We start from the raw sequence: 144179 nt of genomic DNA on the forward strand, positions 1-144179 counted from the left end.
TATAAAAGATACATTTAATTCATCCTACTAATCAATGTGTACCAAACCATAGAGCAGATATGTCTGGGGCGAATCTCAGCTTATTTGGAACTTATTCTGGTATAACCAAAGTTACCATACACTAACATCTGGCTATTGAAAGATGGATCAGTTGGTGAAGCTAGACCATGAGTGACTACAGATACAGTTCTACAGATGTGCATTATTTGAACCAAAAATGGCTGAGGTAGTTTCCTTTTTCCTAAACATGTCTTCTTGACCTCAGAGATTGAATTGGTAAAATGTTTCCTTATCAAAATGATACAAGATTAACATGTAATATCTCCTGTGTCTTTGAACAACATGTCACAGTTTGCTGAGGCAAACTGCGTGGAGTTGAGAGTGGACCAGGTGCAGACATTCTAAAACTCAAACTTAACTGATGATGAGCTGTTTATTAAAGCAGACAGAACAGTACAAAATAAAAGGGTGAAAACAACACAAACTAAGCATAACCTAAACGGGTAAACTAGAAAGGAAACATGAACCATGTAAACCTGGTGAGTAGAAAACAACAACTCTAAACATGGCAATGATGATATCTAATCTGGGGAATCTAATAACAAGAACTATAACAACCTAGGCATGATAAAAATGAACTTAGAAACCTGAAGGGCTTAACATAAACCATAAACTAAACTCAAAATGCTGGGTCAAAGACCCAGGATCGTGACACAACATATATCAGCTCTTTTAGGAAATAAAAGATAAAAATGAAAATTTAATTTTTTTCATTGATATTTTTTAAACTGTTTCTAATGTCTGTGCCAGAGCACTGGGGAGAAGAGTGAGTCCTTTAGTTTAACCTTGGTTTTAGAAGCAACAATGCGGTTTTCATCTTGTAGAATACATTTAATTACATTTCTCTCTTTGTCTTGTGGTAGGTGCGTGTCCCATTTTGATCTCGGACTTCCAGGCCATACTTGCACCCTGCTGTTCTGAATTGTATCAGGAGATTTCCTTTCTTGATGTCAGTGGCTTCTATCTCCTCAGCTTATTATCCCAACGGGTTTTCTGACCAGTGGCAGGGTGTAGCTATTATTTATCTGGATCAGACCTCCTGAGGACTTATCCTTAACTTATCCTCTCCAGGTAATTGGCGATTGAGGCTTTCCTAGCAGTTTCCTCATGGTTCCCATATCTATCTAGCTGGCTACAGAAAACACAATGTTACTCTGTGTTCTTGATTGCACGTTGCTGACGATGTGATGATTTGATGTCACTATATGTGATGTTATTTGTGAAATTATCATTTGCAGCTTCTTCTTGTTCAGCTGAATAATACAATTTAACAGCTGTCATTACTCTTATTTATAAATAAGTTTTGTAGATAATTTCTGTATTTGCCATTTTTAATAACTTCCAATTACTTGAATGGGAAAGAATGTCAATCCAACAAAGTAACAATAGTATTTTTTTTTTTTAAATCATCCAGCAACCCAAATCATGAAAGATCAGGAAGTCTGAGTCTCACCTTCAGGTTTCCTGTGAACACATCCTCTCACCAGCAGAACCAGTAACACCAGTAGAACCACAACACAGACTGATCCAACACATGACAACACAGAGAGAACAGGAGGAGAGAGTGATGGAGGAAGAGTGATGGAGGTGGAACCAGGTGGAGGTGTGGATGTAGGTGGAGGTGTGGTGGTGTGTTTGTCTAAATAAAGCAAACACAGTCATTAAGTTGTCGTCACATTGTGAATGTTGAAAGCTGCAGAAACACAGACAGGTGAGTGTGTCACCTGTGACAGTGATCCAGCTGGATGGAGACTCTCCATGACCGCTGATGTCACACTTGTAGAGGCCTTCATCAGACCTGGAAACATGCTGGATGGTCATGTGACCTGTAGGCTGCTTCCTGATGAGGGAGCCATCTTTATAGAAAGCAGCTGGGAGGTTGGAGGGAGTGGTCTTTGTTTTACAGAGCAGAGTGACGTCATCTCCCTCCATCACAGGGAGGACAGGACTCTGCAGGATCACTGATCCACCTCAACACAGAGACAAACTACAGCATTTCATCCATTTACACACAGCTTCATCAACACTAACTCCACACACTCAGCTTACCAGTGACTGTCAGGTTAACCATGTTACTGATGGGACCCTCTATGGACTCACACCAGTAAACTCCACTGTCCCATGTGGGGATTTTACTGATGTTACAGGAAGACCTGGTCATCTTTGCCATCTGACCTCCACACCGAAGTCTCTGTCGTTTGCTTGTATTTCTCCACAAAGTCCATCCAGCAGAGCTGTCGTCCTCCTCACAGCTCAGAGACACAAAGTCTCCTTCAAAGAACTGAGAGCTGCTGGGACTCACAGTCAGACGAGCTGTGAGGGTTAAATGAATGCTTTGATGAATGAAAACTGTTACAATTGTGTAATGAATTCTTCATTTAATCAGTTTTGTATGTGAGCTCCATTGTGAAACATGAACCCAATCAGGTCATATCAATGAGCATTTCTCAGGTTTAAACTGTGACAGAAGAAGGTTACTGACCTTGGTTTGTTGTGCAGCTCAGCAGTGAGATCAGAACTAAAGAGAAATGACACTCAGGTTGATTTGAGGTGAACATAAAGAACAACTCCACACAAACAGCTGACAAACACACAAACTCGTCTCTCTGACATGTCTGCTCATTTTCAGTCTGATGCCAGTAACATGCTTCAGTAAAATCTGAGCAACAAAAGACTGGAGTGTGTGTAAAGTTTAAAAACAACAAACAAACAAACAAAAAAACAACAACATGTTTTGGAAGATCTCACAAGTATTGACAGAGTTTATATTCTTCATGTCCAAACTCTGTCAGTACAGTATTTTGGATCATCAGTTTCTATCTTAAAACCAACACTGGGGGCACTGGTTTAGCTCAGTGCATTTGCAGGTGACCACGTGGTTTGAAAGCAACATCTCGTGTCTTCCCGTCTTTCTCCCTGATTTGCTGTCCATCTCTACTAACTACCCAATGAAAGGCACAACGCCAAAAAAAAAGAAAAAAACCACCAGCACTCGGCATTGACCTGTATTGCAATTATATATAAAATATCCTCTACTTTTAATAACACAGCAAAGTGATGTGTCCACTGTCCAGCTGTGTTCATATACTGAGTGAATGGTATGAGCTTTTCAAATCATCCTAGTCCAGTGCTTAACTCAGGTTTCCGATTGGCTTTCAAGCAACTACCTCATTCTAAACACGAACAAGACCGAGACCGTGATCATAGCTCCTCCTGAGCTACATTCTAAAATTAGTCAGTTTCTTGCCTTCTGTCAAGTCAAATATTCGAAATCTTGGAGTAATATTTGACTCTTCTCTGGGCCTTGACTCTCATGTGAAATCTTTGTCTCGTTCCTGTTTCTTTCGCTTAAGTAACATCTCTAAATTGTGACATATTGTAAACTCATTCATGCCTTTGTGTCATCACGTTTTGATTACTGTAATTCCCTGTTTACCAGATTGGATAAATCATCTCTCTCTCGCCTCCAGGCAATACAAAAATGCAGCAGCCAGAGTATTAACTCGTTCTAGCAAGCATGCTCACATTACTCCCATCTTATATTCTTTACATTGGCTCCCAATAGAGTTTAGAATTCGCTTTAAAATTCTTGCTTTATCATACAGAGCACTAAATGGCCAGGCCCCAGATTATTTATCCAAGCTTCTTATAAAACACACTGCTGCTTGTCGTCTCTGCTCACAGACTTGTTCGTTGTTCCCGTACACGACTGAAGACAAAAGGGACAGAGCCTTCAGTGTGTTGCACCAAGTCTACCACCACAATTACGTTTGGTTGACTCTGTGGATTCTTTTAAAAAGCAGTTAAAAACTTTTCTGTTCAAACAAGCCTTTTGTTGATCTACTTATTTTATATTCTTCACATTATTTAACTTTTATTTAACCTTTTACATTGTGTATAATGTCTATTGATTGTACCGTTTATTTTAATCTTTGCGTATAGCGCTTTGTGACTGCCTGTCTGTGAAAAGCACTTAATAAATAAACTTTAGTTTTACTTTTACTTTTTCACTGTGCAGCTGTGCTGATATAATGAGTGAATGATTTGAGCTTTTCACTGCCTGCTGTGTTTCCTCGACTCCTGAGCAAAGATAAAGAGTCAGTTCAGACCTGCAGTTGGTCCTCGTGGTGTTTTGAACTTGAATTCAGCCTGATTTGTTTTTCATGTCTTCTCCTCCATCATCAGTTATCAGGAGAGCAGACAGTCAAAGTACAAGAATTCAAACAAACACAGAGATTCTACTTACAGAGCAGACACAGCACAGATGTTTCCTTCATCGTCCTTCTCACTCATTTCAGCTTTTTTTCATTTCTCTCACTGACACCAAGTAAAGCCCACCCTCTTCCTCTGAACACATATTCTTCCTTTATTAGTACTAGTACTAAGACAGTGGTACAACTACCACTACCAGAAATATCAGTGCATGAATCTCAACTTCATTAATGAAACAATTCTGAAATATAGAGACAGTCACACTGTGTTGTACCTGTAATGTAAATGTTTAATGTGGGGATGAATAAAGCACATTGTACTCATTAATGGATTGCATTTTTATAGCGCTTTTCAAGGCACCCAAAGAGCTTAACAATTCCACTATTCATTCACTCTCACACTGGTGGAGACAAGCTACAGTTGTAGCCACAGCTGCCCTGGGGCAGACTGACAGAAGCGAGGCTGCCATATCGCACCATCGGCCCCTCTGGCCATCACCAGTAGGCGATAGGGTAAAGTGTCTTCCCCAAGGACACAACGACCAGGACAGAGAGAGTAGGGGGATCGAACCGGCAACCTTCCGGTTACAGATGAGCTTCCCAACCCCCTGAGCCACGGTCGCCCCCTCATTGAAACTTTAGAGTTTATTCACAAACTTTAAAGAGAATCTAATGTCGTCTGCTCTCAGTGATTTGTAGTTTGGTTGATGAACAAATCCATGTCCATGTAGTGGACGTCCCCCTCAGTGAGAGAGGCAGATATGAGCTGAAACACAGGAATCAAACCAGGGACGCTGCTGTTATGGAGCTGAACTGGAACCATTCAGACACTGAGGCCCTCTGAACACATTTTAATTACAGCTGTGCAGAGACACACTGATGACTGACTGGAACACTATGATTCACATGGGTTATTTATGGCTACTAGAGGGAGATGTTGGACTTTAAATGCAAACATGCATACAAGAAGATCAACAATACTCTGGCTCATCCATCCATTTTTTGTCACTTTATGTATTTCTGCATTTAGCTGTTTGTTTATCTGTTTAAAGCAGGTAAATAATCAAATTTTAAGTTAAACCAACACTGGTGACTATTATTTTTTTGAGGGCAGAGATCCTTCATTTTTCAACATGGCTTTTATTGTGACACATTTTACAGGAACAAGACACAACTGATTTTTATAAGACAAAAAATGCCTGTGTTATGGCATTTATTCTATTAAAACGTTTTAGTACTTTCACTGCAGATATACTTGATCATCTAAATAACATTTAGAAATTATGTGTACTGTTAGATGATGATGAGGTTGATAGAAGCTCCTGATCTTATGGTCTGTTCATAAATTCAGTTCAGCATCAAGAATGAATTACAAATGTAGAATGTAGGGTATATTACATAATACTTACTGTATTATTACAATAATTTTTTTACAGTATTAAACAACCACCCCAAAAGATAGTGGAGTGGGCTCAGTGAACACTAGTAAAATCTTAAGAAACTAAACCAGAAAAACCTTAATTTTTTTAAATTTACAAATATAATATATATTATATAATATTCAGTGCATGGATGACCTGCAGAGCAGATCCCTGAAGAACTGACATGCTTGTGTTTCTGAACTGAAAACACATTGTAAACTGACCTACTGGGTTTTTCGTTATGTTTACCTCTACGTTACCAAGGCAATATGCCTCGGTAAAATGTCAACCATATTTGTAATGCCGTAAATGGTAAATGGCCTGTATTTGTATAGCGCTTTACTAGTCCCTAAGGGCACCAAAGCGCTTTACACATTCAGTCATCCGCCCATCCACACACTGGTGATGGCAAGCTACATTGTAGCCACAGCCACCCTGGGGCGCACTGACAGAGGCGAGGCTGCCGGACACTGGTGCCACCGGGCTCTCTGACCACCACCAGTAGGAAACGGGTGAAGTGTCTTGCCCAAGGACACAACGAGCGAGACTGTCCAAGCCGGGGCTCGAACCAGCAACCTTCCGATTACAAGGCGAACTCCCGACTCTTGAGCCACGAACCATCAGAAGCCTGGCGGAGCCCCTACCACATAAGAGGCTTGAGCCACGCCCAACCACAGCCCCAAGGGAGAAGGCCAGCAAACCGTAATACTCGGTATAACTAGTAGACAGGAGACTTGAAATGTGAGTCATGGCTATTTCATTCTTCAGTGAGTGGTTTATCAGGAGGGCTCAGTGCTGGTTCATGAGATGTGATCACATGTTCATGAGGTTGTGGTTCAAAAAACTAAAAAGTTTTAATAAAAACCTCACATGGTAAAGTTATGGCTGTGATGCTATGAATGTTTTGCAGAATATGATGCTTTATACAAGTACATTAGATAGTGAGGTCAGCTGACAAAGGATAATAATCTACTGACAGCATCAAGTTTATTTTCCTCTGCCCCAAGGTTTAAAAAAACAACAAAAAAAAAAACAAAGCTGTAAAATATCTGTGATTATTTTCTGGTGTCCAGTCTAACATGCCCAAATAGCTTTTTTTAGTCTGACCATCAGACAAACTTGAAATACTGATTTTGAAACCGTTTAAAAAGAAAAGAAAACAAATTTTCTTTAAACTGCTGGAAAAATTCAACAATTAAAAAAAAAAATTACCATGTCTCATGCTACTCATTGGTCTTTGAGAGTGTGCTTTCGGTCTCAAGCAGACACATCCGGTCCTGAAGCTTTTCTCTCAAATATATGGTTAGTGAAAGATAGTACTGATGTCTTTAGCCTGCTGTTGCAGTTTAGTGTTTGTTTCTTGCACTTAGCTACACCCAAACAAGTCAAATTTTCCATCCAACACCTCAGTGAAACCCACAGAACCACGTGACAACAAAATAAGAACTAAAGTTTATCAATACTGCAAAGACACCAGATCACAGTCATCGATAAGCACATTTTTTTATCATTAAATTTACTGCTTTCAGAAGATATACTAATATGTTTACTCATATCAGCGTCTTCAAATACTGCCAGCACTTCAGATGTGTCTCAAATCAACCATGAAATTCACAAAAGTCAAATCTGGGTGTGATTAAGCTATCACTTTTCTTACTAAGTTTACCTAATTTTATTTTACACTGTGAGCTTGAGTGAGGAAGTGTTTAGCTAATAATGAAGACTGTAAACTGCTGGTTGAGCAGCTGTACCTCCGGTCCGATGGCTATTTGTCCGTGACTGACTTCTTCTGTTCTCACAGCTGAATACACTGCAGCTTGATCAATGTCTGCAGAATGAATCATGCAACATACTTTCACAGGAGCGACTGTAATAGTACTGTACACCTTAGGGTTAATTTTTTCCACTGCTTAACACCTCTGTTGTGAACTAACAGTTGACCAGAATGAACCCGTGGGTGTTTGTGCAAAAAAGGTGAACGACCACAGAGCTTTTATTTTCCGTTTCTACAAACTGATGCACTTCACCACAAAGCACAAAGCAAACATGTTCTCACAGCATGAAACCCATTATTAACCAAAATAGAAAACACTGTAGTGAAGTTGCTGCTTCTTGGTTTTACATTCAAGACTCTAGAGAAGACAAAATTAAACATCAAAAAATAACATTTGATACATTCAGTCTGTTTTTTTTTTTTAATCGACCTCATATTAAATAGAAATTCATCTTGCTAATAAAAGGGAACACCAAAAGAAAATGGGCCTAATCTGGATCGGTATGAAACTTGTTTCTCACTTATGACACAAGTTTGACTACATGTGATATGTGGCTATTGCAAGGTGACCTGTGGTTGAGTCTATGCCATTACAGAACATTACATTACATTACAAAATGAGAAAAATTGCAAAAATTAATGTTGAAACTACAGGACATTTCTCACATTTTATACAAGATTAAACCCTTCATTAAAATGAACATTTGCACCATGTCACCTGCTGCTGGTTGGGTTCTGAGTGTCCAAGGACATAAAGTGTTTCAGTCTCAAACAGACACATCCTGCACTGAAGCTCTGCTGTGCAGTTCACTGTATCAAATGATGCCTTTTGCTGTTTCCTGTATCATGCTTGTTTCCTGCAGCGAAGAGAGATGTGCATCAGTTAGCCACAAGTAAACAAGTTAAATTTTCCATGTGACACCTCAGTGAAACCCACAAAACTACACAATAAAAGTGTCTCAACAAAAAATGTTTTCTTTGTTTGTTTGTTTTTAATAATGCAAAGATATCAAATAATATTAAAGGTATTGGAGTCAAAAATGTACTTACATTTCTAAATGACCAATTGTATTTCAATTAAAAAAAAATTATGTCTTTTCTCTTAAAGTTTGAGTATAATTTGGTTAGAAAAAATAGTCAAAATATGGATGTCCTCTGGTCTGAGGTGCTGGGGGGACCAGTTAGAGACCAGCAGCTGGACGTCAGTGGTTGTACCGGTGGACTACTTCAGTGAAGAGTAGACGACGTCTGGCTCTGGTTTAAAGTTTTACTACGACTTTACCTGTGTCTTATTCAATCATGGAATTCACAAAACACAAACCTGTGTTATTCTCCCACAGATCTGTGGGAGAATAAATCCTTTGTTCAGTATTGCATAATTAATTGCTTGTTTGGTGGTCAGTTCCATTATGTGGTAAGGTTATAAATAATAGCTGCTATCTGAGCATCCCACACTTGCTCTCATGTTGCTGTACACGTTTGGGTTTCTGCTCGCCTGACTTTCATATTTGGTGGTGGTGGAACCACAACCACGTGGTTTGTATGTTGTGTGTCTTTGTCCTGTGTTCCTCTCCTCACCCCCAACTAGTTACTGCAGATGGCCGCCTCTCCCTGAGCTTTCCTCTGCCAGATGTTAAAACTCCTGTTCAAAGTTTTTCTTCGCACTGTCACCAAAGCACTTGCTCATAGGGGGTCATCTGTTTGTTTAGGTTTTCTCTGTTTTCTCTGTATTGTTGTAGAATCTTAAAGTGCCTTCAGGCAACTGTTGTCATCTGGTGCTGTATATATAACATTGAATTGAATTACATTGAATTTAACATGTAATATCTAAACAGTTTATTCTTGGATGGACTGCAACAAATGGTTTATATTTTTTTAGTTGTAGTGTTCTACCCAGTGTTACCCAGTATTCAACAGCCCAGCATTCTGGATTGTTGGTTTAGCTTGCCTGTCTGACATCCCTGCTCAATGACAGTAATTATTAGTGCAGAAACAAAACTTTGGACCACATAGGTGGTTCTATCTGATTATCTGAGACTGCCAAATGATGATATAATTTCAGGGTTAGCTAAATTAGAATGGAAACGTGAGGACATTTACTTTTTTGGTTTTTACTCTGTTCAGACCTAAAGACAATCAGCTGTACCTCTGATCTTCTTTGGTTTGATGGCTATTTGTCCATAAGTGACATCTTCAGTTCTCACTGCTGAGTACACCACAGCTGTATCAAAGTCTGCCGAATAAAACATGTAAATTAGTTCAACAACAACTGCAATTAAATAATAGACTTTAGGTTTTATGTTTTTGCTAATTCCTTAAAACTCTGCTGTGAAACAACAGTTGACTAGAAAGAGGTCAAGTGTGAAAAAGGTCAACAACTACAAAGCTGCTATCTTCTGTTAATGCAAAATGTTGCACTTCACCAAGATTTATTTTAGCCAAACCGCAATGCACAGCAGTGAGAAACATTGTCACGTTAACTGGTGCAAACAAAAGGAAGTTGCTTCTTTGGTTTTAATGTGGACTTTAGAGAAGACAAAATAAATCATTATATCAAAAAGACATTTAGTCTGTTCAGCATGTCTTTCTATACATTTCATATTAACTAAAATTTTATATAATTACAACTCATGGATGTTTGTTGTCTCATCCTGAACAGTGGTTCTGACACTCACTAGTCCTTCCTTTCCTCCCTCTTTCCTTCCGCTTAGCATAGAGTCTCAGGATTTGGGGTGAAACCTCCATGCATGTTCAGGAGCTTTCTTGCCTTGATGTCAGTGGCTTCTATCACCTTCTTTGCCAGCTTATTATCCCGGCAAGGCATAGCTATTAATTGCCCAGCTCAGACCTCCTCAGGACTTACCTTTTCCTCTGCAGGTAATTGGCAGTTAAAGATTTCCTAGCAGCATCTTTGTTGTTCCTATATCTATCTTCACAAGGTCTGGCAGAAACAATTATTTCACAACTACCACCCATATCATGTGACAGAAAGACACAATGTTGCCTCTGAGTTGTTTGATTGCCCTTTGCTGATGATGTGATGATTTGATGTCACTATATGTGATGTCTGTGAAATTATCATTTGCAGCTTCTTGTTGTATAGCTGAAATAATGAAATTTAACAACTGTCATTACTCTTACTTGCATGAAGAAATTATTTTAGAACATATTTCTATGTTTATAATTTTCAACAACTTGGAATTACTTCAATGTAATAGCCATGTAATAGCCAATTACAACCAATTTCAATGTACAATCCAACAAAGTAAAAATAGTAAAAATAGTGATTTTAAATAGTATTTTTTTTTTTTAAATCATTCAGCAAACCAACTCTTGTAAGATCAGGAAGTCTGAGTCTCACCTTCAGGTTTCCTGTGAACACATCTTCTCACCAGCAGAACCAGTAACACCAGTAGAACCACAACACAGACTGATCCAACAGATGACAACACAGGTATGAGAGAGGAACCAGGGTTAGAGGTGGATGTAGGTGGAGGTGTGGATGTAGGTGGAGGTGTGGATGTAGGTGGAGGTGTGGTGGTGTGTTTGTCTAAAACAAAGCAAACACAGTCATTAAGTTGTCGTCACATTGTGAATGTTGAAAGCTGCAGAAACACAGACAGGTGAGTGTGTCACCTGTGACAGTGATCCAGCTGGATGGAGACTCTCCATGACCGCTGATGTCACACTTGTAGAGGCCTTCATCAGACCTGGAAACATGCTGGATGGTCATGTGACCTGTAGGCTGCTTCCTGATGAGGGAGCCATCTTTATAGAAAGCAGCTGGGAGGTTGGAGGGAGTGGTCTTTGTTTTACAGAGCAGAGTGACGTCATCTCCCTCCATCACAGGGAGGACAGGACTCTGCAGGATCACTGATCCACCTCAACACAGAGACAAACTACAGCATTTCATCCATTTACACACAGCTTCATCAACACTAACTCCACACACTCAGCTTACCAGTGACTGTCAGGTTAACCATGTTACTGATGGGACCCTCTCTGGACTCACACCAGTAAACTCCACTGTCTCGTTCAACGAGGTAACTGATGTCACAGGAAGAGTTAAATGATGTTCCCCACCCATCTCCACACTGAGTCCTCTTCTGTTTGTTTGTGTTTCTCCTCAGAGTCCATCCAGCAGAGCTGTCGTCCTCCTCACAGCTCAGAGACACAAAGTCTCCTTCAAACAGCTGAGAGCTGTTGTGACTCACAGTCAGATGAGCTGTAAGTGTTAAAATGAAAAACTGATGATCTGTTTGCTTTTGTCAAAATCAGTTTTTTCTAAGCTCAATAAAGTGCTGATAAAAAGCCTTCAGTTAAATTTGCCTCTGCATCACATCTCGAGTGCTGACATATGATATTATCAATACCTGAACCCAATCAGGTCACATCAGTGAGCATTTATCAGGTTTAAACTGTGACAGAAGAAGGTTACTGACCTTGGTTTTTTGTGCAGCTCAGCAGTGAGATCAGAACTAAAGAGAAATGACACTCAGGTTGATTTGAGGTGAACATAAAGAACAACTCCACACAAACAGCAGTAACAACTGGACCTCTATGATGCCTCTAATACTAAAGTCATTTCAACAGCAGTTGCTGAACAGCAACTATTGAAACATCTCACAAATATGCCGTTTCCTCTACCTCTAGTTTGGCATGCATATTTAAAAAGCAGCTCTGAAAATGAGCAACATTGTTTTAACAGCAATAATTAAAATAATTATTTTTATTTGCACTGACTATACTGTGGGTATACAGACAGTCAAAGTACAAGAATTCAAACAAACACAGAGATTCTACTTACAGAGCAGACACAGCACAGATGTTTCCTTCATCGTCCTTCTCACTCATTTGAGCTTTTTTCATTTCTCTCACTGACACCAAGTAAAGCCCGCCCTCTTCCTCTGAAGATGTCCTCTTCCTTCATTAGTAGAGACAGTGGTACAGCTGATACTACAGGAAATAGTGGTCCATGGAGGGCCAGGAGTGACAAAATGAATTCATTAAATAGATCCTTAAATATTTAATAAAATTTGTCATTAATTAATTACATTTGGAATTCATTAATTATACAAATATTAAAATAATAAATTAAATGTCCATTAATTTCATTTAAAACATTCAATCAATTATTTATTTATTTCAATTTTTATTTAATTAACACATTTAATTAATTATTGACCCATTTACTTAATTATACAAGCGACCAACAAAGACCTGGAGGCCTGGCTCTCATCAGTGGATAAATTTGGCCTTCCTGGCAAGTTTAGAGCCTGAATTTATCAGGATGGAATTCTTCCCCGGATTTTGTGGCCCCTCTTAGTCTATGAAGTTCCCATCACAACAGTGGAAGGATTCGAGATGAGGATCAGCAGGTTTCTGCACAGGTGGTTGGGTCTGCCACGAAGCCTGAGTAGCATTGCTCTGTATGGTCATAACAACAAGCTGAAGCTCCCCTTTAGCAGCCTATGTGAGGAGTTTATGGTGAGCCGGTCCAGGGAGCTGCTCCAATATCGGGAGTCCAGTGACCCCCAGGTTGCCCTGGCTGGAATAGAGGTTAGGACCGGGCGGAAGTGGAGGGCTGCTGAGGCTGTTGACATTGCAGTATCAAGGCTGCAGCAAAGGGTGATAGTGGGTACAGTGGCCCAGGGAAGAGCGGGTTTGGGTAGCAGTAGAACACCGAACTACAACAAGGCACAGGGGAAAGAGAAGCGGTTGCTGATCCTTGATGAGGTGTGGGCAGGAGTTGAGGAGAAGCGAACCAGCCAAATTGTGCAATTGAGGCAGCAGGGGGCTTGGACAAGATGGGAGCAAGCTGTAGAGCGCAAGGTCACATGGAATGATCTGTGGAAAGCAGAACCCCAGTGAATAAAATTCCTGATTCAGGCAGTATATGATGTGCTACCAAGTCCATCGAATCTCTTCACTTGGGGGAAGGTGGAGACACCAGGCTGTCTTCTCTGTCAGAACAGAGGAACCCTGGAGCACATTTTAAGTTGCTGCCCAAAAGCCCTGGCCCAAGGGCGATATTGCTGGCGACACGATCAAGTCCTGAAGGCCGTAGCGGATTCGATCTGCAGCAGGATCAGTCATAATAAGAGCACCTGCCCAGTTAAGAACAAGGTAACATTTATAAAAGCTGGGGAGAAGCCAGCAGCACGATTGGGAGCTGAGAGCTGACCTGGCAAAGCAGTTTAAGTTCCCCGAAGCGGTAGCCAAGACAACTCTGAGGCCAGACATCGTTGTTACTTCAGTTGCCTCCAAGCAGGTAATCCTTCTGGAGCTTATTGTACCTTGGGAAGACCGTATGGAGGAAGCTCATGAGAGAAAGAGGGCAAAGTATTCCAAGTTAGTGGAGGAGTGTCGGAGTAATGGCTGGCGGGCAAGATGCCAACCCATCGAAGCGGGATGTCGAGGATTCGCGGGTCAATTCCTCTGCAGGGCATACAAAATGCTAGGGATTGTAGGGGCTAACCAGCGAAGAGCCATTAAGTTGGCCACCAACGCAGCAGAAGCAGCGTCGAGGTGGCTGTGGATCAAAAGAGGAGAGGCATGGCATGTAGGGTAGCGCTACCTGGACAAAAGCTGGGGCTTGATCAACCCTGGCTGGGTCGCCTGGGAGAGGGGGTCTGATTGTTGAAAGACCCGAAACCCCCAATGACCCCAGGTTACATCACTGATGATGTGTCCAGGGGCACCAAAAGATGTATCATCAACTTTAATGATGTAGTTATTTAATTCATTTTGGCAGTCCTGACCTTTCGGCTGTCTTCATGGATTTATTTTATCTGTAAGCTTTACCCATCAAACTCAGGGTGCGAAGTTAACGCTGATTGACTCAAAACCCTTGCTTTGGCCTTGTGGCCATTCTCTTTAGTAGGTGTTTCTCCACAATAACAAGCGGCATGTGGAAACTTAATAAAAGCCCAATTGGGATAACCTCATTTTTTAAGAGCTTCCTTTACATGTGTGTGTTCCCTCTTTTTCCTTTCAGGCTCATAGGGAACATTTTCTGCCCGGTTTTGTAGGGTCCTGATTATTAACCCTGGGCTTCTGGAAGCCCACACACACAAAGTCTGCTCTTAAAACATGGGGTTATCCTAATTCGGCTTTCATCAAGACAGCAAAGATTCACAGAAAAGAACATCAGACACAAACTAGGGAGGATTAGAAAGACAAATGCAACAACATTGTCATCCCCTATGTAGCTGGTGTATCGGAAAAACTCAGGAGAGTCTTCTCCAAGCACGACACCCCAGTTTACTTGGGATCCAGCAACACATTCAGGCAAACTGGTTCATCCCAGGAGAACTCCTAAACACAAACTTAACAATGTCGTGTATGCTGTACAGTGTAGCAAGGAATGCCCGGACCTCTATATTGGAGAGACCAAACAGCCACTTCATAAAAACATGGCACAACATGGAAGATCCACCTCCACGGGATAAGACTCGGCTGTCCATCTGCATCTAAAGGACAAAGGTCACTCTTTCGAGGATGCCAATGTTCACATTTTGGAGAGAGAAGACAGATTGTTTGAAAGAGGAGTGAAAGAAGCCATGTATGTCCACTGTGAATGACCATTTTTGAACAGAGGCGATGGTTTATTACACCACCTGTCTGCCATCCATAATCCAGTTTCACCTCCGAGCTACTGAAAAAGACCCAACAGAGACTTTACTTCCTGAGAATTCCCAGGAGAACATCACACAGAGACTGCTGGTGACCTTCTACAAAGCCACCATTGAGAGTGTTCTAACCTATTGCATATAGTGGCTCAGAGGAAAGCACTCCAAGGGATCATTAACACAGCTCAAAAGATCACCAGCTGCCCTCTCCCCACACTGGAAGATCTACACTCTCATGATCCTGGTCTTTTGACCCAGCGTTTTAAGTTTGAGTTTATTTTGATGTTTATGGTTTATGTTTAAGTTCATTAGGTTATCTAAGCTCATTTGTTTATTTAGATTCCCCTTGTGTCTTCTACCCCTGTGTTTTAGTCTCCTTTTGCCCTTTATGTGTTTCTTATGTTGTCAAGTTTATATTGTCTTGTCTGTGTCTCATGTTTCCTGTTTTATTTTGTAGGTCTGCGTCCTATGTCAGTGTAGTCAGCTTTGCTTCCTTTGTCTCGTTATGTCAGACCAGTGTCAGCTGTTTCCCCATGTGTTTCCACTTCCCCTAATCACCCTTGTGTGTATTTAGTCTGTGTGTTTCTGTTTATTCCTTGTCAGGTTGTCTGTTTTTCACGCCATGTTTTCCATGCCATGTTTCTAGATTTCATGTCCAAGTTTTTCATCTAGTTTTACTTCAGTTTGCCTTGCCCTTTGTTGTACCTTTTTTTTTTTTTTTTACCAGCCTCATTAAACGGCTCGCTTTTTGTTAATTCAAGTTTTGTTCCACGTTCCATTTTGTCTGCATTTTGGGTCCTCTACGTCACTCCATGCAGTCTGCCTCTGCCAGATTGTGACATACACAACACCAGCTGTCTTAAAAAGGCCCAAAAATATCATAAAAGATACCTCACATCCTGGCCAGTCCATGTTTGAACTATTGCCAATCACCAATTACGGCACTCTTGTATTAATCTATGCACTCACTGAAGCGTGTATGTGTGAATGTATGTGAATGTTTGTTGATACCTCTTATTAGCACTTTTAGTATTCTATTTATTTTACTATTGAATTTTATTGTTTTATTTATATTTTGATATCGTTAGGGATGATGCAATGATCAGGGACCATTTTTAATTTTGTTGCACCTGTGACAATGACAATAAAGATTCTGATTCTGATTCTGAGATCCCTTCCCAGACGCCTTAACGCCCACTCACATCCTGGGCCACGTGACCTCGGGAAATCACATGATAGGGTGGGGCTAGTTTTCCCAATGACCTCACTTGAAAACTTGGCTGACTGTGACCTACACCCCTTTTCACACCTTGACTTGTCTGATTAGGTAGAGGATCATTAGGGGGTCCATTGTCCCTCTTCGGAGGATTCTCCCACAGGGCTTAAACCTGGGACTCTCCACCATTTGACCCTAGAACCTAAGAAGTTTGTCGAATGAGAGATAAAACGTCTTCAAGCAACTTAAACAAGTCCAGACACTTTTCTTTCCAAGCTCCTAGGACTACAATGACCTCGATGACTGAGAACCTTCATCGACATGAAGTCACTTTTATGTTTAGCTGTCACTAGCGCCAGTTGCTCTGTCATCTATCAACGAGTCCATCACTCTGTAGTCGGAGGGACGTTGTATAGGTCTTATGGGAGCCTAGTTTCTTGCACATGGTCGCAAACACATGGGATTCAAAGTTCCTACCCTTGTCCATGTGAATTACTTCAGCCACCCCAAATCTTCTGAACATCCCCTCGACCACAGCATTCGAATTGTCTGGGCCACTTGGTCAGGTAAACTGTATGCCTCTGGCCACTTTGTGAAATAGTCCATAGCTGTGCAGGGGAATGGACCCAGGATGTCCATCCCCACCCTCTCCATCCACCCTGTTGGAGTTGAGCATGGAATTTGGCTGTGAGACTCTTCCGTGCTGTACATCAGTGGTCTTTGATCAATGAGCTTTGATCAGTGGTTGTTGATCAATGGACATGAGAATTTGCATATTAATGATCAAGGAACTGATCTCACAGCCCATTGTTCCCTCAGTGGGCTGGTTTCAGTCATTATGCAAATGTACTGTTTATAAGATTGGGGAAACCTGCAGTCAGCTGAGACTGAAGAAGTCACTTGGATGAGTGATGAAACATTTCTCCCACAAAATGCTACGTCCAGATGAACAGAATCAACTTTTGGGGATTTACTTACCTGGACGACTGAGCATGCATCAAGACGTTACCAGCTGTTTATTAAAAACAGTAACACAGGCTACTGTGGGCCACAGCCAACACCAAAACAACAGGAAAAAAATGTGCTCTTCTGAATCAAAACAAACCCCCAATTACTCTCTGCCCCAACTTGTGCTCCTTTTTTTACCGCACACACCAACGACAACACTCTCTAATACCCACCCCCCGAACACTATCAACCAAACCACACACATGCTCTCCTCAAGACTCTCTGTCATAGGTAGCTGATCTGATATATAATAAAGATAGAGATAAAGATAAAGTGCTCTGTAGTTTTCTCAGTATCAGTCTTGTCCATTTAAATCACATTTTTCATCTTTAACCCAGATCACTCACTCTGAGGGAAACAAGCTCCAGCAGTTCAAACAAACAGCATTTACTTATCTTGTGCACAATATCGTGCCGACATTACATTATATCAAGCACCAGCTGCCCATGTTAAACTGTGACTGTCACCAGGTAACATGGGTGTGTTTGTTGAATCAACAGCAGTGTTAAACAGCTGACAGGTAACCAGGATGTATGCAGGTAAACTGAGGCTCTGTCGAGCTAATTGATTGTGTCGTGAGGAAAATGATAATGTTGGCTCATTATTTATATGACAGAAACATAGAGACAGTAGACCAGGCAGAATTTTAATTAAAATAATTTAATTATTGTCTGAAGATAATATTGACAGATATATGCATTTGTTGGAGCTGGAGAGGATGGAGACCTTTTTTGCTGAGTCTTTAATCTTGTTAAACCACATGATGAACCACCACTGACAGAAAGAGACAACCATTCTGTTATCGTCCTGAGTCTGTGGACTCAGTGGTTTTGTTTTGATTATTATTATCTTTTCATTTTGGTGTTATTCTGGTTAAGATTTTCTAGTTCTTAGGTTTTGGGTTATGTGCTCCCTCGATTTTGTGTCTAGTCTTTCCTGCCCATGTGTTTCTATCTGTACTGTTTTGTTTATGTATTTATAAAGCAAGTTTAATTACAACAAAAGTGTTGGCCAAAGTGCTGTACAAAGATAGAAATTACACAATAAAATTATTTTTTGCAAGTTTACTGTGTCGTTATTGGGCGCCTGAGTTCAGTTTACTTTGAAGGTCTTTGTCTCATGTTAGTATATTCTGTTTTGCTTACCTTGCCTTGTCCTGCCCAATTAATTCCAGCTGTGTTTCCACCTGTTCCCTAATGTTCCTGCCTGTCTGTATGTCCTCCAGTGCTCGTTGTTGCCTGGTACCCTTATGCTATGTGTGTGTGTGTTTCCCTCCATGCTCTTCGTCCCTAGTCTCTTTTCTCCAGGTTTCTTAGTATTTAGTATTGGTATCGGTTTGTTATTGCAAGTTTATTGTTTGTGGAGTTTTTCTGCAACTGCATTAAAGCAGCCTCTTTGAGTTTATTCCTCTGTCTGAGTGTCCTGCATTTGGGTCCTACATCCACGCCACAGCCGTATCATGACATGTTGGTGAAAATGAGAATCTGCGGATGCAACATATGGAACACAGAGAATGGAATACATAAACAAATCTAATCAGTTAATGTAAAAAGCAGTTAAGCTGGAACACCGTGACTGTGAGCTTGGTACACTCTGTCAGCTGACTGTTAGCGGAGCTAGCGAAATTACCAAAAAGAATGAAGCATTTTAGCGAACACGTTCTATGCTGACAACCTGAGCACACATGTGAAGATTACGCCACTACATTCAATATTAAAACAATATTTAAAGTGTTTTTGGTGACAGAAAACAGGGGTGACAGGGGTATTTTAAAACCTTTACTTACAGTTTAGATCACATTGCTGCTTGTGAATTGAAATAATGTATTATTGTAGGGTCTACCTTACAGTATAAAGCACCTTGAGGCGACTGTTGTTGTGATTTGGCACTATATAAATAAAATTGAATTGAAATGCATTCTGGGATACCTGGCTGCCTCAAGTCCACACTACCACCAGTTCATAGCAATCGATTATCTTGGAACCTTTGTCAATTAAGGGTTAAACTGTTGTTAAACATCAGCTGTTCTGCTGTAACAACAATGCTTTGTGAAAACTAAAGTCAACTATTGAAGAACACGGTTCACATCTGGGTTCTTTCTCATCGATGATAAAAGCTGCAGCTCAGACTCTTTGGTTATTTTTTGACCAATATTTGACTTTTGATGCTCACATCAAGTCTGTGACCCACTCTAGCTTTTTCCATTTAAGAAATGTGGCTAAGGTCAGGACTGTTGTCTCCAAAGCTGAATTGGACATGCTTGTTCATGATCTTTTCATGTCTCTTTTTTACCCGTCTTACTTTCTCATTGGATTTTATGTTGCGTTTTAGTTCAACAGTGGCATAGTTTGTGATCAAGGTGATGCTGTGACAATATCAACCCAAAGATCTTACAACTCATACCATCGGTAAACAGAATTGTTTATTGACTTATTTATTAATATTAATATTAAAGAATTAATTGAAGAGGTGAAAGTGACACAAAGAACTACTACCAGACAATTATATTAATTTACACAGAAAAGTGAAACAATTATACAACTTTTTCACCATGCCAGTGGCTGCTGGTTGATTTCTAGGTGACTGAGGAAACAAAGAGATAAAACTCTTCAGTCTCAAACACAAATAAAAGAAGGTTTAAAGACACTGGATGGTGCTCTGGTTGTTTTTAGGCTGAGGTTGTGGTTTAGTCTTTATTCTTTGTTTTCTTCAGTTAAGAGAGGCATGTGTCATTTAGCCACAACCAAACCAGAAGTCCAGTTTTCAATCTGAGACCTTTGTGAAACCCACAGAAGTCTTGTTAGCATGTGGATGTCCTCTGGTCTGAGGTGCTGGGGGGACCAGTTAGAGACCAGCAGCTGGACATCAGTGGTTGGACTGGTGGACTACTTCAGTGAAGAGTAGACAATGTCTGGCTCTGGTTTAAAGTCTAAACACAAACACAAACAGTTAGAACAACAGGAAACATGATTAAACGCTTTGTAGTTAAGTAAAGAACTCCAATCTCCACCTCTCTGCATCACACACAGTCCCAGTTCAGACTTTACAAATCACAGAGCTTCCATACTGCTCACACTTAAACTGCTTCTTCAAACCTGGAGCCCACAGATCTGTGCTGATCTTTAACTTTGATCACATGATTTCTTCTAGTTTGAGTTTAATGCTTCTTCTCTCAGCTTTAGTTTTTACTTTTAATTTATTCCCTCTGCATTCCCTGTCTGTCCTCCCTCTGTCTCATATATCTCTGTTCCCTGGAGCTTATCTGTCATATTAGGGATTAGTTTAGAGCTGCAGCCTGAGCTTTAAGTTCACAGTTACATTTACATACATTGAACCCATTAACAGAAACTTTGTTCAATACAAGCATCTACAAGAGGAACATGAGGCATATGACAGCAAACAAGAAACACCAGAACAGGTCCTCTGTAAAAAAAAAAGAAAGATCATCACCGTTTTTCCTCTCCGTGAATCGCTACCTTATCGTACTGGAGGGGTTTCTGTGTCCCAGGGTTTCCAGGGGCTATGTTGTCTGGGGGCTTTTGCCCCCTGGTAGGGTCTCCCATGGCAAATTGGCCCTGGGTGAGGGACCAGACAAAGAGCAATTCAGAAGACCCTTATGAGAAAAACATCGAGGGAACAGTTTACCCTGCCCAGGATAGGGTTAGCAGGGCCCCGCCCTGGTGCCAGGCCCGGCGAGGGTCCCCGAGGCGAGCGTCTGGTGGCCGGGCCTTAGTGCCTTGGGGCCTGGCCGGGCACAGCCCAAAAAGAGGACATGGGCCCATCCTCCCGCTGCTCACCACCCGCAGTAGGCGCCATAGGGGTCAGGTGCATTTTGTGCTGGGTGTCCCCGGCTGCCAAGACTGGCAATTGGGACATGGAATGTCACCTCTCTGGTGGGGAAGGAGCCTGAGTTAGTGCGTGAGGTTAAGAGGTACTGGCTAGATATAGTTGGGGTCACCTCTACGCATGGCTTGGGCTCTGGAACCAGTCTCCTGGAGAGGGGCTGGACTCTGTCTCAATCTGGAGTTGGCCCTGGTTAGAGGCGGTGGGCTGGGGTATCCCCTCAGCTTGCTCCCAGTACGTTGGGGTTCTTCCCGGTGGATGAGAGGGTTTGTTCTCTGCGCCTCAGGGTCGGGGAACAGGTCCTGACTGTCATCTGCGCTTATGCGCCGAGTGGCAGTTCAGAGTACCCAGCCTTCTTAGAGTCCCTGGGTGGGGTGCTGGAAGGTGCCCCACCTGGAGACTCTGTTGTCCTGCTGGGAGACTTCAATGCTCACATGGGTAACGACAGCGAGACCTGGAGTGGCGTGATTGGGAGGAACGGCCTCCCTGATCTGAACCCAAGAGGTGTTTGGTTATTGGACTTCTGTGCAAATCACAGTTTGGCCATAACAAACACCTTGTTCGAACATAAGAGTGTCCATAAGTGCAAGTGGCACCAGGACGCTCTAGGCCGCAGGTCGATGATCGATTTTGTAATCGTATCACCAGACCTGCGACCATATGTTCTGGACACTCGGGTAAAGAGAGGGGCTGAGCTGTCAGCTGATCACCACCTGGTGGTGAGTTGGATCAGGTGGCGGAGGAGGATACTGGACAAACCCAGTGCACCTAAACGTGTAGTGAGGGTGTGCTGGGAAAGTCTAGCAGAGGCCCCAGTCCGCTAGATCTTCAACGCACATCTCCGGCAGAGCTTCAACAGCATTCCGAGGGAAACTGGGGACATTGAGTCCGAATGGACCATGTTCAGCATCTCCATTGCCGAAGCCGCTGAGCTGCGGCCACAAGGTGGTTGGTGCCTGCCGTGGTGGTAATCCCCGAACCAAATGGTGGACACCAGAGGTGAAGGGAGCCACCAGGCTGAAGAAGGAGTCCTATTGGGCTTGGTTAGCCTGTGGGTCTCCGGAGGCAGCTGACAGGTATCGACAGGCCAAGCGGAATGGGGCTCGGGCAGTGGCTGAAGCAAAAACTCGGGTGTGGGAGGAGTTCGGAGAGGCAACAATGTTGCATGGAGATCAAGGGCAGTACCCCTGGACTTGCAGACTGGGGTGGTGGTCCCCATCTTTAAGAAGGGGGACCGGAGGGTGTGTTCCAACTATAGGGGGATCACACTCCTCAGCCTCCCTGGGAAAGAGTATGCCAGGGTGCTGGAAAGGAGAGTTCATCCGCTAGTCGAACCTCGGATACAGGAGGAACAATGCAGTGGAGTGCCCACTCCGGGTCGGGGATGAGTTCCTGTATCTCGGGGTCTTGTTCGCGAGTGATGGGAGGAGGGAGCCGGAGATCGACAGACGGATTGGTGCCACTTCAGTGATGCGGACGCTGCACCGGTCCGTCATGGTGAAGAGGGAGCTGAATGTAAAAGCGAAGCTCTCAATTTATCGGTCGATCTACGTCCCTACCCTCACCTATGGCCATGAGCTGTGGGTAGTGACCGAAAGAACAAGATCGCAGATACAAGCGGCGGAAATGAGCTTCCTCCGAAGGGTGGCTGGCCTCTCCCTTAGAGATAGGGTGAGAAGTTCAGCCATCCAGGAGGGGCTCAGAGTAGTGCCGCTGCTCCTCCACATCGAAAGGAGCCAGTTGAGGTGGTTTGGGCATCTGACAAGGACACCTCCTGGGCACCTCCTGGGTGAGGTGTTCCGGGTATGTCCCACCGGGAGGAGGCCCCAGGGCAGACCCAGGACACGCTGGAGAGATTATATCTCTCGGCTGGCCTGGGAACGCCTTGGTGTTCCCCCGGATAAGCTAGAGGAGGTGGCTGGGGAGAGGGAGGTCTGGGCTTCTCTACGTAGGCTGCTCCCCCCGCGACCCGGCCCCGGATAAAGCGGATGAAGATGGATGGATGGATGGACCTTTTTTTTTTTTTTTTTTCACATTTCAATAGAAACTGGCTTCTGTCAGGTTCTGTTTGTACTGTCCAAAGTGTTTCTTACTTATCAAAAATCAGACAAAAACAGTTTCTAGAGCATTATCACAAAAACATTATATTTAGTGTGACCTCAAATACCCTAAGTGTAGAAATTAGTTTTATTCTGAGAGGAATAAAGAGGAACACACATCTGTAACTGCCCTCACAACCTGCTGCTCATATCTCTTTAAAGGAACAGGTCAGTTATTCGGGGAATACTTGTCCATTAGTACCTACTCAGGTTAGCTCGCCACAGCTGCCAGGGTTTTCCATTAGGTCATAGTAACTGGTATCCGGTACTTTTTTTAGTATCTAATGCACTGTGATACTATCCAAGGCCATCTGAAAATCTCATGTCAACAAACTGCATGCCACTGATTGGACTGTCAGTGGCGTCCCTCGATGAGTCTTGAGAGTGTCACACCATTTGTGAAACCCAGCAATTGAAATAGCAAAGAAAAAACAACGCTGTGGTCCCCAAGTCTGACGAAAAGCCACAGACCGAGCAGCAGGTCTATTATGGCCTTGTCATCCTCCTTTGTTGCGATGAACACTCACATTAGGTGGTACTAGACTATAATGAAAAATTACTTGATCCAAATCAAATCACGTTGAGTCGATCTGAGTCGGTACTGATGCAAAAGATCTTTTTTGTGTGACAGTGATGAGAAGTCCCTTTCACAAGTCCTGATGTGGTTAACTTAGCTTAGCATGGTGAATGGAAACAAGGTGAGCAGATAGCTTGTCTCTGTCCAAAGTGAAAGATAAAGAGCAGCTGTACCTGGACCATGTTCTGATGGTTTTTAGTCAATAACTGACATATTCAGTTCTCTGTGATGGATCAACTGCAGCTGCTTCACTCTCTGCAGAATAAAACACATTAAAATTATTGCAGGTACTGCAACAGCGTTGTGATATTATTGCACTACAGCCACATAAATAAGTTTTATTTTTTAATATTGATTACTTTTATGCACCTTTTTACAGTTTTTCTTTTTTTTTTTTGCTAACGAGCACACAGAACAGCGAGGTGTCTCTGAGAACAAGAAAAGTAAACGACCACAATGTTGCCATTATTGCCACACTGACATGCTTCACCACAAAGCTCAAAGCAAACATGTACTCACAGCATGAACACTATTATTAGCCAAAATAGAAGTGTCTTGTGCTTCTGAGTATATGTAGCTGGTGTTAAGAAGAGGTGATATTGATTCTTCATTATCATGAAAACACACTGCAGGTTACTGTGACTCACACAAACTTTCACTAAAGACAAAAAATATTAACAAATTGATTTTGTTCAGTTTGAAAAGAACTTTTACCGGGTGTTTTAGGAGAAAGAATAAAAAAAGATATATGATTTTTGTTCTTAAATACAGTTTTGTGTTCATCAGGAGGCACAGAGAGAGCAGAGAAGTCAGGAAAAGTTTTTGATGCGTTAAATATATGAAATACAGGAGTAAGTGATCAACCACGCTCACAGAGCTGTCAGTGTTCATCATCAGGATGAAGATTCAACACCTTAGGATGTCACAGAAACTACAAAATTGTTAACTTAATTAAAGTCAGACTCTGAAATTTAGAAGGAGAAGGAATTTTAAATGATCTCTAACTCCAAATGTCTACATGATCCTTCCTGTTTTTAAAATGAACAGCCTTGTGTTGAAACACCTGCAGGAAGTCTGAGTCTCACCTTCAGGTTTCCTGTGAATACATCGTCTCACCAGCAGAACCAGTAACACCAGTAGAACCACAAAACAGAATGATCCAACAAATGACGACACAGAGAGAACCGCAGGAGAGAGTGATGTAGGTGGAGGTGTGGATGTAGGTGGAGGTGTGGATGTAGGTGGAGGTGTGGTGGTGTGTTTGTCTAAAATAAAGCAAACACAGTCATTAAGTTGTCGTCACATTGTGAATGTTGAAAGCTGCAGAAACACAGACAGGTGAGTGTGTCACCTGTGACAGTGATCCAGCTGGATGGAGACTCTCCATGACCGCTGATGTCACACTTGTAGAGGCCTTCATCAGACCTGGAAACATGCTGGATGGTCATGTGACCTGTAGGCTGCTTCCTGATGAGGGAGCCATCTTTATAGAAAGCAGCTGGGAGGTTGGAGGGAGTGGTCTTTGTTTTACAGAGCAGAGTGACGTCATCTCCCTCCATCACAGGGAGGACAGGACTCTGCAGGATCACTGATCCACCTCAACACAGAGACAAACTACAGCATTTCATCCATTTACACACAGCTTCATCAACACTAACTCCACACACTCAGCTTACCAGTGACTGTCAGGTTAACCATGTTACTGATGGGAGCCTCTCTGGACTCACACCAGTAAACTCCACTGTCATGAGGCACCATCAAAGTGATGTTACAGGAAGAACCAGCTGGTTTTCCCCACCCATCTCCACACTGAGTCCTCTGTTGTTTGCTTGTGTTTCTCCTCAGAGTCCATTCAGCAGAGCTGTCGTCCTCCTCACAGCTCAGAGACACAAAGTCTCCTTCAAAGAACTGAGAGCTGCTGGGACTCACAGTCAGACGAGCTGTGAGGGTTAAAATGAAAAACTGATGATCTCTTAGATATTTGTCAACAAGCATCTGCAAACATGAACCCAATCAGGTCATATCAGTGAGCATTTCTCAGGTTTAAACTGTGACAGAAGAAGGTTACTGACCTTGGTTTGTTGTGCAGCTCAGCAGTGAGATCAGAACTAAAGAGAAATGACACTCAGGTTGATTTGAGGTGAACATGAAGAACAGCTGACAAACACACAAGCTCATCTCTCTGATATATCTGCTCATTTTCTATTTCATGCCAAGTTTGAAGAAACAAATGAAGAAAGTGTTTAAATGGCGGAAGGTCCATCCATCCTCTTAAACACTTAACCATGAGGGAGAATAAAAGTATTTGAGTGGCCAGTAGAAAACATTAATCATCAGCTGATGTTTGGACTGACTACCACTGCACCTCTGTGACACTTGTACTGTTAAATATAATTTATGGATCATTCACTTTTAGCTTCATTAACATTTCTCAACAAATCCAAACCATTCTGGAAAGTCTGCATGGATTTTTCTAAACAAGTTTGATCTAAAAAAGAGTTCTTACAGTGATCATAATGATTACAATCATGTGAACTGAATACACAGATTTTATAGAAAATATCCACTACTTATAATAACCCAGTAAAGTCATGTGTCCACTGTGCAGCTGTGTTGATATACTGAGTGAATGATTTGATCTTTTCACTGCCTGCTGTGTTTCCTCGACTCCTGAGCAAAGATAAAGAGTCAGTTCAGACCTGCAGTTGGTCCTCGTGGTGTTTTGAACTTGAATTCAGCCTGATTTGTTTTTCATGTCTTCTCCTCCATCATCAGTTATCAGGAGAGCAGACAGTCAAAGTACAAGAATTCAAACAAACACAGAGATTCTACTTACAGAGCAGACACAGCACAGATGTTTCCTTCATCGTCCTTCTCACTCATTTGAGCTTTTTTTCATTTCTCTCACTGACACCAAGTAAAGCCCGCCCTCTTCCTCTGAAGGTGTCCCGTTCCTTTCTTAGTACAGATACAGTGGTACAACTGATACTCCGGGAGTAGTGGTGAATATCCGTTTCATTAATGAATCTATTCTTAAATGCCCATGTATTATTAAAAAAAAGAAATAAGTTTTATATGAGAATCAATAAAGCACATTGTACTCAGTGAAACTTCATAGTTCATTCACAAACTTTAAAGAGAATCTCATCTCCTCTGCTCTCAGTGATCTGTAGTTTGGTTGATGAACAAATCCATGTCCATGTAGTGGACGTCCCCCTCAGTGAGAGAGGCAGATATGAGCTGAAACACAGGAATCAAACCAGGGACGCTGCTGTTATGGAGCTGAACTGGAACCATTCAGACACTGAGGCCCTCTGAACACATTTTAATTACAGCTGTGCAGAGACACACTGATGACTGACTGGAACACTATGATTCATATTTTACATTAACACCATCCTCACACATGGTTTATATATGACCACTAGAGGGAGATGTTGGACTTTAAACACTAACATGGATACAAGCCGATCATCAGTGATGCTTCCACATTTTGTTCTAGAGAATAAACAAATTGAGCATCTGCAGTTCCTAATAGAATGTCAGTATTTTATTCAACTCATTAATAAAAAACATGTTTACTTAAATATTTGTTCATAATTATGATGATCAGTTTTAACATGTATGGGCATCCTGATCAGCTGTACAGTACAGTGAACATATTTAATAATCACAGTCAGAAGTAAAAAGTGGTTTCTTTTTGCAGACTGTTCTTTGCTGTTAATGTGCAGCCACTGAGTTTTAATGCTAGCTTAAAAGTTGCAGCACTGCATGGATGCATTTATTTGTTTGTTTGTTTAAAGAAACTAATAAGGTCCAATGTAATGTGATCCAACACTGATGAAGATTAAAGTACATTAAAGTACATTTATTCTGCAGTAAATACACCCTAATGTATAAACACATGATGTCTGTGATGCACTGTGATATACTGCACTGTCTTCCAGGCAACCTAACAGTGAGCAACACTGCCACCATGAGGTTCAAGTAAAACATTACAGTATATAATTTGGCAAAAAGACCTTTGACTTAAAATTTAGGGAACTTTAATTTGTTTAAAGTTTAAATGAATGAATAAAAAACGTTATGAATCACCTTTAAATAATTTCACTCTTATATCAAAATCTCTGACAGATTAAAAGCGTTCTGTGTGATGTGGACGACTAAATATTGACACTTCAGAAGAGTCTGGCACTCAGTTTTAAAGCCTAACAATGAAAATCTAGTTTTCAGCAGGTCACAAGAATGATGTAACTGAAACCAAACTCTCTAACGAGCCTCTGAACGGATCTTCAATAAATTTCAAGTTTTACATATGACCAGTAGAGGGAGGTGTTTCGGTTTAAATGCCACATGGATATAAGGAGATCGTCAGTGACGCTTCTACAGTGGACTACTATGGAGTACAATGAACATATTTACTATGAACAGTCAAAATTACTTTCTGCAAAGAGGCTGTACTCTCCTGCTGATCACCACAACTTTCATTCAATCCTCTTTTTTAAGTTTTTTTTTAAATTTTCTGGTAAAGCAGAGAAGCGAAATATTAGTTTGTTTAATTTTGCTTAAAATGAAACAATCAGTAAATAAAATTGAATTTTTGTCTTATCAGCTGCTTCTGAATGGTTTCTGGCTGAGTAAGGTAGTAAAGACATTAAGACATTTCGCACACTCATGGTCAGAATGAACTATAAGGTCGCTGAGGTCATGACTTTAAACCTTTTTTTTTCTTTTATTTCAAAATAAGATTGAAAAAATGGCACAAACCAATATGTTTACTGTAGAGAATTCTGTGAAGTTTTGGACTGCCTGCCACTCACTGGGTTATATTTAGGTTATTAACTGGTTAACTGGTTGGTTCAGGCACCAGGAGTGAATCAGAGACTCAGTAGGTCCAGAGTCATGGAGTAAGTCAGGCTAATTTCATGTCAAGTTAAAATAATTATTTTCCATTTTTTTATTGTTTCGTTTCCTTTGTTTTACACAGACAGCTTTCATCTTCCATATTTATACATACACAGCTGCCCCTGCAAAAGAATAAAACTACGCAAACTAAAATAAACTTTTTAAAATTTCTATTTTTGATTGCAACTCTTGTTTCTTTACAAGTGTAACATTTTATCCTGCTGAATAGATGACAGGATTGCAATTCTGGTCCTCACTCATTTCTAAATCCCGGCTACAGTCTTACTCGTACTCTATACTGAAGCTTGTGTTTGTGCCATTAACTGTCACCTACAAGTTCCTGTTGTTGGGTTTTAATTATAATTTTTGCACTGAAGAGTTTTGTATCAATTAAACATAACTAAACCAACACAATTCTTATTTTTACATCTGACACTTTGGTGAAATCCAAAGAATCACATGAGAAAAACAAGTGAGAACAAAACTTTATTAATCCTACAGTGAAAGTAATCCACTGACATGGGAACAAGAACAAAGTGCCGGATGCATAGGTTAAGTATTAATAACAGTGAAGATACTGTGCCCATAAAACATATTAACATGTTAACATGCTAATTATCATGGTTGATTTTAAGTACTTTACAAATAACTCCAGTTAAGATTATGTGTTTTTTTAAATTACATAATCAAAGACAGAAATCAATAGAAAATACGTTAAACATGTGGATGTCCTCTAATCTGAGGGGACCATGTAGAGACCAGTAGCTGGACATCAGTGGTTGGACTGGTGGACTACTTCAGTGAAGCGTAGACGACGTCTGGCTCTGGTTTGAAGTCTGAACACAAAGACACACAGTTCAAACAACAGGAAACGTGATTACAAGCTTTGTAGTTCAATCAATTACTTTCATGGAGTGAAACGTTCTGCAAAACAAACTTAGTATATTAACTTCATGTTATTCAAATCTTGCATGAAAATACTTGGTAGTTTGTACTGGGATAAAGAGCCCATACTGGTGCACAGTGGTTGGTCAGTGTTGGGTTACATCAACTGTAGCCAGACTTATTTTGTCATGATGAAGTTAAAAAGTCAAACACTTCTCTATCTCTTCTCTTCATCTTGATAGATTTCTTACATATGATGAACAGTGAGACTTAAAAAACAGAATCTCTAGTCTGTCGAAAAAAAGAAAAAAAAAACTTATGATAATAGCCTTGGAATTAAGAAATCATTTATGTTCTGGTTCCTTAGTATGTTGGTTTCTGTGGCCTTTTTGTTTGTTAGTTACAGCTCTTGAATTCTTGTTTTATGTTGGTTCCCCCTTTCTTGTCCAGTTGGTTCTAATCTTGTCTCCATGTTTTGTCTTCAGCGTCTTTGTGCTTGTTTACGTTTAGCCTCCCCAGTCTTTCTCCATGTCTGCCATTCCAGTTGTATCTTTGTGTTTAGTTTCTCTGTATCTTTGTATTGTCAGTCTTTGTCTCAGTGTTGGCTTACCTTTGGTCTCTGTCTAGTATCTTATTTGGTTCGTAGTGTATAATCTGTGTATATCTTGATCTCCTTAGTTTGTAATATTTAGTTATCTTTTCGGGAGCAGGTATGCTTCCTAGAAGGTAAACACACATCTATATAAATCACTCGCATGGGCTTCCCGGTGGTCACATGGCTGCATAATATAACTGGTAAAAATACAAAAATTCCATGAAAATTATTTAGTCTGGTGGGATACAGTAAAAATGTAAAATATCACTACTTTTCTTCAAAATGAAATGCTAACATTACAGAATGCATGGTTTTATATTATAATGGCAGAGCGATAAACAAAAGTGTGACTTCAATGTAAGGGAATGGGGTATTTTTGTCCACTAAGGTGTCGAGAGGAACTACTCAAAAAATGATAATGCCATTAAATCAATTTTGTGAGTTTTTTTAAATAAAATAATAATAATTCAAATGTTCAAACTGGCATTTAAAGGCTTACATTAATAAGGTAGCTTTGTTCTGAATCCTAGAGAGCTTGTCTGCATCATTGTTTAACAAAATAAGATCATCAAAATGTTGTGATAGCCAAATTGGCCAGAAGGTGTCAGCCTCAGCAATAAAGCTGTATTTGGAGCTTAGCTTTTAATATGTCATAATCATACTCAAACTAAAACTGAGTTTGAATATCGCATTATCAAACCTGAAGCAGAGTCTAGGTGCTAAACTGGCCACCTGCAGCCCAGACCTTTCACCAACTGAAAGATTTGGAGCATCATAAAATTATAATTATGATTAAGAAGACTGTGGACAACTGCGCAGCCAGAAACGTATATCAGACAAGAGTGGGGCAGCATTCAACCTCAGCATCCCAGATGTTTGCAGACTTTTGCTAAAAGAAGGGGGGATGCTACACAGTGGTAAATTTAGCCCTGTCATAGCTTTGAAATGAACTGCTGCCAAAATTAAATTTAAATGGTCTTTCTTTTGTTTCTGGATATTTATAATATAATTAGTATAATGTAAATATATAATCTTCTTTAGATTCCATTGGTCACACACTTCAATTAAATAATTGAATTTAATAATTAAACAGCTATTTCTTTTCTTGTCCTGGTCCACAGTTAAATGTTAGGAGCTCTTATTATATTATTTTGTTTTTGTCCATAACTGACATCTTACTTTGTGACTGCCCAGTAGACTGCAGCTGGGTCACTTTCTACAGGATAAAACACATGCAAATTAGTGCTGGTATTTATTTTTCTTTATTCAGAGGTTAATTCATAATTTCTGTAAATAGCAGCAGGTTTTCAGTTTTTTCCATTCTTAACACGTCTGCTGAGAAAGAAACTGAGTAGAAAAAAACTGGGGGATGTTTGTGTTGAAAAAATGAAGGCGGATGTCCACAAAGCTGCAGACTGGTACACTTAGCCACAAACCACAAAGCAAAGACGTCTCACGACACTATTGTCAGCCAAGAAGCAACATACTATGATAAAAATTTCTATCAGATTCAGCTACGGTTAACTAGAATCAACAGCAGGAAGCTGCTGCTGTGGCTTTACATGCAGAAGTCAAACTAAGTCATTGTATTAAAGGGACAGTTCGACAGGTTGAATTCTTGTTTTATCTTGTTTTACAGTTAAAGACTTTTAGTCTTTTTATGTTTCTTGTTATGCCTCGTATTCATAACAACTCCATCTTGCTCTCAACACATTTGTGTGACAAAAGCAGTTAAAAGATACAGCTAACCTGCCTGTGGAGTAATAGCTCATTTCCTCAGTAATTGCGCAGGTGTGTTGTGACCTCTAAAATTTACAACACACTTGATATCTTGACAATATAAGCTGAACCTGTATTTGAGTCTACATCATTAGTTAAGACCATGTGGCCCCAAAAAAACTGCACAAAACAGTTCTGAGGTATCTTATAAACATACATATATACATCCTTCAAGCTCGGGTCCTCTACCAGAGGCCTGGGAGCTTGAGGGTCCTGCGCAGTATCTTAGTTGTTACTAGGACTGCGCTCTTCTGGATGGAGATCTTAAATGTTGTTCCTGGGATCTGCTGGAGCCACTCGCCTAACTTTGGGGGTCACTGCAATGAGTGCTCCGATTACCACTGGGACTACTGTTATCTTCACCCTCCACATTTTCTTGAGCTGTTCTCTGAGCCCTTGGTATTTCTCAAGCTTCTTGTGTTTCTTCCTGATGTTGCTGTCATTCGTTTATCACTAACATCTATCACTCTGCTGTCTTCCCCTGTTTGTCTACCACTACTATGTCCGATCGGTTAGCCATCGCCCTTAGTCCGTCTGCATCTGGAAGTCCCACAGGATCTTAGCTCGGTCATTCCCCATCACCTTACGGGGTGTCTCCCATTTTGACCTTGAGAATTTCAGAACACAGCACAGATGTTCCCATATACTATGCCGGCCACTTGGTTATGGCGTTCCATGTATGCCTTGCCTGCTAGCATCTTGCACCCTGCTGTTATGTGCTGGATTGTCTCAGGGGCATCTTTACACAGCCTGCACCTGGGGTCTTGCCTGGTTTGATAGACCCCAGCCTCTATGGATCTTTTACTCAGAGCTTGTTCCTGTGCTGCCATGATTAGTGAATGGATTTCTGGATATAAGCCACTTCCTCTATCTGTCGGTGGTACATACCGTGCAGGGGCCTGTCCTTCCATGATGGTTCCTCCTCTTCCTCCTCTTTCTTGGGTTTCTGCTGCCTGAGGTATTCACTGAGCATGCAGTTTCTTGTGCCATCTTTCTGATGTACTGGTGGATGTTTGTTGTCTCATCCTGGACAAATTCACTAGTCTAGTCACTAGGCCTCCTTCCTTTCACTTATCGTATAGTCTCAAGGTGCTGGATTTGGGGTGAAATCTCCAATGCATGGTCAGGAGCTTGATGTCTTTGGCTTCTGTCTCCTCCTTTGGCCAGCTGAATATCCCAGCAGGGTACCTGGTCACACACAAGTGTTGATAGCCCGCATCTTGGTCTTCCCGTTCAGCTGACTCCTCAGGTCTTTCCTGACTCTCTGCAGGTGTTTTGTGGTTGCAGCTTTCCTAGCGACATCTTCATAGTTCCCATTTGCCTGTGGGATTGCCAGGTACTCATAGCAGTCCTCAATGTCTGCAATTTTGCCTTCTGGTAGTTCAATCCTCTCAGTTCTGACTACCTTTCCTCTCTATGTTAACATCTGACTATATTTCTCCAGTTCGAATGACATTCCAATGTCAATGCTGTGGAGCCTTGGGGTGTGGATCACTGAATAAATGTGTTGGTCACTCTTGGCAAGAAGAAAGGGAAAAAATATAATGATGGAAGAGTGGAAAGACATGACTTTTCTCCAGAGTTGTGTAGTGCATTATTGTAAACTTAAAAACTATTATGTCAGTAAATATTGTTAAATCTTCCATTTTTATGTCATATGTCAGCACATAATCCAGAGTCTGATTTATCAGGGAGTCCACTCATTTATATTTTGATACAAGCTAACCGAGTCAAATAAATTAAAACCAATGTTGAGGTCATAACAGGCATATGCCAAACAATAAAAAAATGATTGTGTTTGGTGGACACAGCTCCCTGTGACTGAGACCCAAATGAGTAGTAGATAATGGATGCTCTTGTGGGAACAACTTGTTATTTTATGGAACAAGTTACAATTTTAAAGCAGCCAGTAAATTGTAATATGCAAAAAAAAACCTCACAGTATTCCCAACAACTCTCAAGGGATTTATGTCTCCCCCCAGGATCAAACTGGGGACCTTGTCAGATAAATGTGAAAGCCACCACACTATGATGCCACTCTGTAGGTGTCAGGAGACAAAGAATAGCAGACTTATCTTCGTTATTGCTTGTTTTTTTACTTCTCTCTGACAATGTCTGCTGTTCTCACTGCTGAGTAAACCGCAGCTGAAGCACTCTCTACAGAATACAGCATGCAGAGAAGATATCAGTGCAGACAGAACAGAAACAGGATGCTGGACTATTGGAGAGCTGTTAGCTTCAGTTAACCACAGACCACAAACACACAGTCCAGCACAGACATAATAACAGACAGCACATGACTGCGAACCTTAAAGAAAAACACTTACATCAGATTAAGACGAACGAGTTGTTACATTTTGGACAAAGGACACCAAATGGACAATAAATCACATTTTTGAAATGTGTGTATTAATGAAAGTGTTGTAAATGTAGACAAAAATAATAATAAAATAAATTAAAATCTTAGTTTTCCTAAAACAGAACACACTTTTGCACTTTAGACCATCCTTCACATGCACCATAATGTCCTCATCAATTTAAGAAACCAACCATAATGCCAATCAGAAAAAATCAGTTTGAAAAAATCGAACTAAATTCAGCATCGTGGACAAGTCAAGGTGAGAGAACAAGTCACCACAGTCATGGGGACAGACTTTCCAAAAAGTCCTGTGAGTAGTAAGCCTGACCTCTCAACCTTTATATATGTTTATCTGTGTATATCTCTGGGACAGGTTTTATTAAGCTCCCATGTAAACGGAAAGAGAAATTTTTTTTTTATTTTGATTGGGAAGTAAAAAAGGGCAAATGTAAAATCAACAACTGCCCTTTTTTATACAAATTTTTCAAAGCCTTAAAGTTTGTATTATTAGGGGTGTGGCCTCTTTGACTGACAGGCAGATGATGACACAGGGGGCTGTAACTGCCAGCGATCTGCTAGTCTTTGCTGACTGGATCGCTGGGCCATGTTTATGCTGTTTGGAGACTTTGGAGTAATTTCAGTGCAATTATCTGACCAATAATATGGCAGCTGTGTGGTTAACAGTACTATCCAAGAAGTCTGAGCTCCACTTTTGGTGAGCAAAATTCTAGGATTCGTTTGCATTTTAGATAGCACAAATTAACAAATTATGTATTTAACTTGATAATAAAAATGGGTAGCAATTTACTAAATATAGTCTCTTCTGGTTCCAAAAGTCAAAACTTTCTCAAAGTTTCCATCTAAAAAAAAATGAACACTTCCCCTCCCACACCAATCTAAACTTGCAACTACAAAACTAAAATTGTGGAAAAAACATCAAGCAAACAAAAAGAAATAATATTACCTCTGCTTTGTTTGATTCCCTGTTGTTGACATTGTGATATTTTGATGTTGCTGTATGTGATGTTAACTGTGTCGTCTTCTGCAGTTTCATCCTGATCTGCTGAAATAAATCAAATTTAAGATCAATTACTATAATTGACTGTAAAAATTATATATTTAAATTTATTCAAGAGAAACTAGTTGAAAACACTAGACTATATGTTATGCTATTGTTTTTAGTTGTCCATGCACATAATAAATATAAATATAAAGCATACATTCATAATAAATGTGTAGCTTATTTAAGATAACAAGACCGCACGTAAACAGTTTTAGTCTCACCTTCAGGTTTCCTGTGAACACATCGTCTCACCAGCAGAACCAGTAACACCAGTAGAACCACAACACAGACTGATGCAAAAGAGATTAACATATGAAAAAGAAGAGGGACAGAGGCTGGTGCAGGGATAGAGGTGTTTATAAGTAGAGGTGTGGATGTAGGTGGAGGTGTGGATGTAGGTGGAGGTGTGGTGGTGTGTTTGTCTAAAATAAAGCAAACACAGTCATTAAGTTGTCGTCACATTGTGAATGTTGAAAGCTGCAGAAACACAGACAGGTGAGTGTGTCACCTGTGACAGTGATCCAGCTGGATGGAGACTCTCCATGACCGCTGATGTCACACTTGTAGAGGCCTTCATCAGACCTGGAAACATGCTGGATGGTCATGTGACCTGTAGGCTGCTTCCTGATGAGGGAGCCATCTTTGATGAAAGCAGCTGGGAGGTTGGAGGGAGTAGTCTTTGTTTTACAGAGCAGAGTGACGTCATCTCCCTCCATCACAGGGAGGACAGGACTCTGCAGGATCACTGATCCACCTCAACACAGAGACAAACTACAGCATTTCATCCATTTACACACAGCTTCATCAACACTAACTCCACACACTCAGCTTACCAGTGACTGTCAGGTTAACCATGTTACTGATGGGACCCTCTCTGGACTCACACCAGTAAACCCCACTGTCTGATAGGATGATGAAGCTAATGCTACAGGAAGAACCAGCTGGTTTTCCCCACCCATCTCCACACTGAGTGATGTTCTGTTTGCTTGTGTTTCTCCTCAGAGTCCATCCAGCAGAGCTGTCGTCCTCCTCACAGCTCAGAGACACAAAGTCTCCTTTAAAGAACTGAGAGCTGCTGGGACTCACAGTCAGACGAGCTGTGAGGGTTAAAAGGGAGAAGAAAAAAAAAATAAACTTGTTGATTTGTTTACTTTTGTCAAATCTGATACAAATGTTAAAATGGTACTTTTTCTGTTTTAAAAAAAAATCTGCCTTATGTATTAAATCCATTAAGAGAACATCTTTTAGGATCCCCTGATTTTGGACTCCGGATTTTGTGTTTGTAAGTTAGGTTTTGGGGGGTTTTTTTATTCTTTGAACTTTTGAGAAGTATTCATGTATTTTTGCGGCTCTCTTTATACACTCATATGAGTTATAGTTTCCTTTAGCAAATCCTTTGGAGTATCTGTTTATATTCTGGTTATTCTTCTGCTTCGTAACATTGAGATCCTTTTGTTCCCCCTGTGTCTGTCTGGTCTGTGTTTTGTCTCCGTGTACATCTTGTGTGTCAAATCTTTGTTTCAGTTTCAATACTAGTTACATTTCCTGCTTTACTCTGTTAGTCTCTTGTCTCATCTTGTGTTGAGTCTAACATCTCTTGTCTCGTATTCATGATTTATTCTCGCTGTGTTTCCACTTGCCCTAATGATCTATCTGCATGTACATTGTCTCAATATCCCTTTGTCCTTCATTAGACTGTACTGTTCAATTATGTTTCCTAGTTCTTCTCTGCTGGTGTCTCAGCTTCTTTGTGGGATTCATACATTTGCATTGGTTTTTCAGTATAGTTTTGTGTTTTGCTTCATGTGGTTTTTCTCAGCTCAATAAAAATGTAGCCTTCTGTTAAACTTCTCTCTACCCGTCTTGGGCCCTGATGAATAACATCATGACTTCATGAACCCAATCAGGTCATATCAGTGAGCATTTCTCAGGTTTAAACTGTGACAGAAGAAGGTTACTGACCTTGGTTTGTTGTGCAGCTCAGCAGTGAGATCAGAACTAAACAGAAATGGCACTCAGGTTGATTTGAGGTGAACATAAAGAACAACTCCACACAAACAGCACTAACAACTGCACTTCATGGAAGCACTAGCGTGCCATGGTTCTGGGTTCTCTGATGCATTTTGTGTTCCTTGTGTTTTTTATGACCTGTTGTGTTATGGTTTATTATTCTTAATGGTATCCTGAGTGTATTCTAACTTAACCTTTGTACATTTAGGCTCCCCTTGTGTCTTTGCCCCCTGTGTCTCCCTCTATGTGTCAGTGTTTATTTAATTGTGTGAGTTCTTGTGCCTTGTTTCCCCTCATGTTTTATTCCATCATGTTTTCCATGTTTCGCCAGCCCGTCATGTCTGTGCTCTCTGTCGTGTTCCCTTGCTCCCTCTCGTCTGCCTCTCTTCCACTCCCACATCATGTTTCCTGTTTTATTATGAAGGTCCCCTTTTTTCATCTCCATTCTTTTATGTCTAGCTTCCCCTGTCTGATTATTCGTGTCAGCTGTTCCTCGTGTGTTCTCATGTCCTTGTTATCCTTCTGTTTGGTGTAGCATCCTCCCTCATGCCTGTGTACCTCTCCATGTGTGAGCATTAGAATTTCCCAGTTTAGTTTGTATCATTTTGTATCACCTTTTTCCCATTAAGCAAATAAAGCTACATTTTGAGTTTAAGCCCAGTTTCCGTGAGTTTGCATTTGTGTCCTCTCCTGTCTGCCACACAGTAATTCATGACATATTGAATATAAGAGTAAAGGTATATTCTTAACTATTTGCAGTTTATTTCTATTAACACCATTTTCACCACATCCAGACTTTTTAGTGGAACTTTGGTGCCGACATGAATGTATAACTGGATTCTTTGTGGCCCTATGTCGCAGGTTTATCTAACAAAATCAGAACTTAAGAAATTAATTATTGATTCATTATGACTGCAATTATCCGAACTATCATGTAGATATGTCTCAAATATCATTTGATTATGACAGTCAAAGTACAAGAATTCAAACAAACACAGAGATTCTACTTACAGAGCAGACACAGCACAGATGTTTCCTTCATCGTCCTTGTTACATCCTGTGAGGCTGTGGGAGTGTGTGGGCGTGGTGTTGTCCTCTCCCTCTTCTCCTCCTTCTTTATTGCCCCTCCCCTGTTTCTCTCTGCCCCTGCCTTCTCCTTTAGGACACACCTGCTGTTCATCTGCCCTCGTTTATCACCAATTACCCTCCAGAGGTGATATAAGCTGGAGGAGAGCAGTGTGGGCGTGGGAGAGGCTTCTGGTGGATTTCCTCTGTGTTGGTCAGTGTGTGATTCTGGTCTTGGTGTGGAAAAGGCCTGCTGTGCTGTGTGTGACCAGCCCCACCGTGCGCGGCTCTTTGTGAGTAGCTCTTAACTAGTGATGGGTAGATGAGGCCTCATGAAGCGTTTCAGCACGTTCCCCAAACTGTATTGATACTGTGTCGACACAGTGTTGCTGTTTTGCTCCATACTGACACCTGCTGGACCTTAAATATCATTGCAGGCAACTTACTTGAGACTCACAACAGACACTGATTCAATGACCTAGTCATACTTGTACACTGTAAGGTATTGTACTTTCCATGGAATCATTTTATATCTTTTACGTTTCAAATATTGTAGACATTATAAAATATATTGTGAATGACACTAAGTGAAAATTAAAATGAAAGTATTGTGAATGTAATATTACCCATTTGAGTCAGAGTTTATTATAAAATTCTATTCAGAAAAATAAGTTTATCCAATGTTTTTGCATTTAGTCTATTGCATTTTTTTGACACCATTTCCCCAGCTTTGGAAAACTCACAGGCACAGATGAAGCTGGGGTACACAAACTGTAAAGCCAGGTGGAAAAGGTTCTGATAAGATGTCTTCCTTTCCCCCAGTACGTTAAAGGATCCTCTGATCTTGGAATGTTTCTCTCCGACACTCTCCACAATAGTAAGGGGTTGGCAGTCCTTTATAATAAACTTCAGGACTGCCTGGTCCAGAACAGTCTTCCTAGATGCTTGATTTCAAAATAATAAAACACATATTAATAAAAAAAAAAAAATATGATAAAGCTGTTCAGTGTCTATATAGGTTGACCTGTGTTCATTCTCGGTGTGTTTGTCTCCTCATTTTCATGTTTGGCTCTGTAATGCCTCTGTAACACTGAGGAGGTGCTTTTGTTTGTGTAAGAAAGCACCGCAGAACAGATGCAACATTTGACCTGCATAAAATGAAATAAATAATTTACACTGCAAGTCACATTGCTGTTTTTCCTATTCTGATAGATTACACTGAAACAAAGACAGACAAACTATTTGCAGTTAAAAGATCAAAATGATCCCACACAGCAGAAACAATTCTTTTTCTTTCGGGCTCCATTTTGTTATGGAGAGATGTGTATTTTTTTTTTTTAATCTTTGCGAGAGTAATTTCGTGTTTGTTTGTTTGTTTTTGTGGCGACTCATTCCGTTGACAGATGCGGATGCGGTACCTTTTAAACACAGTTTGGCGCGTTGGCAATGAGCGATACAGCAGCTGTATCGATCACGTGACTTTTTCTTAAAGCGACGCACGCACCGATACAGGCTTCGCTAGGTGAGCTTGATACAAGCGTCGGTGCGTCAGTGTTGCAGGACCCATCACTACTGTTTACTGAGCAGTGGTTTTCCTTAAGTGACGGCGGCCTCCATTATTTTGTTTGGCCTGCCTGGTTATTGTTAATAGCAGCGTTGCTGTCTTTTCCTGTTGAAGCCTTGTACTTGTTTTCTTTGTTGAGGTCACCATCTCTTTGGGTTGACCTGTCTGATTTATCATTAAAGCAGCGGTGCTGTCTCTTTCTGTTCTTACTATTTATATGATTATTGAGTTAATTGATTATAATAAAGAGTTATTTTGTGTTAAACACCTCTGCCTGGTGTCCTTTTCATTTCAACCCGGATCCAAATGTTAGTCCCCCACCCTCTTCGCCTAGCTTTCATGTGGGGACGTAACATTCCTTCTCACTCATTTGAGCTTTTTTTCATTTCTCTCACTGACACCAAGTAAAGCCCGCCCTCTTCCTCTGAGGACGTGGTTTATCTATAAGTACAAAGACTGGTGGGTGATTCATGTTTTTCAAGTAAAAGAAACTTCATCAGAATATGTCTGATATCTATGATACTGCCACACACCCCTCTGTTTGCATAGATGAGAAGAAAACACACATGTAAAATGTTCTCTGCTCTCAGTGATCTGTAGTTTGGTTGATGAACAAATTCATGTCCATGTAGTGGACGTCCCCCTCAGTGAGAGAGGCAGATATGAGCTGAAACACAGGAATCAAACCAGGGACGCTGCTGTTATGGAGCTGAACTGGAACCATTCAGACACTGAGGCCCTCTGAACACATTTTAATTACAGCTGTGCAGAGACACACTGATGACTGACTGGAACACTATGATTCACATTTTACATTAACACCATCCTCACACATGGTTTATATATGACCACTAGAGGGAGATGTTGGACTTTAAACACTAACATGAATACAAGCAGATCATCAGTGAAGCTTCCATAGTTTGTTCTGGAGAATAAACAAACTGAGCATTTGCAGTTCCTAATAAAATGTCTGTATTTTAATCTGTTTACTTAAATATGTGTACAGAATTATGATGGTGATACTGAGTTTTATCATGCATGGGCATCCTGATCAGCTGTGCAGTACAGTGAACATATTTAATAATAACAGTCAGAAGTAAAAAGTGCTTTTTATTTTTGCAGACTGTTCTTTGCTGTTAATGTGCAGCCACTGAGTTTTAATGCTAGCTTAAAAGTTGCAGCATTGCAGTGAATTCAGTCATTTCATGGATGTATTTGTTTGTTTGTTTTAAGAAACTAAAAAGATCAATTTAATGTGATCCAGTACCGATTAATAATAATATGAAATTATTTTTGTTGTTTTCTCATTACTTAATGTCACATAATAATGGCAGTCGTGTTAATGCCTTGTGTATGCAAAACACAGCACTTCATGTGTCTTATTTCAAATGAAAAGACCTTTAGAGTTTCTGTTGCTGACAATTCTACATCTCTTAACTGGTCTTTTATTGTGAAACATTTGCAGGAGCATGTTTTGAGAAAAAAAGGTATCTTCAACAGTTTATAACTGAGTTATGAGTTATTCTCAAACAGGTCATTTCTAAGTTGTGTGCGATTTCACCACAGTAAACATGAACATGAGAGAGAGGATTGATTATGTGAGTTATGTTTAGAAACAATGTGTAGTATCTGATTATGATGATGATGAGATGGCAGAGATAAAGATGAGGCGGATAGAGGCAGATGATTTTATTATCTATTCATGAATTCAGTCAAACATTTGATCAAATCCTGTCATCGCTGGGATTCTGTTCTGACTTGATGGGTCATCGACATTAGATTCTAATGCCCAAATCCATTAATCTCTCTATTACAATAAATAATGTTCAAGTGAGCTCTCCTTATTGAACTGAGGTATTAAACAGAATGAAGAGTTCTGAAACAATAGTTTGAAACTGTGTCTGATGTCATGCAGTTGTTGCCCAATCAATGGGTCCTTAATGCTATCAGTGAGATTACGAATTGTCATAAACTGGCTGCACAGCAGACAGGAAAGGACCCAAAAGCAGGTTCACCGGCAGGACTTAAGGTTTTTGAGGGCCAGTGTCCTGAAACTTTTAAGCTACGTCCACACATACACAGGTATTTTTGAAAAATGAGATTTTCCGTACTCTTACAAGCACATTTTTCCCAAACACTTCAATTTACTTGACTAAGGTTAGAGGTTGCCACCTTAGCATGCAGTCAAGTTCTATAGAGTATTGCTAATAACCTACTAATTTTATTGAGGTGTGTTTCAGCAGGGAGGCACATAAAAGTTTCAGGACCCCGGCCCTTGAGAACTGGAGTTTGACACCCCTGAGTTAAACTAAAAAAACATAGCTTTTTTGCTGGCATGCAGGTGATTCTGGAAACTAAACATGCAGAGAAAAACACAAGTAAAAACACAGCCATGAATGAAGAAGATCTTGACACAGGACCAAGGGAAACGCTGACATAAATACACAGAAGGATAACAAGGGAAGTGATAACACACAGGGAACACAGCTGACACAAATTAACATGACACCAAAGAAGAAGCAAAACTAAACACACCGAACACGGAAAAACGAGACTTTCACAATAAAACAGGAACACAAAACATGACACAGGAGTGGAGGAAGACAGACGAGAAGGAGTGAGGGAACATGAGGGAGAGCGAGAGAGGGGAGACAAGAAGACAAGATAAACATGACAGTCAGTGGGGAACAGGATGAAACACGAGGAGAGAAGCAAGACGCAAGAACTCACACAACACATATACACACAAACACACAGAGAGCTAAACAGAACAACCTAGGCACTGCAGAATAAACTCAAGACTAACAAAGTGGGCTTAAAGATAAATTGTAAACACAAGAAAACTCAAAACGCTGGGTCAAATGACCCGGGACCATGACAGTTGATTGTCTGTAATGAACTACTGTGTTTTTGTTGTCAGTTTGTTCACTCATTGTTAGTGATTATACTGTAACAGCTGATCTCTACATGAGGACCAGTCTGTGTGGTTCAAACGTCACAGAGTCTTACACAGAACCTGAACCTAAAGATAAAACAAACACACTCAATGATCCAATACTCTAATGTTCAGGACATTGAATTCATTAATTGACGTAAAGCATCTTCTGCTCTCTTTTTATCAAAAAATGTAATGAACACATTGAAAATTGAAAACTGTAGTTCAAAGAGACACTGACCAACCGCACAGGGAATAACATAGTCTAAACATGTTAGATGATAATCAGAGAAATACAAAATGAAACCAGATTAATTTAATATGATGTGTTTTCACAGATTATACCAGCCAACAGTAGATCTAATGCTTTACACTAACCTCTCCACTGAAGCTCACAGACTTCAGTCAACATGCCAGATTACCTAAAAAGCTCAAAAACATCCTTTTAAACAGTTACTGTTGTTCTGAAGGATCTCTGAAACCCTCAAACACTCTCATTCTGATGATCAGGGTGGGAAAATTATCAACTTAAAGATGACAAATGAGTGTGAGGTCATATACCATCTATGTTTCCAATAAGGCAACTCTTTCTCATATTTTCACGATGTGGCTCATCAGCCTTCACCCTCTGACACCACCGTAAGAGAATTCAGTTCCATCACCACAACATTACAGGATTTATGTATGCAACAGCATAGAGGATGGCACTGGCTACAACAGACACGCAGAAAATCAAGAGCATTGCCCGACAGATGTTGAACATCCTAAACCTCAGAGGTTGGCGGGTCTCTGCAGTGATTAAAATCTGTGGTATGATGGTCCCTTGTGGTGCCCCTGTGTTGCTGAACACCTTGTCAGACACACAGTTTTGAAGACACACATATTGTGGTCTTCCTGTCAGGTGATCAATTCAGGACACATGAGGGCTACATCCCTGTCAGTTGATCACCCAGGAGGGTCAGTCTGATGGTACTGAACAAGTTTAGTGACATTGAGGAGCTTCTGAAATGTGCCTTGGTTAAGCAGAATACATCCCAAATGTTGCCTCAATCTCTACATATTGTTTTCTGTAAAACACAGCTAATCTCTTTAAAAATGATAAAAAAAATATGTATTTATTTATTTATTTTAAAGTGGTGCAGTGGTTAGCCCTGTGGCCTCACAGCAGGAAGTTCCTGGGTTAAATCTATTCATCTGTGGTAACAGGTTAAAAGTGTTCTGTGTGGTGTGAAAGGACCATGATAATCCAGATGTTCGGAAGAATCTTAAGTGGTTACTTTTGAAGTTATTAGTAAAAATTGTCTAGTTTCAATCTCAGCAGATCAGTTCAGAGATTAATGATGTAACTATAACCTAACTGTGGAGAGCTTCAGACAGTTCTCTTCATTAGAAGAGAAGAAATACCACTTTAAAAACGTTCACAATAATGTTTTACATCAATGCTCCAATATGGTTATTGTGTAGTTTTAACCACTGCCACCAAGTTGTCAAACTGGATAACAGCATTTATCCAGTTAGTTTCAAAGACAGGCTGATGACCGACAGGAAAAACGTGTCAGATATGGCCACTAGAGGGAGGTGTTTGAGTTTAACTACCATACGGATACAAGCAGGTCGTCAATGATGCCTCCACAGTTTATTCCAGAGCACAAGGAACATATCTAACAGTCCAGAGTAAGAAGTAATTTATTCTTAAAGGCATTTGATCACCACACAGTTAATAAAATCTTTATTATTAGTATTATTAGTATTATTATTATTATTATTATTATTATTATTATCATTAATTAAATTATTTTTTTTAATCTAGTGAACCAAAGAACAGGGCAAAATATTTTGAGCAGGTTTCCTCTCTGCCAACAAAGAGATAAAGACTACCGTTCACACTCACATTCACATCTATGGGCAATATAGAATCATCAGTTATGGTAATCGCACTAACTGCATGTCTTTGGACTGTGGGAGGAAGCCGGAGTACCCGGACAGAACCCACACAGGCATGTTCAAACATGCCAACTACACACAGAGGGACCCTGGAAATATGGTGGATTTGAAGTCAGGACTGTTGGCTTTGGGATTTAATACTAATTATTTGTTTTCTGCACTGAAAAAAAGATTGGTGTATCAATTCAACAAAACCAAACCACTACATGTTTTTTTCCATCTGATACTTTGGTTAAACACACAGTACCATATAAGAAAACGAAGTCAGACCAAATGTGTATTTATTAATGATGCAAATAAACTAAATCACTACAATGGTTAGAGCAAGGCGACCTTATTATAAGCATAAAACATATTAGCATACTTTTATTATCATTGCTGAATTTAGTTATATTAATCCAGTTTATATGATTTTTGAAGCATGCGAGTCTAATTAAGTTAAAGAAACACAGAAAATACACAGAAAGTCTTTTGAAAGTGTGGATGTCCTCTGGTCTGAGGTGCTGAGGGGACCAGTTAGAAAACAGCAGCTGGACGTCAGTGGTTGGACTGGTGGACTACTTCAGTGAAGAGTCGATGATATCTGGCTCTGGTTTAAAGTCTGAACAAAAACACAAACAGTTCAAAAAACAGGAAACACGATTACAAACTTTGTAGTTCAATCAAGACCTCCAATCTGCACCTGTGCCCGTGACACAGGCAGTTGCAACATTGTTTCAATAACAGTGGACATTTTTGTAGGTTTAGTGTATATAGTGCGTTTGCTCACAGATCACTGTGTGGCCACACCATAGCAGGTTCATGTACTCTAAGTTAGGCTCTTTACTGCATATCTGATCACTACACTAGTGAGGAGGAGAGAGGGCAGGAAACTCATAGTGAGGATGAATTAGAGAAGGAACTGAAGACAATCCAGACCAGGAAATGACGGATGAAGGGGAATTCAGTGATGAAGAGGCTTCTCTCATGTTCAAGTCAAAGAATGGGAATTTAACCCTACCTGAGAATCAAGTTAGGCTTTCAATTGAAAATGTCATCAATATGATCACAAGGCCTACAGAATATGTTGTATCCTGGATTAATCCTGCTTTAAAATGTTCATAACTGAGTCCATAAAAAAACCCACAGTGGTATACTTGACCTGCTTGGAGGGGAAACAGATTTACAAAGAAAACTAGAACAGCATACACGAGTTTGAGTGGTCTGTACAGATCCAGAAACAAATCTACGAGCACATTTTGGGATTCAGACTCTGGTCGGGCAAGTTTTTGGACCACCATGTTAGTCCTGAAAATGTTTATATTGTTATGGATGATTCACTTTGATAACCATGATGCAAAATCAGGCCTTCATCAATAAGACAGAACGCTGTTGCTACGAGCATAATGTGATGAAGATTATTGCATTATACTCTGTAAAAGAAAACATAAATTACTGTACCTATACTGGAAATATCTGATTTCACTAGAACGGTGGGAAAACAGTTTTTCTTTTAATTTATTTATTGTGTTTTTTTCAGGGGTTCAGTTATAACTCCTTTTTTTTGTTGTTTCCTCTTTTGTCTTTTTTTTTATTTTTTGTTGTGTTAGTTAAATTTTGTTTTATCAATCGTCCAACCTCCAATCTTTTTGATCTTTTTTTGGGGGCGGGGGGCTTATTGTAATAAATTTTACTTCTAAGATATTAGATGTTGTGGATGATGTTAGCTGGAATAACGGTGGATAAAATAAATACAAATAACTGATAAACAGCAGCAGGTTTTCACAGTTTTTCACTCTTCTTAACACCTCTGCTGATAAACCACTGACAAACAGCTGGGGGGTGTTTCTGTGGGAATAAATGAAGGTGGAAAAACACAAAGCTTCCATCTTGTTTTAATCCAGACTGGTACACTTCACCATAAAGGCCAAAGCCAGCGTTTTCACACAACACTATTCTTAGCCAAGAAGCAACACAGTATGGCGGGAAGTCTTTTCAGTTTCAGGCTACGGTTAACTAGACTCAACAGCAGGAAGCTGCTGCTGTGGTTTAACACACAGAAGTCAAAGTGATTCATTGTACTAAAGGGACAGTTTGACAGCCTGAAAACAGAAAGTTAAAGAGTTTTAGTCTGTTCATATGTCCATCCTGTGCCTCATATTAACAACAAATTAATCCTGTTTATAGCTTGCATGTGTGTGACCATGATCGTCCATCATTATGAACATATGCTGCAATCAGCTTTGGTTCAAAGACAGTCTCCCGCAAAAAATACATAAATACGACAAAAAAAAAAAAAAAGAAAAAGAAAAAGAAAAGAAAAGAAAACTGAGCAATCAATACTGTGTTTTTTGGACCATAAGGCACACCCGATTATAATGCGCATTAAGCAAATAAAAGAGTCACATAAGAAACTTTACTCAACTCATTCTTCTTGCTTCCTCCACTTCCATAATAATAATAATAATAACTTTATTTATAAAGCACCTTCAAGCAAAGTGCTGTACAACTGATGGCAATACAGATAAGAGACACAGTACAAGTTAAGAACAGAAATAAAAAGGAGAGATTAAGAACAAAATAAAAAGAAGAAAACATTTAAAACCTAAAAGCCATAGAGTTAAGACATGTAAGATAAGGTAAACAAGTGTGTCTTCAGCTTAGCTTTAAAAACCTCAACAGAGCATGCCTGCCTAACATCTTGAGGGAGGTTATTCCATAAAAACGGGGCACGAAAAGAAAAAGCACGCTCTCCAATTTTCTTTTTCCTGGCTTTAGGAACTTTTAAAAGACCAGAGTCCTGGGATCGGAGAGCACGAGATGGAAGATACCGGTGTAAAAGGTCAGAGAGATACGAAGGTGCTAGTCCATTTAAAGCCTTGTAAGTGAGCAACAGGACTTTAAAATCAGCTCGAACCGGACAAGGTAGCCAATGAAGAGAGTATAAAACAGGGCTAATATGTTCGAATTTTCCAGTTCTTGTTAAAATACGAGCAGCTGCGTTTTGCACCATCTGTAGACCTTTAAAACTTTTCTTTGGTAGCCCTGAGAAAAGAGCATTACAGTAATCAATGCGTGAGGACACAAATGCATGAACAAGAATCTCTGCTGTATCATTTGACAAAACTTGTCTAATTCTAGCTATGTTCCTCAAGTGATAAAAGGCAGTTTTTGTTATTTCTTTTATATAAGACTCAAAAGAGAGCACCATGTCAAACCACACGCCCAAATTTTTTACTTTGTCTCTACAAGTTATGACCCTATCATCAATTCTCAGGGTAAAATTTTGGGACGAGTGCTGAAATTTAGACGGTCCAATGACCATCAACTCTGTTTTATCAGTATTTAAGCACAGGAAATTATCAGATAACCAGCCCTTAATTGCTGATAGACAAGATTCCAAATTAGAGATTTCAGTACAATTTCCAATTTTTAGAGGAACATAGAGCTGCAGGTCTTCAGCATAACAGTGAAAGGTTACTTTAAAAGAACGTAAAAGAGCACCAAGAGGCGACAGATACATAGAGAACAGCAGTGGTCCAAGCACAGAGCCCTGAGGGACCCCATGCCTCACCACACAGGTCTCAGAGAGAACGTTATTAAAATTAACAGTCTGAGACCTCCCTGACAGGTAAGATCTCAGCCATGATAAAACATTCCCTGTAATTCCAATAAAATGTTCAACCCTATCCAATAAAATGCCGTGATCAACAGTGTCAAATGCGGCACTTAGGTCCAGCAGTAATAAAACTGAAGTGCGATCATTGTCTGCATGTACCAGCAGGTCGTTCACCACTTTTAGTAAAGCTGTTTCTGTGGAGTGATTTGGTCTAAAAGCAGACTGAAATGGTTCAAACAAATTGTTTGTTGACAAATGTTCAGTGAGCTGCTTAAAAACCACTTTTTCAAAGACTTTACATAAAAAAGACAGATGTGAGATGGGTCTATAGTTTGCAACCATGTCAACATCTAGTCAAGGCTTTTTCAAGATTGGTACTACCACAGCTGATTTATAACATTCAGGGAAGACTCCAGTCATCAATGAAATATTTAGAAGAGACAGAATGTAGGATCCTGATGTTGACCACAGTTCTTTTATAGCCCAGGCTGGTAAAGGATCCAATGAACAGGTTGTACATCGAGCTGCTTTTACAACCTTGGTTAATTCAGACAGAGAAATGACCTTAAAGTCAGAGAACAGTTTATCAGCAGCAACAGGCAAGACATCTGAGTAGTCTGACAAACTACCTGAGGAAGGAGTAATCTGATTCCTAAGTGTGTCCGCCCTATCACTGAAAAACACAAGAAAATCATGAGCCATCAAGTTAGAACAGCAGAGAGTTGACTTGCTCTCTGTAAGTTGTGATACCGTGTTAAATAATAGTTTTGAATTATGTTTATGACTCATGATAAGATTTGAGAAGTAATTTGCTTTCGCTGTCGACATTGCTGATTGGAAAGAAGTCAGGGAGTCCTTCCAAGCCCGAAGAAATACTTCTAATCTGGAAGATCTCCAGTGACGCTCTGCCTTTCTACAGTTTCTCCTTAGATTCAAGAGCTCCTCGTTTAGCCAAGGCATAGGGTTCTTTTTTTGACATTTTAGCTTCTTCACGGGAGCAACAGAGTCCAATAGCTCAAGAAGTGTATTATTTAAATTCACAGTCAAAGAGTCCACACATAACCCCTGGGTAAAAATGGGGTCCAACACATCAGGTAGATGTAGTTTAACTCCAAGCAGTGCCTCAGGGCTAATAAAACGAGATGATCTGAGGGGCAATTTTCCCCTCTCAAAAGCTGGAGATTTAGGGATTAGAATATCAAATAAAATTGCTGAGTGGTCTAAAATGGGTAAAACACAGTTTTCAGTCATCAATATATTCAGTCCATAACCTAAGACAAGATCTAGGGTGTGGCCCATACGTGTTGGCCCAGACATCAGTTGTGTAAAATTCAAGGAGTCAATTATATTTAAGAAATCTTTGACCAGGGGTTTATCCTCACGGCACAAATGGATATTAAAGTCCCCCACTATAAGAATCCTTTCATAGTGAACAACAAAACATGTCAAGAAGTCTGAGAATTCCGAGATAAACAAATCATTATATTTAGGTGGACGATAGATGACTATAATTAGAACCACAGGACAGTTTAAGATCAGGAGTTGGGACTCAAATGAGGTAAAAACACCAGGACTTTGTATCTGTTTGCATTTAAAACTGCTTTTGATGATAGAGGCTACCCCGCCTCCCCTCCCAGACAACCTGGGGGAGCTGAAAAAGCTGGCATCAGTGGGGCACAGATCCAACAAGGGTGCCACTTCCCCAACGCGCAGCCATGTCTCGGTTAGGAGCATGATATCCAATTTATACGTATCGAAAAAGTCTCGAAGAACATGAGTTTTATTTGATACCGATCTTGTGTTTAAGAGAGCTAAATTAACTCTCTGTCCATCTGTGGTGGCAGGCAGCAGTTACCATACCTTTGATTTATTGATGTTGAATTCTCTCGCAGCTGCTCTATTCCCATGTTGTTGCAGTATATGTGTTTATATTATGCTAACATAGCTGTGTCGCTAGCCACCACATAGCACATCATTATATATCAGCTAGTCCAACTTCAGTAACCCTACAAACCTCACTGCTGTTTAGTTTTCTGTCTGCAGTAATGTTGGAAGTGATAGCAGAGCTGTACGTTTTAATTCTTTCAGAAATCTCTGCATGTATATCATGTTTAGGTGGAAAGTAGCGAGCTAACTTCCTGCTAACTTCTAACTCCGTTAAATTTCATAAATTTTGCTTTCATGGATGCCTGGATGTTAAAATTAATTGTTACACCTGGTGAGGCGGCAACGGTGATTTTATTAAAGATGAAAAGAATTTAGACAGTTTTTTACTCTCACTGATGTCGCAGTGTTAGTTTGACTTTGGGCACAAGACTTTTGAGTTTTGCACCCAGATTACACCGTGAGGCTCCTGACTACAGTAGCCGTAATGCTCACTCAATCCATCAAGCGGTGCGGCTTCGTAGCTTACCAAAATCATACTAAAACATTTTTTGACAGATTTTTGAGCGCCGTGTACTGCATAAAATAAGTTTGAGGTCAATAAGCACAACCAGAATTCATACATAAGGTGCACTGTCGATTTTTGAGAAAATGAAAGGATTTTAAATGTGCCTTATAGTCCGGAAAATACGGTAAGTTAAATAAATAAATAAATAACTTCAGTATTAACGAAAAAATAGATCAGTGGTTTGAGGAAAAAAAAAGTTTTTGCATATTTTAATATTCTTTTCAGGAAGTGGGATGATTTCTTGAATTACCTGGAATTTACCTGCCAGTTTGTCAACACTAAATCCTTTATCTCTGTTCTTGTATTTAATGTGTCTTGGAGAGATGATGACTGTGAACTGGGTCAGTAACTGGGCCTTGGTATTCCCTCAGAAAAAATGGTGGAGGTGGCTATGGAGACGGAGGTCTTGGAATCTCTGCTTACTGAGGCTATGCCCTCTGTGACCCAGATCCAGATAAGTGGTAGATAATGATATTGCTGGGCTTGCAGAAATAACTTAATAATTAATAATTTGTTTCTCAATTAAGGTTTGCAAAACTGGCATTAGTTAATAAAAAATATGTATTGCAATACGAAACAAAACTCTATATACACATTAAGGACTTCTGTCTATTCCTGGGATCAAACTGAGGATCTTTAATTTGTTACACAAATTTGCAAACCACCAAAGTTCAGAGCCACTTACCTTTCCCTGAAATTGGGTTTTGCTGGTCTTTGACAAGGATTTGCCCATAGCAGGTGCATGTAGTTCCTATCGATGAGTAAACTACAGCTGAATCACTCTCTGCACAACAGAACACACATAGAAGACATCACTGCAGGAAGAACAGCCGATAGCAGAGCTGACTAAATATAAATTGCTGCTACTGCAAAAATCTTTACACAAAAAACAATGTGGATAAAAAAAAATGAATATGAAGTCATATTTACAGTGGAAAATAGGACTAAACCATCTAGTCTTCATATGGAGCAATAAAGTTAGTTAATTTGCAAAGTTAATTGAATTAGACTGGAGTGAGTTCATCAATGGAATCATCAATGAGTGTCATTATTAATTTGTCTATCTCTTTTTAAAATGAACAGCCCTGTGTTGACACACCTGCAGGTGATGTGTTTTCTTTCCATCAGAAACAGGATGCTGGACAACACAAAGTAGCACTTACTGAAAAAACCTTCTTTAGATCCTAACAACTTTAACAACCTCCGCCCGATTTCTAATCTACCCTTCATCTCTAAAAAATTCAAAAAGAAGTTGCAGCTCTACTTCATTCACAGCTGGTTAATAATAATATCTACGAGAGATTTCAATCTGGTTTTCATTCATGTCACAGTACAGAAACTGCTTTACTTAAAGTCACTAATGATCTTCTAATCGGAGCTGAATCTGGTCTTCTCACCATTCTCATCCTTTTGGATCTGAGCTCAGCCTTCGACACCATCTCTCACTCTGTCCTTCTAAGCAGACTTTCCTCTCTCGGCATCTCTGACACACCCCTAGCCTGGTTTCAATCATATCTCCTTGACCGCTCCCAGTTTATTCAGCTGAAATCATTCCGCTCTCGTCTATTCCCGGTCACTTCTGGTGTACCCCAAGGCTCAGTCTTAGGCCCTCTTCTCTTCATAATATACATCCTGCCTCTAGGTACCATTTTCCACAAATTTAATCTTCACTTTCACTGTTTTGTTGATAACACTCAGTTATATTTCTCCTGCAGACCTGATTCCTCCCTCCCACCTTCTTCCCTTACAGAATGTCTATCCAAATAAAATCCTGGTTTAGCTCTAATTTTCTAAAGCTCAATGAGTGTAAAACTGAAATCCTCCTTATTGGCACCAAATCCAACCTTTCGAATGCGAACCATTTCTCACTCACTATCGATAACTCCACAGTTTTCCCTTCTCCTCAGGTTAAGAGCCTTGGTGTCATTCTAGACAGTTCACTTTCCTATAAATCTCACATGAATAATCTCACCCAATAATCTCTGCCTATTTCCATCTATGCACCATTAACAGATTACATCCTTCTCTTCCACCCAGTCTATGTCCATTCTTGTCCACAGTCTTGTTACCTCCCGTATTGACTACCGCCACTCTCTCTTGCATGGTCTCCCCCAAAAATCCCTCCATAAGCTTCAACTGGTTCAGAACTCTGCTGCTCGCATTATAACCAGAACCCCCTCCTACCAGCACATCACCCCTGTTCTTCAGGAACTTCACTTAGATCACGCTCACTTAGATCTTCTTCTTCTATCCAGCTTTGTGTGCCGTCCTTTTGCCTCACCACCATGGGAATCAGAGCTTTTAGGTGCTCTGCTACCAGGCTGTGGAACTCTCTACCCCCAGATATAAGAAACATTGGTGCTCTCCCCCAGTTTAAATCTCAACTCAAAACCCATCTGCTCAAATCTGCATATTCACTGTGAACCCACTGTTTGTTAATTTTATCATGTGCTTTTGTTTTATTGTTCTTTATTGTGTCATTTTTCCATTATGTGTTTTATCGTATTTTAATGTGTCCTTGGGTGTCTTGAAAGGCGCTTTATAAATAAAATGCATTATTATTATTATTATTATTTGTCATGGTCCTGGGTCGAGCGACCTGGTGTTTGAGTTTTATGTAAGCCACTCGCCAACGGGTGGCTTAGACTCCAATAAGCGTACTTATTTCCCATGTGACTGCCAAATTATTGTGTTAGAATCATCTGCACACAGTCCTGGTTGTTTTATGTGGGTTCACGAATCAAGCCTTGGCCTTAAGAGTCATGCCTCCAGGGACAAGATAACTATCACTTGTGTCACTGAGCCAACTTATTTCAGGTCTGACATGTTGCAGCAACCTTCCACGTCAGCTGGAGGGTCCGAGGGGCCCGTCCAGCCACCTGCCTCCGCTGGAGGATCCGAGGGCCCGTCCAGCCAACTGCCTCCGCTGGAGGGTCCGAGGGGCCCGTCCAGCCTTCGTTGCCTGCAGCGCCACCGTCTGCGGCTCCCACGTCGTTGCCTGCCTCGCTCTCGCCTGGTCCTGCCTTGTCTGCTGGAGGGTCCAAGCAGCCCGTCCAGCCCCCTGCCTCGTCGGGGCCCACCAAGCCACGTCCAGGCCCGGGGCCCGCCAAGCCACGTCCAGGACTGCCCCTTCACCAGCCTCTGGGCCGTCAGCTGGACACCACTGCCGTCGTGGACGGCCGCCTGAACTGCAACGCCGCTGCCTTCCGCACGGCCGGCCTCCTGATAGAGGATGGTATGAACTGTTGTGCCCTTGACCTCCGGGTCGGCCCCCTGAACTCACGAACTGTGGGCTGTTGTGTTGCCGCCCTCCGGGCCGGCCCCCTGATAGATGACGGTATGGACTGTTGTGCCCTCGACCTCCAGGCCGACCCCCTGAACTATGTTTGGACTATTGTCATGTGCTCCAGTGTTTCCTGTCGGCTGTTTTTTGTTTCCCGTCCTGGTCCCCCGCCGCCCGCCCGGGCTCGGTGGTCCGTTTTTTGGTTTGGGGCTGTCTGGAGCCAGCCCTTAGAGGGGGGGTGGTGTCATGGTCCTGGGTCGAGCGACCCGGTGTTTGAGTTTTATGTATCTTTTGTATTCATTTGTGCTTAACTTAGTTCACCTAGTTAATTTCTAGATTGCAATTTAGTCTTGTTCCTTAGTTGTTTATGTCATCTCCCCCTGTACTCAGTCTCCCTGGTTTCTGCGTCTACGTTTCATGTCTATGCAGTTATGTTAAGTTCATGTCATGTTTTATCTCCATGTCTAATCTCCATGTTTCCTGTTTTACTTTGAAAGTCTGTATTCAAAGTCAGTGTATTTAGTTTCACCTCTCCTGTCCTGTCGTTAGGTTCATGTGTGTCAGCTGTGCTCCCATATGTGGCCACTTCCCCTAATCATCCCTCATGTGTATTTAGTCTCTGTGTTTCATGCAGCCTGTGTCGCGTCATCTGTGTTCCCACCCTCCATGTTGTCACAGCCAGTCTTTGTATTCATAGTTTATCCTAGTATCACTTTCCCAGTTTAGTTATAGTTTAGTTTTGTCACTGCGCTTCTGCCTTGTTTGCACTCCTTGTCATCAGCCACAATAAAGGCTCGCTTTTCGTTCGAGCTCAGTTTCGTGTCCTCGCCTGTGTCCACACCTGAGTCCTCCACACACTCTCCATCCCTAACATGCTCCATAATATCCTCATCTATTATAGTAATCAGCAATAATCATATGCAAGCACAATCAGCAACTTAATCCAATTCATCATGATGGGGAGATCAATGTCAGAGAGCATGGAGTCATAATTATGAGGAGATACATAATTAAATAAATAAATAAAGATGACCAAAGTCATCTTAGAACCAAGTCTGGCTGCTCAGCAGTTACGTTACATCAGTGGGGCAGTTATTGTGAAACTCAAGTCTAAATGTATGGATGCTGCTTTTTTTTCATTGGGAAGATATTCACATATTCATTCAACAGTAAAATCTTATATAAACTTTTCAAAAGGCTAAAGTTTGGGATATTTACGATGTGGCCTTTTTGACAGGCAGGTGGATTCTAACGCAGGAGGCTGTACCTGTGGCCATTACCTGTGTGCTAGGCTTCGCCTCTTGACCATGTTTGTGCTATTGGAGCATTTTTAACGCCATTCAGTGATATGGTTGCTGTGCAGCTTATTTTCAAAACAGACCAACTAAGAAGTGTGTGCTCCAGCTTTGGTGAGGGAAATTGTAGGATTTTTTTATGTTAGCTCAAAATTAGCATGTATCTGTGCCTGAGTGATGCCCTCATACAGTCTAGGGATTTCAGAACCAGACTCTTCTAGTTTTGAATACCAACACTTTTCTGAAGTGTTCCTATTTTATAAAATAGCACTGCTCCTAACAAAAAAAAAAATCCACAAGACTCAGACCCTAAAGACAAACAAGTAAACAACAACAAGGAATATTACCTCTGCTTTGTTGTTCGTTGTGTCTTCGTTGTGATGTTTTGATGATGTTGTATGTGATGACACAGAAGTTATCTTCTGCAAATTTGTACTGATCTAATGAAATGATTCAAATTTCAGAGCAATTATTATAACTCACTTTAAATTTCTATATGGAAAGTTTTTTTTCATTCTAATTATTTGCAATAAAAACATGTTATTTGCATGTGAAATTAATGTAAAAACAAAACATCTATTCATAACAAATGTGTGGATTATTTAGGAAAATATAATGCAAAATCAGTAGTCTGAGTCATACCTTTGGGGTTCCTATAAACACATCGTCTCACCAGCAGAATCAGTAACACCAGTATAAAAGTTGCAGTGGCTGATGTCAAAAATGACAATGCAGTGATTGCAGGAGGGGAGAATGTACATGGAGGTGTGGATGAAGGTGGAGGTGTGGATGAAGGTGGCAGTAATGATGTCAGTGATGGTAATAATATACCTGGAGGTGTGGATGAAGGTGGTGGTGTGGATGAAGGCTGAGGTAATGATTTCAGTGATGATAATAATATACCTGGAGGTGTGGATGAAGGGGGAGGTGTGTATGTAGGTGGAGGTGTGGTGGTGTTTTTCTCTAAAATAAAGCAAACACAGTCATTAAGTTATTGTCACATTCTAAATGTTGAAACCTGCAGAAACACAGACAGGTGAGTGTGTCACCTGTCTGTGTTTCTGTAGGTTTAAACTGTGACAGAAGAAGGTTACTGACCTTGGTTTGTTGTGCAGCTCAGCAGTGAGATCAGAACTAAAGAGAAATGACACTCAGGTTGATTTGAGGTGAACATAAAGAACAACTCCACACAAACAGCTGACAAACACACAAACTCATCTCTCTGATATATCTGCTAATTTTCTGTTTGATACCAGCAACGTGTTTTAATTAGAGCATTCAGAGTGCACCTCCACTTAGAGTGAAAGGGCTAAACTAAAACGTAAATGTTTTATTACATTCTTATTACAACATGTTGATTATAACATGTGCTTCTATAACACGATGACCTTTGATCTAGATCTTTGAAATGTGTTTTATTATCTTTACTCATATGAGGAGCAGAATTGGCTGAAATCTTTGGCTTCTATAATCTGTAAAAGCTTAAGATTTTAAGATCTATTCAAATCAAAGATAAGGCAAGGCAAGTTTATTTATATAGCACAATTCAACAACAAGGTGATTCAAAGTGCATTACAGAGACATTAAATAACAAAAACAAATAAAAAGCATGATTTAAAATTGATTAAAAAAAACAGTAGATAAAATCAGAACAGTAGATAAAATCAGTAGTTAAAATGTAAGCTTTGAAATTCAAACTTAAGTGTGGATTTGGTGTTTTATTCAAATGCAGCTGAGAACAGGTGAGTCTTCAACCTGGATTTAAATAAACTGAGTGTTGCAGCTGGTCTGAGGCTTTCTGGGAGTTTGTTCCAGATATAAGGAGCATAAAAGCTGAATGCAGCTTCTCCGTGTCTGGTTCTGACTCTGGGGACTGATAACAGACCGGATCCAGATGACCTGAGAGATCTGGAAGGTTCATACTGGGTCAGGAGGTCACTGATGTATTTTGGTCCTAAACCATTCAGAGCTTTATAAACCAGCATCAGAACTTTAAAGTCTATCCTCTGACGGACAGGCAGCCAGTGTAAAGACCTCAGAGCTGGACTGATGTGGTCCACTTTTTTGGTCTTAGTGAGGACTCGAGCAGCAAAGTTCTGAATGAGCTGTAGTTGTCTGACTGATTTTTTAGGTAGACCTGTAAAGATGCTGTTACAGTAATCAAGCCTACTAAAGATGAATGCATGGACTAGTTTTTCCAAGTTCTGTTGAGACATCAGATCTTTTATCCTTGAAATATTCTTGAGGTGATAGTAAGCTGACTTTGTTATTGTCTTAATGTGTTTTTCTAAGTTTAGGTCTGCATCCATCACTACACCCAAATTTCTCGCCTGGTTTGTGGTTTTTAGGTGTATAGATTGAAGTTCTCTGTTGACCTGTAATCGTTTCTCTTTTGCACCAAAGACTATTACTTCAGTTTTATTTTTGTTTAGCTGGAGAAAATTGTGGCACAACCAGTCATTAATTTCCTCAATGCATTTACCAAGAGCCTGTACAGGGCCTCGGTCTCCTGGTGACATTGTGATATATATTTGTGTGTCATCTGCATAGCTGTGATAGTTTATTTTGTTCTTCTTTATAATCTGTGCCAGTGGGAGCATGTAAATGTTAAACAGAAGGGGTCCCAAGATGGAACCTTGGGGAACTCCACATGTGATACTTGTCTGCTCAGATGTGAAGTTACCTACTGATACAAAGTATTTCCTGTTTTCTAAGTATGTTTTGAACCAGTTTAGTACAGTTCCTGAAAGACCTGCCCAGTTCTCCAGTTGCTTGAGTAATATGTTGTGGTCAACTGTATCAAATGCTGCACTGAGATCCAGTAAAACTAAGACTGACATTCTTCCACTGTCTGTGTTCAGACATATGTCATTAAACACTTTGGTCAGAGAGGTTTCAGTGCTGTGGTTCTGTCTAAAACCTGACTGGAAGGCATCATAGCAGTTATTCTGTTTTAAGAAGTAATTGAGCTGTTGAGAAACTGCTTTTTCAGTAATCTTACTTAAAAATGGGAGATTTGAGATCGGCCTGTAGTTATTCATTTGTGTCTTGTCAAGATTGTCCTTTTTCAGTATAGGTTTAATTACAGCAGTTTTTAGTGATTCTGGAAACACACCTGATGTTAAAGAAAAGTTGACGATCTGTAACAGGTCTGACTCCAAAGTCTTTGAGACCTTTTTGAAAAAACTTGTTGGTCTTTGCTGTTAATAGGGTGAAACTGTTTGATGGTGTTTAAACAGTTTTTCGGTGGACACAGTACATTTCCTGGATCTGCTGTTGATGTATCAATTGCTTGTTTAATCTTTTGGATTTTTTCTGTGAAGAATTTGGCAAAGTCATTGCAGGCCATGGTCGAATGAAGTTCAGCTGCCACTGACACAGGAGGGTTTGTTAGCCTGTCAACTGTAGAAAATAAGACCCAAGCATTATGACTGTTTTTGGTGATGATGTCAGAGAAGTAGGACCTCCTTGCACTCCTCAGTTGTAAGTTATAATTGTGAAGTTTCTCTTTATAGATGTCATAATGAACCTGGAGGTTTGTTTTTCTCCATCTGCGCTCAGCTTTCCTACACTCTCTTTTTTCATTTTTCACCAGTGTGGAGTTTCTCCATGGAGACTTTTTCCTTCCAGAGATAACCTTCACCTTAATGGGAGCAATAGTGTCCATTACATTTAACATTTTAGCATTGAAGCTATTAACGAGCTCATTGACTGAACCTCTGGACAGGTCAGGTGTTAATGGGAAGACCTGGTTAAAGATCTCACTACTGTGTTCAGTTATACACCGTTTTGTGATCACTGCTGTTGATATATTTGTGTGGGCTGAAATTTTACTTCAAAGAAAAGTAATGATCAGACAGGCCCACATCAGACACAGTAACCTTTGAAATGCTCAGGCCCTTGGAGATCAGTAGGTCAAGAGTGTGTCCTCTATTATGTGTGGCCTCCGTTACATGCTGAGTCAGCCCAAAGTTGCCCAGAGTGTTACTCAGGTCTTTAGTCCCTTTGTCCTGAGGGTTGTCCACATGGGTGTTAAAATCCCCAACAATAATTACACAGTCGAAATCAACACAGATCACAGACAGCAGTTCACTGAGGTCATTAAAAAAGTCTGTGCAGTATTTGGGAGGCCTGTAAACATTAAGAAACACAACTTTGGATGGGGTCTTCAGCTGTAAAGCCACATATTCAAAAGACTGAAAACTTCCAGGAGATAGCTGCTTACATTGAAATGATTCAATAAATAAGACAGCGACCCCTCCTCCTCTCCTGCTCACCCTGGCCTCACTGATAAAACTGTAGTTAGGAGTCAGTTCAGACCTGCAGTTGGTCCTCGTGGTGTTTTGAACTTGAATTCAGCCTGATTTGTTTTTCATGTCTTCTCCTCCATCATCAGTTATCAGGAGAGCAGACAGTCAAAGTACAAGAATTCAAACAAACACAGAGATTCTACTTACAGAGCAGACACAGCACAGATGTTTCCTTCATCGTCCTTCTCACTCATTTGAGCTTTTTTTTCATTTCTGTCACTGACACCAAGTAAAGCCCGCCCTCTTCCTCTGAGCACCAGCTTTTATATTGGTTCATATAGTGATTGTGAGACTAAATTCTTTTCTTTTTCTAAAAATATGTGTGAAAAAATACCAAGTCCCTTCATAAATACTTTGAGAACACTGTTATTACTGCAACACAAACTACAAGACGTTAATAATTACCATTATTGTCATCGTCCTTGGTCATTTGACCCAGGGTTCACAGTTTTCCTGTGTTTCTGTATCATGTTAAGTTCATTTGTTATTCTATGGGTCCTAAGTTATTCAGTTTAGTTTATTGGGTTTTTCCTAGTGTCTTTAACCCGTGTGTCTTCCTCTGTGTATTAGAATTCTGGTGCCTTGTTTCCCCTTCTTGTGTTTTGTTCCATGTTTCCCAGCCCATAATGTCTGTGCTCTCCCTCGTGCTCTTCAGTGTTCTCTCTCTCCCTCCAGTCTGCATCTCTGTGTATTTCCTGTTTTACTTTGAAGGTCTATGTCTTACATTAATGTTTTCTGCTTTGCTTCCTTGTCTCGTCTTGCCCAATCACTTCCAGCTATGTTATCACCTGTTCCTTGTTCCCTCGTGTTCCTGTCTGTGTATTTATAGTATGTGTCATCTAGTGCTTGTTAAAATTATAAACATATAATTTTAACAAAGTGACATGCCTCAGACATTGGTTGGCACTGATGAAAATAAAAATCATAAAAACATCTCATATCCTCTGCTCTCAGTGATCTGTAGTTTGGTTGATGAACAAATCTATGTCCATGTAGTTACGTCCCCCTCAGTGAGAGAGGCAGATATGAGCTGAAACACAGGAATCAAACCAGGGATGCTGCTGTTATGGAGCTGAACTGGAACCATTCAGACACTGAGGCCCTCTGAACACGTTTTAATTACAGCTGTGCAGAGACACACTGATGACTGACTGGAACACTATGATTCACATTTTACATTAACACCATCCTCCCAGGTCAACACAGTGGCCTGTGGGATCACTTCCACCATCTAACTGGGGCCTTTCTGTGTGGAGGCTGAGTGTTCACCCTGTGTTTGCATGGGTCAGATCTGACTGTCTCCCACAGTCCAAAACAGTTATTTGGGTTAATTGGTGATTTTAAATTGCCCATAAGTTTAAATCCACATGGAAATCTGTCTCTCTGTGTTAGCCCTGCCGAGCTGTTGTCTACTATGACCCTGTTAAAGATAAGCAGAGGAGAATGGAGGGATGGATCATCCTCCCACATGGTTTATATATGGCCACTAGAGAGAGTTTGACTTTGAATACTAACATGGATACATCAGAACATCAATAATGATTTCATAGTAATACTGAGGATGTGCTGTTCTTTAAAAAAGTCATTTTAACTGAGGGTGAAGATTATATTCACTTAAATACGTGTTTGGAACTGCGATGAACGAGATTGAGAACCAGTGAGGCTGTTTGGACTTTCCTATGAAACATCAGTGCAGGAGTCTCTCATTACATCTGTTTACAGTGAGGACAAAGAAGCAGCAGAAACACACACAGAGAGAACATGGAATAGATGAGCAGCAGCAAATAGTCTGCAGGGAGAGAGAGCATGCAGCTGCTGCAGCACTTCCTGGAAATCACATGACTGTAATCAGTGTACAGGAGAGTAACTGGTTACATTTCCTCTTTGTGATTGAGGTGATTTTCTTCTTTATATTGTGTCAGATAAAGTCTGACAGCTTTTGGTTCCTCAGATGACAAAACACATTGAATTCATTTGATATGATGTGTTTCAAATGATTTACACTAACTGCACATGACGTTCATCTGTAAAAAGAAAAGTGAAGCTTTAATACAAGTGAAACAGTTTGTTAATCCACTGAATCTAAATGACAACAAACTATAAGGTCACTGAGGTCATTTAAAAAAAAATATATTTTCAAAAAATGGCATAACCCAATGTGTGACAGTATAAAAGACTTTTATTGTGAAAATACTCTATGGGTTATATTTAGGATGCTGTGTTGATGCATAACTCATATGAGGACTGATAACTGCTTGGTTTAGGGCCAGAGTCATCAAGTAAATAATTTTATCCCTCTGGCTAATTTCACATTAAGTGTAAGAATGATTCTGTATTTTTATTATTTTCTTTCCTTTATTTTACACAGACAGCATTGATCCTCCATATTTATACATGCACAGCTGCTCCTGCAAAAGGAGGAAACTGTACAAAATAAAATTCTTTTCTGGTTTTAAAATTTATGGTTTTGACTGCATTACAATGATTATCCTTTATACTTTGTCAAAAACCAAAGAACCACATGAGAAAAAAAGTGTGAACAAAAGTTTATTAATCCTACAGTGAAACAAAATCACTGGTATGGGAAACAGAACAAAGTGTCAAACTCATAGAGTGACTTTATTATCATTGTTTATTTTAAGTACTAACAAAATTCCAGTTAAACCTATGCAATTTTTAAAGCATATGAGTCTAAATAAGTGGAAAAAAATATGTAAAACACATAGAGTAATCTTTTGAACATGTGGATGTCCTCTGGTCTGAGGTGCTGGGGGAACCAGTTAGAGACCAGCAGCTGGACGTCAGTGGTTGGACTGGTGGACTACATCAGTGAAGAGTAGACGACGTCTGGCTCTGGTTTAAAGTCTGAACACAAACACACACAGTTCAAACAACAGGAAACATGATTACAAGCTTTGTAGTTCAATCAAGACCTCCAATCTCCACCTCTCTGCATCACACACAGTCCCAGTCCAGACTTTACTGGGAACCAGCTCAGATATAAAATATTTCACTTCCTGCACTGCCTACACTTTAGCTGCTTCCTGAAATAAAAAAAAAACAAAAATCAAACCTGGAACCCACAAAACTGAAGCAATTACTTTACAAGAGTCAGACATTTGCTGCTTAAAGCTGCTCCCTCTCTTCTCTCCAGCCTGAAAAAAAATCTTAGATAGGCTAAACAGTGAGTCTTAAAAACAGGAACAGTAATCTGCAAAAAGACAACAAAAACCTGGATCTAAAAATTGTGGAACATTATAATTATGCACAGATATAAGGATAATACTACTCCAAGAAGTAGCCTTAAATAATAAAAGATGGCCAAATATGGCCCTGCCATAAGATTCTAAATATGAAATGGAAAACTGACACTGAGCAGGATATTTATAATATAATTAGTATGATACAAATGTATAATCTGTTTTCCAAGCTGTTGGTCACATATTTTAATGAAAAAACAAAAAAAATTGTTCTCTTCATAGTTTTCTTTTTGTCTATAACTGACATTATACTTGGTGACTACTGAGGAGACTGCAGCTGAATTATGTTGTATAGAATAAAACACTGAGCTATAGCTGTGGTAAAATCAGCTTTTTTTTCTTTATTCAGAGGTCAAGCTATAACTTCTGTAAACAGCAGCAGATTTTCACAGTTTTTACCACTTTTTAACACCTCTGCTGAGAAACAGCGAGTGACTACAATAAACTGGGGGTGTTTGTGTGAGTAAAACTGAGCAACCACAAAGCTGCCATCTTTTGTTAATGCAGACTGGTACACCTCCCCACAGAGACCAAAGCAAGCATGTTTTCACAACAATATTTTTAGCCAAGCAGCAACACAGTATGGTAGGAAGCGTTTTCATGTTCAGGCTATGGTTAAGTAGAACAGCAGGAAGCTGCTGCTGTGGTTTTACATGCAGAAGTCAAAATGATTCATTGTATTAAAGGGACAGTTTTTCACCCTGAACACACACAGTTAAAGACTTTTAGTCTGTTCATATGTCTCATTATACGCCTCACATTCACAACAAATTCATCCTGGTTAGATCTTGCTGCCAAAAGTAGATTTAGAGGATACACCTGACCTGCTTTTGGATTAATTGCTCAGTTACAGTACTTCTAAAAGTCATACCACACCTGACATCTGGGCCATACAAGGTCAGCCTATACCATGGTCTAGATTATTAGCCAAAATGGACCAAACAAAACTGCACATCTGCCACATTTGGACCAACCAATGCTGAGATATTTTATTCATCCTATAAATATATTTTCATATATGTTTATCATGTAACAGTTGAACCTGATCTTGAATGCATGCTGTACAAAAAAAAAGAAATAACAAGAAAAAGGATTAAATAAATAAAAAGAATGGCTGAAGGGTTTAGGAGTTTCAGCTCCTTAACATGTGACACCCTCTTTTCAAACAGACCAAACAAAATTGGACAACTGACTCAAAGGCTATTTCATTAGCAAGTGTTTGTGTTTACTGATGATGTGACACAGGACAGAAAAAGCTGAATGAGGTGTTCAGAGACCTACTGTCTGCTTAAGTCCAGCTAAATGCAGTCAAACTGATTGGATAGACATGACTCATCAGCAGAGTTGTGTACTCCATTATTGTCAAATTTTTAAGCTATGAAGACCAAAAAGGGGTTTCAGGAAATCAGCACAAGTCAGCACAAGATCTAGAGTGTGATTAGGTCTTGGGCTCATTTACATCTTGATAGAAGCCAGCTGAGTCAATTTATAAATAAAAAGTTTAAAATATAAAAGTTGTTACAGATATATGTTGGTTGGTTGATCAGTAAAGTAGAGGGAAAGATTTCTGCCTCTTTCTCAGCCTGCTTTTGGATAGAACTGCTAAATGACCAGCTCACATGGGGAAAAACAACTATTCCTGTTCCTAACTGGAACCTGACAATGGAAAATGGAATTTAGCTACCTTAATTAACTGTGGAATCCTTTATCTGTCAGGCATTGGGAAGGTTCCTTGTGATTATCTGGAATACATAGCTTACCTGCCAATTTGTAAAAAAAAAAAAAATTTAGCTCTGTTCTTGTGTCTAATGTGTTTTTGGGAGATGATGACTTGGAGCTCTGGCTTTGTGTCTCCTCCCAGGATCAAACTGGGAATCTATCACGTGTTAGATAAATGTGGAAATCATAACAGTGTAAGGCCACTCTGTAGACATGAACCATGATGGAAACAACCACTAGCAGACTTACGTTTAATTTGGCTTTCTTTCACCATGATTTCTTCATAAGTGATCTCACCAGTTTGAGTAAACTGCCGCTGGATCACTCCCTGCACAATAAAGGACACACAGAAGACATCAGTGCAGGCACAACAACTCATAGCAGAGGTTATATATTAATGCTATTGCAGAAATATTTACACAAGAAACCATTCGGATACAAAAAGTAATTGAAAATTGACACTGGAAACATAACTGTTCATCATCACGATTAGTGTATTGAGTCAGAATGTCAGGATACTAAAAAATATAAAAGTTTCCAACATTTCAGAATTTTTAAAATAGACACAGACATAAGCTGAATTCAAAATATTCGTGTCACATTAATATGAAGCAACAAGGGCACCCAAAGGTAAATTGTGAATAATACCAGAGTAAATTAATTAATGAGCGTATTCATGAGAGTCATTATTAACTTGTCTCTGTCTTTTTAACCCCCCTCACCCCTGTGTTGAAACACCTGCAGCTGAAGTGTTTCTATCAGAAACAGGATGCTGGACGACTGCAGAGCTGTTAGCTTCAGTTAACCACAGACCACAAACACACAGTCCAGTACAGAAATGACAACAGATAACACGTGACAGCAAACTTTAAAGACAAACTCTCATATCTGATTAAAATGATCAAGTTGTTACATTTTGGACAAAGGAAGCAAATAAAAAAAAAATGCATCAATGGAAGTGTAAAGGATAAATGTAAACTAAAACAATAACTAAATAAATAAATAAAAATTATATATTTGTTTTGTTGTTACATCACACATTTTTTTTCCACTCGCATACTCCATAATGTCGTCATCCATTACATATATATATATCAACCGTAATCACAATCAGCAACAATCAGCATCAAACTTAAACCAAGTCAGAAAGACTTTTGCCAAAGGAAGCAATTCTAACAACTCAGCAGTTATACATTTTATGTCTTTAGGTTTTTTGTTTTTGTTTTTGTTTTTTTCAGTGTTTAGTAGAAATTGCACATACACAATTACCAGTAAGATTTATACAAACTTTTCAAAATCTTAAAGTTTGCATTAACTGGGCGGTGGCCTCTTTGACAGACAGGTTGATGATGACACAGGCAGCAGGCTGTAGCTGTGAGCTGTCTGCTACCCAATTGGAATCCCCCATAGTGGACCAGTGGACTACTGTACCATCTGAGCTTTTATAATGCAAATTCTATTCTGGCCAATAATATGGCTGGTGTGTAGTTAACTGTACTACCAGACTATTCACAAAGTCTGAGCTACAGTTTTGGTGGTTAGTTAGCAGTAATTAGCAGCCATCTGTGTCTGACCACATAATATCAATGGATTTAGCTTGAAAACAAAGCTTTTCTAAATACAAAATAGTCACTTTTGGTTGCAAAAAACACCCCTTTCCAACAGTGTTCCAATTTTCTAAAATAACTCTTCTCTTCTGACAGATCTGATCTCAAAACAACAAGAACTGGACCCTGAAAAAAGAAAAAAAAACCCAAAAAGAATCAACATTACCTCTGCATTTCTTGATTGGTTGTTTTTGACAGTGTGATGTTTCGATGTTGCAGTATGTCATGTTTTCTTCTGCTGAAATGAACCAAATTTACGGTCAATTTCTGTAAAAGTTGTCATTCGAAATTTACTCAAGAAAAAAAATTGTCAACATTCCTACATTTTAATGTATTGTAAAAATTGTTGTTATTGGTGTGATTCAAGATGGCACCTGTGGTTGGCACGCCATCTACCGCTCTCTCGTTGTACAACATCTCAGTTCCACACTGTCTTGTGATTGCCGGACACTGAAAATAGGTTCATGGCCCAAAGTTTTATCTCTGCTTAACAAAGGTAGCCAAGATTCTCTGCCTCCTCATCTGGAAGCAATACCATTGTGCTGGATTCGCCTTCCACTGCCACCATCTACGTGCAAGCGACGCAGGAGACAGGGTACCTTTGGAGGTCACCTCGCTAAGCTGAGACTCTAGATTTCTTGCCTTCCCAATGGTCTTCACTTCATTCACCAATCTTTTCCATGAATCCTGGTGCCATGGCGTGGACCCTGTGGACTCCTGGTTGGTTCCCTTTGTTGGCTCTATCAAGAGGAGCCCTCTTCAATCCCTGCCTCTTCGCCATTTGTGTTGGTGAGGAGCGAGTTAATCCAACATTCGACCTGTGGCTCAGGTTGTTGCTGCAGGAAAGTCTCCGACCCAGCTCACCTCAGGTTGGGTTTAATAAATGTCAGATCGGTGGCAAATGAAAATGTCTTTTCTTGCATTGGATTTCCTCTGTCTGACAGAAATGTGCTCCTGTTCTTAACTACTGCCAGCTAGCTGTGCTTATTTTAGCGCTCCGAGATCTGTTTGTGCCGGAGGGTTAGCTGTTGCTTTTAAAGCACACTTCGCCTTTAAGCAGCTATCGTCAAGAAGATGCTACACCACCTTTGAACTTTGTTTGTGTGAACTGGTCCACTCGCTGCTGTGTGCAGTGGTTTAACTGCCTCCTAAATATAATGATTTTTTTTTTTAATCTCAGTTCTCTGACGTCTGACATGCCCATTGTATTTATCACTTTCACTATATTTCTAAAGCCCTTCAAAAACAACATTATAGCTTACCAAAGTGCTGTACAAAATATAATATACAAAGGGTAAAATGTTTAACACAGATCACGACCCAAATTAGGTTAAAACCCAAGGAGAAGAGATGTTTTTAAACGAGTTTTGAAAACAGCAAGGGATGGAGCCTGCCTGACCTCCAGACACTCGCTCCTCTGGATTTATAAAATGTCTTTGGGACATTTAAAAGCACTTGGTTTGCTCCATGTTGCTCTTGGTGCTGCTCTTAAACAGGTTGCACCTGTCCAACGCTGTTGAGGCTTCGGCTCAAATACAGCAGAGCATTTTTCTACACTGTTCGATCAACTTGTATCCAGTCGTTCTAAGTTGTCCACCTCAGATGGATTACTCTTTCATCTGGACTGTTGTGGTCTGGGTGAGTCCTTGGGTTTTTCCACTCAGTCACAGTTCCACCCCTGGGCAGAGTTGCTGCTTTCCTGCATGTCTCCACACCTGCTGCCAATTGAGCTGCCAGTACTTAAGACCAGCGCTCACCAGTCCTCTTCCTCTTCGCCAAGTCTTCAGCTAACCACACTATCCTGTTGTCTGCCACCTCCATCTCCTGGCAATACACACTTTTATCCTGAAGCTGGTTTGTGCTTGGCAGCTCTTTGTGTTCACTCACCTGCTTGCCCTCCTGTCACAGTACTCAATTGGGCCAAAACTCCTCACTCGGACCACTCACCCCTTCCTTACCATTCCTCCACCTGCCAAATGTTCAGAGCCTCCAGGTCATGTTTCCTGCCCCGTACCCCTGTACATATCCCCTCGTCACAATCCTCTGGTGCTTTTGTAAATCTACTATTTCTCAGAGTTTAGCATCACTCCTGTTTACCACCGTAATTGAAGTCCCATGTTATTTCTCATAGGACACAGTATTTGTCAAGCCCTAGAAAATAAAGTTCTGTTAACTACACTCATCCTTGGCTCTGTGTATGATCTGCATTTAAGTCTGGTTGTCGGGTTCGGCCTCGGCCGTGACATGGACTATGTAAATCTGTTCTTGATGTTGTTGCTTCTCTAAGCTTTGGAATGATCTCCCTTTTCACATCTGTTTTAGTGGTGGTCTTTAAATCCAGGTTAAAAACCATTTTTCTATTTGCTGGCTTTTGACTCCGTGGGTAAGTGACACTGTTGTTTTATTGCTATTTATTTATTTTATTTATTAATGTACTTTTTTATTTCTGCTGTACACTTTGGTTGGTCTCGTGTTGTTTTTAAAATGCTATATAAAAAAACAATTATACTATGCATGTATACAGAATGGAACATATATACACTTGTAAATTCAGGAAGTCTCACCTTCAAGTTTCCTGCGAACACATCGTCTCACCAGCAGAACCAGTAACACCAGTAGAACCAAAACACAGACTGATCCAACACAATACAACACATAGAGAACAGGAGGACGAGTGATGGAGGTGGAAACAGGAGGAGGTGTGGATGTAGAAGGAGGTGTGGTGGTGTTTCTCTCTAAAATAAAGCAAACACAGTCATTAAGTTGTCGTCACATTGTGAATGTTGAAAGCTGCAGAAACACAGACAGGTGAGTGTGTCACCTGTGACAGTGATCCAGCTGGATGGAGACTCTCCATGAGCGCTGATGTCACACTTGTAGAGGCCTTCATCAGACCTGGAAACATGCTGGATGGTCATGTGACCTGTAGGCTGCTTCCTGATGAGGGAGCCATCTTTATAGAAAGCAGCTGGGAGGTTGGAGGGAGTGGTCTTTGTTTTACAGAGCAGAGTGACGTCATCTCCCTCCATCACAGGGAGGACAGGACTCTGCAGGATCACTGATCCACCTCAACACAGAGACAAACTACAGCATTTCATCCATTTACACACAGCTTCATCAACACTAACTCCACACACTCAGCTTACCAGTGACTGTCAGGTTAACCATGTTACTGATGGGACCCTCTCTGGACTCACACCAGTAAACTCCACTGTCATGAGGCACCATCATATTGATGTTACAGGAAGAACCAGCTGGTTTTCCCCATCCATCTCCACACTGAGTCCTCTGTTGTTTGCTTGTGTTTCTCCTCAGAGTCCATCCAGCAGAGCTGTCGTCCTCCTCACAGCTCAGAGACACAAAGTCTCCTTCAAAGAACTGAGAGCTGCTGGGACTCACAGTCAGACGAGCTGTGAGAGTTAATATTATAAACTGATGATTTGTTATGCTACATGCTGTAAGAAATCTTCAAGGAACATTTCATCATTTCATCATTTCATCAGTTTTGGGATCCCAGACATGAACCCAATCAGGTCATATCAGTGAGCATTTCTCAGGTTTAAACTGTGACAGAAGAAGGTTACTGACCTTGGTTTGTTGTGCAGCTCAGCAGTGAGATCAGAACTAAAGAGAAATGACACTCAGGTTGATTTGAGGTGAACACAAAGAACAACTCCACACAAACAGCTGACAAACACACAAACTATTCTTTTTATATATCTGCTCATTTTCTATTTGATGCCAAGTTTGAAGAAAAAAATGAAGAAAGTGTTTAAATGGTGAAATGTCCATCCATCCTCTTAAAGACTTAAACATGAGAGAGAATATAAGTATTTGAGTGGTCAGTGAAAAACATTAATCACCAGCTGATGTTTGGACTGACTACCACTGCACCTCTGTGACACTTGTAATGTTAAATATAATTTATGGATCATTTAGCTTCATTAACATTTCTCAACAAATCCAAATCTTTCTGGAAAACCTGTATGGATATTAAAGTATTTGCATAGGTTGGAGTCTTCACGGCTTTGATCTAAAATAGAGTTTGTGGAGATACAGAAATATTTTACTGGTATGATATAACCTTCAGCATTAACATTGCATTAATAAAATTCCTTATAGCATTGATATTGCATTAAAGATGTTTATGAAACTTACTGCTACTAACCTTTCACTTACAGGTGCAGCCAAAGTCAGTTTATACACATTGCATGATTGTGCTCATTAACAGAGTTGATGTTCAGTCTCAGTGTATTAGAGGTTTTAAGCTTCGCTGAGCACAATGTCTCAGTTGATATATTGAGGGTGACTTAGAGATAGAAGGCCGCATACACGCTTACAAACACATATAATCCATAAACCTTCAAGGCCGGAGGCCTGAAATTCATTTTGCTTTTAACTGCATTTTAGTCTACTTAGTAACAGATGACAGAAGATTAGTTAAAGAAGAGCATCGGCCTCAGGGACCATGTAGGCTTGAAACTTATGGCCCTGTATGGAAGGTGTGACAGAAAGAGGAACTTCTCTGTCTAGGGGTTTAAGATTGACCATTTACTGTAACCGATGCATATTATGTTCATTTGTGACGCATGAGGGGGCATAACCCTGATGAATGAAACCATTCTGAATTGAGCTGTTCGGAGAAAATCGATGCTGGTGTTGCAGTATACATCTTCCCACACGTGTACTCAATAAATCATTGTTTGACTGAACTCTTCTGGGCCTTTGTTGGTTTGTTTCATTGCTCAACATTTTTGAACCCGTGACAAGTTTCTTACAGTGATCATAATGATTACAAACATGTTAAATGAATACACAGATTTTATAGAAAATATCCACTACTTATAATAACCCATTAAACTCATGTGTCCACTGTGCAGCTGTGTTGATATAATGAGTGAATGATTTGATCTTTTCACTGCCTGCTGTGTTTCCTCGACTCCTGAGCAAAGATAAAGAGTCAGTTCAGACCTGCAGTTGGTCCTCGTGGTGTTTTGAACTTGAATTCAGCCTGATTTGTTTTTCATGTCTTCTCCTCCATCATCAGTTATCAGGAGAGCAGACAGTCAAAGTACAAGAATTCAAACAAACACAGAGATTCTACTTACAGAGCAGACACAGCACAGATGTTTCCTTCATCGTCCTTCTCACTCATTTGAGCTTCTTTTCATTTCTGTCACTGACACCAAGTAAAGCCCGCCCTCTTCCTCTGAGCAGGAGGAAGAGGGTGGGCTTTGCAGTGTGCAAACATGAAGCAAACAAAGTGTGGGTGAATTTTTTTACTTGTAAAAAGGAAAAAAAATATTATAAATGTGTCACTGGGCAGGGTCTGTCACTCTAAGCTTTTTAACACAGTCCTCTCTCGTGACATCTGGTGGCAAAAATATGAGGAACAGTTTGAATCTACAATTTAAAGTGTACTATTTCATTATGGCTGCCCACTCTACAGGGCGGAGTTCACAATTCTGTTTGAAAGTCAGCCTTGTGTTGCTTTGAACATGTATTGTTTCACATGAAAAAAATGTCTAATTGCTTAAAAATAAATGTTGTCAATAAACTTCTTTAAAAATGTGCCATGGTGTGGTCTTTCTTTGCTTATGACTTCTTGATGTTGGTAAATACAATAGATGAAAATACATAATAAGCATTTAATACACATATAATAATGCTTCTGAAGCACTGTGCTGTTTCTATTCAGTCAGCTTCAAGTCGCCTATGACTAGTTAAAGTTTTCCATGTCTTTCATTAGTTTTTTCTTAGTTTAGGTTATCATTTAGTTTTTCACCTTTCTTTGCCTGTGCTTTTGTTATTGTGGTAGTTATCAGCTAAAATAAATATCTCACTTTTTCTTAAAGTTTTGTCCTTTCTCTCGTGTATCTGCTTTTGGGTCCGCTCCTCAGATACATTGGCCATTCCAGCCATGACAAAAAGTATAACTATAAATACACAGCAGTTCCTTGTTCTTTAATCAGTTTGATTTCATTGATCTGTAGTTTGGTTGTTGAACAAATCTGTGTCTATGTAGTGGACGTCCCCCTCGGTGAGAGAGGCAAATATGATTATCACATTCAAAGCAGCTATTTTTCTGTAAATGTCACGACTGCAGCAGCAGCCGTGTGAAGTGTGGAAAGGAGGACTCAATTGCAGCACTTATAAAGATGTGAGGGTGGTTTATTAGGAATACTGAACACAAAGTGGGGATGGCAAAACAGAACCAAGGATGAACTAAACTGGGAGAAACTAAACCATAGAGCAGCAAACCTGAACATGAAGGGAGGACAGCAAGGAGAGCACGCAGGGGATTCACGGAGATGACGGAGTAATGCAGAGAAACAGAGGGAATGAACACGGAGGATGAATACAGACGACACGACGAAGAACAGAGGCAAACACACACTATAAATACACAGAGGGACACTGGGAAATCACACACAGGTGGGAGACACAGCTGGACCTTATTAACCTGACGAGACAGGGGAACACTAACACCAGGGACCAACAGAGGGAGCACCAACCCAGAAACCCAGTATCTAAAATCCCAAAACACAAACCATCCCAAAACAGCCCACAAATAATAATGAAAATGATGATAAATACCAAACACAAAATCACTGAGTGACGGACTCAGGATCATGACAGTAACTTAAAGTGTTACCAGTAGATGGCAGCAGACTTTAAATGACTTATGGCCATTTCAAGCTTGACTGACAAGATTAGTAGGAGGAGCTCTGGGCTGGTTCAGATTTTGACATCCTGTCTGAGTCACATGTTTGTGAGTTTGTTGTTTATCAGCAATTAACATTTCAGCTCTGCTTTTAATCTGAACTACTGTGACACTGAATGCTTCACAGGGATGTTAGAAATAAATAATAGGCAGATAAACACTGATCATTGATCAGACTGACTCCATTATTATATGTTTGTGGTGAATCACAACAGAAAAAACATCCATGTAGTCCAATTTCATCTGTTCAAATTGCCTAATTTGATTTGACTAACAGTCAATATTCCTCTGAATTTTGAATGTGCAATCATAAATAATCAAGAACTCACAATTAAACAGTGTTGGGAAGGTTACTTTTAAAATGTATTCCACTACAGAATACTGAATACATGCCCCAAAATGTATTCTGTAACGTATTCCGTTACGTTACTCAATGAGAGTAACGTATTCTGAATACTTTGGATTAATAAATTATCGTGCTGTTTACAACCACGTGAATGTACTATTGCTGTGATTTATTACTGTTACTGAAGGTCTGCGGCTCCGAACCGTAGTAAAGGGACCTCTGGCTAATACGTCGGGTTGGTGTCGGACTCGTAGCCGAAAACTAGCTTTACTTTGTTGTCTGGGTCAACTTTGCTTGCCAGAGACAGAGAGAGGCGTTGAAAGGCTGCTCCAACGGAACTTATTGTTTCCGGAGGAAAACACGAACACAGTTTACAGTCGAGTCTTAATAGCTTACTTACAGCTGGGCTCGTCAGGCACTCTTCTTGGCTGCAGTGGTTATTATTATATTTACATGCTTCCAGCTCCCGTTTTTGCTCCGTGACAGCTCGGACTTTTCCTTTCTCTCCCTCCCTCGCTCACAGACACATAACGTGTATGGCAGTCCATTCTCCCTGCAGCACGGACTACACTGCCCATCAGGCTACATTGTCTGTGAAGGTTCTCAGTCATCCAGGTCATCGTAGTCAAAGGAGTTTGCAAGGAAAGCGTCTGGACTTCTTTAAGTTGCTTGAAGACGTTTCACCTCTCATCCGAGAAGCTTCTTCAGTTCTAAGGTCAAATGGCCGAGAGTCCCAGATTTAAACCCAGTGGGAGTATCCCCCCAAAGAGGGACAAAGGACCCCCTGGTGATCCTCTAGTCACATGCGACAAGGTGTGAAAGCGGGTGTGGTACCTAATCAGCCAGGGTTTCGGGTGAGCTCATTGTGAAACCTGGCCCCACCCTATCATGTGATTTCCTGAGGTCAGATGGCCCAGGATGTGAGTGGGCGTTAAGGCGTCTGGGGAGGGAACTCAAAACTGGATTATAGATGGCAGACAGTTGGTGTCGTAAACCACCGCCTCTGTTCAAAGATGGTCGCTCACAGTGGACATAGATGGCCTCTTTCACTCCTCTTTCAAACCATCTGTCTTCTCTGTCCAATATGTGAACATTGGCATCCTCGAAAGAGTGTCCTTTATCCTTAAGATGCAAGTGGACTGCTGAGTCTTGTCCTGTGGAGGTGGCTCTTCTATGTTGTGCCATGCGCTTGTGAAGTGGCTGTTTGGTCTCTCCAATGTAGAGGTCTGGGCCATTTGACCTTAGAACTGAAGAAGCTTCTCGGATGAGAGGTGAAACGTCTTCAAGCAACTCAAAGAAGTCCAGACGCTTTCCTTGCAAACTCCTTTGATCAGGCTACATTCTTTAGAGCCATGCCTGTAGCATTCTGCCTTTTAGCTTAGCACAACAACAACAAAAAAGCGCTCTTTCACCCAGGAAACACGCAGAGAGAGAGAGAGCATCATCCTGTAACCATGGCAACCGTAACGCCTCCGCCTGGAACAACAGAACATAGCTGTCAAACAAAACCCAAACAGTCCTGACCTGCGACAATATGAAACAGGGAAGTACCGCTGTGTAATCCATTTATTTCAACAAAGTAACTGTATTCTGAATACCACCTTTTTAAACAGTAACTGTAACGGAATACAGTTACTCATATTTTGTATTCTAAATACGTAACGGCGGTACATGTATTCCGTTACTCCCCAACACTGCAATTAGAAACCTGATACCAGAGAGTTTTATTTAATTTTTGCTTTTAAAATTTAACAATAGGAATCATTGTCGTGTCAGTGGCTGCTTCTGGTTTCTGCGTGACAAAGGAAACAAAATCATTCTCAAACACATACATCCTCTACTCAATCATGTCTGTGCAGCCACTGAATGATGACTGAGTGTGGTTCTGGTTTAATGCATATTCTTTGTTATCTGCACTGATAATCAGTGATGTGTGATGTTCCATTTGATACACTGGTGAAACACACAGACCCACACCAAAAAAATAGAGTGACAGCAAAAGTTTCTTAATCACAGTTAAGTTACCATGAAGAAGGGAAAAAAAAGTAATATAATGTGCATGTCCTCTGGTGTGAGGTGCTGGGAGACCAGTTAAAGACCAGCAGCTGGACGTCAGTGGTTGGACTGGTGGACTACTTCAGTGAAGAGTAGACGACGTCTGGCTCTGGTTTAAAGTCTGAACACAAACACACACAGTTCAAACAACAGGAAACATCTTTACAAACTTTGTAGTTCAATCAAGACCTCCAATCTCCACGTCTCTGCATCACACACAGTCCCAGTTCACACTTTACTGGGAACCAGCTCAGATCACAGAGCTTTTTGAAGTTCCCAAAAGTCAAACTGGAACCCAAAGACCTGAAAGAAATTCTTACATTCACACTTACGGTCGGTTTAAAATCACAAATTAAAATAAACCCATGCATGTCTTTGGATGCAAGAGAACATGCACATCCACACATAAAAGCAGATGGATTTTAACTTGTTACCTTGGTGCTTTTAGAAAATACTGCTAACCATCACAAAACTGCAACCCTGGGGGATAATCATTATTAGCTTAGGACCAGGCTCCTGTCAGAATCTGCTTTTCCTGCTGTGCAAAATAGTTTTTACCTCGCAGATGTAACAGGCTGATGGGGTATTGTTGTCACCCTGGCGGGCGGACAGTGTGGTCACCTAATTTTGTGGATGTGATAATTTGAGCAGGGTGACATATGAGCTTCAAATTGATACCATAGACACATCTACTAACACTCTTGGATCAGTTCAGATCTCAGTATCATTAACCTCAAGGTGAAGATCAGAGGTCAGGTTTTCTTCAGCTGTTGCTTGTAAATGCAACAACTGGAGAACAAGGTGACAGGATTTTGAAAGGGATGCCACAGGTGTGTCTATCAGGAGGCTTTTTTTTTGTTTGTAGTCAGTCAGTCAATCCAATTAGATTTACAAAATGTCGTTAAATCACACACGTTATGTAACATCAAACTCTTGACTGTTGTTTCAAGAGAAGGAGGACAGCACCTCTGTCACTGATCTAACGTTTTTCAGTCCATGTCTCTTTTTATAGGAACAGGTTCTTATATATTATGTGTTTGCTTTTTTTGAGATGAGAAGTGTGAGTGTGATATCCTTCACAAATCTGAGATCTGAATTTGAATCGTGATGTGATTTGGTTAGCTTAGGTTAGGAGGATGTCTGGAAGCAGAGTAACCTTTATCCAAAGTTAAAGTAAAGAGCAGTTTTACCTGGGCCTTCTTTGTTCTGATGGTTCCTGGCTGGTAAGTGACGTCTTCAGTTCTCACTGCTGAATAGACTGCAGCTGAATATATAATAAAACACATAATTACTGCAGGTACAACTACTACAGCAAACATTTTGTTATTATTATTTGTATTATAATTATAATGTTTTTAATCTTGCATCATGAAAACTTTAACCGACATCTCTTTAAACAAATCAGCACATTTGTACAGTTTCTTTTTTCTTTTTAGCAGCTCTGCTGAGAAACACAAACTGACCACAAAGAACTGCTGAGAGTTTCTGAGAATAACAAGGTGGACGACCACAAAGCTGCCATCTCCTTCAATGCACACTGACGCTCTTCACCACAGAGCTCAAAGTAAACATGTTCTCACAACACGTTAAGTGCCTCCAGGCAACTTTTGTTGTGATTTGGTGCAATATAAATAAAATTGAATTGAAATGAATTGTTATCATCAATGAGTTGATGGTCTGTGTGCAGAGTTTAGAGAAATGCTTTTCCAGATGATGTCTCCATGTTCCTTCCTGTGTTTAAATTGAGCAGCTCTGTGTTGAAACACCTGCAGCTGAAGTGTTTTCTTTCTATCAGAAACAGGATGCTGGACGACTGCAGAGCTGTTAGCTTCAGTTAACCACAGACCACAAACACAAAGTCCAGCTCACAGTGAACAACACTCAGTAAGTACAGAGTTAAGCACACATGGTTACATCCAACTAAGGTAGCCAATGTTTAATCAAAGGAAACAGATGTATATTAAAGGTATGAACTTGAAAGTCATGATTTCAGGTTTTGAGTGTATTAAATCTGAAAAGATGTTTAATTTTACTGTCACCAAAATCTGCATTTCTACACTTCTGATCATCCCTCACTGCTTCATAATGTCCTCAAAATTCATCATGTCACCAAAGCCATAAACAGTCTTCATGGACTAAATCTAATTCTACCTCCAGTCAAACACTCAGCAGCAGTCTCATATTGGCTCTGAGCAGAAATGTGCAGTTGTTTTATAACCTCTGTCTTGTTGCGGGAATTGCCGTCTTGTGTGTGGCTGGGTGTAGTGAGGAGTGTATCTGATGTGTGTGTGAGCATGTGTGTGAAGGAAAACGCGGGGAGCGGAAAAAGAAAAGAAAGAAAGAGAGTGTGTGACACGGGTAGAGAGGGCGACCGAGAGCAGCGTTCTAACGGGCTACATACAGCCTATGCAGTGTACTTGGAAGTGTGCAGTACTGTTATTAAAGCCTCATCTCTTCAGTACTTTTCGGTGTCTCTGCTGATTTCTGCCTGCCTCACTACTCCACAAGGTGAAGGGAGTTAACCCCGAAGGAGGACAAACTTCGGCCCTGGAGGAAGCATCTCCCCTCGCGTCTCCCGACCACGGTCAGGGGACTGACGGCGAGGAATGGTTAACAGCCTAAATGAAAGGGACACAACAAGGGCAGATGTAGAATCACCAGACACCATCTGATAAAACTTGATTCAATGGTGTGATGATTTGTCATAGAAAATAAATAAATAAACCCTACAGGTTATACTTCTACTCTTTATGTGTGAGCTGGTCTTCTAATAAGGATTTTCTGATATAAGTCTTCATTAGAACAATAAACAGACTGAGCAGAAACTTCCAGAGATGAAAAGAACAAGTGCAAAAAGCTGCTGTTCCTCTAATATTCACTTTCCTAAAGTATTTTATTCCCCAAACCGTAATCCAGGAAGTTACCATAAGTATATTGAACTCCATCCTTACTATGACAAAAAAGAAGTTGAAACTTTCTGATGTTCATATACTTTGTGTTTAAGCTGCTGATTGGCTTTTGGGAGTGTGGCAGCCATCATGTTTGTTACCACAACTTTCAAGCAAAATATGCTTTACCTATTTGTGAATGTCCTCACATTATAAAACATACCACACATCTACTCCCAAAACACACAGAGACACAAAAAATCTAAAAACCCAGTGAAGGAAACACAGCGATACCTCTACTTTGTATTTTGACAGCATAGTACATGACGCGTGTGATGATGTCATCTTCTCCAGCTTGTTGATCTGCTGAAATTTTCCAAAATGAAAAATAATTCAAATTAAATATCTAAAAAGAGATTACATTTAGGTAAGTTGTTGCTGTGATCATAATGAATGTGAACTTTATTCTACTAAAGAAACTCAGACATGAAAGTTTAGGAAGTCTGAGTCTCACCTTCAGGTTTCCTGTGAACACATCGTCTCACCAGCAGAACCAGTAACACCAGTAGAACCACAACACAGACTGATCCAACACATGACAACACAGAGAGAACAGCAGGAGAGAGTGATTGACGAAGAATGATGGAGATGGAACCAGGAGGAGGTGTGGATGTAGGTGGAGGTGTGGTGGTGTGTTTGTCTAAAATAAAGCAAACACAGTCATTAAGTTGTTGTCACATTGTGAATGTTGAAAGCTGCAGAAACACAGACAGGTGAGTGTGTCACCTGTGACAGTGATCCAGCTGGATGGAGACTCTCCATGACCGCTGATGTCACACTTGTAGAGGCCTTCATCAGACCTGGAAACATGCTGGATGGTCATGTGACCTGTAGGCTGCTTCCTGATGAGGGAGCCATCTTTATAGAAAGCAGCTGGGAGGTTGGAGGGAGTGGTCTTTGTTTTACAGAGCAGAGTGACGTCATCTCCCTCCATCACAGGGAGGACAGGACTCTGCAGGATCACTGATCCACCTCAACACAGAGACAAACTACAGCATTTCATCCATTTACACACAGCTTCATCAACACTAACTCCACACACTCAGCTTACCAGTGACTGTCAGGTTAACCATGTTACTGATGGGACCCTCTCTGGACTCACACCAGTAAACTCCACTGTCCCACGTGGTGCTGTAGCTCATGTTACAGGAAGAACCAGCTGGTTTTCCCCACCCATCTCTACATTGAGTTCTCTGTCCTCTGCTTGTGTTTCTCCTCAGAGTCCATCCAGCAGAGCTGTCGTCCTCCTCACAGCTCAGAGACACAAAGTCTCCTTTAAAGAACTGAGAGCTGCTGGGACTCACAGTCAGACGAGCTGTGAGGGTTACAATGAAAAACTGATGATCTGTTATGCTACATGCTGTAAGAAATGTTCAAGGAAAATTTTTTCATACTTCATTTCATCAGTTTAGGGATCGATTCTCAGACATGAACCCATCAGGTCATATCAGTGAACATTTCTCAGGTTTAAACTGTGACAGAAGAAGGTTACTGACCTTGGTTTGTTGTGCAGCTCAGCAGTGAGATCAGAACTAAAGAGAAATGACACTCAGGTTGATTTGAGGTGAACATAAAGAACAACTCTACACAAACAGCTGACAAACACACAAACTCGTCTCTCTGATATATCTGATCATTTTCTATGTCATGCCAAGTTTGAAGGAAAAAATGTTAAAAAAAAGTGTTTTTTTAAAGGTGGAAGGTAATGCCATTGACACTTGTACTGTTAAATATAATATATGGATCATTTAGCTTCATTAACATTTCTCAACAAATCCAAACCTTTCTGGAAAACCTGTATGGATATTAAAGTATTTGCATAGGTTGGAGTCTTCACGGCTTTCTAAACAAGTCTGATCTAAAATAGAGTTCTTACAGTGATCATAATGATCAATCAATCAAACAATCATGTGAACTGAACACAGAGATTTTATCGAAAATATCCATACATATAATAACCCAGTAAAGTCATGTGTCCAGTGTCCAGCTGTGTTGATATAATGAGTGTGTGATGGCATCAGCCACACAGGGGTAAATTAGTCCATTTTTTCACTTTATTGGTTTGCTTTGCAGTTTTCTTCATTAATTTAATTCATTAATCATTTGGTTAAACCTAACACTGATATTATGAGGCGTGCACATAGTAGCATTGTGTGGTTTTTCTAAAATGTTTTGTTATATTAATTATGTTTCTCTTTCTTTGAGTTACCGGGTTTGGGCGGGGGCTGTTAGTTGTCTGGGCAAAAGGCGTGGTTGAGGACTCTGGGAACAAAATGCCTGCTCAGCAGGACCAACCATGGGCTTACCAGGAGCAGGGGAGTTTTAGGTTTAGTTAGGTTATTCTGTGCTTAGTTAATATTGTGTTGTTGTTTTGTTTTGTTTTTGTTTTGTTTTGTTTTTTGTTGTCCCTCATGTGTCTTTTGTAATTAGGTCACTTCGTTTTGTTTAAGTTTTTGGAAATTACTTTTCGTAGAGTTAGTTGACTTCTTTTATGGGCCTGCTAAGTATGTTTTTGAATGTTGGTAATTTTGCACTTTTTGAGGGTTACAATACAGAAAACCCTTTGTGATGATACTTTTTGCCTGTGTCCTCTATGCTTTGGCTGCTTGGTCCCTCACAACTGGTGGCAAGGGAGCTACCTCACATCTCTAGTTCTCCTCAAGCTCAAGCTGAATCCAGTCAGTCATTGTCAGGTCAGTTTTCATTGCATGAACCCAGACTGGAAAAGTTGACTGATAGTGATGATATTGAGCATTTTTTGACTACATTTGAACGCATTGCTTAGCATATCGTTGGGAAAAAACAGACTGGGTTTTTCGATTAATACCACTGCTAACGGGCAAGGCAAGAGGGGCATACGTTCATATGGATATTGATGACTCTCTCAACTATGACAAAGTTAAAGCGGCAGTTTTGTCCAAGTATGATGTTAACCCTGAGACCTACAGGCTGCGATTCCCTTCACTGGAAGTCAGGCTTGATGAGAACCCTAAGGAGTTGTATGCTCGTCTTAAAGATCTGTACAGGAAATGGATTCAGCCAAAAGGTAAAACGAACCAAGAAACTGGTGAAATAATCATTCTTGGACAATATTTGAGAATGTTGTCCCCTGAGCTACAGGTTTGGATTCGAGAGCACAATCCGTCTTCTGCAGCGAAGGCAGCTGAGCTGGCAGAAGAAGGAGGAAAGGACAACCTTGGAAACCTTTGCAACCTTGTCTTGCAAAATGGCATACTTTACCATCAGGTGGGCTCACTTCTGAAGCTAGTGGTCCCCCAAGAAGTTAGAGAAACAGTGCTTAATTTGGGACACTCTATTCCCGGGGCTGGCCACCTTGGTAAGCACAAAACCACAGCTCGCATTAAACAAGAATTTTTCTGGCCTGGCCTCTACAGAGATGTAGCCTACTTCTGTAAGAGCTGTCCTCAGTGCCAAATGACATCCTCCAAAGTCTCTTCCAAAGCGCCACTCCAACCACTGCCTATTATTGGTACCCCATTCAGGGTTCGTACGCTTTTTTCAGGGTCAAATTCAAGCACTTTTTAAGCACTTTCATGGTCCCTTTTTAAGCTTTTCCAGCACACAGTTGCAGCAACTGTGATGTTCACTAGTAGAACTGACACACAAAATAAAACGACTACACTACACACTAACTACACAAGACAACACACTAACTTGAGACTCCAAACATGATAAACATCACAAATCTCTCACGTATCAAAACTCTCTCTCTCTTTTTCGCTCACTCTCTCTCCCTCTCTCTTCCCAACAACCAAATACCACATGTTGCCGTATCATTTTTTGATTGGTCGACATGGTACATTTTTCCACCAATAGGGAAGGAGTGTTTTTTCTTTTTTCACTCACAAGCAAAGCGTGTTTGCTAGGCTCTCCATAAAAAACGTGACCTATCAACACTAGTGATGGGTCCTGCAACACTGACGCACCGACGCTTGTATCAAGCTCACCTAGCGAAGCCTGTATCGGTGCGTGCGTCGCTTTAAGAAAAAGTCACGTGATCGATACAGCTGCTGTATCGCTCATTGCCAACGCGCCAAACTGTGTTTAAAAGGTACCGCATCCGCATCTGTCAACGGAATGAGTCGCCACAAAAACAAACAAACAAACACGAAATTACTCTCGCAAAGATTAAAAAAAAAAAATACACATCTCTCCATAACAAAATGGAGCCCGAAAGAAAAAGAATTGTTTCTGCTGTGTGGGATCATTTTGATCTTTTAACTGCAAATAGTTTGTCTGTCTTTGTTTCAGTGTAATCTATCAGAATAGGAAAAACAGCAATGTGACTTGCAGTGTAAATTATTTATTTCATTTTATGCAGGTCAAATGTTGCATCTGTTCTGCGGTGCTTTCTTACACAAACAAAAGCACCTCCTCAGTGTTACAGAGGCATTACAGAGCCAAACATGAAAATGAGGAGACAAACACACCGAGAATGAACACAGGTCAACCTATATAGACACTGAACAGCTTTATCATATTTTTTTTTTTTTATTAATATGTGTTTTATTATTTTGAAATCAAGCATCTAGGAAGACTGTTCTGGACCAGGCAGTCCTGAAGTTTATTATAAAGGACTGCCAACCCCTTACTATTGTGGAGAGTGTCGGAGAGAAACATTCCAAGATCAGAGGATCCTTTAACGTACTGGGGGAAAGGAAGACATCTTATCAGAACCTTTTCCACCTGGCTTTACAGTTTGTGTACCCCAGCTTCATCTGTGCCTGTGAGTTTTCCAAAGCTGGGGAAATGGTGTCAAAAAAATGCAATAGACTAAATGCAAAAACATTGGATAAACTTATTTTTCTGAATAGAATTTTATAATAAACTCTGACTCAAATGGGTAATATTACATTCACAATACTTTCATTTTAATTTTCACTTAGTGTCATTCACAATATATTTTATAATGTCTACAATATTTGAAACGTAAAAGATATAAAATGATTCCATGGAAAGTACAATACCTTACAGTGTACAAGTATGACTAGGTCATTGAATCAGTGTCTGTTGTGAGTCTCAAGTAAGTTGCCTGCAATGATATTTAAGGTCCAGCAGGTGTCAGTATGGAGCAAAACAGCAACACTGTGTCGACACAGTATCAATACAGTTTGGGGAACGTGCTGAAACGCTTCATGAGGCCTCATCTACCCATCACTAATCAACACAATTTAAACACTGGTATATAGCTTGAAGTCCGCACGTTCGACCCAAGTTGAAATGGAGACTCTGGGTCCGTCCACCCCAGAGGGTTAATCAGAAAGCCTTAAGTTAGCTAGTTATGTATCGGGCTAATGTTTAAAGCTTTCACTTGAGTAAATTAACTCATATTACTGCTAAGTAATGTTAGCTAAGTTCACAGCATATTCCGTAATAGCGCTGCCATACTGCATCACACTCAGTGCATTTCAATCATTTCTCCAGCGAGTTTGATAGCTAGCAAAATAATAACCATAATTTAAAAAAATAGCATGTGTAATGTACGCGTACTGGAAAATTATTTACTAGCACTCACCTATCATGCGACTGGAGAACGCAAACTCCGCCATTGTTGTTTTCCATCAAACACTCATTAAAACAGCAACCTATGTATGTTAGCGCACACATCCCCGACTGTCCGAGGGAGGGGCGGGGTCACATATTGAAACAGAGGCAAGGCAGCCCAGGCGGGGAAATTTTGCTTTTGCGTCTCACTTTATTTCTCTATCTGATAAGAAAACAATTCAATCAGATAGCTATTTATTGTGAATGAAATACAGTTACATTTTCAAGCACTTTTAAGCACCACATCTGAAATTCAAGCACTTTTCAAACCTTGAAAAGACGACATTAGAATTCAAGCATTTTCAAGGATTTCAAGCACCCGTACGAACCCTGCCCATTTGAGCGCCTCAGAATGGATATTGTTGGACCCGTTGAGAAGAGTAAGTCAGGGATTCGCTATATACTTGTAATCACTGATTTCGGGAAATCAGTGATGGTCCTCATGTTGTTTTGAACTTGAATTCAGCCTGATTTGTTTTTCATGTCTTCGCCTCCATCATCAGTTATCAGGAGAGCAGACAGTCAAAGTACAAGAATTCAAACAAACACAGAGATTCTACTTACAGAGCAGACACAGCACAGATGTTTCCTTCATCGTCCTTCTCACTCATTTCAGCTTTTTTTCATTTCTCTCACTGACACCAAGTAAAGCCCACCCTCTTCCTCTGAGTCTGTGGTTTCTTGTTATTGGTACAAGACATATTGAATACACCACAGGGGTGAGGGACCCACATTTTTTGTAATGTAAAGAAACACGTGTAGAGAAACATTATTTAACTTTGTTTCTGTAAAAAAAAAAAAAAGAAGAGAACTTGCCTGTCTATTTTTCCTTTGAACAAAAGTTTTTATTTGAGACCTGTTATATGTACAGAATGTCACTACCCAGCTCTAAGGATGTGACAAGGAAGTGAGAGACCACACAGACTCTAAAGGCTGTAAGATGTTTTAAGGAAATAAAGAAAAGAAAGACACATACAACCTTCATGCCTCGTCAGCTGGGGGTTCTGGAGAGCTTGTCCAGCACCTCCCCATGTCCGCTGATAGCTCTGGGGAGTCCGTTCAGCCACCACCAGCAGCTTCCATGCTATTGTCTGCGGCTGCCACACCGCCATCTGGTCCTGCCTTGTATGGTCCTGCAGCCAAGCCGCGTCCTCGTCTGGCATGACTGCATCTGGGGCCTGTCAAGACAGCCCATCCACAGAAACCCACCAAACTACCTGAGAGGTCACATTAACACCACCAGCCACGCCACCTGATGGTCTTCGTACCCGCCCATGTCGCCGCTAGCCGCTAACCAAGCTGTCCAAGTGTGATCAGCCATTCCATTGCCACTGCCTCTTTCCACATGGTCACCCTCCTGATCTGCTGCATCACCACTAGGGATGGGAACCGGTATCGCACCAGTTCTGATATAAAGGGTAGTAACCAGACCGAAAAGCAGCGCACATTTCGGTGCTTTATTTCGGTGCTTTTTTGTCCCTGAGACGTCATACACTTTGAGTTCTAGCCAATCATTTTACCTTTCAAAGGATAGTAGGCAAGGGAAGGCAAGGCAAATTTATTTATAAAGCACAATTCAACAAGAAGGTGATTCAAAATGCTTTACAGACACATTTAAAAAAACAAAACAAATAAAAAGCATGACTTAAAATTTATTAAAAAACAGTAGATTTAATCAGAACAGTATATAAAATCAGTAGTTAAAATGTAAGTTTTGAAATTTAAGCTTAAACGCGTGGATTTGGTGTTTTATTCAAATGCAGCTGAGTGAACAGGAGAGTCTTCAACCTGGATTTAAATAAACTGTGTTTCAGCTGATCTGAGGCTTTCTGGGAGTTTGTTCCAGATATATGGAGCATAAAAGCTGAATGCAGCTTCTCCGTGTCTGGTTGTGACTCTGGGAACTGATAAAAAACAGATCCAGATGACCTGAGGGATCTGGAAGGTTCATACTGGAGGTCACTGATGTATTTTGGTCCTAAACCATTCAGAGCTTTATAGACCAGCATCCGAACTTTAAAGTCTATCCTCTGATGGACAGGCAGCCAGTGTAAAGACCTCAGAGCTGGACTGATGTGGTCCACTTTTTTGGTCTTAGTAAGGACTCGAACAGCAGAGTTCTGAATGAGCTGTAGTTGTCTGACTGATTTTTTAGGTAGACCTGTAAAGATGCTGTTACAGTAATCAAGTCTACTAAAGATGAATGCATGGACTAGTTTTTCCAGGTCCTGTTGAGACATCAGATCTTTTATCCTTGAAATATTCTTGAGGTGATAGTAAGCTGATTTTGTTATTGTCTTAATGTGTTTTTCTAAGTTTAGGTCTGCATCCATCACTACACCCAAATTTCTCGCCTGGTTTGTGGTTTTTAGGTGTATAGATTGAAGTTCTCTGGTGACCTGTAATCGTTTTTCTTTGGCACCAAAGACTATTACTTCAGTTTTGTTTTTGTTTAGCTGGAGAAAATTGTGGCACAACCAGTCAATAATTTCCTCAATGCATTTACCAAGAGCCCGTACAGGGCCTCAGTCTCCTGGTGACATTGTGATATATATTTGTGTCATCTGGATAGCTATGATAGTTTATTTTGTTGTTCTTTATAATCTGTGCCAGGGAGCTTGTAAATGTTAAACAGAAGGGGTCCCAAGATGGAACCTTGGGGAACTCCACATGTGATACTTGTCTGCTCAGATGTGAAGTTACCTATTGATACAAAGTATTTCCTGTTTTCTAAGTACGTTTTGAACCAGTTTAGTACAGTTCCTGAAAGACCTGCCCAGTTCTCCAGTCGTTTGAGTAATATGTTGTGGTCAACTGTATCAAATACTGCACTGAGATCCAGTAAAACTAAGACTGACATTTTTCCACTGTCTGTATTCAGACATATGTCATTAAACACTTTGGTCAGAGCGGTTTCAGTGCTGTGGTTCTGTCTAAAACCTGACTGGAAGGCATCATAGCAGTTATTCTGTTTTAAGAAGTAATTGAGCTGTTGAGAAACTGCTTTTTCAATAATCTTACTTAAAAATGGGAGATTTGAGATCGGCCTGTAGTTGTTCATTTGTGTCTTGTCAAGATTGTCCTTTTTCAGTGAATGTGTGTGTGAATGGGTGAATGACTGGATATGTAAAGCGCTTTGGGGACCTTAGGGACTAGTAAAGCGCTATTTTTTTTTTATTTTTATTTTTTTTTTTGCCTGTCCTGTTTGGCTCTTTTGCCATCAGAATTATTGTCTAAAGGCGAAGAAAGATGCCCAACGGATTTACTTTACCAAACAGACCATCCCAGCCTTGCCGTAATGGTCTATTTGATTCACCTTTTATTGTTTATTTTATTTTTCATTTGCTGAATACGGGACAGACTTTACTGGGGGAAAGAAAGGGGAGAAAGAAACAGGGAAAGGAAAACAGCTGAGAAGAGGTACAGGGAAAAAGGGCAAAAAACAAAAACCAACAGAGTAAGCAGACAAAAAAATACATATATCGATCACCTGGATCACCTGTTGAGAAAGAAAAAAGAAAACAAGCAGAAGAAAACGAGGGTAATAGAATAAACAACATCACAATGATATATGGGAATATGGCAGTAAATATTAAATGTTAAACATTATTGTGCAGCACGTAAGATCGACAGCGCACAGTGTGCTTTGAGGTAGGAGCCAAAAAGAGTGTAGTTTGTGTGTGTAATCATCCGTGTGTACACCTGTGAGCATGGACGCGCTTGTTTTTTAAAAGGTTCCTTCATGTAATGATCTGCTAGAGGGTGTGGGGGGCCACTGCCCCGTCCTCCAGGGCATGAAGCAGATATGGAGGAGATCAAAACTCCAGACATCCAGAGGCCCCCAGAACACAAGAGACCAGGGAAGACCAACAGAGGGGCAGACGCGTCACTATCCCAGAAAGAGCTGAGGAGAGTCCCAGATGAGGCGTCACTCAGCAGCCGCGGAGCAGAAGCCATGGGGGGTTGCAGTGACGTGCCCGTGAGCTCCGCCGGCAGCCAGCTGTGCCTGAGTGACCGAGCCCCAGGCCGAGAGGCCAAGGGCACCCCACCTCCGAAGTGGCCCGAATGAGCCCCAGGCTCCAGGCCCGGATAAGCAGCCGCCAAGGAGTGAGCCGGTGTGTACCTGGGCGCCCATCCCCATCCCCAGACACAAAGAACCACCAACGCACCGATGTCTGAGGGCGTCTGCCACCGGCAGGGGAAGTGGTGGGGGGAGATAGGCCTCCAAACCTTGGAGGGCCTGAGATGTCCCCAGAGAGGTGGCGTCTGATACCCAACCTGACATATAGACACAGACATACAGGCACACACAGATACAAACATCCATTCCCACCCTCATGCTCTCAAATGCAATTACTCCACACTCAACCAACGTGGAGACAGACATAAAGAGACACTGTACACACAATCACACTCCCCAAGCGTACTCTAAGAACCGGGTCTAGGTACCCTTGCCCCTGGAGGGGGAAACTGCACCCAGACCCAGGTGGTGTTACCCTTTTCCCTGAGGTGGGGAGAAGCAGACCGCCCCGACTCCGCAGCGGCAGGGAGGCCCCACATACCAGACCCCAGTCGGACGGCCAACTCCTCCTCCTAGCCCCCGCGCTCCAACAGGCCGCAGAGAACGGGGGTGTGAGAAGACTCCAAACCTCCCTCCACCCGCTCATATGTAGTGTTGATGCATGTTTGTTCTAAGGTGCATTTAAAACCCAGGAGGGCATGGAGCTACCTGCCAGAGAGCAGCAGGTAAGCGCATAGCCCACCTGATAGCCCTCAATGTCTACGTGTATTTAAAATTGAGAGGTGGGCAACGACGCCAGGGGTGAGGTGTACACCCTGATGGTAATTTGGATTCCATGTAGCGTGCCCACCCCCAAGATTCTATATGTATGTGTAATAAGAGTGTGAGTAATGTGAATGTCTAGGTTGTTGGATAAAATTGAGGCAGAGGCAGCCAGAAGGGGACGGGGGGGGGGGATGCCTCCTCTGCACCCTGGTGACACACCCCTACCCCAAGGCCCTGCATGTGTGGGTGATTGTGGTGGAGCGGGAAGAGGGAGGCAGCTGGAGATGGGGAGGGAAGGAAGGGAGGGGCAAGTGACCTCTCCCTGGGGCCAGCTCCCCCGCTGACCCCAGTAGGCACCCCCATACTCCACGACCTGCCAGGGAAAGGGGGCCCAGGCCCATCCGGACCAGGGCCCAGTGCAGCAGCGCAGCCCGGCCCCACAGAGCCCGGGACAGTCCACCTGACCCCACCACAGAGAAAACTGCACCCACCCCATCATCCACTCATCTTCCAGACTACACAAGACAATAGACGCCCAGGCTGAGATCTACCTCCACCTCTCCTGTATCTCCCCCTCCTGCAGAGAGAGTTCCTGAAGAGAGGAGAGCTCCTGCAAGGTGTCACAACGTCCCCCACCAGTTGAAGAGCCCCCCAGGTGGCTCGATGCACCAGCGGCACCCTGCGCCAGAGCTGGGCCCCCATACACCCACCCGCCCACAACCCCGGCAACACACCAACCAGGCCCGGCTAGGGTCCCAGCCCAGAGACAGAGCGCCCCCAGAACCTCACACCCATCCCGGACCCACCCAGGGGCAGCCAGGCTACCAGGTCAGTAACCCACGTCTGTCAGCACAGACCCTCCTCTAGCCCCGCTGCACGCAGCCACGAGGAAACGCTACCTAAGAGCCAACAGAGCCCCTAATAGGCAATGACCGCTACCCCTGGTTGAGCCCCCCAAGGAAGATGCTCCTGGGGAACCCCCCGACGCCCTAAGCCCGTCCCAACCCCCACACCAATCACAACAGTGAAGGCGGGACCAAACTATGACCCCCCACTAGGTGATGGAGATGATCAAAGTAGCCCAGAGCAATTGATCTGATGTGGTGGCAGAGGCTGTATCAAGACTAATGTAATCTAATAGATAATTTCTATATTGGTTAGTATTAAGATTATTTTTATTTTTCCAGTTCATGAGGACTGTTTTCTTGGCTATGCATAGGGCAGTGAAAACCATATGGGCTATATTCTTTTCTGTAGTGACATTATCTAAGCTGCCCAACAAACACACTAAAGGGGAAGTTGGAATGTTACATTTCAGACACTTTGTAACACTTTGTAATTTCAGACACTAGTAAAGCGCTATATAAATACAGGCCATTTACCATTTACCATTGAAGCTATTGCCGAGCTCATTGACTGAACCTCTGGACAGGTCAGGTGTTAATGGGAAGACCTGGTTAAAGATCTCACTACTGTTTTCAGTTATACACCGTTTTGTGATCACTACTGTTGATATATTTGTGTGGGCTGAAATTTTACTTTCAAAGAAAACAGTAATGATCAGACAGGCCCACATCAGACACAGTAACCTTTGAAATGCTCAGGCCCTTGGAGATCAGTAGGGGCGATCGTGGCTCAAGAGTTGGGAGTTCGCCTTGTAATCGGAAGGTTGCCGGTTCGAGCCCTGGCTTGGACAGTCTCGGTTGTTGGGCAAGACACTTCACCCGTTGCCTACTGGTGGTGGTCAGAGGGCCCGGTGGCGCCAGTGTTCGGCAGCCTCGCCTCTGTCAGTGCGCCCCAGGGTGGCTGTAGCTACAATGTAGCTTACCATCACCAGTGTGTGAATGTGTGTGTGAATGGGTGGATGACTGGATATGTAAAGCGCTTTGGGGTCCTTAGGGACCAGTAAAAGCGCTATATAAATACAGGCCATTTACCATCAGTAGGTCAAGAGTGTGTCCTCTATTATGTGTGGTCTCTGTTACATGCTGAGTCAGCCCAAAGTGTTACTCAGGTCTTTAGTCCCTTTGTCCTGAGGGTTGTCCACATGGATGTTAAAATCCCCAACAATAATTACACAGTCGAAATCAACACAGATTACAGACAGCAGTTCACTGAGATCATTAAAAAAGTCTGTGCAGTGTTTGAGAGGCCTGTAAACATTAAGAAACACAACTTTGTAGTGATGGGTCGTTCGCGAACGAAATGGCTCTTAGAGCCGGATCTTTGAAGTGAACAATGCGAGCCGGCTCCTTATTGGGAGCCGTGGGTTTTTGTTTTTTTTTTTCTTTCTCCTGCCCTCTCTTTCACTTTTTTTCGCTTCACGCTGCAAGTCACCCTTGTGTTTGGGCTGAGCAGAGACGGCAAACAGGGCCTTGCATTTGCGCCCCTCCCCCCTCTGCTCAGCTCAGAGCAGAGGGGGCGGGGCGGTAGTTACACTCGCAACAGCACTAGCACACAACAAGAGCAGGAGGGAGAGGGAAATAAAGAGAGCCGGAAGCAACAACAAGAGACAACACCGTCACATTGGAAAGGTACAGTAAAGAAAATGAGTGACACCAAGAAAAGAAGCAAAGTCTGGAACCATTTCAATCTTATTGACAAAACAAAAGCAGAGTGTAGAGTCTACAAGAAAAGGATATCATATAGAGCCGGCTCCACAAACAACATGCACAGGCACCTAAGAACTGTCCACCTATCAGTGCAATGGGAAGATAAAACGCAGTCAGTTGAGTGTGATATTAATATTTCTAAATGCCAACCTTTCCCTTAATTAAAGATCTGGGCGTTCTTTTTCCCCCTTTTTTTCCATATTTTAATTTATATTTAATTGTGTTGTGGTTTGCAGTGTTTTGTGTTGTTTCACTTTAAATTTGTTTAAAAGGAAAAAGCTGAAAATTTAAGTAATTAAAAGTTGAAATGTATGAAATGTAAATAGTTGGTTTCTGTATTTTATAATTTATTTATTACATTTTATGTGGAGTGAATAAATAAAAGTATATTTACAGTGGCCCCTAGAGACAAAGCACGTACAAACTCCAAAACACAACGGAAGTGCTCCAGGATGCTAGGGGCCGTGTTGAGCTTTTGTTACCTAGTGGCTACACAAGCCAGGAAGTACCAACAATCGGATTGGGTGTGTGGTAGTAACAAGTAAATGAAGTTTTTTTTTTAAGTATTTGAATACATATATATATATATGAGTGTTTGTGTATTAATACAAAAACAATAGACATATGAATTTGATTGTGTAATTTAAGTGATCTAGGTAGCTCTGTTTTGGATGTTCAGTTAATGCTAGAAATGTGTTTTGGAGTTTGTACGTGCTTTGGAATTTCTAAGTGCTTTGGAGTGTTTCGTCTCTAGGGGCCCCCATAAATATTTATATATAAACATACATAAAGAAAACCACGTTTTTTTACATTACTAATTCCTTTTGTGCATAATTTTATATTGTTGTTGATAATTAATTCATTAAAGCAACAAAACAACCTGAAGAGCCGGTTGGGAGCCGAAAGAGCCGGTTCTTTTTAGTGAGCCGAGCTGAAAGAGCCGGTTCTCTAAAAAGAGCCGGAAATCCCATCACTACAACTTTTGATGGGGCCTTCAGCTGTAAAGCCACAAGTTTTGAAAAGACTGAAAACTTCCAGGAGATAGCTGCGTACATTGAAATGATTCATTAAATAAGACAGCGACCCCTCCTCCTCTCCTGCTCACCCTGGCATCACTGATAAAACTGTAGTTAGGAGGGGTCGTCTCGATGAGAACAGCTCCACTGTTACTTTGGTCCAACCAAGTTTCAGCTAAAAACATAAAATCAAGGCTGTGCTCAGTGATTAAATCATTAATTAAAAATGTTTTCCCAGCTAAAGATCTAATGTTTAATAAAGCCAACTTAAGTGTTTTAGAGGTATTCTTTGCCCCCTCGTGTTTGGGAGCTGTCTGTGGCACACAAGGTATGTTTACTATACTTAAAGATCTTTTAGAGTGCAGCTCTCTGTGTTTTGACCAGGCCACATGTCTCCTTCTGTCACCTAAAAGTACAGAAAGTACAGTAGGCGGGCCCAGGTATGTATGTTCTTTTAGAGCAGAGCTACAGATTAAAAATGCCCAAGGCGAAGTGGTCAAAAGTCTGGCTGTACTTCACAGCAATGTTCCCTCTAATTTTTAATGTGTCTCAGCGAACACACAAACTCCCTGAGCAATCCCTTGGACCACTGTGAGCGACATCAGACGTGTGCAGTGTGGTCATGCGACTATCTAATCCATCCAAGTTACATGGTTTATTAAAATAATCAAATTACAGCATTTACATTTATGTTAGACTACTTTTAATTAACTGCTTTATCCCACTTACAATGAAAATGTAAGATAGATTGATCGATATCCATTTCCTCATAATCTTTGTAGTGAGTATCACTACAAAGATTAGCCCACGGTGGTCCTCATACCACAGTTTGATATCAGCAAACACCGAGAGCATACATTGATATAACACCACAGCCATGCTATCATTGCAAACACTGATAACAGCATAAATCGAATTAAATCGGGACTTGATGAGACCATTTGAGTATCACTAGAAATATTATAAACAGTCGTCTCCGTACCGCAGTTTGCTTTCAGTAAACACTGAAGGCTTTCACTGTTAGCATACCACATCCAAGTTAGCAGTGTATAAACGGATGCTTTAGCATATATTAGCACAGGTATCAATAAAGGACTACCATATTAAACACTTTTACTAACCGCAGGCAGATGGACAGGCGCTCTTGTAGTTGGTGTCTAGGCGGGCGATTCTGGGACTGACACGGGACAGCAGCTCCTCAAACTGGGCGAGTGAAAGACGGTGGTATCGCTGAAATCGGCCGTCATCCAGACGCAGCTCCTGGAGCAAATGGTGAAACTCACCAAACTGCTCACGCCTCTGGAGGACCTGATGGACCCAGGTACGGCGAGGACGTCCTTAACTACGCTGTTCTGCTCTCCACAGTAAATAGAGAAGGGAGACTCTCTCTTCAAACGCTAGCTTGACAGCTGTCATCTAGCAAAGATTATGGGCCTTTCTCAATATGCGTACTTGTGCGTACTTGCATTCTCGTGTACTCGTGATAAGTCATCAGTCGGAGACCAAGTACTGTTCCAATTCGAAGTACGCATCAAGCCGAGAACGCGAAAAAGTCCCGGATGTGTTCTTGCTCCGCCCGTTTTATCGAGCATGCATCGGTGGTGACTTGTGTGGACTTGGTACAGCTAAATATCCCAGAATGCATTTCGTCCAAAACTCAAACGTGGCAATGGCGGATGAGCGGGGCTAAAAACTTTTTAATATTACTCTTTCTGGGTCACAAAATAAACTTTTAAGTTATTTTCAAGCGAGAATGTAGCTGTGTAAACTTCAAATATCTGTTCGATTTATCAAGATATCATATATTTCCAAACGCGCTCCGACGTTTTCGGAGACGTCTGTGACCCGCCAGCTCCATAGCAGACAGCGAGGTTGAGGATTATTAGAGCCGGCGAGAACAGCAGACTCCCGGCACATCGTTTTCAACACCCCCCCCGCCCGCGGTCTTTTCACTGCTCAGGTTAAAGAAACCCCAGCAGCTGTCTATCGTATTGAGTGTCCACTAAAATAAAAATAAAAGCGTTCTAACATCTCACCTGCTTCTTTTTATTAAGGTATGTACACGTATGTACATGTACACTATTTTTATTAATAGAGGTTGTAACAGTCACAATGGTGTGGTGTCCCTTTAAGACACTCAGGTCGAGGGTTGATGGTGTCATCAGTTTGTGCCACTGCTCTCTCTCTCTCTGTGATTCTCTGGACATGTGCTTGCACGCTAGTGCATGAGGAGAGACCTTTCTTTTGTTTTTCTTTTTGTTTGCAACGTATGGGTTGTACGAACACTGCGCATTATGTTTGTTAAGCTGCAGCCGTTCAACCGGGCTTATATGGTTGAAGAAGAGAATGTGCATTAAAGGATACGCTGTGGAATTCCTAGTACCAGTGTGATCGTGTATTCTTCCTACTATCCTGCTAAGGTTTCTACCGCCTCCTCTCAACCACGCAACACAACCCAACGTTACAAAATGGCGCCCGAACATCTTCTCTTGGACCTCAGTGTACAGTATCTTCGAGCAGTTGATGATTGGTACGTAAAAAGGTACGACGTGGCGAAGTGGATGCCCGCCATGTTTTGCGGGAACGGACCAGGCTGGCCTGGACGCGGACGTCGGGAGGATCAAAGGGTCGCGGCGGTGCCTTTCCATGGCAACGACTGGAGCCGCTCCAGCGCTGTTTGTGGACTGTGGTGCCGTTCTCTGTTTGGCCTCTTCGTCGTGGCTCCATTGGATGTGCGAGGACCTGCGTTTCCTGCGCGTGGGTTCGATGCAGCTTGGCCATAGTTCCTGATTTTGCATTTTTTTAAAATGTATTTCGTGTTGGTTACTGTTGTAACATGACTGTTGTTTAAGTTTTCTACAGTACATTCTGGTACTGTTTTCACATATTGTGCTGCCTGTTGCAGTTTTTGAAAAGAAGAAAAAGCTACGAAAAAGAGGGAATTTCATTCTGTAATTGTCCTGGCTATCCTAAGTTTATTTTATTTCTGTAACAAGGTTCCACTACTGAGGTTAAAAATGATATATAAGTCACATCACTTCTAAATGTTAATGTTTGGTTTATTTCAGTGTTTTATTTGTTCCTGAGTAAACCGGTTTGGCTGTGATTAAAGTTAAGCTTCATAACATGTTACTCACAGTTAAATTAAGAGGGGACGGGAGTAAAAACTCCGGACCTGTGACATCATCAAGTACGCTGGTACGAGTCCGTACTCCTGTGCGTTCTCGGCCAGTACGTACTCGCCGAGAACGCCAGTACGCACTCGCGTACTTGAGAATTGAGAAACGGCCACCGTCTGGCACGACTTCCTCCCACATCCCTCCCACATTTCCGGTTCACGCACATCAAAATATGCAATTTTGAGGCGCGATTGATTTGTGTTGTACACGCGTCGAGGTGCGAATGTGCACGGGTCAAATTAGGGGTGTCTGGGGCATTTTCGCTTGCGTCTATCGCGTTTGGTGTGAACACATCGTAAGAGCCCTTTGTTTAGATGGACCGCTGGACAAACAAACACACACACACACACACACACACACACACACAGAAAAGGTACTCTTTGTTTACATGTATGCCTGTGTATGATGTCATATGTTAATGAACCTATGCATATTCATTGACGGAATGACATTCGGCTCCAGTCGGATCTCCCTCGTGCACGAGTAACACAAAGCACTTTGGTGACTTGCGTCTTGCTTTTGCTGTGTAGTAGAATTGTTTCATTCCAGCGGTGGGTCTGTGCCAGACAGACCCATCAAAGACTTACAAATTTAAGTAAACCAATGACAACATTTAACAACTTGACTCCAACACCATGTTTCCAGGTATTCAGGTTTCAATGTTCAGGGTTTATTCATATTATTTTCTAGTTTCCTCCCAGTTTAGGTTTTTTTTTAGCATCGTCATTGTTTTTGCCTTTTGTTTTGTACTTATTCATCATCCTCAAAAAAGATTTAGCTGTCTGTTAACCCTTTAAGACCTACCATAGAACCAAGTCAGCCAGAGCTTATCTTTATATTTTTACATGCTGTAGTGCCATTTTTGGGAGCATTTCAAGTTGCTATACATCAATACAACCATTGTGAGTGTCTTTATAGTTCCATTTTTGAGATACACTGATTTTTTTATATATATTTTGCGGGGAAAACGAAAATAAATATTGCAATGCAAATTTACAAAGAAAACAGCATGTGCATCAAAATAAACAATTTCCAGCAGTACAATTTGAGTTCAAACCATCCCAGAAACTATACAGAAAAGCATAAAGTCAAATATGACTTTTAAAAACACCAGTACAGGCTTATAAGGCCCTGAAGGTAAAAAAAAAAAAAAACTATATTTTTTGTGAAAATTACGTCACTTCCGGCTTTGGGCAGGTAATGGCCGACATACGATAGTTTGCGCTAATGTCTATTCAAACCTAGGAAGTGTTGCGAACAGCTGATCGGATCGACAAAGTGTTTTTCTGGAATATTATGTTTTTGTTTCTGCAAAGGTTTTTTATGCAGTTTTTGGACAGCTTTATGTGCAAGGAAACCGTGACCTAGGACAAGCTGATGGCATAAGATGTAAGTACAACTCCTTCGGTTTCATATGCAAAAACAATTATTGTGCTTCCTTATGTGGTTCCAGTTCTACGGAGATTTAAAAGTAGTTACGCAAAATGGAGCGTGCCCGCTCCGACCGGTTTTAAAGGGTTAATAGTAAAGTTTTGTTTTGCGTGGCTGCATTTGGGTCCTCTATCTCACTTCATACTGCCTAAGCCAGACTGTGACACATCCTTCCACGTGGTTTATATATGGCCACTAGAGGGAAATATTTGTACATGTGCAGTTCCTGATACAGTGACAGTTTTATGTGCATAAAGATTGACTTGTTGAAACAGACTGTGGAGACGGTGTAATACTTCTAATATAAACAATGGAACAATTGTTTTTCTAAAAAAAAAAAAGTACCGTATTTCCCGGACTACAAAGCGCACCTGAATATTAGCCGCTCAAGCTAAAATCAGGGGAAAATCCTGTTTTGTACATACATTAGCCGCACCTGACTAAAAGCCGCAGGTGTTTCAATGTTGATTTATCATATGTAAGAGAATATGCACAAAGGGAATTGTCAGGAAAGAGATGGCTGTTTGGAGACACATCCCTTTTATTAATATTTTGAAAAACAAATTAGGGGTACATATTTGCATAACTTTTTAGGTATATGTACAAGTACTGGTAATTACAAGTATGAAACATGTACTGTGCTTCATGAATGAGTAACAAATGTAGTACATAACAATAACCTACAGCGCACCAGAAAAATAGATTCAGCCAACCTTTTAGGCTCAGGTGCAGTGACACGGCTTTAACAAGAAGAAAAGTCAGTCATTCACCACCATCTTCCTGCGCACTAAAACCACCAAAGTCCTCTTCTCCAGTGTCAGATACGAACAGGCTCAGGTTGGCTTCATCATCCACTCTCAGTTTTTTTCCTTCGTTGTCACTTTCAAAACCAAAGAAATCCTCGTTGTCAGTGTCAGAGTCGAACACCCTCAGAAGGGCCGTGGTGGTGTCCTCCTCTCCATCATGCAGCAGTCCAGCCCTTCGAAATCCGTTGGTGATCATGGATGTTTTCACACTTTTCCACGCTGTCAGAATCCACTGTTGGAGTTGAGCATAACTTGCTTTTCGCAAGTTTATCGCCGCTCGTCATCCACGCCTCCCACTGAACACGTAGCGCTACTTTGAAGTTTGTTTTTCGCGCTACTTCGTACGGCACTATGTTGCCTGGCGGATGGACATGTGACCAACATACCACTCTTGAACCCCGATACTGTGTGTCTGATCACATGCCCTTCCGCCAGGCAACGTAGTGCCGCAAAACAGCGGAACAAAAAAAACAAATCCTCTTACGATGTCACAAAAATCATGGACAATCCATAGAAAAGCCGCACCTGACTAAAAGCCGCAGGGTTCAAAGCTTGTGCAAAAAGTAGCGGCTTATAGCCCGACAATTACGGTAATTAAACTAACGCTAATGATGATAAAATAACACATATCTTGCTTTTATTTCATGATACCATTCTATTCATTCATTTGATTTTTCTTCAGCATGTAGGTAAAATGTAACCTAAACCTACACATTGGCTACATTGGTTTTATAGTCTAAATAGTGCATCTTAAAATGTTTAACTGCTGTTTTTTTTTTTTTTTTTGCTCAAGTACAGATGAAAAACCTTCATAATTTTCTGAAGTCCAACCTAAAATGAAAAAATTACTTTAGTTTATATTAATTGCAATCAATATATAAATACAATGGGAAGATACAAGGATTCATATCTATGAAGATGCTACAGTTTTGTTTCTCTCATCTGCCTAAAATTAAAAGAAAAAATACAACCACCTAATTTCTATGTGACTGAGGAAATAGAGACATCAAACTTATTCACACACTCTCAGTACTAACCCCTTCTTTACTGGTAACATTCACTGAATCTTGCTGCTGTTCCAGTTTAATGCGTATTCTTAATTTTATCCAGTGAAATGAGCTGTGTATTTGTTAGCCACAACTAAACTGGGAGAAGTCCAATTTTTCATATGAGGTCTCAGTCAAACCCACAGAACCAAACGAAGAAAACAAATTAGAAAAAAAGTTTTATTAATCTAACATAGAAAACAGATCACTACTATGAGAGCAACAGAAACCATTATATTATTATTAGTGATTTTAAGTCCACGTTTAAAACTCTGCTCAGAATACATCCAATTTGAAATGGCGAAATAATTGGAAAAAGAAGATATAAAATACATAATACATATACTTCTTTGTAACATGTGGATGTCCTCTGGTTTGAGGTACTGCGGGGACCAGTTAGAGACCAGCAGCTGGACGTCAGTGGTTGGACTGGTGGACTACTTCTGCTGGACTGGTAGTGTAGAGTAGACGACGTCTGGCTCTGGTTTAAAGTCCGAAAACAAACACAAACAGTACAAGCACAAAACATGATTACATGCTTTGTAGTTAAATCAAGGACTCCAATCTCAACCTCTCTGCATCACACACAGTCCCCCTTCAGACGTTACTGGGAACCAGCTCATTTATGACTGCTTTATAATAGGTTGAAGCAATTCACAAACCTAAATCCCACAGATCTGTAGCACTTGGTTTATAAACAGCATTAAATGACATTAAATGAAAAAAGCCATATAATCACTGTTTCCACCTTTACTGTCTCTCTTTCTCTTTGCTCTGTTCACTGGCTGATTGAGTGGTGTAACTTCAGACTTGTAAACCAACCAACTCAATTGTTTTAATTCACAATTTTACTAAATGTCTCAAATACTGGGTTGTTTGCTGAGTCAAAAATCAAGAAAATGGCCAAGACAAGGACATATAGAGGACCATTATTGCTAGTTACTGGTAACTATGTGACAGTACATCTCATTCCCATGTTGCAGAGAAATGCAACAGTAATATAATAGCTGGTATAATAAATTACTTTCTTTGGGAGTGATTATTTAATGTGAAATCAAAACACCAACCTCAGTTCAAATTAATGTTAATGTTTAATTTGAGCATTCAGCAGTGGAACAGGCAGTAAGTGAAAACATGTCAAGTTTAGCAAGAAAAATACATTTTTTTATGTATTGCCTAAACAAATATTTCTTTATTTAAAAAAACTGACAGTTTTCAGTTTTGTTTGGATAGAATGCATGACATTTTGTAAGGTAAAGTTATAACACTTACCTCTGTGATTCATTAACTTAAAAGTAAATGTTTAAAAAAACTAGAAAACTGTTTCCTTTCGGGGAGATGACCAGTTTGATATCCTGAACCTGGGTCAAAATTAGCTTAGTTTAGCATAAAGACTGAAAGCAGTCTGGAAACAAGTAGTTCACTTGGCTGCATCCAAAGTTAAAATAAAGGAGGAGCTGTACCTCTGGTCCTGTGTGTTGTGATCGTTACTTGTTCATAATTGATGGCTTGTGTTCTCACTGTTGAGTAGATTACAGTTGAATCACTCTCTGCACAATGAAACAAAGAGAAATGATTGCATGTACAATGATGACAGTATTGTTTTATTATTACACTATAGCTGCGGCAGTACGGTTTTATTTCGGGTTAGGCAGAAATTAAATGATAGCTTTTATACACAGATGTGGGTTTTCACAGTTGTTTTTTTCCCCCTTTCTTACCACCTCTGCTGAAAAGCATGTTGCCAGAAAGTAGTGAGAATAGAAGGCAGATGACCACAAAGCTGCCATTTTCTTTTAATGTAGACTGAGACGCTTCACCACAGAGCACAAAGCAAACTTGTTCTAACAACATGAACACGTCTGTTAGCCAAACCAGGACACACTGTGGTGAGAGGTCTCATCACTCTCAGTCTACAGTTAACTGGTGTCAAAAAAAGGAAGTAATTTCTGTGGTTTCACATACAGAAACAAGTAAAAATACTTCATTGTATCAATGAATGATTAAGGGTGAAGAGTCTGTTTCTTTAGACATAGTGGTGACAGTGAAGTCTACCTGATACGAACTATGCATACTAAGTAATAGTCAACTCTGCTGAGAGATTTAATGCTAAATTATGGCACTGCCAAAAGTCACAAAACCTGTAGATCTGCAACAGTTGAACTAAACAGGTCTGAGATATTTTAAAATACACATTTGCATATATATGTATATATGCAGCTGGATAGTGTACTGTTAACACAACTTGCCTTTGAAGTTTCAGACTCCCGACCAGGGTGTCTGTATCTAGTAAGGTTCTCTATGCTAGCTCCCCCCATGCTAACCAAGCCTACCTGAGATATGAACAAGAGACAGATAACAGAAGCCATACCAGCTTGGGCGTCACCCGCATTACCAAGAGCTGCGTCAGGTGTTGAGAAACCAGGACACATTGATGAGAAGTTGGCTACTGTAATAGGAAGGCACAGAACAAGGGATGAGAAGAGGCCACTGTTGAATGTTACAACATAAGAAACCCCAGTGGAAGGTGTTACATGAAGAGCATGTGGGAAATGTGGACTCTTCGATACCCAAAATCTACACTAATGGCAAAACAGCGAGTGTCTCACAGTATTACCGGTACTGTTTTTAATTGGCTGTTTTTCACTATTTGATGTGTTGTTGTTCCTGTACATGATGTTGTTTGTGACATTATCCTCTCAATCTTTGTATTGATCTTCTATAATAACTCAAATTTAACAGGAAACTCTAGATAAAAATGTAATGTGAAAAACGTTTTCCATATTTATATATTCTAACAATTGTGTATTTAAAACATGTAGTGATAATAAATGCTTCTGTTAAAGCACATATTTAATATCTCACCTTCGGGTTTCTTGTGAACATATCGTCTCACCAGCAGAACCAGTAACACCAGTAGAACCACAACACAGACTGATCGAACAGATGACAACACAGAGAGAACAGGAGGTGTGGTGGTGTGTTTGTCTAAAATAAAGCAAACACAGTCATTAAGTTGTCGTCACATTGTGAATGTTGAAAGCTGCAGAAACACAGACAGGTGAGTGTGTCACCTGTGACAGTGATCCAGCTGGATGGAGACTCTCCATGACCGCTGATGTCACACTTGTAGAGGCCTTCATCAGACCTGGAAACATGCTGGATGGTCATGTGACCTGTAGGCTGCTTCCTGATGAGGGAGCCATCTTTATAGAAAGCAGCTGGGAGGTTGGAGGGAGTGGTCTTTGTTTTACAGAGCAGAGTGACGTCATCTCCCTCCATCACAGGGAGGACAGGACTCTGCAGGATCACTGATCCACCTCAACACAGAGACAAACTACAGCATTTCATCCATTTACACACAGCTTCATCAACACTAACTCCACACACTCAGCTTACCAGTGACTGTCAGGTTAACCATGTTACTGATGGGACCCTCTCTGGACTCACACCAGTAAACTCCACTGTCCAATGGGAAAAAAGTGATGTTACAGGTCAAACCAGCAGGTTTTCCCCACCCATCTCCACACTGAGTCCTCTGTCGTGTGCTTGTGTTTCTCCTAAGAGTCCATCCAGCAGAGCTGTCGTCCTCCTCACAGCTCAGAGACACAAAGTCTCCTTCAAAGAACTGAGAGCTGCTGGGACTCACAGTCAGACGAGCTGTGAGGGTTAAAATGAAAAACTGATGATCTGTTAGATTTTTGTCAAAACCATTTTAAAACGGTATTTTGCAGGAAGATTTATCTCATCAAACTGTGACAGAAGAAGGTTACTGACCTTGGTTTGTTGTGCAGCTCAGCAGTGAGATCAGAACTAAAGAGAAATGACACTCAGGTTGATTTGAAGTGAACATAAAGAACAACTCCACACAAACAGCTGACAAACACACAAGCTTGTCTCTGATATATCTGCTCATTTTCTGTTTTGATGCCTGCAAAATGTCTATAACTCACCTCTGAGAGGTTGGGCTAAATTAAAATGTTGATGTTATATGATATTTTCTGTAAAACAACCTGCAAAAAATTGAGTTTTAAGATGTAATTATTCAGAGCATGCGTTTCTGAATTTTTTTGGTGTCTTTGTTACATCGTAGGGTATTGTATTCAAAAAATGTTAATTGTGTTGTAAAACTCCCTCCATGCTCTTTCATATTTTAAAAATAATCAGAAAGGATGAGTTTGACATTGGGCGCTAAGAATTAAGGTCAAGTGTTTGGTGAGCCTTGGCACCACCAAGGCCTCTAAAACTAGTAAGTTTGAAGACAATGCATTAAAATAAATAAATTAAAAAATTAAAAGAAAGAAATTCATAATATTCATTCATAATATATATTCATAATATAAAAGTTCTACTGATTTTCACATTCGGTGTGACCTTGAGAGCAATTTTTACTAAAATGAAATCAGCTTGAGCTGTTATTGGTGTCTATCAATACATGTTTTTTGTAAATATTATATTGAAAATTTTGTTGAAAAACTGTGAATGCTAATTTGCTAACAAACAGACAGACAGATAGACAAAAGAAATTAACCGAATTGATTACATACTTCCTCCCCCCAGGAAGAGAATAAGGTTTAGACGTTAAAAAACAGGAAATTGTGTAAAAAATAAAAAAAAATAAAATACAAAAAAAATGCAACAGATGAAATATCTTCGAAGTATTCTCACTGTTTAGACTCTTCAAGCTTATCTACTTCAGTCTTTATCCAAAAAGACATTTCTTAATACAATTATTGTTACTTTGCCACATCACATGAGTATAAGCAAAATGCCAATTGCATTCAAACAACACAGTAAAGTCATGTCTCCACTGTCCAGCTGTGGTGATATGACGAGTGAATGATTTGGGCTTTTCACTGCCTGCTGTGTTTCCTCGACTGCTGAGCAAAAATAAAGAGTCAGTTCAGACCTGCAGTTGGTCCTCGTGGTGTTTTGAACTTGAATTCAGCCTGATTTGTTTTTCATGTCTTCTCCTCCATCATCAGTTATCAGGAGAGCAGACAGTCAAAGTACAAGAATTCAAACAAACACAGAGATTCTACTTACAGAGCAGACACAGCACAGATGTTTCCTTCATTGTCCTTCTCACTCATTTGAGCTTTTTTTCATTTCTGTCACCGGCACCAAGTAAAGCCCGCCCTCTTCCTCTCAGCACCAGCTTTCTATTGGTTCAAACACAGACGTGAGGGACTAAACTCTAAAAAAAATATACAAATAAAAAAAACATAAATGATGAAAAAACTAAGTAAACATTAGTGATGGTAAATTTGATTCTTTTTACTGAATCGAGTTTTAATGAGTCACTCACCAAAGTGAATCGGTTTTTTTGAGTCATTTGATTCACTGAGTCAGTTGACCAGAGAGTGCAAAAAATGTACATTTTCACTCAAACTTAATTTCTTTTCTCTTTTCATATATATCCTACTGCTAAGATGAGTGATTCTAAAAGAAAACAACTATTTTATCCAGCAAAAAAGAACCAAAAAATTTCTATAGGGAACATTTATTTTGTTTATTTTTATTTTATTAGTATTTTCCTTAAATGTGTCAAATATATATTTTCTCATCTAAATGTCCACTGAGCTGTGAGCCAGGGGGCGGTAGTGTGCCTTATCATTGGTTGCCAACCAAGAAGAAGAAGAAGCTGTGAGCCAGGGGGGAGGGGGTGAGTGAGTGAGTGAGTGCGTGATTTGTTCGCTCTACGATTCAGCACAGGAGGGAGGGGGTGAGTGAGTGAGTGATTCGTTCGCTCTACGATTCAGCACAGGAAAGGAGGGGGTGAGTAGCTCAAATATGCTGTTAGCATGTTAGCAGAGCGATGCTACTGTAAACCGAGTAGCTATTGTCTTGATGTGAGCTTCTACTCAGGGTTTTTTCTTCCAGTTCAGAGCAGAAATGTTTTTGTTAAGATACTAGATGTTGTGTTTTTCTCCACAATTTTAATTATAAGCTAGATATATTGCTGCTAACAGCAACAGGGATGAGTCAGTGAGTCAGTTGGGCTTGTGAATCATGATTCATGAGTCAGTAAAGTGATTCTCGAGTATTGAACGATTCATTCATGATTCGCGCATCACTAGTAAACATATCATTTTAACTTTCTCTTCCGGTGCCCCCCGTGTGCGGCAGCCTGTTACAGCAGCTCTGCTCATTCTGAGTTTCTTTCTTTCTTATCTTTTTTCTTCTCGTAATTTTTATAACTAACGTATTAGTAATTAGACTCTGCAACCATGTTCTACTATTTTGTGCTAGTTCTGGTCATTTTTCTTAGTTGTTTTTCTACTTTTTTCACCCGTGTGTGGGGACCCAGAGCAGGGATCCTTTGTTTACAATAAGGATCAATTGTTAGCGATGCGTGCCACAGCGGTACTCCCGGCGGACAGACTCGACATTCCAAGCAAGCTGAGGAAGAACAGACGGGGGTGTTGAGCTGGGAAGGAGCGCCGTCGCCCGAGTAGGAGACATTAACGACCATCTCTTCCTTCTGTAATTATTGGAAACGTAAGATCTTTGCCCAATAAGATGGATGAGCTCACATCGCTAACCTGGTCACAGAGGGAGTACCGGCAACGTAGCATCATGATGCTAACGGAGTCGTGGCTAACACCGCTAACTCCGGACACGAGCGTGACACTACCGGGATTCCAGCTGCTGCGAGCGGACAGGACGAGAGAGAGCGGTAAGAGGAAAGGAGGGGGACTGACAGTGTTTGTGAATGACAGATGGTGTAACCCCGGGCACATCACTGTAAAAGAACAACTCTGCAGCAGAGACATTGAGCTGTTAGCTGTTAGCATGCATCCGTACTACCTGCCCCGGGAATTCTCGCATATTATCGCGATAACAGCGTATGTCCCCACCTCGGCCAATGCGGATGCAGCCTGTGACTCTCTCCACTCTGTGGTCAGCAGACTGCAAACACAATCTCCGAGAGCCCTTCTCATAATATCAGGGGACTTTAATCATACCTCACTGAACTCCACACTGCCCACCTTCACCCAGTATGTGACCTGCCCAACCAGAGACAATAAAATACTGGACTTATTGTTTGAGCCCTTAGTGCGCAGGGAGCCACCAGCCACCCGCACAGTACAGAGATGGTCGGAGGAGAGCGAGGAGGCTCTTAAGGATTGTTTTGAGTCGACTGTGTGGGAGGTGATCTGTGACGACCACGGAGAGGACATCGACAGCCTTACTACATGCATTACTGACTATATTAATTTCTGTGTGGATAACACTGTACCTACCAGGACTGTACGGTGTTTCTCCAACAACAAACCTTGGATTACCCCAGAAATTAAAGCTGTCCTCAAGCAGAAGAGGAGGGCCTTCAAATCCAGAGACAAAGAGGAGTTGAAAAGGGTGCAGAGAAAGCTGAGGGGACTGATAAGGAATGGGAAGGACAGCTACAGGCAGAAGATGGAGAACCAGCTTCAGCAAAATAACGCTGGTGAAGTCTGGAGAGGCCTCAGAACCATCTCAGGCCACAAACATCAGAACTCTCTGCCTGGGAGGGATGTGAGGTGGGAAATTAACTGAATAATTTCTTTAATAGGTTTGATTCAGCCATGAGGCAGTCTCCAACATCGGCTGCAGACTCACCCACCCCCACTGCTGCTGTTCCACCTCAGACACTTCACACCTCCTCTCTTCACCCTGCTCACTCCAATACACACTCAACACAAGGCTCCAGCCTGTCTCTCTCAACCACCCAGGTTAGGAGGGAACTGAGGAGGATTAATGGCAAGAAGGCAGCGTGCCCAGATGGCATCAGCCCAAAGGTCGTCAGGTCCTGCGTGGACCAACTGTGTGGTGTGATGGAGCATGTCTTCAACCTGAGCCTGAGGCTGGGAAGAGTCCCACAGCTCTGGAAAACCTCCTGTGTTGTTCCAGTGCCAAAGACTTCACGCCCCAAGGACCTCAACAGCTACAGGCCGGTGGCTCTGACATCCCACCTGATGAAGACCCTGGAGCGGTTGGTCCTGGCTCAGCTTCGGCGCCTTGTGAGCTCATCACTGGACCCACTTCAGTTTGCCTACCAGCCTGGCATTGGAGCGGATGATGCCATCATTCACCTCCTACATCGTTCCCTCGCGCACCTGGAGACTGCTGGGAGCACTGTGAGAATCATGTTCTTTGATTTCTCCAGTGCCTTCAACACTATTCTTCCCTCGGTTCTGAAGGACAAGCTGGAGAACTCTGGAGTGGACCATCACCTCACTACCTGGATTTTGGACTACCTCACCGACCGACCACAGTATGTGAGGACTCAGGGCTGTGTGTCGGACAGGGTCGTCTGCAGTACGGGGGCCCCACAGGGAATGGTTCTGGCTCCGTTCCTCTTCACCATCTACACTGCAGACTTCTCCCACAACTCCACCCAGTGCTTCCTGCAGAAGTTCTCTGATGACTCTGCAATAGTCGGCCTCATCACTGATGGGGACGACAAGGAGTACAGAGAACTGACCCATGGTTTTGTGGACTGGTGCCAACTGAACTACCTCCAGATCAATGCCAGTAAAACCAAGGAGCTGGTGGTAGACTTCTGCAGGCACAAGCATCCTCCACTGCAACCATTGAACATCCAAGGTATGGACATCGAGGCTGTGGACAGCTACAGGTACCTTGGTGTTCATCTGAACAACAAACTGGACTGGACTCATAACTCAGATGCCTTCTACAGGAAAGGGCAGAGCAGGCTGTACCTGCTGCGGAGACTCAGGTCTTTTGGAGTGGAGGGCCCACTCCTGAAGACCTTCTATGACTCTGTGGTGGCCTCAGCCATCTTTTACGGTGTGGTCTGCTGGGGCGGCAGCATCTCTGCTGGGGACAGGAAGAGACTGAACAGGCTGATCCGAAGGGCCAGCTCTGTTCTAGGATGCCCTCTGGACCCAGTGGAGGTGGTGAGTGACAGGAGAATGGCGGCTAAGCTGTCATCCCTGTTGGACAACATCTCCCACCCCATGCAGGAGACTCTGACAGCACTGAGCAGCTCCTTCAGTGGGAGACTGCGGCACCCACGGTGTGGGACGGAGAGATTTCGCAGGTCTTTCCTCCCCACTGCTGTCAGACTCCAAAATAAAGACTTTTGCAGCTGATCAAACACACAAACCCACACATGTGCAATAAGACTGCTACATGTGCAATTCTTCTTCTGACGAAGTTGTATTTTTATATTTTCCTACTCAGTTGTATATAGTATTTGTATTTCCATTTTATTCTATGTATATATTATTCTATTCTATTTTATTCTATTGTATATGGTATTTTATTTTATTGTATTTTATTGCTTTCCAGTGTTTTCTAATTTCTGCTACATAACTTTGCACTTTGCTGTAACAAAACAAATTTCCCACCTGTGGGACTATTAAAGGTCATCTTATCTTATCTTAACACAGTGTCATGCCTCAAACATTTATTGGTTCACACCAATGAAAAGAAAAAGATCATTTAAATCATCTGTATTTTGATTGATGAACAAATCCATTTCCATGTAGTGGACGTCCCCCTCAGTGAGAGAGGCAGATATGAGCTGAAACACAGGAATCAAACCAAGACGCTGCTGTTATGGAGCTGAACTGGAACCATTCAGACACTGAGGCCCTCTGAACACATTTTAATTACAGCTGTGCAGAGACACACTGATGGCTGACTGGAACACTATGATTCATATTTTACATTAACACCATCCTCCCAGGGCAACACAGTGGCTTTTGGGATCCATTCCACCATCTCACCGGGGTCTTTCTGTGTGGAGACTGAGTGTTCGCCCTGTGTTTGCGTGGTCAGATCTGACTGTCTCCCACAGTCGAAAACAGTTAAAACCATTCAGACACTGAGGCCCTCTGAACACATTTTAATTACAGCTGTGCAGATACATAATGATGACCACTCTTCCCTCTAAGCTGTGCGCGTGAGCAATCACGCACTGCTGACACAGTCTCCGCGCACAGAAAATCAGCGAAATAAAATAAATACATGCATTTACTTTATTTCTAATTCAGGCTGGATTTGGTTTTTGTGCACAGCGCAGATTTTCTATGTGGGGAGTCCGTGTCCACAGTGCGCGATTGCTCACACGCACAGCTTAGAGGGAAAATTGCCGATGACTGACTGGAACACTATGATTCACATTTTACAACAACACCATCCTCACACTTGTTTTATTTATGGCCACTAGAGGGAGATGTTTGTACATGTGCAGTGTTGGGTCTGTGTTTCCACAGGCCCCGCTGGTTTAGAAACTTATTCTCGTTAATGACAAAAACAAGACGAACATCTTTTACTTGCTAGCAAGGGAGGCCCCAGCCGGTGTCTCAGAAAGCACCCTGAATCCTACTGCAGACTGACCCCAACGACGGCCTCCGCTTGCTGCCTTTTATTGGGAAAACAGTTCACACAATACACATCACAGCTCACACCCAATGTATGGTTCAATTCCTGTATTGGTTCACCATACACAACACAGTGAAGCCATAAAAAGGGCAGGAAGCTTACCAAACATCAAACAAACCTTCACAAGGATGTGCTTGTGATAAAACACTACAGCCCCCCCAGAACCTCGAGAGGCTGGGGAGGGGGGGGACAAAGGACTTCCTTTCATCACAGAGTTGAAACAATGTAGAGCTGGTAAGCATAAAAATGACAACATTTAACAATTCACTTTAACATGCAGTTCCTGGTAAAGCCTGATGTGATGAAACAGACTGTGGAAACGGTGTCATACTTCTAATATAAACAATGGAAGAATTATTTTTCTTTAAAAAAAAAGTACTTAAATTAACACTGACGATGATAAAATAACATGTAGGTTGCTGTTATTTCATGATACCCTCCTATTCATTCCACTTTTTTCTTCAGCATGTAGGTAAAATGTAACCTAAACCTACAGTTAATTGGTTATATTGGTTTTATGGTCTTGCTAGTGGATCTTAAAATATTTAACTTATGTTATAAAGCAGCAGCACTGCTGTAACCTGTTTCACCAAAAAGTTAAGTGGAGGTACAGATATTATCTTTCTCTCAAAGAGATAAAAGGCAAGAATCTGTATGTGACATGTAACATATGTCCTGGAACAAAGTGCTTTTCCATATCAGTTGTAAGCAATTTGAATCCTACGAAGGACCACTCAACGTCACATGTTTCAACAAAACTAGTCGCCAAGAATGATGGTGTTGATGCTAGCAGGCACAGCCCAAACCCAGGTGAGGCTAACGTGAGCTAGGCAAACAATGGAGAGGGGATGACACAATCCAAGCGGTATGAGCCTGAATTCTCTTCTCCACAAACATCTGTGATACAGACTAGGGTTGGGTGATGTTACGAAAAGCAGTTTCACCCCGGTTCGTATATTCGTCAGGCTTCCAGAAAGAACACCGGGACTCAGTAGTCAATTAACAATACCTTTATTCATACACACTTATTGATTATACCTTCTAGAAGGGAGATGTACAGAACCCCGGACTTTCTCTGCAGATCTCAACCCCTTTGTCTGTCACAGCCAGCTTTATAGAGGCAACCCCATCATAAATCCCCCATGGTGTGCTGGAAACTCTGTATGTCTGTGTGTGTATGCACGAGCACGTGAGTGCCTGTGTGTGCGCGTACCCGCGTGTCTATGTGAGTGCACGTGAGTGAGTGTGCATGTGGATGTGTGAGTGTATCAGTTAAAACACTGTGGGTATGTGTCTCTTCCTAGGGGCCATAAATACCATCTCCCTTCCAGACCACAGTTATCAAGTTACATGTTGAGACCCCCACACAGGTATCCTCTGGGGAATTTCCACTCAGCATTAACTCCTCTTTGTCTTACTTTCACAGTTCAACTGGGGAGGGTCTCCTAAGATCTACTCCTAAGTTCATGACACAGTCAGGCCTTTATTTATATCCAGGGCAGTGTCAGTGTCTCTACCATAATTCTACATTCTATCTTAACACATTTCTAAACTCAAAAGCAAACTAAACATTCCTACATGTCTAAACTCTAAAATAAGCTAAACATTTCTACAGTGATTGGACGAATATATCAACTATTGATGATAGGCTGAGCCCATCATTGATTGCTTTTACAAGGGCGATTTATTCGCCCATGAGTAAGTTTGCTAATAATGATGGAGCCAATAGAATTATGGATTACACTTATATAGCACTTTTCGAGAACCTCAAAGTGCTTTTACAATTAAACCATACATTCACACACTGGTGGAGGCAAGCTACAGTTGTAGCCACAGCTGCCCTTTGGCAGACTGACAGAAGCGAGGCTGCCATATCACGCCATCGGCCCCTCTGGCCATCACTAGTAGGCGGTAGGTGAAGTGTCTTGCCCAAGGACACAATGACCAAGACTGTCCAAGCCGGGGCTCGAACCGGCAACCTTCCGATTACAAGACAAACTGCCAACTCTTGAGCCATGATCGCACCACAGAAGCAGTCAACAGAAAAAATAATAATAGCGCTGCTCTACAGGCACCCCCTTTTATCTGTGAGCAAATGCACCTCCTCAGAGTGTGCCCAAATGCTTGTTTATGGAGCTGCAGAAGCTGGTGATAGCCTAGCATACTCAGCTGGATGGGGGACACGTACATGTTCATCTTCAGAAGTGGCAAACTACTTTGGGTACATCCTTAGGTTTACTTCTTTCATCTGGTTTAAAGCCAAAGAAATCCCACATTGGCAACTTTTCTTTTGTGATGACAGCGTTAACGTGCTTTCATCACGACTAACACGATTAACAATTAACCCACCTGGAGCGCAGACTGAGTCAAAATCCCTAAAATGTCTCAGTCAGGGAGTTGGAAAGACGGTTGGAAAATTTTTACATATCACCCAACCCTAACACAGACTGAAATAAACAGACTGAAAACCAGGTATGTCATCAAGAACGTCCTCTCTTTATCAACAGTCGAAATTTGTTCAAGTCTCTTTTTGGCAAGATACCGGCAAGAGAAGGAGTTAGCCCACCATGCAGAAAGAAGCATTATAACAAAGTGCACAGGGTTATGGAACAAGGCCAGTCATTCAACAACAGTGGTTGCAGAGACAGTGGATGGCATTATTACAAGATGATTAGCAAGATTAGTAGGATGGTGGCACAATCAGTCGCAGTGGTCCAGCACTCTCCACAACTTAGCGGCTTTCTTTTTATTTTGTTAATTTTTGTTTCACTTTTTCTCCAACATGCAGGAGCACATATGCAATACAGTAAAACTGAACTGCTTGCGGTTCTAAACCACAAAAACTTGCACACCTTCGCTGACAATGACTGCGACTCATTTCCCCCTGAGATCCGGAGGGACACAGACTCTAATTTTACTATACCACTGCTGAAGTGGAGTAGGCGACGGAGGCACAGGAAACAGAAGAGGGGGAAGAGAATGGGGCTGAGGGCTAGGCTACGTGCTAACTCACACAGACTGGCTATTCTACATTCAGAGCGGACAGGAACAAAAAGTCCGGTAAGAAAAGTGGAGGAGGTGTGCTAGTGTTTGTAAACAATTACTGCTGTACCAACACCACAGTTAAAGTCATCCACTGGTGCCTGGACATAGCGTACATGATGGTTCAGTGTAGACCTTTCAACTTGCCGAGAGAGCTCACAGCGATCACAATAAGAGCAGTGTATGTGCCGCCGCAAGCTATTGCTAAGTCAGCCAAGGAGCTACTCCAGCGCTCCATTAATAAACAGCTAACCACGCACCCGGACTGCGCTTTGATCATGGCAGGAGATTTTAACCACGCAAACCTGAAATCTGTCCTGTCAGGATTCTTTAAAAACGTGAGCTTTCCGACAAGGGAAAACAACACACTGGACCAGGTCTACACCAACATCCCAGATGCTTACAAAGCCACCCACCCTAAGCGCAAATACAAACAGCTCATCGAGGAACACTTTAACAGAAACAACTTGAGAAACATGTGGCAGGGGATCAAGGCACTTACTGGCTACAAACACAATAGGACCAAAACCCACTCCCCGGACATCAATTTACCAATTTATCAATTTACCTGACAACCAAAACCAGTTCTTCGCCCACTTTGACCAACAAAGCAGGGACACCATCACCCATCCTGCTCTTTCAGAGAGGGACAACGCCATCCAACTGGAGCAGCATCAGGTCAGAACCACACTGCGCAGAGTCAAAGCGAGGAAAGCAGCTGGTCCTGACGGTGTAGCCAGAAGAGAGCTTAATGCATATGCAGACCAACTGGCAGAGGTTTTCACCCCCATCTTCAGCCTCTCACTGCTAGAGTCTGTAGTAACATCCTGCTTTAAGTCAACCACCATCGTTCCAGTGCCCAAGAAAAACACAGTGAGCTGCTTGAATGACTACCGTCCAGTTGCTTTAACACCCATGATTCCTAAATGTTTTGAGAAACCCATCATGTTGCACATTAAAGCTGCCATCCCTGCAAACCTCGATCCATACCAGTTTGCATACAGGGCAAACAGGTCAACAGAGGACACAGCTCTTCACACAGCCCTCACACACCTGGACAGTAGTAACACCTATTTGAGAATGCTTTTTGTGGACTTCAGCTCTGCCTTTATTACAGTTCAAACCCACAAACTGGTTAATAAACTAAGCAACTTAGGACTCTGGACTGTGCAGCTGGATATTGGACTTCCTGAGTGATAGACCCCAGAAAGTCAGAATGGGTGAGCACACCTCCTCCACCCTTATTCTGAATGTGGGTGTCCTGCAGGGGTGTGTCCTCAGTCCCCTCTTATACTCACTTTTCACCAATGACTGTTCACCAATCCACACCAGTAACACCATTATAAAATTTGCTGATGCCACCACCGTCATAGGACAGGACACCAATGATTCAACCTACAGAGAGGAGGTTCAGCATCTGAAGCAATAGTGTGACAACAACAACCTACATCTGAACACAGCCAAGACCACAGTGGTGGTTATAGATTTTAAGAGAACAAGGCGATCTGAGCACTCTACCCTCAACATTGATGGGGAGGAGATAAAAAGGGTAGAAAGCTTCTCAGAGTCCACATCTCGGCCAGTCTTACCTGGTCCACAAACATTTCCCACCAGGTAGGGAAAGCACAACAAAGGCTCTACTTTCTCAGAAAGCCTTGTCAGCCACAATTATCCCACAGACTGCTAGTAAACTTCTACTGCTCCACCAACGAGAGCCTTCTGACTTACTACTGCACACTCTGCTTCAACTGCTGCACTGTAGAGGACAAGAGGTAACTGCAGCGGGTGGTGAGGGCAGCAGAGCGGGCAATTGGCACTTCGCTAACCCCCCTCAGAGACATCTATACTGGCAGACTTTAGCGGAAAGCCAGTATAATCATCAAGGACCCCTCACACCCTGGACACTCACTTATTTCCTTCCCTCTGGCAAATGCTACAGGTCCATCATCAAAGACAAACAGACTCAATAGAAGCTTCTGCTCACAGGCTGTCAAACATAATATAGTCTTTGCACACATCTGTATAATTTCAGGCAATCAAAACAAGATTTGCAAAGTTGTTGGAAAGTGAAAATGCTCTCTTGGCTGCTGTGACTCTGGAAAAGGGAAAGGAAGGACAAGGCCAAGGCAAGTCTGCTTGGCAGAGTGTGGCAAAATTGTCCTTGACAAAGACCAACAAGCAGGTACCAGCAGACCAACATGCCGACTTAGCACAGACTCAGCTACAGATGATGACTTTTTTTTTCCTTTGAAAATGAGGACGAGGACCTCTGCTACTGCAGAAAGTCAAGTCATAGATTATTCCAAATCAGGATAACATGGAATGGACTCTGAATAGATATGTACTGTTAAAAAATATTTCACTCAGATACAATGACGGGGCGATCATGGCTCAAGAGTTGGCAGTTCGTCTTGTAATCGGAAGGTTGCCGGTTCGAGCCCCGGCTCCGACAGTCTCAGACAGATGCTGATTATTGCCTACTGATGGTGGTCAGAGGGCCGGTGGCGCCAGTGTCTGGCAGCCTCGCCTCTCTCAGTGCGTCCCAGGGTGGCTGTGGCTACAATGTAGCTTGCCATCACCAGTGGGTGGATGACTGAATGTGTAAAGTGCTTTGGGGTCCTTAGGGACCAAGTAAAGCGCTATACAAATACAGGCCATTTACCAATGCAGCCACACCATCCAGTGCCCCAGTAGAGAGACTGTTTAGCCTTGGGAAACTTGTCTTCTCCCCAAAGAGGAACAGGCTCTCTGAGATATAACCAGTGATTTAATGGCTAGGATAAATGGATGTAAAGGGTTTGTTGATGCGGCAAAAAAACCCGAATTCTTTATATTTAAAAAAGCAGAGGACATTAAAACAAGACACTCTAATAGGCCTTTACTGCGAGAACAGCACATGTGACTTAAGATTGATTGTAAACGGCCATGGAGTTAACACCTGTTTATATTTCTATACCTTAGTTTTCTTATACAGTGCACTTTTTCAGTATTACATCGAAATCACTTTAGCTATTTACTTTTGTGTGGAAGAAAATATTTGTTTAGCTACAGTTGTCTAAAGCTGCGACAGTTTGTCTATAGCAGACTGCAGTGGCAGACAGTGGAGTTGCAGTGAGAAGGAGGATCCAAAAGGCAGTATTCTGATGAAGAATGGTGAAGAATGGTGAGGTTTATTTACAGTTGGCAAAGAAATACAATTATGTACAAATCTCAGGCACTGTGTTCATGAAAAGGTGAAAATACAACATCTCCAAAAACTCCCGTTCCCAGACCGTGACTCCACTCATTCAAGAACACACACTCTGCTCCTGATTCCTGGCAACACAGAAACACACATAGGTTGGCAGGGAGAACCACACTAGCGAGGCCTTTCATGCACATTAGTCTATAGTTGTAATAATGACTGACTCTAGGATCCAGCACCGACTGGAGTTCAGCCACCTTCTTAAACAGGGTGGTCTTAACAAGGCCATCAGCTGCAGCTGTGGCAGGTGTGGCAGCTTCCAACTTGGGAACACTTCTGGGTCACAATCCCGTGGCAACCAAAACATACAGGAGCACGAGTGAACATAAACACACACAAGAGCTGTGTCCCAATTCAGAGTCTGCATACTTCGGAGGCTGCATCTCAAGGTCGATTACGTCACAGTGACACGACGAAGGCTGTCCCAATTCAAGAGCTGCTCCAAATGCGGCCGACAAATGCGTCCTTCATTTCCCTGAAGGATGGGTCAGGTGTATCCTTCATGGCCCAACCTCTCCCAGAATTCATAGCACAGCGGTTGGTGTGGATAATTAAAAAAAAACCCCAAAAAAACCCAGCAGGTGGCAGAAGCAGGGTGGCTGAAGAGTAAACTTTTAAAAGTAAGTACTGCATATTATGTAATTTATTCATGTGCAAATGCTTAATAACAAAGAACATTAAATCATTACTGTCTGCCACATGTTGGCAAAGTTATGTGACATTAGTGATGTTATTGCTTTCAGCTTTAATTTGGTTTTAAAGCCTTTACTTTAAATATACGCCGTTCAATAGTTGACCTTAATCTTACAGAGAATGTGATGATTTTATGAATAATTAAAGTCAGTCATTTATCCACAAACACAACAAGCTGAAAGTCAGTGATGCTGCTCGGTTTGCAGTCCTGAATATCACGGCACAAGCAGGATTCACTGCACTGTTAATGTTAGCTATGTTATATTGCTGCCTCTGTTCGGTGGTGTCGAGCCAAACGGACTTTAACGTGTGTTTGAACGAGCTGACGGTTCACTCGTTAAGCTGAAAGAAAGATGCTTTAATCACAGGAGTCACACATGTGTCCACTGCACCATCTGGAACTCTTCTTGTTTAGCACTCGTAATAACACAAACACTAAATCAGTCAGCCTGTTTAAGGCTCTGATATCTATTCTGTATGACTTAAAGCAGTTATGACATGCTCTGATTTTCTCACCCAATAAAGGAATATTTAATATATCAGTCTAGTCTTCATTTTATCAGAAACAGTTATCACAGCTCGTACATTTTCTTTTTACACATATAGCACTGAGCCAAATTTAATAACGCCAACATAATAATAGAACAATATTTGTCTCTTTTATATAATACATCTATATATACACTGTCAAAGATACTTGTCTTTGAGTGAAGATTTATGGTGATAGGAAATATAAATAACTGCAACTTGAATCTTTACTGAAGCTCAGTATTTGACACAGAGTTCAAGCTCACTGCTGTAATAACTAATAATGGTTAATATAATAATAACTTTAATATTACCCATATTATATTTACAATTACAAAGTGAGACGACTTTAGTCTCACGAACAACATTAGCTAATTGTTATTTACTAGCTAATCTTAAAATGACTGTTCAGTACAGAAATGAAGCCCAACTATCATGTTTTTAACAGTACAGTGGTCTGTTACTTATCAGATACTCAGATACTTATCAAATCAAACAAAGCTCATGTAAAAAGAAACAGATGAACAAAAACATTTTCTTCTTCATTTCTGTCAAACAATGCTGTATGAAAAATTTCCAGCGGTTAATATCAAGGCAACCTGAGTAGCGTGATTGAAGCTAGATCGTCCCATTTCAGAAGCCTCGCACTTCTGGCCTTCTCGGTCTTCGGAGGACCCTGCCCATGTAGACCGCGAAGGCCTGGTCCTCTGAAGGATGCAGACTCTGAATTGGGACACAGCTAAGGAGATGGACTCTAGGGACCCAGGCATAATTTGCACTGCATTGCTTAAGAAGCATAATTTCTGGGCCCTATGAGGCTGCAGGGCCTCAGAGTTCCGAATTACCTGGACGACTGGCTGGCCTGCGCCTCGTCAGCAGAACAGTGCCACAGCCACGTTGCCCTCCTGGTCTTCCATGTTTAGGCTCTGGGGCTCTGTCTGAATCCAAGAAGCGCAGGTCTTATAATGTACATATGGAATATGTAATGGAGTGGAGACATAATCTCTCACTCAGAGAACCAAATTTACACTGTAACCACACATTTATTAATCCTACAGTGAAACAAAATCGCTAGCATGAGAAAAAGAACAAAGTGCCAAACTGATAGACTGAGTTTATTACCATTGTTCATTTTAAGTACTTACATAATTCCGGTTATGCTTATGTGATTTCTTAAAGCATATGAGTCTAAATAAATGGGAAAAAGACATAAAATACATAGAGTAATCTTTTGAAATTGTGGATGTCGTCTGGGCTCCAGAGCTGGTCTGACCAGTTGGGTGGACTGGTGGACTACTTCAGTGAAGTGTAGATGACATCTGGCTCTGGATTAAAGTCTGAACACAAACACACACAGTTCAAATGCAAGAAAACATGATTACAAGCTTTGGAGTTGAATGAAGACCTCCAATCTCCACCTCTAAAATACTGGGTTGTGAACTACTGAGTCAAAAATGAAACAAAAATGGCAAAGACGAGGACAGGCAGAGGACCGTTATTGAATCAGGAAGTGCAGGGGATTAGTAACAAGGATGTGAGGGCAACGATTAAGGCTCAGGTTTATATAAAGAGCTGGTAACTATGTGACAGTACGTCTTATCACCATGTTACAGAGAAATGCTGCAGTAATATAAGCTTATAGTGTAACAAATTACTTTCTTTTAATGGTTAATGTTAATGGTTAATTTAAGCATTCACCAGAAGAACCGGTAGTGAGTAAATCATGCCAACTTTAACAAGAAAAACAAGTTTTACTTATTTATTTATTTACTTATTACCAAAACAAATATTTAGTATTATTATTTTTAGCTACATTTTAATAAAAACCTGTGAGCTTCAGTTTTGTTTGCATAAAAAGCATGATATTTTTTAACACACATTTATAATTCTTACTTCTGTGATTGATAAGCTTTAAAGGAATTTTTTAAAATGGCAGAAAAACTGTTTCCTTTCTGAGAGATGACCAGTTTGATATCCTGAACCTGGGTCAAAATTAGCTTAGTTTAGCATAAAGACTGAAAGTAGTCTGGAAACAAGTAGCTCACTTGGCTGCGTCCAAAGTTAAAAATAAGGAGGAGCTGTACCTCTGGTCGTCTTTGGTGTGATGGTTATTTGTTCATAATTGGTGGGTTGTGTTCTTACTGTTGAGTAGATTACAGTTGAATCATTCTCTGCATAATGAAACAAACAGAAATGATTGCATGTACAATGATGACAGTATTGTTTTATTATTACACTATAGCTGTGGCAGTACGGTTTTATTTCGGGTTAGGCAGAAATTAAATGATAGCTTTTATACACAGATGTGGGTTTTCACAGTTGGGCTTTTTTTCCACTTCTTACCATCTCTGCTGAAAAACATCTTACCAGAAAGTAGTGAGAATAGAAGGCAGATGACCACAAAGCTGCCATTTTCTTTTAATACAGACTGAGACGCTTCACCACAGAGCACAAAGCAAACATGTTCTCACAACATGAAAACTTCTGTTAGCCAAACCAAGACACACTGTGGTGAGAGGTCTGATCAGTCTCAGACTACAGTTAACTGGTGTCAACAAAAAGAAGTTGCTTCTGTGGTTTCACATACAGAAAGAAGTCAAAAGTCATATATATATATATATATATATATATATATATATATATACACATACACACACACACACACACACACACACACATACACACGTATGCACACACATACCAGGGTGTCTGTATCTAGTAAGGTTCTCTATGCTAGCTCCCCCCATGCTAACCAAGCCTACCTGAGGTATGAACAAGAGACAGATAACAGAAGCCATACCAGCTTGGGCGTCACCCGCATTAACAAGAGCTGCATCAGGTGTTGAGAAACCAGGACACATTGATGAGAAGTTGGCTACTGTAATAGGAAGGCACAGAACAAGGGATGAGAAGAGGCCACTGTTGAATGTTACGACATAAGTAACCCCAGTGGAAGGTGTAACATGAAGAGCATGTGGGAAAAGTGGACTCTTCGATACCCAAAATCTACACTAATGGCAAAACAGCGAGTGTCTCACAGTATTACCGGTAGTGTTTCAATTGGCTGTTTTTCACTATGTGATGTGTTGCTCTAATGATTCAAATTTAACAGCAAAGTTTAGATAAAAATATCAAAAAAAAATCTGTATTTGTAATTTCTAACAATCAGCAGGTATTTAAGACATGTCCACTTAATAAATGTTTTGATTATTCACCAAACCAAAAGCATGTATTTGAAATCTAGATATCCGAGTCTCACCTTCAGGATTTTTGTGAACATATCGTCTCACTAGTAACACCAGTAGAACAACAACACAGACTGATCCAACACATGACAACACAGAGAGAACAGCAGGAGGTGTGGATGTAGATGGAGGTGTGGTGGTGTGTTTGTCTAAAATAAAGCAAACACAGTCATTAAGTTGTCGTCACATTGTGAATGTTGAAAGCTGCAGAAACACAGACAGGTGAGTGTGTCACCTGTGACAGTGATCCAGCTGGATGGAGACTCTCCATGACCGCTGATGTCACACTTGTAGAGGCCTTCATCAGACCTGGAAACATGCTGGATGGTCATGTGACCTGTAGGCTGCTTCCTGATGAGGGAGCCATCTTTATAGAAAGCAGCTGGGAGGTTGGAGGGAGTGGTCTTTGTTTTACAGAGCAGAGTGACGTCATCTCCCTCCATCACAGGGAGGACAGGACTCTGCAGGATCACTGATCCACCTCAACACAGAGACAAACTACAGCATTTCATCCATTTACACACAGCTTCATCAACACCAGTGTTGGGCAAGTTACTTTGAAATAGTAATTCAATTATAGTTACTAGTTACTTCTTCAAAAAAGTAACTGAGTTAGTAACTGAGTTACAATATTCTAAAAGTAATTAATTACTTGGAAAAGTAACTATTGTGTTACTTAAAAAAACAAAAAACAAAGAACGTTTAACCCTCTGGCGTCCAGGGTATAATTGGCCATCTTTTTATTACTCTTGATTTTCTCTCCACATTTTACCTTTAAAAACTATTTGCTTTGCCTTGTTTGGTATCATTCTTTTTAGCACAACCTCGTGTGCCTGAATTTACAGTTATGTTCTCATTTTGTCATACTGTACAACCAGAATTGGTCTAAAATCAGACAAAAAACATAAAACCAGAGTAGAAAAAGTTATATTTTTACTGTAACAACCACAAACATGTTTAATGAATCATATTTCATAACCTTAAATGCAAATATTAATTGTCAATTTTAAAATCCTATGCACAAGTTTTGCAAACAACAAAGTTATTTGCATTCATTTACCTTTTACCCTTTTTTTAAATAACCATTTCAAACGATTTACAGAACAATCAGCTGTTCTTCAATAAGATGCCACACAAATTATTTGTGCCACTCCAAAAAAATAATTTCTGTCCACTACAAAGGAGAACATCACAGCCTGATACCTGCAGGTCTGACAGCAGCAGGTGTATCACTGCTGTTTCTACCTGGAGACAGCAGTCGCCTCATTGTTCTGACACACAACACAAAACTATCCACAACACTACACACTAACTACACAAGACAACACATTAACTACACACTCCAAACACGCTAAACGTCACAAATCTCACATTTCAAAACTCGCTCTCTGTCTTTTCCTGCCCTCTCTCTCTCTCTCTCTCTCTCGCCGTCACTCCTAAAACTTTTGTTTGTTTTGTTTTTTGCTCATAAGCAGAGAGTGCTTGCTAGCGCTAACGTGGCGAAACTATTGAGGAAAAAACGCCACATATATATTGTTTATCATGACTCTGGTTTTACGTGGCCTATCAACACAATTTAAAAACTGGGACCTTGTTGCTTTGTCTTTAAGTGGTCATGTGATTGACTTACCACGACTACTTTATTCTTCCTCAGTCAAACAGCAGCACTCATGTGACTGTTTTGCCTCCTTAGCTCCAGGTGTTGTGCTAGACAGTGATGGTGATTGCCGTCCGCGGGAGCGCGCAGCTGCTTAACACTAGGTTTACTATCCTGCGCAAATTTGCGTAACTTCCCTAAACCCAATACCCCCTAGAATTACTGGCTTTTTTATTTTCTGGTGCAAGTCCCGAGGTGTTAAGCACCCCTGCTGAGATTTTCACAGGTCGTCAGCTTGTTTCTCCTACAGCTTTTGTTGTGCAAACCACCCATTGTCCTTGAGGCCTGGCACATTTGCATTTGCTCACTCGGAGTTGCTCAGATCCAAGGCAGGCCAAACCTCTGTGTTACAACTTTCAGAAATGCCTGATAGAAATGCTTCAACTTACTCATGAGATTTTGACCACATTTTTTGCGGAAGTCACAACTATACTGAATGCACGACCGTTGTTGCCAGCTGCAAGAAATGCTACCAAGGTTCGTTTCAAAGTTTGAAAGACTTTGAAATAAAACAGACTTGTGTACCCATATATTGTGAATGTCTGTCTTTTGTATGTAGGTTGTAACACAGAGGTTTGGCCTGCCTTGGATCTAAGTAAACAAATGCCAATGTTGCACAAACACACACACACACACACACACACACACACACACACACACACACACACACAGCAAATCTGCATTTATTTGTCCCACAAGTGGAAAATCTGCATTGTCATTGCAAAAAAGTGGACAAAGCACAGTATAGAAAGTGCACTATACAAACAATCTGGAAACATAAATATGGACACGTGTATTCAAAAATATTGGTGTATGTATACACACACACACACACACACACACACACATATCTATCTATCTACGTGTGTGTGTGTGTGTGTGTGTGTGTGTGTGTGTGTGTGTGTGTGTATGTATATATATATATACATACACACACATATATATATGTATATATATATATATATATATATATATATATATACACACACATATATATATATATATATATATATATATATATATATATATATATGTGTGTGTGTGTGTATATATGATATAGATGTGTCTGTGTGTATAACTAGACTTTATGCATATTATATAAGGTGTGGCTATATAAATATATAAATATATGTACAACTCTGTGTATATATGTTTATGGACAGGCATGCAGGCAGGTAAGGAAGGAAAGCAGCCTTGCAGGGAAGGAAAAACTTGAATCTCTCATGGTTAGGGGTTGGGGGAGGGTGTGTTTGCACAACAAAAGCAGGAGAACAATGGAGCTGACGACCTGTGAAAATCTCAGCGGGATGCCAAGAGGTGTTAAGGTCGGGGGGAATTTACGCAAATCTGCGCAGGCCAGTAAATCTAGTAGTAGGGACTTGCACCAGGGAAAAAAGGCTCAGTAATTCTAGTGTTAAAGCTGTAGCGTCCAGATTACTTACAGCTACTTCTGTGCAACTGATATAAGATGCGGTAAGCTGAACACAGCTTCAACCGTCTGTTTGTTGAAAAATAGTAACGGACCGCGTTTCCTTGTTAGTAACTGTAACGCCGTTGTAACGATAGGAATAGTAATTAGGTAGATTACTCGTTACTGAAAAAAGTAACGCCGTTACTTGTAACGCCGTTATTCCCATCACTGATCAACACGAACTCCACACACTCAGCTTACCAGTGACTGTCAGGTTAACCATATTACTGATGGGACCCTCTCTGGACTCACACCAGTAAACTCCACTGTCCAATGGGAGTACAGCAATGTTACAGGTAGGAGCAGCTGATGTTCCCCACCCATCTCCACACTGAGTCCTCTGTTGTTTGCTTGTGTTTCTCCTCAGAGTCCATCCAGCAGAGCTGTCGTCCTCCTCACAGGTCAGATACACAGATTGATCTTTAAAGAACTGAGAGTAGCTGGGACTCACAGTCGGACGAGCTGTGAGGGTTAAAATTAAAAACTGATGATTTGTTATATTTTTGTCAGAACAATGGCATAATTATTCCCTCACTGCTCTGTGCAATAACCCAAACTTTTTATACAAATCACTTTTTATTTGCATATTTACTTTTTGTTTACACCAGATTGGATATTTGTACAATTTATATATTTTCTTCAGTTAATGCTGTTCACATATATACATTGCTGCAGAACTGTGCATCCCCCTACATGTTTGCACTGAATAGGAGATGCTCAGTATCTGATTGTACATCTGCGTAGTGACAATAAAGGCATTCTGTTCTTTTCTATTTCATCAGTTTTGTATGTGAGCTCCATTCTGAGACATGAACCCAATCAGGTCATATCAGTGAGCATTTCTCAGGTTTAAACTGTGACAGAAGAAGGTTACTGACCTTGGTTTGTTGTGCAGCTCAGCAGTGAGATCAGAACTAAAGAGAAATGACACTCAGGTTGATTTGAGGTCAACATAAAGAACAACTCCACACAAACATCAGACAAACACACAAACTCGTCTCTCTGATATATCTGCTCATTTATATATTAACGCTATAAACATGTTTACAACGAGAAAGGACTGAAAAAAAAGTTGAACAAAGAAAAAATGGTAAATTCCCTGTATTTGTATAGCGCTTTACACATTCAGTCATCCACACATTGGTGATGGCAAACTACATTGTAGCCACAGCTGCCCTGGGGCACACTGACAGAGGCGAGGCTGCCGGACACTGGTGCTACCCGGCCCTCTGACCACCATCAGTAGACAATGGGTGAAGTGTCTTTCCCAAGGACACAACAACCAAGACTGTCCGAGCTGGAGCTCGAACCAACAACCTTCCAATTACAAGGCGAACTCCCAACTCTTGAGCCACGATCGGATGATCTCCTACCAAAGGTTCCTTTGGTAGGAGATCATCCGTCTTCTTGACTAAATTTTGATCTTTGGGTCTACAACTGTCACTCCATGTCACTCACTACCATGACATTGAACAAGTAACATGTAACATGTTACTTGTTCAATTCAGGGTTATCACATATAGAAATTCCCTGATTAACCTGAAATGTTAAGTGAAAATGTTTTAACATTTTACATCAAATTTAAAATCTGACACAGAGATTCTACTTACAGAGCAGACACAGCACAGATGTTTCCTTCATCGTCCTTCTCACTCATTTGAGCTTTTTTTCATTTCTGTCACTGACACCAAGTAAAGCCCGCCCTCTTCCTCTGAGCACCAGCTTTCTATTGGTTCAAGACATGGTGAATGGTCAGTGTGTGCGTGTGTGTGTGTGTGTACGTCCCCCTCAGTGAGAGAGGCAGATATGAGCTCTAATCCAAGCCAACTTTATTCATAAAGCACTTTAAAATACCCAGCATAGGCCCAAGTGCTGTACAGTAAATATGTTAAGAACTATCGAATAAAGCAAACCATTAAAGAATTAAAACAAATAATACATAAAAATTAAAACAGCTATATATTAAAAAAACAAGATTATACAGCATAGAATCAGCTAAAACTACAAAAATAAAAATAAACTAAAACCAACATCTCACACTTTGTCAAAGGCCAGGGTAGAGATGGGTTTTCAGGAGTCATTTAAAAACAGGCAAAGGAGAGGTATGTCTAATTTCTAAAGGCAGATCGTTCCACAGTTTTGGAGCTGCTACAGCAAAAGCACAATCTCCTCTAAGTTTACGCTCAGTCCTGGGTACATTCAGGAACAGCTGATCAGCTGACCTGAGACTCCTGGTGGGTTGGTTTATAAGGCTGTAGCAGCTCAGACAGACAGAAGATGGGGCTAGGCCGTGGAGGGTTTTAAAAGCAAATAAAAGAATCTTAACATGAATCCTAAAAGAAATGGATAGCCAGTGAAGTGAAGCTAAAACTTGGGAAATGTGTTCAAACTTTTGAGTTTCATTTTAAAGACGAGCTGCAGCATTTTGCACCCTCTGTAGATAAGTACTGTATTTTTTGGATCATAAGGTCGCTGTATTATAAGGTGCATTAAGCGAAACAAAACAGTGAGATAAGTCAAACTTTACTCAACTCATTCTTCTTTTTTCCTCCACTTCCGTATCATTGATTCAATAATGTTTAATTCTCTCACAGCAGCTCTATTCCCTTGTTGTTGCAGTATATTAATGACTAATATCTGGATGGATTATCTCATTTGTTCTCCTGACTGAAGTTTGGTCCGTTTGCAGCATCCTGCCATGCAATTACATTTGTCCCTAACCATCAGGAACCCTCACGTTTGCTTTCACAGAGTTAACATTCGTCCTCCAGCGTCACTATGTTTATGTTATGCTAAGTTGCTATGCTATGTCGCTAGCAATCACATAGCACATCATTATATACCAGCTAGTCCAACTTCAGTAACCCTACAAAAGTCACTGCTGTTTAGTTTTCTGTCTTTATTTGTGTTGGAAGTGATAGCAGAGGTGTATGTTTTAATTTTTTCAGAAATCTCTTAGCCAGAACATGGCATATCACGTTTAGGTGGAAACTAGCGAGCTAACTTCCTGCTAACTTCTAACTCGGTTATATGTAATAAATTCTGTTTTCATGGACATCTGGATGTTAAACTTAATTGTTACACCTGGTAAAGCAGCAACGCGGATCATTTTATTAAAGATGAAAGAAATTAGACAGTTTTTAACTGCAGTGTTTGTTTGACTTTGGGACCTGAAACAGACGGAGACTCCTGACTAAGGTAGCCGTAATGCTTCGACAATCCATCAAGCGGTGCAGCTTCAATGACTGCATTAATCTGACTGTCAAGCTTCAGTTCACAGTCCCCTTTGACCCCCCAGAATTGTGACAGTTGGCTTATTATACTGGACCAAGGAACCTTAATAAACATTGGGGGGTTTTAGTGGGGGTCTCAAAAACCATCTGTTATGACCATCTTTTTGTCCTCTCTGGGACCAGTCCAGTTACAGATTCAGCTGCCATTGCTGGATCTGGCCTGTTAGACCTCCTGCTCCCGAGGACCTGCCAGCAAAACCTCCACCTGTCTTGTGATGAGCATGGTCCTGCAGAGGTGGCGTGAATCTCAGTAACCTTCGTCTGCTGCAACGTGCTCCTGTTAGCAACACTTTGATCACACTTCGGATGATCAAACATAAATTCGGTGAGTTTTCTTCTGTCTCGGAACTCCTTCCCCCCAGTTGTTCATTTTTGAGTTCTCCCCGCACCAAAGGTACAGGTGGAGCATTTAAAAAAGATTTCCGCTGTCGGCAACTGCCACTTGTTTCATATCCCAGCTTTGAGGTGCAGATTTTGGAACTGAACAGTGCCCCATCAGTTCTCTGTGCTGTGTGTTTTAATTGTTGGTGATTTTAACATCCATGTATGCTGTGAGATAAAATTGATAAAATGCATGATAGAATTCAGTGACTGCTGCTCACTTTTCCTCTGCCTTTATTAACTCGGTCCTCCATGATGCCAACCCCAGTGCGGAACTACCAGTTGATGAGCTAGCTAAACTTTTTAACTCAACATGCCCCAGCATCCTTGACTCTCTTACTCCACTAAAGCCTAAACGCACCAAGTTTTCATGTCAACCTTGGCTAAATGAAACCACCCGTGCTCTCAGATGCAAATGTCGACGTGCAGGGAGAAAATGGAACACAGACAAACTCCAGGTGTCTAAGGGCATCCTGCATGACTGCTAAACAAAATATCCGAAAACTATTAAAGCTGGAAAATCTGCTTTCCTATCCGGTGTAATTTCTACCAACAATCCCAAGCCCCGAGTTCTTTCTATTATTTTTAATGCTGTGATTAACCCCTGTGCTACTGTTCCTGGTGAGGCTTCCTTTCCATTCTGTGAAAACTTTTTGAATTACTTCATTGAAAAAAATCTCAACCTTAAGATCTCTGCATTCACAGGCAGTGTTAGACCTAGAGACACCTTCTAAATGCTCAGCCTTTGACACAGTTGATCACGGCATCGAGACTTGAACATGTTGTTGGTCTAAAAGGTACAGTTTTATCTTGGTTTAAATTATATTTATCAGAGAGGTCTTTTCTGTTAAAATTGGGCAATACTCCTCTTCTTCTGCCCGTATGTATTGTGGTGTACCACAGGGGTCTGTTTTGGGTCCAACTCTGTTCTCCCTGTACATGCTGCCTTTGGGATCTTTTTTTAGGAAATACAACATCCCCTTTCATTGTTATGATGATGACATTTATTTCCCCTTGAAACTGGATGCCTCTGTCCCACTGCAGCCTTTGCTTAACTGAAATGAAAATAAGACTGAAGTTAAGGTTTTTGGAACTCATGCCCCTTTGAACAAGTTAACTGATACCCTCGGTCCTCTTGCTTCTCATCTTTCTCACACTGTAAGGAATCTCGGAGTGTTTTTAAAAACCTCTTTTAAATTAGAGAAGCAAGTGTCCACAGTTGTGAAAACAAGTTTTTATCAGTTACGTGAAATTACCAAAGCTAAGCCTTATCTTCCTACAAGAGACCTAGAAAAACTTAATCATGCCTTCATCGCCTTTCAACTGGACTACTGCAATTCTCTCTATTTGGGTCTTCAACACTCATGTCTCCATCGCTTGCAGTTAGTCCAAAATGCTGCTGCACGTCTTTTAACAGGTGTTAAATTGTATGAACACATTACTCCAGTTTTAGCAAATTTACACTGACTCTCTGCGAAGTATCGTATTGATTTTAAGATTCTTTTACTTACTTTTAAAGTTTCAAATAATATGCCGCCCTGTTATTTAAATGAACTCCTCAGCATGTATGACCCCAAAAGAGCACTGAGATCATCTAACCAGATGCTCTTAGCACAACCGAGGTCTCGATTAAAGCATAGAGGACATCGGGCCTTCGCAGTAGCAGCACCCAGACTGGAATATTCTGCCAGAGGAGATTCGTACTTTGTACTTCAGAGTCTATTCAGTCTTAGAACTTACTCTTTTTACTTTGGCTTTTAATTCGAGTTCAGTTTGAATACCGTCAGGCCTGTTTTATGTTTTTAATGTTAATTTGTTGTCTTCTTATTTATTTGTATTTGTTTCTAATTTATCTATATTTGTTTCCATATTGTTTTTTCTTGTTCCTAAGTGATTATGAAGCACTTTGGTTAACTCTGTTATCTTTAAATGTGCTATCCAAATAAATTTTGAATTGACTTCAATGTGCATTTTTTTTTCTTTAGAGGGACAGACAGCTGAAAGCCATCAGCATAGGGAGCAGATACAAAGAAAAGGGGAGGGGGCCTAGAACTGAGCCCTGTGGGACACCACACAAGATAGAAGCAGAAGACAACACTTGGTCACAGTGACTGACACAAAAAGTTCACCCTGCCATTTAAGAACTGAACCACTCCAGTCCTGTTCCCCTAATGCCCACGCAGTGTTCCAAATGCGAGAGTAAAATGGCATGATCTACTGTATCAAAGCAGCTGAAACACAAGAATCAAACCAGGGATGCTGCTTTTATGGAGCTGAACTGGAACCATTCAGACACTGAGGCCCTCTGAACACATTTTAATTTCAGCTGTGCAGAGACACACTGATGACTGACTGGAACACTGTGATTCACATTTTACATTAAACCCATCCACACACATGGTTTATATATGGCCACTAGAGGGAGATGTTGGACTTTAAATATTAACATGGGTACAAGAAGATCATCAACAATACTTCCCTACAGTCAAACCATTTTGGGTCATGTTATATATTTCAACATTTATTTGATTGTTTATCCATTTGAATTACAACTTCATATTTTAAACCAACACTGTTTTTTTTTGTTTATTTGTTTGTTTGTTTTTTGTGGGCAGACATTCTTCATTTCTCAAGCAGGTTTTATTGTGACACATTTGCAAGAACAACACTCGGACTGATTTGTACAAGAAAACAAAAATGCCTGGGTTATGGTATTCATCCTTTAATTTTTTTTTAACTAATTTCAGTGTTAGCTCACACAATGAAGAAAACTGATCATCTGAATAATATATAGAACGGATATTTGATCAATAATGTTTCTGCAGTTTGTATTAACTTGCTAAGCATGTGCTGTTGCTAATAAAATGGTTGTATTCTGTTTATCCCTGGATGAAGATTTATTTAACTTAAATGTTTGTTCACAATGATGATGATTATGTGATCAGGTTGTAACACTTCTGACATAAAGTCAGAGAAAAAATACATTTATTCCAGAGTTCAAGTGAATCTTTTTTATTAACCTGATGAGCCCCAGAGTATTTCTCTGCAATTACAAACTCTGTGTATACAATCTTAGTATCAAAATAAAGTGTAAATATCGCAGCAGATATTACTGTGTCAAAGTTACTGAGACTGAAACACAGAAAAAGTAAGATTTTATCCTCGCCTAATTTTTTTTTAATTTAGTTTTTTAGCATATAACCCTTTTAAAAATATGCTTTAGTTCATATTTCATTCCAGAAATTCAGTAACCAACATCTAAACATCATCTGTGCAAAGATTTATGTTTCTACAGTGAAACAGTGAAAAATTACAGCACTGTCAATACATGAATATCCAGACGTTGTAAAAAATGTCCAAATTTGGCACACATTGGACACCATGTCAGTTGAATTTTTTAGATATTAAAGAGCAGAAATGAATTAATTTCATTAACAGGCCTAAAAATGCTTGTTTGGTTTTTTTGTTGTTTTTTTTATATATATATTTTTGAAGAACTAACCACACATTTACATGCTCTTTTGTGATGTAAAATGGCATTTATGGAAGCAGTGTGAGTCAGCAGAAGTTATTCTTGGGGTAGAACAGAGGACCTGACAAAGACTGAATGAAACACACAGACTAAATACGCACAGGAGGTGATCAATGGGAGTGAAAACACAGGGGAAACAGCTGACACAAATAATCATGATGCCACAGGGAAGAATAAAACTACACACAGAGAAACACCAGGCCTTCAAAATAAAACAATAAATATGGAGAGGAGTAGACATAATATCACAGACTTGACAACATGAAACACACAGGCCAAAAATACATGAGACTAACAGAGAAGACCAAGGAGAAACATAAACTATAATAAACTCAAGACAAACAAATAATATCATCATAATATTGTCATATTATTAACATAAGAACTCAAAACATAAACTGAAAATACTGGGTCACAGACCCAGCCCCTGCCACACAGACCTTTAGACCTTGCTAATATCTGCACACAAAGGTCTGAAGGATCTTCCAGAAAAAGTGACTTACTCATACCATGAATCCAGGATTAATCCTGAAGTTACCTGGATAAAACAAAATCCTGTTTCAGGCCTCAGATCATCAGTAAACTGGTTTTTGGTTCTCATTTATCACTTTATATGCGATTTTCAATTATGTATCATACCTCAATGCAAAAACTTGCAAAGGAATTGACATGAGTTTCTACTCAGTTTTGGATAGTCTTAGGCTATGTCCACACGTACCCGGGTATTTTTGAAAACGCAGATTTTTCTATGCGTTTGCACCTTTCGTCCACACGTAAACGGCGTTTTCGGTCAGTGAAAACGGAGATTTCTAAAAACTCCGGCCAGGGTGGATATTTTCTAAAACTCCGTTATTGCATTTACGTGTGGACGAGAAAAACGGAGAAAACGCAGCGTCAAAGGTGTGCGCCTTTTTTGACGTCACAGTGTGCGCCACGTTGTTGTTTCGATGAAATGAATTTCTACAATACTGTTACTGTTAATTGTCCTCTCTGCAGTGTTTAAATGCTTACATATACACACACAGTTACTGTCCCTCCACACATACGACTCGGTTCTGCTTCTATGCCCCAGCTTTGTTTACTATTTCCCACCGAGGCTTCTAGACTTCTGATTGGCCAACATTTCTACACGGTTAGGAATATAGCGCCACCTGCTGCTTTGGCATGTTCCTAGCAGCGTTTTCCTTCATTTCTGCCTTTACGTGTGGACGGGATTATTTTTTAAAACGAAAACGGAAAATCTCCGTTTTCAAAAATACCCGTGTACGTGTGGACATAGCCTTAGTTAGCATGTGGCTGAAATGCAAAATGGCTCACCCAAATTGGTTTAATGGTCAACTGATAGATTTCAAGCGGTTAAACTGTTCTGTCATAATACCCAGAATTACCACTAGATGGTGAACTTGAAATGTGAGTCATTCAGGTGAAGGTTCATGAGATCTGATCAGAGTGACTCAAATGTTCATGAGGTTGTAGTTTAGACACAGACACAAAAAAGAAAAAAAAAGATAAACATTCATTTAGAAATTCTGACATTATAATAACTAAAGATCCATGTTTAAACATCTGGACATTTTTAACATTTAAGCTTTATTAATCACTGAGTAAACAAAGGAATGGTTTTCACAATGTCAGCTGCTGTGTTTTGGTTTCTGAGTGTCCAAGGACAAAGTGTTTCCGACAGCACACATATCCTTTACTGAAACCATTCTGTGCAGTTCATAAATACTAAATAATGCCACAGCTGTGGCTACAACGTAGCTTGCCATCACCAGTGTGTGAATGTGTGCGTGAATGGGTGGATGACTGAATGTGTAAAGCGCTTTGGGGTCCTTAGGGACTAGTAAAGCGCTATACAAATACAGACCATTTACCATTTACTGCTGTTGTTAGAGTGCAGCTGCAGTTTAGTGTTTGTTTCCTAGACTGAAGAGAGACGGTTAGACAGTGAACCACAACCAAATTTCCCATCTCGACCTCAGTGTAACTGACAGCAATACATAACAAAAAAAAATGTTTATAATTTAATCTTGTTAAAATGTTGAAAAACGTTTAATAAATACAGGGAACATGATTATAAGCTCTGCAGTTATATCAAGACATCAAATCTCCATCTCTCGTCACAGTACCTGTCATGGACTGTGTGCAGGGAGGCAAGAAAATGACCCAAGTGCAGACTCTAGAAGGCAGAAAATTAACTCAAAAACTCAGCTTTATTGCTGGGATAAGTCAATAGAGAAAATAAACTGGGGAATGCTAGAAACTAAACTAGAAACAGGAAACATGACACAGAGACGTGGACTTGACTAGGAGATACAGATGACAGGGGAAACAGCAACCATGGAACACAGAAACAGAAACCAGAAGACTGAGAACTCTAACATTGAAACCAAAAGACCAGAAATGATAAATAATGACAAAACCAAAGTTCAATAATAATACAAAACTCAAAACACTGGGTCACCAAGTCACAATACCAGGTCATGTACTGGGAGTTACATCTGCGTCCTTCAGTGGTGCCAATACTTTAGCTGATAAAGAAAGCAACTCCAAAGTAATAATCAGATGATAATCGCCACTAGAGGCTGCGGTCATTTTGCGAGTAATGTTCTGTTGGGATGTAAAATGGTGTTAATGGAAGCAGTGTGAATCAGCAGAAGTTATCTTTAGGGACAGTTTGTGTGGTTCCTTTGAGAGTGTGCGTCCATAAGATGTGTGTAAATGTTTTTCTAGATTGCTTTCTAGAAGAAAAACAATGACTAAAATGCTCTGTACAAGTAGTTCAAAAGGTCAGCTGACAGCACCAAGTTTACTTTCCTCTACGGCTCAAAATTTTTTGATAAAGCAAATGTTTAACTTACCTGAGAAATCTCACACTTAACATGAACTAAAATTTAAATAAAAGAAAAAGAAATAAAATCTGCTGTTGTTACATCTGCAATTTCAGTTTAGTGTTTGTTTCCTGCACTGAAAAGAGATGTGTATCAGTTAGCCACAAGGAAACTGACACCTTGGTGAAACCCACAGAACCACATGACAGTAAACTGCGAACAGATGTTTATTAATACTGTTGTTGTTGTTAATAGTTGATAAGCACAAATAAAATATCAATGGCATTGAAGTTACTGCAACCATACATATTCTAACATGTTTATACAACCTTTGTTGATCTGGCAGGAAAATACACTCTTAAAACTTCACCTAGTAATATGTGATTTTTTAATAGTTTGTCTAATTTGGTTGAAAAAGACAAAACATGGACAAATTCTTTCAGGATGTGGATGTCCTCTGGTCTTTCGTGCTGGGGGACCAGTTAGAGACTAGCAGCTGGACGTCAGTGGTTGGACTGGTGGACTACTTCAGTAAAGAGTAGATGGCGTCTGGCTCTGGTTTAAAGTCTGAACACAAACACACACAGTTCAAACAACAGGAAACATGATTACAAGCTTTGTAGTTCAATCAAGACCTCCAATCTTCACCTCTCTGCATCACACACAGCCCCAGTTCAGACTTTACTGGGAACCAGTTCAGATACAAATCACAGAGCTTCCATACTGCTCACATAAAACATAGATAAAATTATCAAAACTCAAACCTGAAACCACAGATCTGTTTGATGACCAACTGCATTAAATTACATTAAAAATCCAAATATCTGCTTCCAGCTTCACTCTCTCTCCCTCTCTCTCTCCCACTTGCTGTCTGTCAGTCTCTCTCTCACTGCTGTGTTCACTGGGTGAGCAGTGAAAGGATACGTGGGTGTTTAAAGTTTGCAACATTGTCTCTTTGCAAGCATCTGCAAAGACAGCATGCTAACAGAAAGCTGGTCAAGAACCCAGAATAAGAACCTGGATGTAACTCTTTTTTTGTAAGTTAAGTGGTTATTATATTACAGTACATTTCATGGTCATGTTGTGGAAAATCCCTAAAGTAATGTAACGAATACCGAAACTAATTACTCTCACTGTGAAGTTTTCAAGTACCAACTGCATGAATTTTAAGTAATTAGTATTGTAAATATATTACGTTCTTTGAGTAATGACCACACCACTGGACATAACAAATGCACAATCTCTACATATAAAGTTGATGTCTTCTGCTTTCTGTGGTACACAGTAAAGTTTAACATCCACCATTAGAAGAGGAAGTAAGCAAAAGCAAAATGGTTCCACACACAAGCAGTATTTTATTTTATTTTATATTTACCTACATTTGAATAGAGAACTGACAGCTTGCAGTTCTGTTTCCACAACATAATCTGTCTTACATCCTTTTGCTCATAAACTTTAAAGGAATAGTTTAATGTTTCAGAGAAAGTTTCTTTCTGAGAAAGATTAGAAGTGTGACATCCTGATCTCAATTCATGATTAGTTTACTTTAGGATTAAGACTAAAACAGGGTGAGCAGCTCAGTTGGCTGTGTCCGAAGTTAATGAAAAAGAGCAGCTGTACCTCTGGTCCTCTTTGATGTGATGACTTCTGTTCTCACTGCTGAGTAAACTGCAGTTGAATCACTTTCTGCACAATGAAAAACAGAAATAATTGCATGCACAGTGGTAACAGTATTGTTTTATTACACTACAGCTGTGACGGCACATTTTTATTTTGGTTTATGCAGAGATTAAATGAAAACTTTTATGAACTTTATGAAGAGCAGCAGATTTTCACTGTTCTTTTCTCCACTTTTTTCCACCTCTGCTGAAAAACATTTGAGCAAATAGAACTGGTGGGTGTTTTTGTGAAAACCCAGACAAAGACACTTCACCACAGAGCACAAAGCAAACTTGTTCTCACAATATAAACACTACTTAGCCAAAACAGGTGAGAGGTCTCATCACCCTCGGACTGCAGTTAACTGGTGTCAACAACAGGAAGTTGCTTCTGTGGTTTTTATATGCAGAAAGAAGTCAAAATAATTTATTGACTTAGGTTCACTAGGTTAAGTCTGATCAGTTTATGTCTTTCTCCATTTCATAGTGATAATAAATTATTCCTACTAACAACTTGTTTACAAAAGTCCCTCAGGACCTTAGTGTACAGGACCACAGATGTTCTTGTACACTATCCCAGCCACTTGATTGTGCCGTTCAGTAAATGCGGTCCCAGGTTGCATGTTGTATTCTGTGATTATGTGCTGCATAGTCTCAAGGACACAAGTTTACAACTTGCGTCCTAAATGCTGTAGTGGACTTCCATGTGGAGACCTCCACATGCATTGCGTTACATTTTTGCATCCTTTCTGGAGGTATTTGACTGTGCCTGACCTTCTTGCATCATTATCAGGGGTTCCCATTGGGCTGTGGGTTACCTAGTTATGTGTAGCTATTGTGTATGTCCAATAACATACCTTCTAAGATTGTTTCTCTACTCTTGCATTTTTATCCATGTCCAGCCTCAGTGATGAGCTGACTTAAGGTATTGAACCCTACGCAGAACAGCAGCAAGGGCAGTGCACTGCCTTGGTACATTCTGCCTTAGTGTTAGCCTCCAGTGTTGTTTTGCACAGTCTCATTGAGTTACTGAAAATTACTAGAGAATTATGTGGCTACTTAGTTGGGTTGCTATGATCTCTGAGAGGAGTGTCTATGTTTCTCAAGGTTCTGGGTGTTTTTCTGATTTTAGATGACATGAATTTTCTTATTAAAGTGGACACAAATCAGACCGTGTACAAACTCCACCCCATGTTTCATAAAAACACATAAAACATAAAAACATGGCTGTTTTTCACCATTTGATATGTTGCTGTACGTGATATCCTCTGTGACATTGCCTTTCCTAATTTTTCTCTTGCTCTACTGAAAAAATCAGAGCAATTGTTATAATTGACGATAAAGAGTCAAAATTGAATGGTAGGTGAAGAAAACTCTTTTGAAAAGTTTTTGTATTTGTAATATTTACCTATTGTTAGACATTAAAGCACATTAATATATTTAGCCATAATAAATGCATAGATTATTCAGCAAAATGAAATCACATGTGGAAAATCATCAAACAAACTATATGATATAGAAAGATCAGAAAGTCTGAGTCTCACCTTCAGGTTTCCTGTGGACACATCGTCTCACCAGCAAAACCAGTAACACCAGTAGAACCACAACAAAGACTGATCCAACGCATGACAACAAAGAGAGAACAAGAGGAGAGAGTGATGGAGGAAGAATGATGGAGGTGGAACTGGGAGAGGAGGATGCAGGTGGAGGTGTGGATGTAGGTGGAGGTGTGGTGGTGTGTTTGTCTAAAATAAAGCAAACACAGTCATTAAGTTGTCGTCACATTGTGAATGTTGAAAGCTGCAGAAACACAGACAGGTGAGTGTGTCACCTGTGACAGTGATCCAGCTGGATGGAGACTCTCCATGACCGCTGATGTCACACTTGTAGAGGCCTTCATCAGACCTGGAAACATGCTGGATGGTCATGTGACCTGTAGGCTGCTTCCTGATGAGGGAGCCATCTTTATAGAAAGCAGCTGGGAGGTTGGAGGGAGTGGTCTTTGTTTTACAGAGCAGAGTGACGTCATCTCCCTCCATCACAGGGAGGACAGGACTCTGCAGGATCACTGATCCACCTCAACACAGAGACAAACTACAGCATTTCATCCATTTACACACAGCTTCATCAACACTAACTCCACACACTCAGCTTACCAGTGACTGTCAGGTTAACCATGTTACTGATGGGACCCTCTCTGGACTCACACCAGTAAACTCCACTGTCATGAAGCATCATGAATGTGATATTACATGAAAAACCAGCTGTTTCTCCCCACACATCTCCACACTGAGTTGTTGTTGTTTGCTTGTGTTTCTCCTCAGAGTCCATCCAGCAGAGCTGTCGTCCTCCTCACAGCTCAGAGACACAAAGTCTCCTTTAAAAAACTGAGAGCTGCTGGGACTCACAGTCAGACGAGCTGTGAGGGTTACAATGACCAAATGATGATATGTTTGATTTTGTCTAAACTTTTACAAATGTTAAAATGTTACTTTGCAGAATTATTTTATGATGAGTTTTATATCTGAATCCATTCTGAGAACCCCATGTTTTGCATTTATAATTTCTAAATTTTGGGCTTTTGTACTCTCTGTTTTATCTCCATGTTTTTTTACTATCCCTGTGTCAAGTCTCAGTCTCAGTATTAGTTAAGTTTTTTTGATTTACTTTTTTAGTCTTTTGTCTCGTCTTGTGTTGAGTCTAACTTTTCTTGTCTCGTATTCATGATTTCCTTTTGCTGTGTTTCCACTTCCACTAATCACCCTTCTGTGTGTATATTGTCTCCGTTTGTTTGATCCTTCATCAGAGTGAATTTTTTTAATTTTGTTTCTTGGTCTTTGTCCCCCAGTCCCTCTGTTTCATTTCTTTTCATTTGTTCTTAGGTATAGATTTTTGTTTTGCCTCATGTGGTTTTTCTCAGCTCAGTAAAGTGATAGCCTTCTGTAAAAACTGCCTCTGCATCACATCTCAGGTCCTGACACATCATGACTACATGAACCCAATCAGGTCATATCAGTGAGCATTTATCAGGTTTAAACTGTGACAGAAGAAGGTTACTGACCTTGGTTTGTTGTGCAGCTCAGCAGTGAGATCAGAACTAAAGAGAAATGACACTCAGGTTGATTTGAGGTGAACATAAAGAACAACTCCACACAAACAGCTGACAAACATAAAAATGTATGTATCCCTTTCAAGGGATATTATTTGAATACAATGAGCTAAAGAGCTTGGAAAGAAAAGCGTCTGGACTTCTTGAGTTGCTTGAAGATGTTTCACCTCTCATCCGAGAAGCTTCTTCAGTTTCACCTCTCGGATGAGAGGTGAAACGTCTTCAAGCAACTCAAGAAGTCCAGAAGCTTTTCCTTCTTTCTTTTTTTTTCTTTTCTTTTTTTTTTTTTTGTCTGTCCCATTTGGTTCTTTAGCCGTCAGAATTGTTGTCTGAAGACCAAAAAGGATACCAAATGGATTTATTTTGCCAAATGGATCATCATGGCATTGCCGTATTGGTCCATTTGATCAAACTTTGTTGTTATTATTTACTTTATTTTCAGTTGTTACAGATGGGACAGACATGACTGGGGGATAGGAAAGGGAGAAAGAAAGAGAGGAAGGAAAAGAAAAACAGAAGGAAAAAGGGACAGTGAGAAAGGGCACTTACAAAGACAAAGAGAAAAAAATCACCTGTTGAGAGAAAAAGAAGAGAAAACAAGCAAAAAAAACCCCAAAAAACAAAGCAACATACTAAACACAACACCATCACGTTAATCTAGCTAAGTGTGAACAGCAGTAAATACTAAATATTGAAAGTTGTTGTGCAGCACGCAGGACAGACAGCGCACAATGTGCTTTGAAGTAGCAGCTAAGAAAGGTGTAGTTTATGTCTACAAACAGTGAACACCCGTGTGTACACCTGTGTGGATCAGCGCGCTTGTATACAAAAGGTTTCCCCATGTAACGGTCTGCTAGAGGGTGTGGAGGCCCATAGCCCCGTCCCCCAGGGCATGAAGCAGGCATGGAAGAGATCCAGGCTCCAGACATCCAGAGGCCCCAGAGTGCGAGAGCCCAAGGAGTACCACCGGAGGGGCATCCGTGCCACCCTCCTGGGAAGGGCTGAGGAGATCCCCAGACGAGGGGTCACCCAGTAGCCACAGAGCAGAAGCCAGAGGGGGCTGCACCGGCGTGCCCGCCGGCTCTGCCGGCAGCCAGCTGTGCCAGAGTGAACCGAGCTGCAGGCCCCGAGGCTGGAGGCCTGAGGGCCCCCTTTGCCCCGGAAGAGGCCTGACCGAGCGACAGGCACCAGGCCCCGCCAAGTAGCCACCGGGAGTGAGCTGGTGCATACCTGAGCGCCCAGCCCCGGACACCAAGAACCACCAATGCACCAACCCCTGAGGGCATCAGTTACCGGCAGGGAGTGTGGTGAGGGGAGATAGGCCTCCACACTTTGGAGTTTCACCTCTCGGATGAGAGGTGAAACGTCTTCAAGCAACTCAAGAAGTCCAGACGCTTTTCTTTCCAAGCTCCTTAGTCTACGATGACCTGGATGACTGAGAACTTTCACAGACAATACAATGAGCTCATAGTCATGTTCAAGAAGCAACATTGAGATTTTTTTTTAGTTTTTATTTTAGCATGATCCTGCTAAAAGCAATCAAAGGGATAGAAATGGTGAGGAGCTATACTTTCAATTTAAACAAGGTTGAGTTCCTACTAATGTAAGTAAAATAAGCCAAGAACTGATTCCCGATATACATAAGCAGCCTGAATCACTGATACAAGGAAGGATGGATCCATGCTTTAATGTTGACCAACATCTGCAAAAACTGAGACTCATCAGACCAGACAGTGTTTTCCTAATTTGTCTAGTTTGGGTGAGAATGTGAATTGGTGGTCTCAGTTTCTTGTTCTAAACTGACAGCATTGGTGCCCGGTGTCCTCTTCTGCTGCTGTAAAGCTATAACTACTTCAAGGTTTGATATGCTGTGCAGTCATTGATGATCTTACTTACATACTTCAGTTGTAATGGGTGATTATTTGAGTTACTGTTGCCTTCCATTCAGTTCCAAGCAGGCTGGTAATTCTCCTCTGACATTTTTTGTTAGCATTAGCAGAAATGCCACTCACTGAAGATCAGTTAAATTATTTTAATTCACCATTTAGAACAATCATTCTTATTATGGATATGTAAAATGACCAGCTGTGTTGATATAATGAATGAATGATTTGAGCTTTTCACTGCCTGCTGTGTTTCCTCGACTCCTGAGCAAAGATAAAGAGTCAGTTCAGACCTGCAGTTGGTCCTCGTGGTGTTTTGAACTTGAATTCAGCCTGATTTGTTTTTCATGTCTTCTCCTCCATCATCAGTTATCAGGAGAGCAGACAGTCAAAGTACAAGAATTCAAACAAACACAGAGATTCTACTTACAGAGCAGACACAGCACAGATGTTTCCTTCATCGTCCTTCTCACTCATTTCAGCTTCTTTTCATTTCTCTCACTGACACCAAGTAAAGCCCGCCCTCTTCCTCTGAGCACCAGCGTTTCATATTGGTACAAGACATGTTGAGTCCCCCACAGTGGTAGAACACTCACCTTTCTTTTCATGTAAAGGGAAGTCTGCCTGTCAGTTGTTTTTTTTTTAACCAAAAACATACATATAACTGAGACCTGATAGATGTACAAACCACCATACATAAAAACCTGTGCTTTAAATAAACTATCAGTGTTTTACACAGACAGCTGTAATAACAGAATATGTATCCAACATGCTTTTAGACAGTCATATATTCACACACATAACAAACTCAAATGTCCTCTGCTCTCAGTGATCCGTAGTTTGGTTGATGAACAAATCCATGTCCATGTAGTGGACGTCCCCCTCAGTGAGAGAGGCAGATATGAGCTGAAACACAGGAATCAAACCAGGGACGCTGCTGTTATGGAGCTGAACTGGAACCATTCAGACACTGAGGCCCTCTGAACACATTTTAATTACAGCTGTGCAGAGACACACTGATGACTGACTGGAACACCATGATTCACATTTTACATTAACACCATCCTCACGCATGTTTATATATGGCCACTAGAGGGAGATGTTTGATTTTAAGTAATAACATGGATACATCAGATCATCACTGATGCCTCAAAAGTTTGTTATAAATAAAATTATTATTATTGCTGTAATTATTATTATCACAGCATATGTTGTTCCTAATATAGTCACAGTATTTTACTTATTTCTGAGGCTGCAATGCTCCAAATATAAACCAAAGAAGTTTATTTCAGAGAACTATTTTTTGTTGCAATTTCGCAGGATAGGACAGGGGGGCACATTCACACCTGCTGTCAGAAGTTTAGCTGTATCCATGTTTTTTTTATCCTCCAGCTGAGCTAAAGTACTAGAGTTTGTTTGTGATGTTGTTAGAGAGCTGTAGCCTCGCTCCTGTTTCTGTCTCTACTCTGGTGCAGCTATTGAAGCTGAACTCTGTCCCCTCAATTCTTTGTGCTGTGGTGTACCGGCCTCCGAAATTCAATAAGGATTTTAACGTGAAATTTGTTGACTTACTAGGGAGCCTTTTCTTACGAGGTGACTGTATTTTAATTGTTGGTGATTTCAACATCCATGTTTGCTGTGAGACTGGACCACTAGTCAAGGACTTCCTTACCTTTATTGACACTTTCAATCTCACTCAATGGGTTAGAGAACCAACCCACGTAAAAGGACATGCTTGTTCTGGTACTGTCTCTTGGGTTGGATATTTCCATTACGGATATCAAGGATTCTTGAATTTCAGATCATTTTCTGGTCATGTTCAATGTTTCAGTGTGTAATATGGAGCTGAGCAGTGAGGGTCCGCTGCCCCAACTGCGCACGATTAATTCCCAGACGACTCATTTCTCCACTGCTTTTACCAGCTCTATCCTTTATGATGCTAACGGTAATGAGGATCTTTTAGTTGATGAGCTCACTAATCTGTTTAACTCAACATGCTCCTCTATTCTCGCATAAGAGCACCAAACTCTTACGTCAACCCTGGTTGAACGAAACTACCTGCGCTTTCAGGTGTGAATGCTGTCACGCTGAGAGAAAATGGAATATCAAAATATCAAAATACTGGTAAAGTTGCCAAGTCTGCCTTCCTTTCTGGTATAATTACAAATAACAGTCACAAGCCTTGAGTCTTTTTTAAAAATCTTTAACTCTGTGATTAACCCAGATGTCACTAACTCCCTAAATTATTTCACTGATAAAATCTCAGCCCTAAGGGGACCATATTTGCTGACATTGGCTGGCCAAGTTCCTGCTTCTAAAGTTTGACTGTTTTTCAGCAGTTTGAGCCGGTAGCTTTCTCCATCTTAAAGGAGATAATTGATGACGCAGTGCTTCTGAACCAGTGTGTTGTGTTTTTTCGACACACGCTCCGGAGCGTCAGCTTCAAGCGGGCCATCACTAATAGTGTGTGTTCTGTTTGTCGCTGGTTTGTCTGTGTCGTCTCCCTGCATCTCTCGTGGATCATTTTTTCTAATTTTAACTGTTCTAATTTATTATTTTTATACCGTGAGGCCTGATATGATATTATGCACCCCCTAATATAGGCTTTAAACGTTTCCCATAATATATCAGGTGAGGTTTCGGCATTATCGTTTCTATCGAAAAATAAAGAGATCTGAGAACTTATATACTGTTGAAATTTTAAATCGCTCAGTAGTTGTGGGTTAAATCTCCAATTCCTATATGCTTTAGTGAAGTTGTTAAGTGCGAAGGAGCAGGTGACAGGGCAATGATCAGAGATAATAATATTGTGATAGGTTACGCTGCGAAAAAGGGAGAGCATTTTTCCATCTACCTAAAAAATAGTCAATCCTTGAATAAACGTTGTGTGCAGAAGAGTGGAAAGAATACTCTCTACCTGATGGATTTAAAGTTCTCCACACATCACAAATATTCATATTGTTCATATATGTTTTAATAAAGTTGCTACCTTTACACACTGTGGTTTTTTTAGAGAGGGATTTATCTAAGTATGGGTCTAACACTAAGTTAAAATTGCCACCAATTATTAAATTACCATTCGGTATATCCAGAATTAAACTGAAAACCTTTCTATAAAAGGTTAGGTCCATAAATGTTCAGTAGAATAATCGGAATAGCGTGCAGCTCCCCGGTCACTAATACATATCTACCATTCTTATCAGCTATAGTGGAGATATGCCTGAATGGAGTACCTTTCTTAATTAATATAGCTACCCCTCTAGTTTTAGCAGAAAATGTTGAGTAATACACCTGATTAATCCATCTACACCTAAGTTTATTGTGAGCAGCATTTTTCAGATGAGTTTCTTGTAAAAAGATAATATCCGCTTTAAGAGATTTCAAGTGTGATAACACTTTGCCTCTCTTAACAGATTCATTTACACCTTTAACATTCCATGTACAAAAGGTCAGATCCACATTCTTTTCATTTCCATTTCCATTGTCTTGCATTTGAATAAATTAAGGTGGCTTAATTCTGGTACTCTCCATACTTATGCAGTCAAGATGTGGGCCCCAACCCTCACCGCCCACCACCCTCCCATGTGTACCCATAACAAAACAAAACAAACTCGGAAGCAATGCATCCCCGCCCATACAGTCCCAACTGAAAATAAAAATAAAAACAAAAAATCTGACGGGATGCGGTAACAAAAACTAAGCTTACCAAAATACTTTATCTCAAAACTTCCTCTATCCATCGTAGCTCCATAACAAGTTTTAGTCTCTTTCCATCAAAGTAAATAAGTGTCACTGGGCCAGAGGCTGAGCTTTAGTTTGTCTACTTATGTCGTCCCTTTTAAGATACAAATTTTTCTTGTGCGTAGCGGCAGGCTTCATTGGGATCCGTAAACACCAACTCTGTACTGTTGTATGTCACCCTGAGTTTGGCAGGGTATAGAAGTCCATATTTAACTCCAGGTTGGTCTCGAAGCAGATTCCTTACTGGAGTAAACGCTGCACGTCGTTTTACCACTGCCTGAGGTAGATCGCGGAAAATCTGAACGCGAATGTCACCAAGCTTCATATTCTTTCTGATAGAAACCTTTCGTAGTATTTCTTCCATGGTGTGGTAGTAATGTATCCTCGCAATCAAGTGTCGTGGCGGGGCGTCATCTTCTGGAGTCACTCGCAGGGCTCTGTGTGCTCGGTCCAGCAGCGGAATTTCATCCAGGTCCAATAGATCTCGTAGCAGC

General features: G+C 40.9%; 1 protein-coding gene and 5 long non-coding RNA genes across 7 annotated transcripts in view; all 6 read right to left on the bottom strand.

Annotated features, from left to right (window-relative positions):
* Nucleotides 1-7652: 7652 nt before the first annotated feature.
* Nucleotides 7653-9701, bottom strand: LOC112843045 (uncharacterized). Its single transcript, XR_003215144.1, has 2 exons — nt 9613-9701; nt 7653-8323 (listed from the first exon to the last, which is right to left on the bottom strand). It is a non-coding gene; the product is annotated as an uncharacterized LOC112843045 (long non-coding RNA).
* Nucleotides 9702-19748: 10047 nt separating this feature from the next.
* Nucleotides 19749-35842, bottom strand: LOC109199600 (uncharacterized). Of its 2 annotated transcripts, none has more exons than XR_002059916.2 (3): nt 35648-35842; nt 24014-24095; nt 19749-20250 (listed from the first exon to the last, which is right to left on the bottom strand). It is a non-coding gene; the product is annotated as an uncharacterized LOC109199600 (long non-coding RNA). The 2 variants fall into 2 exon arrangements; XR_002059917.2 differs by lacking the exon at nt 35648-35842 and adding an exon at nt 24926-25097.
* Nucleotides 35843-62416: 26574 nt separating this feature from the next.
* Nucleotides 62417-69348, bottom strand: LOC102081583 (uncharacterized). Its single transcript, XR_268322.4, has 4 exons — nt 69290-69348; nt 66635-69203; nt 65111-65189; nt 62417-62747 (listed from the first exon to the last, which is right to left on the bottom strand). It is a non-coding gene; the product is annotated as an uncharacterized LOC102081583 (long non-coding RNA).
* Nucleotides 69349-69496: 148 nt separating this feature from the next.
* On the bottom strand, nt 69497-71606 carry LOC112846052 (uncharacterized). The gene is made up of 3 exons (XR_003218835.1): nt 71577-71606; nt 69615-70092; nt 69497-69535 (listed from the first exon to the last, which is right to left on the bottom strand). It is a non-coding gene; the product is annotated as an uncharacterized LOC112846052 (long non-coding RNA).
* A 43981-nt stretch (nt 71607-115587) lies between these two features.
* LOC106097342 (uncharacterized) lies at nt 115588-119465 on the bottom strand. The gene is made up of 3 exons (XR_003218836.1): nt 118969-119465; nt 117730-118221; nt 115588-115734 (listed from the first exon to the last, which is right to left on the bottom strand). It is a non-coding gene; the product is annotated as an uncharacterized LOC106097342 (long non-coding RNA).
* A 21294-nt stretch (nt 119466-140759) lies between these two features.
* LOC109199607 (uncharacterized) overlaps nt 140760-144179 on the bottom strand; it is a 3977-nt gene continuing 557 nt past the window's right edge. Inside the window, exons 1-2 of the mRNA XM_019354914.1 lie at nt 143651-144179; nt 140760-140850 (exon numbers count right to left, since the gene is read on the bottom strand). The exon at nt 143651-144179 is cut by the window's right edge and continues 557 nt beyond it. Of these exons, the coding sequence (XP_019210459.1) occupies nt 143783-144179 (397 nt within the window). The 3' untranslated portion in view covers nt 140760-140850; nt 143651-143782. The remainder of the gene's footprint in view (nt 140851-143650) is intronic.

Source organism: Oreochromis niloticus, linkage group LG3 (assembly GCF_001858045.2).
Source record: "Oreochromis niloticus isolate F11D_XX linkage group LG3, O_niloticus_UMD_NMBU, whole genome shotgun sequence".
NCBI classification, from domain to species: domain Eukaryota; kingdom Metazoa; phylum Chordata; class Actinopteri; order Cichliformes; family Cichlidae; genus Oreochromis; species Oreochromis niloticus.